This window comes from Lolium perenne, chromosome 7 (assembly GCF_019359855.2).
Source record: "Lolium perenne isolate Kyuss_39 chromosome 7, Kyuss_2.0, whole genome shotgun sequence".
NCBI lineage: Eukaryota > Viridiplantae > Streptophyta > Magnoliopsida > Poales > Poaceae > Lolium > Lolium perenne.
The window spans coordinates 231,437,100-231,581,278 of record NC_067250.2 but is presented as its reverse complement, the minus strand read 5'-3'; the positions used below and the strand labels follow the sequence as shown (position 1 = coordinate 231,581,278).

General features: G+C 44.1%; 1 protein-coding gene across 3 annotated transcripts; it reads left to right on the top strand.

The window, feature by feature from the left end:
- The first annotated feature begins 78,736 nt into the window (after nt 1-78,736).
- LOC127313921 (protein SWEETIE) lies at nt 78,737-114,049 on the top strand. Of its 3 annotated transcripts, none has more exons than XM_071823603.1 (48): nt 78,737-79,027; nt 79,366-79,573; nt 81,465-81,571; nt 81,957-82,193; nt 82,303-82,392; nt 82,462-82,549; nt 83,492-83,556; nt 85,288-85,392; nt 85,846-85,935; nt 86,023-86,103; nt 86,499-86,567; nt 87,362-87,487; nt 88,348-88,454; nt 89,384-89,516; nt 89,603-89,709; nt 90,108-90,224; nt 90,308-90,475; nt 92,020-92,106; nt 92,201-92,294; nt 93,300-93,368; nt 93,470-93,592; nt 93,677-93,748; nt 93,837-93,941; nt 94,384-94,472; nt 95,501-95,657; nt 98,149-98,298; nt 98,713-98,762; nt 98,891-98,990; nt 99,109-99,165; nt 99,824-99,891; nt 100,735-100,828; nt 101,434-101,657; nt 101,774-101,921; nt 102,022-102,090; nt 103,330-103,386; nt 103,595-103,681; nt 103,786-103,914; nt 104,018-104,218; nt 104,299-104,742; nt 106,205-106,258; nt 110,329-110,426; nt 110,542-110,632; nt 110,747-110,882; nt 111,219-111,529; nt 111,612-111,755; nt 111,842-112,006; nt 112,110-112,235; nt 112,540-114,049. In XM_071823603.1, exons 1-48 carry the CDS (start codon nt 78,842-78,844, stop codon nt 113,500-113,502), a joined length of 6,846 nt encoding a protein of 2,281 aa, XP_071679704.1. In that variant the 5' UTR covers nt 78,737-78,841; the 3' UTR covers nt 113,503-114,049. The 3 variants fall into 3 exon arrangements, with proteins under 3 accessions (XP_071679704.1, XP_051200363.1, XP_071679702.1); XM_051344403.2 differs by having other exon boundaries at nt 78,738-79,027; nt 88,351-88,454; nt 110,539-110,632; XM_071823601.1 differs by having other exon boundaries at nt 78,738-79,027; nt 110,539-110,632.
- The last annotated feature ends 30,130 nt before the right edge of the window (nt 114,050-144,179 follow it).

Sequence of the window (144,179 nt, the reverse complement as noted above, 5' to 3'; positions counted from 1 at the left end):
CAATAGTGGGTTCATGCCTCCATTAAATCTGGGACAGTGACAGAAAGTTCTAAGGTTGTGGATGTGTTGTTTCCACTAGGGATAAAACATCAATGCTATGTCTAAGGATGTATTTGTTGATTACATTACGCACCATACTTAATGCAATTGTCTGTTGTTTGCAACTTAATACTGGAAGGGGTTCGGATGATAACCTGAAGGTGGAATTTTTAGGTATAGATGCATGCTGGATAGCGGTCTATGTATTTTGTCGTAATGCCCAATTGAATCTCACACTACTCATCATAACATGTATGTGAATTGGCATGCTATCTTTATTTGTCAATTGTCCAACTGTAATATGTTCACCCAACATGCTATTTATCTTATGGGAGAGACACCACTAGTGAACTGTGGACCCCGGTCCATTCTTTTACATCGAATACAATCTACTGCAATATTCGTTCTATTGTTCTCTGCAAACATCATCATCAACACTATACATCTAATCCTTTGTTACAGCAAGCCGGTGAGATTGACAACCTCACTGTTAAGTTGGGGCAAAGTATCTTGGTTGTGTTGTGCAGGTTCCACGTTGGCGCCGGAATCCCTGGTGTTGCGCCGCACTACACTCCGCCGCCATCAACCTTCAACGTGCTTCTTGGCTCCTACTGGTTCGATAACCTTGGTTTCTTACTGAGGGAAAAACTTGCCGCTGTACGCATCATACCTTCCTCTTGGGGTTCCCAACGGACGTGTGCTTTACCGTCACAAGCAGCAAAGTTTTTTCTGGCGCCGTTGCCGGGGAGATCAAGACACGCTGCAAGGGGAGTCTCCACTTCCAATCTCTTTACTTTGTTTTTGTCTTGCTTTTATTTTATTTACTTCTTTGTTTGCTGCACTAAAACAAAACACAAAAAATTTAGTTACTAGCTTTACTTTATTTACTGTCTTGTTTGCCATATTAAAAACACAAAAAAAATAGTTACTTGCATTTACTTTATCTAGTTTGCTTTATTTACTATTGCTAAAATGAGTAATCCTGAAGTTGAAGTTCGTTCGTTTAAGCAACAAGGAGGAGAATGTTTAAAATATGCTTGGTATAGAATTAGTGATGCTCATAATAGGTGCACTAAGAAACACTCCACCACTATCCTACTCAGGAATTTTTATGTTGGTATCTCTAGCTGGAATAGGTATGTTCTTGATTGTCTCGCGGGAGGTAATTTCCTAGGCACTCCTGCTTTAGAAGCTAGTTGCATTATTGAGAGTCTATTTGGAATACCACCTATTAATGAAGTTAAAAATGAAATCTCTTTTGAAGATGTCATGAAAAAATTAGAAACCATAGAGCAAAATCTTCCAAGTATTGAGACTAAATTGGGAGAATTAATTAATAGCACTGATAAACTTGACAAATCTCTAGGTGGAATTAATGAGAGAATTGCCATCTTAGAAGCTTGTGCTATTCATGATAATCAAACCCAAAGGATTAGTGAACTTGAAGAAGCTATGGGAACCTTGGGTTCAACTTTTTCTTCTATTAAGTTTAAGGAGAAAGCTTATGTGGGTAAGGAGCAAAAGTTCATGTATGTCTCTAAGGTGCCTGAACCAAAAAACCATTATAGACCTAAAATTGATAAAGCTCTTAATACCACTATATATAATGGAGCATCTAAGATACCTAATGTGACAAGTTATGATGTTGATGCTTCGTCTCTTGCTGTTACTTGATACACACTTTCTGCGCCTAGCTGAAAGGCGTTAAAGAAAAGCGCTTATGGGAGACAACCCATGATTTTACTTCTGCACTTTTATTTTATATTTGAGTCTTGGAAGTTGTTACTACTGTAGCAACCTCTCCTTATCTTAATTTTGTTGCATTGTTGTGCCAAGTAAATTCTTTGATAGTAAGGTTCATACTAGATTTGGATTACTACGCAGAAATAGATTTCTTGGTGTCACGAATTTGAGCAGTAGTCTCTGTAGGTAACTCAGAAAAATCTGCCAAATTACGTGAGTCATCCTCAGATATGTACGCAACTTTCATTCAATTTGAGCATTTTCATTTGAGCAAGTCTGGTGCACCTAAAAAATTCGTCTTTACGTACTGTTCTGTTTTGACAGATTCTGCCTTTTATTTCGCATTGCCTGTTTTGCTATGTTTGATGGATTTCTTTATTCCATTAACTTTCAGTAGCTTTGTGCAATGTCTAGAAGTGTTAAGAATGATTATGTCACCTCTGAACATGTGAATTTTGATTATGCACTAACCCTCTAATGAGTTGTTTTGAGTTTGGTGTCGAGGAAGTTTTCAAGGATCAAGAGAGGGAGATGATACAATATGATCAAGGAGAGTGAAAGCTCTAAGCTTGGGGATGCCCCGGTGGTTCATCCCTGCATATTTCAAGAATACTCAAGCATCTGGGCATCCCCTTCTTCATCGACAACATTATCAGGTTCCTCTAGTGAAACTACATTTTTATTCCATCACATCTTATGTGCTTTACTTGGAGCGTCTGTATGTTTTTGTTTTGTTTGAATAAGGTTGGATCCTAGCATTCATTGTGTGGGAGAGAGACACGCTCCACTGTTGCATATGGACAAATATGTCCTTAGGCTTTACTCATAATGTTCATGGTGAAGGTTGAATCTGCTTCGTTAATTGTTATATGGTTGGAAACGGGAAATGCTACATGTGGTAATTGGTAGAATGTCTTGAATAATTTGATACTTGGCAATTGTTGTGCTCATAAGGATCATGTTTGAACTCTTGCATCATATACTTTGCACTTATTAGTGAAGAAATACATAGAGCTTGCTAAAATTTGGTTTGCATGATTGGTCTCTCTAAGGTCTAGATATTTTCTAGTAAGGGTCGAACAACAAGGAAGACGATGTAGAGTCTTATAATGCTTGCAATATGTCTTTTATGTAAGTTTTGCTGTACCGGTTCATACTTGTGTTTGTTTCAAATAACCTTGCTAGCCTAAGCCTTGTATTGAGAGGGAATACTTCTCATGCATCCAAATCCTTGAGCCAAACACTATGCCACTTGTGTCCACCATACCTACCTACTACATGGTATTTCTCCGCCATTCCAAAGTAAATTGCTTCAGTGCTTGCTGGCGTGCAGTTGACGTGGGAGTTAGAAATCTCTGTGGTGTAATTTTCCTTCACGTCCCCGGCAACGGCGCCAGAAAAAGAGCTTGATACGCGTACATCACGCGTCCGTTGAGAACCCCAAGAGGAAGGTGTGATGCGTACAACGGAAAGTTTTCCCTCAGTAAGAAACCAAGGTTTATCGAACTAGTAGGAGCCAAGAAGCATGTTGAAGGTTGATGGCGGCGGAGTGTAGTGCGGCGCAACACCAGGGATTCCGGCGCCAACGTGGAACCTGCACAACACAACCAAATTACGTTGTCCCAACGTGACAGTGAGGTTGTCAATCTCACCGGCTTGCTGTAACAAAGAGTTAGATGTATAGTGTGGATGATGATTGTTTGCAGAAAATAGTAGAACAAGTATTGCAGTAGATTGTATTCGATTAAAAGAATGGACCGGGGTCCACAGTTCACTAGAGGCGTCTCTCCCATAAGATAAATAGCATGTTGGGTGAACAAATTACATTTGGGCAATTGACAAATAAAGAGGGCATGACCATGCACATACATGATATGATGAGTAGTGTGAGATTTAATTGGGCATTACGACAAAGTACATAGACCGCTATCCAGCATGCATCTATGCCTAAAAAGTCCACCTTCAGGTTATCATCCGAACCCCTTCCAGTATTAAGTTGCAAACAACAGATAATTGCATTAAGTATGGTGCGTAATGTAATCAGCGACTACATCCTTAGACATAGCATCGATGTTTTATCCCTAGTGGCAACAGCACATCCACAACCTTAGAACTTTACATCCTTGTCCTGCATTTAATGGAGGCATGAACCCACTATCAAGCATAAATACTCCCTCTTGGAGTTACAAGCAAAAACTTGGCCAGAGCCTCTACTAGTAACGGAGAGCATGCAAGATCATAAACAACACATAGATAATAGATTGATAATCAACATATCATAGTATTCTCTATTCATCGGATCCCGACAAATACAACATATAGCATTACAGATAGATGATCTTGATCATGTTAGGCAGCTCACAAGATCCAACAATGAAGCACAATTAGGAGAAGACGACCATCTAGCTACTGCTATGGACCCATAGTACAGGGGTGAACTACTCACTCATCACTCCGGAGGCGACCATGGCGGTGAAGAGTCCTCCGGGAGATGATCCCCCTCTCCGGCAGGGTGCCGCAGGCGATCTCCTGAATCCCCCGAGATGGGATTGGCGGCGGCGGCGTCTCTGGAAGGTTTTCCGTATCGTGGCTCTCGGTACTGGAGTTATTATCGACGAAGGCTTCTTATAGTCAGAGAGGTAGGTTTAGGGGTGACGCGAGGGGCCCACACACTAGGCCAGCGCGGCCAGGGCCTGGGCCGCGCCGCCCTAGTGCGTCGCTGCCTCGTCGCCCCACTTCGTATCTCCCCCGGTGTTCTGGAAGCTTCGTGGAAAAATAAGATCCTGGGCGTTGATTTCGTCCAATTCCGAGAATATTTCCTTACTAGGATTTCTGAAACCAAAAACAGCAGAAACAAAGAATCGGCTCTTCGGCATCTCGTTAATAGGTTAGTGCCGGAAAATGCATAAATATGACATAAAGTATGTATAAAACATGTAGGTATCATCAATAAAGTGGCATGGAACATAAGAAATTATCGATACGTTGGAGACGTATCAGCATCCCCAAGCTTAGTTCCTGCTCGTCCCGAGTAGGTAAACGATAACAAAGATAATTTCTGGAGTGACATGCCATCATAATCTTGATCAATACTATTGTAAGCACATGTAATGAATGCAGTGATCAAAGCAATGCAAATGACATGAGTAAACAAATGAATCATATAGCAAAGACTTTTCATGAATAGTACTTTCAAGACAAGCATCAATAAGTCTTGCATAAGAGTTAACTCAAAAAGCAATAATTCAAAGTAAAGGCATTGAAGCAACACAAAGGAAGATTAAGTTCCAGCGGTTGCTTTCAACTTGTAACATGTATATCTCATGGATATTGTCAATGTAAAGTAATATAACAAGTGCAATATGCAAGTATGTAGGAATCAATGCACAGTTCACACAAGGGTTTGTTTCTTGAGATGGAGAGAAATAGGTGAACTGACTCAACATAAAAGTAAAAGAAAGGCCCTTCGCAGAGGGAAGCATTGATTGCTATATTTGTGCTAGAGCTTTGATTTTGAAAACATATAGAGAGCATAAAAGTAAAATTTTGAGAGGTGTTTGTTGTTGTCAACGAATGGTAGTGGGCATTCTAACCCCCTTGCCAGACAAACCTTCAAAGAGCGGCTCCCATTTTATATTTTTTTTTGGGTGGCACTCCTTCCAACCTTTGCTTTCACAAACCATGGCTAACCGAATCCTCGGGTGCCTGCCAACAATCTCATACCATGAAGGAGTGCCTTTTTATTTTAGTTTTATTTAGATGACACTCCTCCCCACCTTTGCTTTCTCAAGCCATGGCTAACCGAATCCTTCGGGTGCCGTCCAACAATCACATACCATGGAGGAGTGTCTATTTTTGTAACATTATGATGGTTAATTAACTTGGGACTGGGAATCCCATTGCCAGCTCTTTTTGCAAAATTATTGGATAAGCGGATGAAGCCACTAGTCCATTGGTGAAAGTTGCCCAACAAGATTGAAAGATAAACACCACATACTTCCTCATGAGCTATAAAACATTTACACAAATTAGAGGTGATAAATTTTGAATTGTTTTAAAGGTAGCACTCAAGCAATTTACTTTGGAATGGCGGAGAAATACCATGTAGTAGGTAGGTATGGTGGACACAAATGGCATAGTGGTTGGCTCAAGGATTTGGATGCATGAGAAGTATTCCCTCTCAATACAAGGCTTAGGCTAGCAAGGTTATTTGAAACAAACACAAGTATGAACCGGTACAGCAAAACTCACATAAAAGACATATTGTAAGCATTATAAGACTCTATACCATCTTCCTTGTTGTTCGACCCTTACTAGAAAATATCTAGACCTTAGAGAGACCAATTATGCAAACCAAATTTTAGCAAGCTCTATGTATTTCTTCATTAATAGGTGCAAAGTATATGATGCAAGAGCTTAAACATGAGCACAACAATTGCCAAGTATCACATTATTCAAGACATTCTACCAATTACTACATGTAGCATTTCCCGTTTCCAACCATATAACAATTTAACGAAGAAGATTCAACCTTCGCCATGAATATTATGAGTAAAGCCTAAGGACATATTTGTCCATATGCAACAGCGGAGCGTGTCTCTCTCCCACACAATGAATGCTAGGATCCAACTTTATTCAAACAAAACAAAAACAAAAACAAACCGACGCTCCAAGCAAAGTACATAATATGTGATGGAATAAAAATATAGTTTCACTAGAGGAACCTGATAATGTTGTCGATGAAGAAGGGGATGCCTTGGGCATCCCCAAGCTTAGACGCTTGAGTCTTCTTGAAATATGCAGGGGTGAACCACCGGGGCATCCCCAAGCTTAGAGCTTTCACTCTCCTTGATCATATTGTATCATCTTCCTCTCTTGATCCTTGAAAACTTCCTCCACACCAAACTCAAAAGAACTCATTAGAGGGTTAGTGCACAATCAAAATTTACATGTTCAGAGGTGACATAATCATTCTTAACACTTCTGGACATTGCACAAATCTACTGAAAGTTAATGGAATAGAAAAATCCATCAAACATAGCAAAACAGGCAATGCGAAATAAAAGGCAGAATCTGTCAAAACAGAACAGTTCGTAAATACGAATTTTATTGAGGCACCAGACTTGCTCAAATGAAAATGCTCAAATTGAATGAAAGTTGCGTACATATCTGTGGATCACTCACGTAAATTTGCATAATTTTCTGAGTTACCTATAGAGAATTAGGCCCAGATTCGTGACAGCAAGAAATCTGTTTCTGCGCAGTAATCCAAATCTAGTATGAACCTTACTATCAAAGACTTTACTTGGCACAACAATGCAACAAAACTAAGGTAAGGAGAGGTTGCTACAGTAGTAACAACTTCCAAGACTCAAATATAAAACAAAAGTGCAGTAGTAAAATCATGGGTTGTCTCCCATAAGCGCTTTTCTTTAACGCCTTTCAGCTAGGCGCAGAAAGTGTGTATCAAGTATTATCAAGAGATAAAGCATTGTAAACGCCCGGATTTTTAAGTCCGAATGCCTATTATGTCATACATCGCAATCCCAGGAATATTGTTGTTGCGAGGCATAATAGTTAAGTATCACGGTCATCATTCATTACAAACCATATTGTCTTACAATTGGAATCACATCATCCATATTACAGGAATAGTTGATCTATTGATCAATGAACAAACACAAGTTCAATAGCGGAATCGTAAGATACAAGGACTCTCTAGTCCACAGGCCAACGCTTGACGTCGGAAGACTCCTAGTTGTCGTAGGCGTCCTGCTGGTCATCTCCTTGTTCATCTTCATACTCTGGCCATTTGAATAGCCAGGGACAAAGCCGTGAGTACTTCAAGTACTCGCAAACTAATACTAATGTAAGTGCTAGACATTCTAGTAAGGTTTGCTAAGCTCTAGTTTATTTGCATAAAGCCAGTTTTAGTTCACAAGTATTTGAGAAAAGCTTATTCAAATTCTAACTAACTCAAGTGGGAACATTAGTGTCATTCCCACCATTCAAGTGGTGACTTCAATTCAATTCACCACAATTCATTTCACCATCTTCTTTCAACAACATTTTTCAAAGATATGACCTCGGAAACTGTATGGCCTTTCCAACCGTCCATAACCGTGGACGCGGCTATTCGAATAGGTTTACACTCTGCAGAGGTTGCACACTTGTGCCACAACATTTGATTTCATCCGTCGGGATTACCCCGAATCATCGTAACACAGTACGCGGATCATCAACCATAACCTTTCACTTACAAATCCTAGTATGAGCACCTCTCCCCATGAGCTTGGCCTCCCAGTGAAGACCAACTGTCAACCTGGGAACTGCACAGGGCTTGGCCGTACAATTCACCTCAATTCACATCTTTTCTCTACAACGGAGGCAGCCTCAAGCATAATCCCTATGATGTGTGTTTAGAGGGAACCCATACTAAGATGCATAAACTTCCAGTTAAGCCCTACCCATAATCAGGTATTGTGGGGGTACTCAATATTGGAAAGGTATCGCATTCAAACCAATATCATTTTTATGAAAAATCCCCATCTTCTCTTGGTCATATTCACCTTCAAAAATCATTCAATGGAATGCTTCATCATTCCAAGGTTTCAAATTTATTTCAAGTCACATTGTTCCCATCTAGAGTAGTCAAGTTTTATTCATTAGCACTAGCTCTAAATCATGAGCGGTGCTATCTTGCTTTGCTTGAGTAAGACGAACTTTACTACTCTAGTAAACCTCTTTCCTTTGACCAAAGTTAACTATAAAAGTAATCTCTTGAGAAAACAAGTAAAAACTTGTAATGTATAAACTTGGGGTAGGCTTATGTAAGAAAAGATAAGACTCATGGTGCCTTGCCCCAAAGGGCTTTGCACTTTGCAAGAATATTAGCTTGCCTTGGTAGTTCTCAAAGTTCTCCTCCTCCTCCTCCTCCTGGTAGCAACCTTCTTCTTCCGTGTACTCTCCGGTGCTAGCGTCTAAATTTGAATACGAGTATAATTACTCACTAATTCAATGGCTATTCCATGTATCACATATAAACACACAAACTATTCTATGCACACAAATAATCTAATTAGGGTGCATGGGTTGTGTTGCTTGAGGAGAATTCACTTCTTTTTATTTAATATGTAAATGATAGTTTCCATAGGGTTCTTGAGAAATAATTTCCTCTCATTGAAATCTTCTTAAGATTTAATTTCTCAAACAACCATATATGAACTTATATTGACCTAAGTCAAATATTCATCATTATCATTTGAGAAAATGATTTAAATGAGGTAGACCACCTCACACCATTTAATAATGCTACATATGATTTAAATCTCCAAATAATTCATATAAGTGAGTTTGTCCAGGGGTCCAAACATTACATGAATTCATTTGAGACAAGATTTAAATGAAGTATAATACTTCATATGATTTACTTAATAGTTTTGGACAATATCAACTACATAAACTAGCCATATTGTCCATTAATTAAACTAGGGCATGATCATGCAAAGTGACCACACCATTTTATTGCATAAACAATTAGTGTAAGTCCAATGTGAGCTATTAGAGTTGGAATTAACTTAATATCTATTTTGGTTGATTTTTAATAATTATTTGAATGGGGAAAAGTCCCTGCCTTCTTCTTTTTATCAGATTAATTCTACAGCACATCTTGACATGGGACCAGTGGCATTCTTTAGATCTTTTTACTAGCTTTCCAACCATATAAAATTCATTGAATTTGGTTAAGCCAATTTGAATCTATGGATTTTCAAAGTTTGGGTAGTATTGAAATTATTTGGAATTGTTTAAATGTCATTTGAATTAATAGGGCCGGCGGGAAACGAAACTGGGCCAGATTCGAATAAAACGGCCCAGTCCAGCCCAGCCACGGTCCACAGACGCGTGGCGTGCTGACAGGGTGGGGTCCGCGCGTCAGCGACTCAGCGCTACCGAAACGGTATGTTTTAAAATGAGTCGTTGGATTAGAACGCAGATCGACGGTCGAGGTTCATCGTCTTCTCCGACGAGAACCCGACGTGCTGGCGGCGAGGGTAGGGGGTCGGAGAGCTCACCATGGCTCCAGCTAGGGTAGGCAATGTGCGTGGTGAAGTTGTGGACAACGGCGGAGCTCCTGGTACCAGCGGCAGCTCCTGGTTCGGCTCCAATCGACGGCGGCGTCCACCAGGTACTGGCGGCTCCGATCTCCAAATTGGAGCAGCTCCGGCGACAATCTAGTGAGTGGTGTGGTGGTTGAGAAGCAGTGAAGGGTGGAGAGCAAGGTGGTGTGCTTGGATTGCTCAGGGGAGTGCTCTATTTATAGAGACGCGAGGGTGCTGCGGGTCCGAAGCGAGGTCGACATGCTCGCGGCTTCTCCGGCGAGCTATCGAGCTAGGTGAGGGTGCGGTCGTGTTCTCCTCATCAAGGCGAAGCTAGAGGTGGTGCTGGCACGGTCGGGCGGTGGCTGGTTTGGTCGCCTTGCTTCCACTACTGCCGCGACGTTCACGGGATCATGTCGTCGTCTCCGGCGCCGGCGGTCACGGGTCTGTGCTGCGCGCGTGTCTGGCGGCGTCGCGGTGTCACGCAGGTGCTCAACTCACTCGCAGGGGGTCCAGGGCGTGCTCGAGGTGGTGGCGCTGCACGTGGCCAGTATGCGTCTGTGGCGCGCCACGCGCGACGCGAGCGGCATGCTGGCGCATTCTGGGCGCGCGTCCTTCGGTGAGTCGACGGCGTCTACGGCGACAAGGCCATGACTAGGTGAGGTAGAAGGGTGAGGTGGAGCTACTGGACAGCAGGGCCAAGGTTGGAGAGCAAGGGAGAGAGGGGTGGCTCGACATGGCCGGCATGGCCATGCCATGCAAGCTAGGGCTTGCCTCCCTAGGGTTGCTGTGGGGTGTTAAGTGAGAGAGGGGACAAGGGAACCAGTAGAGTGCAATTGGGGTAGTTAGGGTTAGGTTAGATCACTATTTGCAATAGTGTCAAATAGTGCCATATTGATTATGTGTGAATTTTATCCAAATTTAATTCAATTCAAATGGTTGCAAATTTTGAATTGTGAGTATTTCCTTTAGTTAGAAATGACCAGAGGTGATGGAGTGTGGTGGTGGAATTGTTAAATTCAAAGTTTGGCAAATTTGGCTAAGTGTGAGATTGTTGCACATATTAAAATGTTGCAACTTTGGTTGAGCATAGCTAATGATCAAGAAAGAATTTGGCATGGTGATCTTTACAAAAAGTGTTCACCTTGATGTTGACTTGGATGTGGTGCAAAGAGTTAGCAAGGTCTAGTTTGAAAATTTCGAATTGCAAGGGCTCAAAGTAGTGATCAGACTATAATTGGCAGATTTGACCATTATCATATGTGAGCAAGTTTTGTATTTGAAATCCATTTGATTTGTGATTCTTTGATTCCAAAAGTTGTAATAAGTTTTTAGTAACATTATTCAACTAATGGTGAAGACCAAATTGGTCTAGGGTCAAAATTTATAAAAATGCCATAGGGCATATGTGAGGGTTTTAGGGTTTTTCATTTATTTGATTTCTTTCTCTTTTTGATTTATTTGGTTGGTGATCTTCTCATGATCACATTAGGGTTTTAGGGTTTAGCTTATACACATAATAACAATCATCATGGCATATCAATCAAATGCACAAGACCTATGCATGGCACTATATGCAAATTAAAAAGTTTTTGTTGGTTTGAAATTTTGCTCTCTGGAATTCTTCTAACTTTCTTTTATTGAAATTTGGGATGTTACAAACCCTTCCCCCTTACAAAAGATCTCGTCCCGAGATCGAAAAGAAAGTTAGGTACTAAAGAGATCTGGGTACTCCTTCTTCATGAAGTCTTCGCGTTCCCATGTGGCTTCATCTTCGGTATGATTGCTCCATTGTATCTTCAGAAACTTGATGCTTCGGGTGCGGGTGGTTCGGTAAGCTTCCTCCAGGATGCGAATCCGCACTTCGCGGTAAGTCAAGTCCTTGTTGATATCCACCGATCGGTGATCGATGTTCTTGAACACTTCGGTCTTCTCGGAGACTTCAAGGCACTTCCGGAGGAGTGAGATATGAAACACGTCGTGCACAGCCGACATTTCTTCAGGTAGCTCCAGTTGGTAAGATACTTCTCCTCGGCGGCTCAGAACTTTGAAGGGTCCGACATATCGGGGTGCGAGCTTTCCTTTCAGTTGAAATCTCTGCATTCCTTTCAAGGGGGATACCTTGAGATAGACAAAATCTCCGATCTCGAAGGTCATCTCCGACATCGCTTGTCGGCGTAGCTCTTCTGTCTTGATTGTGCAGTCTTGAGATACTCGCGAATCTTGTGGACTTTCTCTTTGGCTTCACGAAGAACATCAGGGCCAAAAACTTGGCTTTCCCCGACTTCCGACCAGTTTAGGGGGTACGGCATTTCCTTCCATACAAGGCTTCAAAGGGGGCCATCTGTAGGCTAGCTTGGTAGCTGTTGTTGTAAGAGAATTCTGCGTAAGGTAGGCAGTCTTCCCACTTAGATCCATATTCCAGTACACATGCTCTCAGCATGTCCTCCAGTATCTGGTTGACTCTCTCAGTCTGTCCGTCGGTCTGAGGGTGATAGGCGGTGCTGAAATTCAGACGGGTGCCTAATCCTTCATGCACTTTCTGCTAGAATCTTGAGGTGAACTGTGATCCTCTATCTGACACTATCGACTTCGGGGTTCCGTGCAGGGCGACTATTCTGGAAATGTACAGTTCAGCTAACTTTGGGCCTTGGTATGTGGTCTTGACGGCTATGAAATGGGCGACTTTGGTCAATCTATCGACAACTACCCATATTGAATCATTGCCTTTGCTGGATTTGGGCAGTCCGGTGATAAAGTCCATTCCTACGGAGTCCCATTTCCATTCTGGAATCTGCAGTGGTTGTAGCAGTTCGGCGGGTCGTTGATGTTCTGCCTTGACTCTCTGACAGATGTCACACTTGGCGTTGTAGCTGCCGATTTCTCTCTTCATTCCATGCCACCAGAATTGCTCCTTCAGGTCTTGGTACATCTTGGTACCTCCGGGGTGGACTGAGTAAAGAGTGTCATGGGCTTCTTGCAGGATGACTTGCTTCAAGTCTGAGTCCGATGGTACGCAGAGGCGTTCTTTGTACCAAAGAACTCCGGCTTCATCTACGGTGAATCCAGGGGCTTTTCCTGCGGCTATCTGTTTCTTGATTCCGTCAATGCTAGTGTTGTCCTTCTGGGCTTTCTTGATCTGACTCACCAAGGTGGGTTGCAGTTCTATGCTGGCTAGGAATCCTTCACTAACAAGTTCAAGTCTGAACTGTTCAAACTCTTGATGCAAGCTGGGCTGTTCGGTTGCGAGCATGGAGTTCAACTGGCACGGCAGTCGACTCAAAGCATCCGCTACCACATTGGCCTTGCCGGGGTGGTAGTGAATCTCCATGTCGTAATCCTTGATCAATTCGATCCATCGGCGTTGTCTCATGTTCAGCTCCTTCTGGGTGAATATGTATTTCAGGCTCTTGTGGTCGGAGTAGATCTCGCATCGATTACCCATGAGGTAATGACGCCAAACTTTCAAGGCTAGAACCACGGCGGCAAGCTCGAGGTCATGGGTTGGGTAATTCTGTTCATGTTGCTTTAGCTGTCTTGAAAGGTAGGATACAACCTTGCCTTCTTGCATAAGCACACAGCCAAGACCAGTCTTGGAGGCGTCGCAATATACGTCGAAGGGCTTTGCGATATCTGGCTTGATCAGGATTGGGGCTGTTGTCAGTCTACTCTTGAGCTGTTGAAAGCTCTCTTCACATTTGTCGGTCCACTCAAACTTCCTGTCCTTCTTCAACAGTTGGGTCATTGGTCGAGCGATGCTCGAAAAGCCTTCTGCAAATCTGCGGTAATATCCGGCTAATCCAAGAAAAGCGCGGACCTCGGTTTGGGTGGTTGGGGCTTGCCATTCCATAACTGTTCTGATTTTGGCGGGATCTACGGCAATTCCTCCTGCAGACAATATGTGTCCCAGGAATCGAACTTCTTCCAACCAAAACTCACACTTGCTGAACTTGGCATACAACTGGTGATGCCTAAGGGTTTCTAGGACAGTCTCCAAATGCTATTCATGTTCCTCTTCGGACTTGGAGTACACAAGGATGTCATCGATGAAGACAACGACAAACTTGTCCAAAAAGTTCATGAAGATCTTATTCATGAGATTCATGAAATAAGCGGGGGCATTGGTCAGTCCAAATGACATGACGTTGTACTCATACAACCCATATCTGGTGGTGAAGGCAGTTTTTGGAATGTCGGTGGCTCGGATTTTCAGCTGATGATATCCAGTTCTAAGATCTATCTTGGAGAAAACTCTGGCTCCGGTGAGTTGATCAAACAAGTCTTCTATCTTGGGTAGGGGTATTTGTTTTTGATGGTGACATCCTTAAGCTTACGATAGTCCGTGCATAAACGATTTGCACCATCCTTCTTGTCCACAAACAGAACTGGTGATCTCCAGGGGGATGCACTAGGTCTAATCAGACCCTTGGCCAACATATCATCTATTTGTTTCTTCAACTCCACAAGCTCTGTTGCGTTCATGTTGTAGGCTCTCTGGGCTATAGGTCCAGTTCCGGGGATTAACTCGATATCCCGATCCGGGGGCATACCGGGTAGATCATCCGAACACACATCAGGGTAGCGACAAACGACCCTGATTTGGTCCAGAGTTGGCTTGGATACACTTTGGTTGCAGGTGAATTTTCTGGGTAGTTTTTCAGAGACGTGCTCTACTACGATACCGGTGCTGCTAGTCATGGTTATGGCTTTCTTGGCACAGTCTATCAATCCATTGTGCTTGGACATCCAGTCCATTCCTAGTACGACTTCCAAACCTTTGGTTCCCAGAATGATTAGATTGGCATAGAAATCTACATCATGGATTTTGATAGGTACATTTTTGCACAATTTTCTGGCTTTGGTGGTTGATCCGGGAATTTGAACTATCATAACATGCTTCAAACTGAGGGGTTGAATTTTACTTGTTGATGCAAAGTCTTCCGTGACAAAAGAATGAGATGCTCCGGAATCAAACAACACTCTGGCAGGGATGTGGTTGACAGAAAACATACCCAGTACAACATCTGGTGCTTCCTGGGCTTCCTCGGCGTTCATGTGGTAGAGGCGGCCGTTGCGGTTATTGGGGTTGTTGGGGGCGAACTTCTTGCCGGTGGAGACACGGCGTTGCTGCTGAGCCGGTGCTGCGGTGTTGCCGGCGAGCTTGGCGAGTCGCTTGGGACACTCGTTGGAGTAGTGCCCCACTACACCACACTCATAACAAGTGATGGTGGCCTTGTCCTTGGCCACAACGGGGACGGCGTTGCTTCCGGTTCTGGGAGCGGTGTTGTTGTTGTTGTTGTTGTTGTTGTTGGGGGCTCTGGGCGGAACGCGGTTGTAGTAGTTGTTGTTGTTGTAGTTGTTGTTGCTGTATCCTCCTGGCTTGGAGTTTCCTCCACTCCGGTTCTGATAACCGGGGCGCGAGTTCTGCATCGGGGGTTTGTTGTTGTTTCTTGGAGTGAAACCTCCACTTGAGCTGGGGCGATACTTCTGAGTATGGCTAGACCCACTTTGATTCGCCATGCGGCGCTTGCGGTTCTCATTGGCTTGGTTCAGCTTGCCCTCCATCTGGATGGCGGAGTCAACAAGGGCTTCAAGGTCGGCGAAGGGGATGTTGACGAGGACAGTCTGCATCTCATCATGCAGTCCGTTCAGGAATCTCTCCTTCCTCTTCTCAACGGTGTCGGTCTCATCAGGGGCGTACCTCGACAGTGTGAGAAACTTGTCGCGGTATTCTACCACCGTCATGCGACCTTGTTTTAGTTCACGGAACTCATCCCTCATCTTTTTGATAAGACCCGGGGGTACATGGTACTTGCTGAACTTGAGATTGAAATCCTCCCAAGTCATAAACTGCCTCCGTTCATGGCACGGGTGCTTGTCCACCAAGCGCGGGCTAGCCCAGCGAGATAGTGGGTGGCAAACAAGACTTTCTCGTTGGCTTCCACTCCGGCTACTTCCAGGTTGTTCTCCATAGTCTGGAGCCAATCGTCGGCGTCGAGGGGCTCCTCGGTCTTGCTAAACACCGGAGGGTTGGTGTTCTGGAAGTTCTTGAGCTTGGATCCGGGGTGGTCATGATTTCCATGGCCTTGGTTGGCAATGTTCTGCAAAGCGGTGAGGTTGGCTTGGCGTTCGGCTCTTTCTGTCTCCCTGTCGGCAAGCAGGGTTTGCAGCAGTTGCATCATCGCGTCGTTGGTGCGATTGGGAGGGGCCATCTGAAGATATAGAAGATCATGAGATAAGAGGGAACATTCTATGGTTTATTTTGGGTAAGTTTGAAAACATTTGAAATTTGTAATCTTTTCATGACAAACATAACATTCATTCATTCAACCCATAGTACAAACTAAAACACTCATGCTCCAATGGTTTTAAGAACCATTCTCATGCTACGATACAAAGGACGGGATACAACTCACACCTACATAAGTGAAACTAGTGCAACTACTCCTCATCCTCGACATCGATCGGGACGTAGTCATCGGGTCCTGCCTCCAGGAACTCGTAGTCCTCCTCCTCGGTGAACTCGTCCTCCTCAAAGTCGTCGTCGTCGCTCAGGAAGGCTCCTCCTCCCTGAAGGTCAATACCTCCGTCGTCATCCTCCATCTCTCGAAGCTGGTCTTCCTGGGCCTTGACAGTGGCCTCAAGTGACGTGATCTTGGCGCGAAGGCGCACAATTGTAGCCTCCTTCTTGGCACGCTGCTGGCGAAGGCTCTTGCGGTCGTTGTTGAGTAGCTTGATCGCCTCACCCTGCTCGATGATGTGAGCATGGGTCTGGTTCGCGTAAGCGCGAGTGGCGTCGAGGTCCTTCAGAGTCTGGTAGAGCATGAAGTCCAGGTGCTCAGCATGGTGCCTCAACTCCGGGTGCGGCTGCAGCTCCATGGGCACTCCCATGGCATCACGCCTCACGAGATGCGCGAAGCGAGAGGCAAGGATGCGCACCATGTTCTGTCCACAGAGGCGCGCAAGTGCCTCCTGAAGGCCACGTGCGAGTCCGTCGAGCCAGTTGCTCTCGCGGAAGGAGAAGAGGATCCTCTCCGAGGTGGGAGGCTCCATCTTGCCCCTCAAGTCGGCAGTGATCACCCACTGCAACTCTCCTCCGGGCGTGTCATCCAACTGAACCCCGTGGAACTCGGGGTGTGGGCGCCCAAGGAAGTCAGAGACGGCGTTGAGGTCGTGCTCGAAGATCAAGCTCCCTTCGTTCCCAAGCTGGTAAAACTTGGTGTTGATGGGTTCATTCGGCTCCATCTGAAAGAGAATTGGATGAGTAAGTTAGAGAGTGCATGGTGTGGCAAAATTTTAAGTAGATTCACATAAGATAGAATATGATTCATCAATTTTTTTGGCAAAGTCTCAAAGACAAGAGTGTAAGTAAATTTTCACAAATATTTCTTCATTTGATTTTCAAAGTTAAGTTTTTCAGAACGCCCATTCTAACTAAGGTCTTCTAAGGTCAAACAATGGCTCTGATACCAACTTGTAAACACCCGGATTTTTAAGTCCGAATGCCTATTATGTCATACATCGCAATCCCAGGAATATTGTTGTTGCGAGGCATAATAGTTAAGTATCATGGTCATCATTCATTACAAACCATATTGTCTTACAATTGGAATCACATCATCCATATTACACGAATAGTTGATCTATTGATCAACGAACAAACACAAGTTCAATAGCGGAAGCGTAAGATACAAGGACTCCCTAGTCCACAGGTCAACGCTTGACGTCGGAAGACTCCTAGTTGTCGTAGGCGTCCTGCTGGTCATCTCCTTGTTCATCTTCATACTCTGGCCATTTTAATAGCCAGGGACAAAGTCGTGAGTACTTCAAGTACTCGCAAACTAATACTAATGTAAGTGCTAGACATTCTAGTAAGGTTTGCTAAGCTCTAGTTTATTTGCATAAAGCCAGTTTTAGTTCACAAGTATTTGAGAAAAGCTTATTCAAATGCTAACTAACTCAAGTGGGAACATTAGTGTCATTCCCACCATTCAAGTGGTGATTTCAATTCAATTCACCACAATTCATTTCACCATCTTCTTTCAACAACATTTTTCAAAGATATGACCTCGGAAACTGTATGGCCTTTCCAACCGTCCGTAACCGTGGACGCGGCTATTCGAATAGGTTTACACTCTGTAGAGGTTGCACACTTGTGCCACAACATTTGATTTCATCCGTCGGGATTACCCCGAATCATCGTAACACAGTACGCGGATCATCAACCATAACCTTTCACTTACAAATCCTAATGTTAGCACCTCTCCCCATGAGCTTGGCCTCCCAGTGAAGACCAACTGTCAACCTGGGAACTGCACAGGGCTTGGCCGTACAATTCACCTCAATTCACATCTTTTCTCTACAACGGAGGCAGCCTCAAGCATAACCCCTATGATGTGTGTTTAGAGGGAACCCATACTAAGATGCATAAACTTCCAGTTAAGCCCTACCCATAATCAGGTATTGTGGGGGTACTCAATATTGGAAAGGTATCGCATTCAAACCAATATCATTTTTATCAAAAATCCCCATCTTCTCTTGGTCATATTCACCTTCAAAAATCATTCAATGGAATGCTTCATCATTCCAAGGTTTCAAATTTATTTCAAGTCACATTGTTCCCATCTAGAGTAGTCAAGTTTTATTCATTAGCACTAGCTCTAAATCATGAGGGGTGCTATCTTGCTTTGCTTGAGTAAGACGAACTTTACTACTCTAGTAAATGATGTAGCCCCGCTCACCGACGACGCTACACCAAGACCAACAAGTCCCCCAAGTGGACCAATGACGCGAGCCCGAGTTAAAGCTCTACATGATGAGGTGAACTCGCTCCTCACCACCCTTGATCTCGGTACCCATTTGGATGGAATGCTACCTCATGCCGATGTGCTATGTGTCATTAGGTACAAGGCGCATCAAGACCCCGGAGAGGAGGACACGCCAAGGTCAAGGGAAGGAGAGGAGCAGCTGGACTTGGAGATGATCACGAAGCCGAACCCGACGTCGCTCGAAGCGCTCCAAGGAAGAGAAGAGAGCTGGCTGGTCCAGGACCCGGTCAGACCGGCCCCACAACCGGACGCCCCGGTCCCAGGGCCGGTCAACCGGGCGCCCAACCGGGCGCAGCTCCATCGTACCGGAAGGAAACCGGAAACCTCGCAGATTCCCGGTTGGCGCCCGGTCGACCGGACCCAGGACCGGACCGCCCGGTCATAGGCCCGGTCAGACCGGACCCAAACCGGGTTTGACGAGAATGACCCACCAAACTGCCTAAGTTATCCATTCGCGTACCTGTTCGCCCTTGCTGGCCATGTATGCCTATATAAGTAGCCTGGACCCCTCCTTTACCCTTCAGACTTGTTTTGAACTCAAACCTACCTTTGAGCTTAGTCTCCCTAGGGTTATCATCCCTCTGTAATCAAAGCATCCTGGTTGTTGATTTGGATATTGTTTAGTGAGATTCTAGTACAAGTTACTCTCTCTTACTCATCAATCTCTTCTTCTCCAACCCCAATCTCTCTCCGGGAATTCTGCCGCGTGCCTCTTCCAGGAGATTCTATTGGCGTGGTCCATCGAGCCACGGGGGTAAGCATCGGGTGTATCGGGTTGGTGTGTGTGTGTGAGTATCGATGTTCTTCGTGTTCCTCGCGTTCTCCCACCTCTCCCCTTGGTCTTCGGGGTCAAATCGCGAGATCGGGCCACTCCCGGGATCTTAGATCTCATCAGTAAACCTCTTTCCTTTGACCAAAGTTAACTATAAAAGTAATCTCTTGAGAAAAAAAGTAAAAACTTGTAATGTATAAACTTGGGGTAGGCTTATGTAAGAAAAGATAAGACTCATGGTGCCTTGCCCCAAAGGGCTTTGCACTTTGCAAGAATATTAGCTTGCCTTGGTAGTTCTCAAAGTTCTCCTCCTCCTCCTCCTGGTATCAACCTTCTTCTTCCGTGTACTCTCCGGTGCTAGCGTCTAAATTTGAATACGAGTATAATTACTCACTAATTCAATGGCTATTCCATGTATCACATATAAACACACAAACTATTCTATGCACACAAATAATCTAATTAGGGTGCATGGGTTGTGTTGCTTGAGGAGAATTCACTTCTTTTTATTTAATATGTAAATGATAGTTTCCATAGGGTTCTTGAGAAATAATTTCCTCTCATTGAAATCTTATTAAGATTTAATTTCTCAAACAACCATATGTGAACTTATATTGACCTAAGTCAAATATTCATCATTATCATTTGAGAAAATGATTTAAATGAGGTAGACCACCTCACACCATTTAATAATGCTACATATGATTTAAATCTCCAAATAATTCATATAAGTGAGTTTGGCCAGGGGTCCAAACATCACATGAATTCATTTGAGACAAGATTTAAATGAAGTATAATACTTCATATGATTTACTTAATAGTTTTGGACAATATCAACTACATAAACTAGCCATATTGTCCATTAATTAAACTAGGACATGATCATGCAAAGTGACCACACCATTTTATTGCATAAACAATTAGTGTAAGTCCAATGTGAGCTATTAGAGTTGGAATTAACTTAATATCTATTTTGGTTGATTTTTAATAATTATTTGAATGGGGAAAAGTCCCTGCCTTCTTCTTTTTATCAGATTAATTCTACAGCACATCTTGACATGGGACCAGTGGAATTCTTTAGATCTTTTTACTAGCTTTCCAACCATATAAAATTCATTGAATTTGGTTAAGCCAATTTGAATCTATGGATTTTCAAAGTTTGGGCAGTATTGAAATTATTTGGAATTGTTTAAATGTCATTTGAATTAATAGGGCCGGCGGGAAACGAAACTAGGCCAGATTCGAATAAAATGGCCCAGTCCAGCCCAGCCACGGTCCACAGACGCGCGGCGTGCTGACAGGGTGGGGTCCGCGCGTCAGCAACTCAGCGCTACTGAAACGGTATGTTTTCAAATAAGTCGTTGGATTAGAACGCAGATCGACGGTCGAGGTTCATCGTCTTCTCCGACGAGAACCCGACGTGCTGGCGGCGAGGGTAGGGGGTCGGAGAGCTCACCGTGGCTCCAGCTAGGGTAGGCAATGTGCGTGGTGAAGTTGTGGACGACGGCGGAGCTCTTGGTACCGGCGGCAGCTCCTAGTTCGGCTCCAATCGACGGCGGCGTCCACCAGGTACTGGCGGCTCCGATCTCCAAATTGGAGCAGCTCCGGCGACAATCTAGTGAGTGGTGTGGTGGTTGAGAAGCAGTGAAGGGTGGAGAGCAAGGTGGTGTGCTTGGATTGCTCAGGGGAGTGCTCTATTTATAGAGACGCGAGGGTGCTGCGGGTCCGAAGCGAGGTTGACATGCTCGCGGTTTCTCCGACGAGCTATCGAGCTAGGCGAGGGTGCGGTCGTGTTCTCCTCATCAAGGCGAAGCTAGAGGTGGTGCTGGCACGGTCGGGCGGTGGCTGGTTTGGTCGCCTTGCTTCCACTACTGCCGCGGCGTTCACGGGATCATGTCGTCGTCTCCGGCGCCGGTGGTCACGGGTCTGTGCTGCGCGCGTGTCTGGCGGCGTCGCGGTGTCACGCAGGTGCTCAACTCGCTCGCAGGGGGTCCAGGGCGTGCTCGAGGTGGTGGCGCTGCACGTGGCCAGTATGCGTCTGTGGCGCGCCACGCGCGACGCGAGCGGCATGCTGGCGCGTTCTGGGCGCGCGTCCTCCGGCGAGTCTACGGCGTCTACGGAGACAAGGCCATGGCTAGGTGAGGTAGAAGGGTGAGGTGGAGCTACTGGACACCAGGGCCAAGGTTGGAGAGCAAGGGAGAGAGGGGTGGCTCGACATGGCCGGCATGGCCATGTGATGGCGTGTAACTCACACGTTCGTTGGGAACCCCAAGAGGAAGGTATGATGCGCACAGCAGCAAGTTTTCCCTCAGAAAGAAACCAAGGTTTATCGAACCAGGAGGAGCCAAGAAGCACGTTGAAGGTTGATGGCGGCGGGATGTAGTGCGGCGCAACACCAGGGATTCCAGCGCCAACGTGGAACCTGCACAACACAACCAAAGTACTTTGCCCCAACGAAATAGTGAGGTTGTCAATCTCACCGGCTTGCTGTAACAAAGGATTAACCGTATTGTGTGGAAGATGATTGTTTGCAGAAAACAGTAGAACAAAGATTGGCAAGAGATTGTATTTCAGTAAAGAGAATTGGACCGGGGTCCACAGTTCACTAGAGGTGTCTCTCCCATAAGACAAACAGCATGTTGGGTGAACAAATTACAGTTGGGCAATTGACAAATAAAGAGGGCATGACCATGCACATACATATCATGATGAGTATAGTGAGATTTAATTGGGCATTACGACAAAGTACATAGACCGCCATCCAGCATGCATCTATGCCTAAAAAGTCCACCTTCAGGTTATCATCCGAACCCCCTCCAGTATTAAGTTGCAAAGCAACAGACAATTGCATTAAGTATTGCGCGTAATGTAACTAGTGGCTACATCCTTGAACATAGCACCAATGTTTTATCCCTAGTGGCAACAGCACATCCATAACCTTAGAGGTTCTTGTCACCCCTCCAGATTCACGGAGACATGAACCCACTATCGAGCATAAATACTCCCTCTTGGAGTTACTAGCATCAACTTGGCCAGAGCATCTACTAATAACGGAGAGCATGCAAGATCATAAACAACACATAGACATAGCTTTGATAATCAACATAACAAGTATTCTCTATTCATCGGATCCCAACAAACGCAACATATAGAATTACAGATAGATAATCTTGATCATGTTAGGCAGCTCACAAGATCCGACAATGATAGCACAATGGGGAGAAGACAACCATCTAGCTACTGCTATGGACCCATAGTCCAGGGGTAGACTACTCACACATCACACCGGAGGCGACCATGGCGGCGTAGAGTCCTCCGGGAGATGATTCGGAGGCGATCTCCTGGATCCCCCGAGATGGGATCGGCGGCGGCGGCGTCTCTGGAAGGTTTTCCGTATCGTGGCTCTCGGTACTGGGGGTTTCGTCACGGAGGCTATTTGTAGGCGGAAGGGCAGGTCAGGGGGCCACACGAGGGCCCCAGATGACAGGGCCGCGCGGCCAAGACCTAGGCCGCGCCGCCCTGTAGTCTGGGCGGGTCTTGGCCGCGCCGCCCTGTAGTCTGGGCGCCTCGTGGCCCCACTTCGTCTCCTCTTCGGACTTCTTGAAGCTTCGTGGCAAAATAGGACCCTGGGCGTTGATTTCGTCCAATTCCGAGAATATTTCGTTACTAGGATTTCTGAAACCAAAAACAGCAGAAAACAAAGAATCGGCACTTCGGCATGTTGTTAATAGGTTAGTTCCAGAAAATGCACGAATATGACATAAAGTGTGCATAAAACATGTAGATAACATCAATAATGTAGCATGGAACATAAGAAATTATCGATACGTTGGAGATGTATCAGCATCCCCAAGCTTAGTTCTGCTCGTCCCGAGCAGGTAAAACGATAACATAGATAATTTCTGGAGTGACATGCCATCATAATCTTGATCATACTATTTGTAAAGCATATGTAGTGAATGCAGCGATCAAAACAATGTGTATGACATGAGTAAACAAGTGAATCATAAAGCAAAGACTTTTCATGAATAGCACTTCAAGACAAGCATCAATAAGTCTTGCATAAGAGTTAACTCATAAAGCAATAATTCATAGTAAAAGCATTGAAGCAACACAAAGGAAGATTAAGTTTCAGCGGTTGCTTTCAACTTATAACATGTATATCTCATGGATATTGTCAACATAGAGTAATATAATAAGTGCAATATGCAAGTATGTAGGAATCAATGCACAGTTCACACAAGTGTTTGCTTCTTGAGGTGGAGAGAAATAGGTGAACTGACTCACATTGACAGTAAAAGAATGGTCCTCCATAGAGGAAAAGCATCGATTGCTATATTTGTGCTAGAGCTTTGATTTTGAAAACATGAAACAATTTTGTCAACGGTAGTAATAAAGCATATGTATCATGTAAATTATATCTTACAAGTTGCAAGCCTCATGCATAGTATACTAATAGTGCCCGCACCTTGTCCTAATTAGCTTGGACTACCGGATCATCACAATGCACATGTTTTAACCAAGTGTCACAAAGGGGTACCTCTATGCCGCCTGTACAAAGGTCTAAGGAGAAAGCTCGCATTTGGATTTCTCGCTATTGATTATTCTCAACTTAGACATCCATACCGGGACAACATAGACAACAGATAATGGACTCCTCTTTTATGCATAAGCATGTAACAACAATTAATAATTTTCTCATTTGAGATTGAGGATATATGTCCAAAACTGAAACTTCCACCATGGATCATGGCTTTAGTTAGCGGCCCAATGTTCTTCTCTAACAATATGCATGCTTAACCATAAGGTGGTAGATCTCTCTTACTTCAGACAAGACGGACATGCATAGCAACTCGCATGAAATTCAACAATGAATAGTTGATGGCGTCCCCAGTGAACATGGTTATCGCACAACAAGCAACTTAATAAGAGATAAAGTGCATAATTACATATTCAATACCACAATAGTTTTTAAGCTATTTGTCCCATGAGCTATATATTGCAAAGGTGAATGATGGAATTTTAAAGGTAGCACTCAAGCAATTTACTTTGGAATGGCGGAAAATACCATGTAGTAGGTAGGTATGGTGGACACAAATGGCATAGTGGTTGGCTCAAGTATTTTGGATGCATGAGAAGTATTCCCTCTCGATACAAGGTTTAGGCTAGCAAGGCTTATTTGAAACAAACACAAGGATGAACCGGTGCAGCAAAACTCACATAAAAGACATATTGAAAACATTATAAGACTCTACACCGTCTTCCTTGTTGTTCAAACTCAATACTAGAAATTATCTAGACCTTAGAGAAACCAAATATGCAAACCAAATTTTAGCATGCTCTATGTATTTCTTCATTAATGGGTGCAAAGCATATGATGCAAGAGCTTAAACATGAGCACAACAATTGCCAAGTATCACATTACCCAAGACATTAATAGCAATTACTACATGTATCATTTTCCAATTCCAACCATATAACAATTTAACGAAGAAGAAACTTCGCCATGAATACTATGAGTAGAAACCAAGGACATACTTGTCCATATGCTACAGCGGAGCGTGTCTCTCTCCCATAAAGTGAATGCTAGGATCCATTTTATTCAAACAAAACAAAAACAAAAACAAACCGACGCTCCAAGCAAAGCACATAAGATGTGATGGAATAAAAATATAGTTTCAGGGGAGGAACCTGATAATATTGTCGATGAAGAAGGGGATGCCTTGGGCATCCCCAAGCTTAGATGCTTGAGTCTTCTTGATATATGCAGGGGTGAACCACCGGGGCATCCCCAAGCTTAGAGCTTTCACTCTCCTTGATCATGTTGCATCATACTCCTCTCTTGATCCTTGAAAACTTCCTCCACACCAAACTCGAAACAACTCATTAGAGGGTTAGTGCACAATAAAAATTAACATATTCAGAGGTGACACAATCATTCTTAACACTTCTGGACATTGCATAAAGCTACTGGACATTAATGGATCAAAGAAATTCATCCAACATAGCAAAAGAGGCAATGCGAAATAAAATGCAGAATCTGTCAAAACAGAACAGTTCGTATTGAGGAATTTTAAAATGGCACCAGACTTGCTCAAATGAAAATGCTCAAATTGGATGAAAGTTGCGTACATATCTGAGGATCATGCACGTAAATTGGCTTAATTTTCTGAGCTACCTACAGGGAGGTAGACCCAGATTCGTGACAGCAAAGAAATCTGGAACTGCGCAGTAATCCAAATCTAGTATGAACTTTTCTATCAACGGCTTAACTTGGCACAATAAAACACTAAACTAAGATAAGGAGAGGTTGCTACAGTAGTAAACAACTTCCAAGACACAAAATAAAAACAAAGTACTGTAGGTAAAAACATGGGTTGTCTCCCACAAGCGCTTTTCTTTAACGCCTTTCAGCTAGGCGCAGAAAGTGTGTATCAAGTATTATCAAGAGACGAAGTGTCAACATCATAATTTGTTCTCATAATAGAATCAAAAGGTAACTTCATTCTCTTTCTAGGGAAGTGTTCCATACCTTTCTTGAGAGGAAATTGATATTTTATATTACCTTCCTTCATATCAATGATAGCACCAACGATTCAAGAAAAGGTCTTCCCAATATAATGGGACAAGATGCATTGCATTCAATATCCAAGACAACAAAATCAACGGGGACAAGGTTATTGTTAATGGTAATGCGAACATTATCAACTTTCCCCAAAGGTTTCTTTGTAGAATGATCAGCAAGATTAACATCCAAATAACAATTTTTCAGCGGTGGCAAGTCAAGCATATTATAAATTTTCTTAGGCATAACGGAAATACTTGCACCAAGATCACATAAAGCATTACAATCAAAATCTTTAACCATCATCTTAATGATGGGCTCCCAACCATCCTCTAGCTTTCTAGGAATAGAGGCTTCGCGCTCTAGTTTCTCTTCTCTAGCTTTTATGAGAGCATTTGTAATATGTTGCGTGAAAGCCAAATTTATAGCACTAGCATTAGGACTTTTAGCAAGTTTTTGCAAGAACTTTATAACTTCAGAGATGTGGCAATCATCAAAATTCAAACCATTATAATCTAAAGCAATGGGATCATCATCCCCAATGTTGGAAAAAAATTTAGCAGCTTTATCACAGTGCGATTTAATGATTTTAGCTTGATTTAGCGATTTCTCGCTTTGCATTAGAAGTGGAAACATTGCTAACACCAATTCTTTTATTATTAATAGTTGGAGGTGCAGCAACATGTGTAGTATTAGCATTACTTGTGGTGGTAATAGTCCAAACTTTAGCTACATTTTTCTCTTTAGCTAGTTTTTCATTTTCTTCTCTATCCCACCTAGCACGCAGTTCAGCCATTAATCTTATATTCTCATTAATTCTAACTTGAATGGCATTTGCTGTAGTAACAATTTTATTATGATGATTTTCATTAGGCATAACTTTCGATTTCAAAAGATCAACATCAGCAGCAAGACTATCGACTTTAGAAGCAAGTATATCAATTTTCCCAAGCTTTTCTTCAACAGATTTGTTAAAAGCAGTTTGTGTACTAATAAATTCTTTAAGCATGGCTTCAAGTCCAGGGGGTGAATTCCTATTATTATTGTAAGAATTCCCATAAGAATTACCATAGCCGTTGCCATTATTATAAGGATATGGCCTATAGTTGTTACTAGAATTGTTCCGGTAAGAATTGTTGTTGAAATTATTATTTTTAATGAAGTTCACATCAACATGTTCTTCTTGTGCAACCAATGAAGCTAACGGAACATTATTAGGATCAATATTAGTCCTATCATTCACAAGCATAGACATAATAGCATCAATCTTATCACTCAAGGAAGAGGTTTCTTCGACAGAATTTACCTTCTTACCTTGTGGAGCTCTTTCCGTGTGCCATTCAGAGTAGTTGATCATCATATTATCAAGAAGCTTTGTTGCTTCACCAAGAGTGATGGACATAAAGGTACCTCCAGCAGCTGAATCCAATAAATTCCGTGAAGAAAAATTTAGTCCTGCATAGAAGGTTTGGATGATCATCCAAGTAGTCAGTCCATGGGTTGGGCAATTTTTAACCAAAGATTTCATTCTTTCCCAAGCTTGAGCAACATGTTCAGTATCTAATTGTTTAAAATTCATTATGCTACTCCTCAAAGATATAATTTTAGCAGGGGGATAATATCTACCAATAAAAGCATCCTTGCATTTAGTCCATGAATCAATACTATTCTTAGGCAGAGATAGCAACCAATCTTTAGCTCTTCCTCTTAATGAGAAAGGGAACAATTTTAATTTTATAATGTCACCATCTACATCTTTATACTTTTGCATTTCACATAATTCAACAAAATTATTAAGATGGGCAGCAGCATCATCGAACTAACACCGAGAAAATTGCTCTCGCATAACAAGATTCAAAGCAGGGTTTAATTTCAAAGAATTCTCTTTGTAGTAGCAGGTGGAGCAATAGGTGTGCATAAGAAATCATTATTATTTGTGGTTGTGAAGTCACACAATTTAGTATTTTCAGGGTTGGCCATTTTAGCAACAGTAAATAAAGCAAACTAGATAAAGTAAATGCAAGTAACTAATTTTTTTGTGTTTTTGATATAGCAAACAAGATAGCAAATAAAGTAAAACTAGCAACTAATTTTTTTGTATTTTGATTTAGTGCAGCAAACAAAGTAGTAAATAAAACTAAGCAAGACAAAAACAAAGTAAAGAGATTGAGAAGTGGAGACTCCCCTTGCAGCGTGTCTTGATCTCCCCGGCAACGGTGCCAGAAAAAGAGCTTGATGGCGTGTAACTCACACGTTCGTTGGGAACCCCAAGAGGAAGGTATGATGCGCACAGCAGCAAGTTTTCCCTCAGAAAGAAACCAAGGTTTATCGAACCAGGAGGAGCCAAGAAGCACGTTGAAGGTTGATGGCGGCGGGATGTAGTGCGGCGCAACACCAGGGATTCCGGCGCCAACGTGGAACCTGCACAACACAACCAAAGTACTTTGCCCCAACGAAACAGTGAGGTTGTCAATCTCACCGGCTTGCTGTAACAAAGGATTAACCGTATTGTGTGGAAGATGATTGTTTGCAGAAAACAAGAGAACACGATGTGCAAGAGATTGTATTTCAAGAAAGAGAATTGGACCGGGGTCCACAGTTCACTAGAGGTGTCTCTCCCATAAGACAAACAGCATGTTGGGTGAACAAATTACAGTTGGGCAATTGATAAATAAAGAGGGCATGACCATGCACATACATATCATGATGAGTATAGTGAGATTTAATTGGGCATTACGACAAAGTACATAGACCGCCATCCAGCATGCATCTATGCCTAAAAAGTCCACCTTCAGGTTATCATCCGAACCCCCTCCAGTATTAAGTTGCAAAGCAACAGACAATTGCATTAAGTATTGCGCGTAATGTAACTAGTGGCTACATCCTTGAACATAGCACCAATGTTTTATCCCTAGTGGCAACAGCACATCCATAACCTTAGAGGTTCTTGTCACCCCTCCAGATTCACGGAGACATGAACCCACTATCGAGCATAAATACTCCCTCTTGGAGTTACTAGCATCAACTTGGCCAGAGCATCTACTAATAACGGAGAGCATGCAAGATCATAAACAACACATAGACATAGCTTTGATAATCAACATAACAAGTATTCTCTATTCATCGGATCCCAACAAACGCAACATATAGAATTACAGATAGATAATCTTGATCATGTTAGGCAGCTCACAAGATCCGACAATGATAGCACAATGGGGAGAAGACAACCATCTAGCTACTGCTATGGACCCATAGTCCAGGGGTAGACTACTCACACATCACACCGGAGGCGACCATGGCGGCGTAGAGTCCTCCGGGAGATGATTCCCCTCTCCGGCAGGGTGCCGGAGGCGATCTCCTGGATCCCCCGAGATGGGATCGGCGGCGGCGTCTCTGGAAGGTTTTCCGTATCGTGGCTCTCGGTACTGGGGGTTTCGTCACGGAGGCTATTTGTAGGCGGAAGGGCAGGTCAGGGGGCCACACGAGGGCCCCAGATGACAGGGCCGCGCAGCCAAGACCTAGGCCGCGCCGCCCTGTAGTCTGGGCGCCTCGTGGCCCCACTTCGTCTCCTCTTCGGACTTCTGGAAGCTTCGTGGCAAAATAGGACCCTGGGCATTGATTTCGTCCAATTCCGAGAATATTTCGTTACTAGGATTTCTGAAACCAAAAACAGCAGAAAACAGCAACTGGCACTTCGGCATGTTGTTAATAGGTTAGTTCCAGAAAATGCACGAATATGACATAAAGTGTGCATAAAACATGTAGATAACATCAATAATGTAGCATGGAACATAACAAATTATCGATACGTTGGAGACCTATCACCATGCCATGCAAGCTAGGGCTTGCCTCCCTAGGGTTGCTGTGTGGTGTTAAGTGAGAGAGGGGACAAGGGAACCAGTAGAGTGCAATTGGGGTAGTTAGGGTTAGGTTAGATCACTATTTGCAATAGTGTCAAATAGTGCCATATTGATTATGTGTGAATTTTATCCAAATTTGATTCAATTCAAATGGTTGCAAGTTTTGAATTGTGAGTATTTCATTTAGTTAGAAATGACCAGAGGTGATGGAGTGTGGTGGTGGAATTGTTAAATTCAAAGTTTGGCAAATTTGGCTAAGTGTGAGATTGTTGCACATATTAAAATGTTGCAACTTTGGTTGAGCATAGCTAATGATCAAGAAAGAATTTGGCATGGTGATCTTTACAAAAAGTGTTCACCTTGATGTTGACTTGGATGTGGTGCAAAGATTTAGCAAGGTCTAGTTTGAAAATTTTGAATTGCAAGGGCTCAAAGTAGTGATCAGACTATAATTGGCAGATTTGACCATTATCATATGTGAGCAAGTTTTGTATTTGAAATCCATTTGATTTGTGATTATTTGATTCCAAAAGTTGTAATAAGTGTTTATTAACATTATTCAACTAATGGTGAAGACCAAATTGGTCTAGGGTCAAAATTTATAAAAATGCCATAGGGCATATGTGAGGGTTTTAGGGTTTTTCATTTATTTGATTTCTTTCTCTTTTTGATTTATTTGGTTGGTGATCTTCTCATGATCACATTAGGGTTTTAGGGTTTAGCTTATACACATAATAACAATCATCATGGCATATCAATCAAATGCACAAGTCCTATGCATGGCACTATATGCAAATTAAAAAGTTTTTGTTGGTTTGAAATTTTGCTCTCTGGAATTCTTCTAACTTTCTTTTATTGAAATTTGGGATGTTACAAGCATCGACATCATAATTTGTTCTAATGATAGAATCAATAGGTAACTTCATTCTCTTTTTAGGGAAGTGTTCCATACCTTTCTTGAGAGGAAATTGATATTTAATATTACCTTCCTTCATATCAATGATAGCACCAACAGTTCAAAGAAAAGGTCTTCCCAATATAATGGGACAAGATGCATTGCATTCAATATCCAAGACAACAAAATCAATGGGGACAAGGTTATTGTTAACGGTAATGCAAACATTATCAACTCTCCCCAAAGGTTTCTTTGTAGAATTATCAGCAAGATTAACATCCAAATAACAATTTTTCAATGGTGGCAAGTCAAGCATATTATAGATTTTTCTAGGCATAACGGAAATACTTGCACCAAGATCACATAAAGCATTACAATCAAAGTCATTGACCTTCATATTAATGATGGGCTCCCAACCATCCTCTAGCTTCCTAGGAATAGAAGTTTCACGATTTAATTTCTCTTCTCTAGCTTTTATGAGAGCATTTGTAATATGTTTCGTGAAAGCCAAATTTATAGCACTAGCATTAGGACTCTTAGCAAGTTTTTGTAAGGACTTTATAACTTCAGAGATGTGGCAATCATCAAAATCCAAACCATTATAATCTAAAGCAATGGGATCATTGTTCCCAATGTTGGAAAAAATTTCAGCAGTTTTATCACAAGCGATTTCAAATTTTAGCGATTTCAGCAGTTTTTCACGCTTTGCATTAGAAGTGGAAACATTGCCAACACCAATTATTTTACCATTAATAGTAGGAGGTGCAGCAACATGTGGAGCATTAGCATTACTAGTGGTGGCAATAGTCCAAACTTTAGCTATATTATCTTCTTTAGCATTTTCTTCTTTCTCCCACCTAGCACGCAATTCGGCCATCAATCTTATATTCTCATTAATTCTAACTTGGATGGCATTTGCTGTAGTAACAATCTTATTATTATTATTTTCATTAGGCATAACTTCTGATTTCAAAAGATCAACATCAGCAGCAAGACTATCGACTTTAGAAGCAAGTATATCAATTTTCCCAAGCTTTTCTTCAACAGATTTGTTAAAAGCAGTTTGTGTACTAATAAATTCTTTAAGCATGGCTTCAAGTCCAGGGGGTGAATTCCTATTATTATTGTAAGAATTCCCATAAGAATTACCATAGCCGTTGCCATTATTATAAGGATATGGCCTATAGTTGTTACTAGAATTGTTCCGGTAAGCATTGTTGTTAAAATTATTATTTTTAATGAAGTTTACATCAACATGTTCTTCTTGAGGAACCAATGAAGCTAACGGAATATTATTTGGATCAATATTTGTCCTACCATTCACAAGCATAGACATAATAGCATCAATCTTATCACTCAAGGAAGAGGTTTCTTCGACAGAATTTACCTTCTTACCTTGTGGAGCTATTTCCGTGTGCCATTCAGAGTAATTAACCATCATATTATCAAGAAGCTTTGTTGCGTCGCCTAGAGTGATGGACATAAAGGTACCTCGAGCAGCTGAATCCAATAGGTTCCGTGAAGAAAAATTCAGTCCTGCATAAAAGGTTTGGATGATCATCCAAGTAGTCAGTCCATGGGTTGGGCAGTTTTTAACCAAAGATTTCATTCTTTCCCAAGCTTGGGCAACATGCTCATTATCCAATTGTTTAAAATTCATTATGCTAGTTCTCAAAGATATAATTTTAGCAGGGGGATAATATCTACAAATAAAAGCATCCTTGCATTTAGTCCATGAATCAATACTATTCTTAGGCAGAGATAGCAACCAATCTTTAGCTCTTCCTCTTAATGAGAAAGGAAACAATTTTAATTTTATAATGTCACTGATGACCCACAAGTATAGGGGGTGTATCGTAGTATCTTCGATAAGTAAGAATGTCGATCCCAACGAGGAGCAGAAGGTGTTGACAAGCAGTTTCGATGAAGGATTCACTGTAAATGCTCACAGACAAGTATTCAGGGGGTTTTAGTATAGCAGATGAATAAAGTACGAGTAAGTAAAGTGCGAGAGTAACAATTGCAGCGAGTGGCCCAATCCTTTTTAGCACAAAGGACAAGCCGGTTTGTTTACTTATAATGACCAAACGTTCTCGAGGACACACGGGATTTTTGTCTAGTGCTTTCGCTACATACGGCTAAATAATCTTCACTGTTATGATAAGTGTTGTGTGGGTGAACCTATGCTAATGTACCGCCCTTCCTAGGACTAATACATACTTGTGATTATACCCCTTGCAAGCATCCGCAACTACAAGAAAGTAATTAAGAATAAATCTAACCACAGCCTTAAACTCTGAGATCCTGCTATCCCTCCTGCATCGATATACCAACGGGGGTTTAGGTTTCTGTCACTCCGGCAACCCCGCAACTGGCAAACGAGTACAAGATGCATTCCCCTAGGCCCATAAAGGTGAAGTGTCATGTAGTCGACGTTCACATGACACCACTAGAAGAATAACACCACAACTTAAATATCATAACATTGAATATTACCCAACCATAGTTCACTACTAACAGTTAGACTTCACCCATGTCCTCAAGAACTAAATGAACTACTCACGAGACATCATATGGAACATGATCAGAGGTGATATGATGATGAATAACAATCTGAACATAAACCTTGGTCCAATGGTTTCACTCAATAGCATCAACAACAAGTAGAAATCGAGCACGGAGAGTTTCCCCTATCAAACAATCAAGATCAAACCCAAATTGCTACGGCGGTGACAGTGTCCAGCGGTGGAGACGGCGGTGATGATGGTGGAGATGATGATGATGGTGATGGAGATGATGTCCAGCTCGATGACGGTGACGATGGCGTCGATTTCCCCCTCCCAGAGGGAATTTCCCCGGCGGATCTCAGCCCGCCGGAGAGCTCTTTTCTCTCTGGTGTTCTCCGCCCCGCAGAGGCGGCTGTAACTCTTCGTGAGGTACCCTCTGTGGCTTAGGTCTTCGGGACGAAGGATTTCGCGAAGAAAAGGAGGCGAAAGGGGCTGTGGGCCCCCCACACCACAAGGTGGCGCGGCTAGGCCATGGGCCGCGCCGGCCTGTGGTCTGGCCCCACCTTGGGCCTTCTCAGCTCCCCCTTCTGGCCTCCTTCGTCATCTGGAAAAATAGGATTTTTGGTATAATTTCCTTCCACAGTTGATCTTCCGAAATATTGCGTTCTGACGGTGCTTTTTCCAGCAGAATCCTGGCTCCGGTGCTTGATCCTCCAATAATGATGAAACATGCAAAATAGATGAAATAACATAAGTATTGAACCCAAATATGAAATATATCAATGAATAACAGCAAATTATGATACAAAATAGTGATGCAAATTGGACGTATCAACTCCCCCCAAGCTTAGACTTCGCTTGTCCCCAAGCGGCCCAGAACTCAAGAAACGGGACCACATGTTTATGGAGTGAAGAGTCGATAAATAAAATACGGACAAGAAGCATCATATTCATTCACACAAGACATTCTAGTAAACAACTTCCTCATATGACTCAACTTGAAACAAGTATAAGGTAATCACAAATAAAGGTGCATAAGAAATCATAGTTGGTGATGGCAAACTTCGTTCTTGGTCAGAGAACAATTAACAGGTTATATTTATCTATTGAGCAGCGCTCTCATGTTAAAGTTTATATTGCACAACTTGCATACTCAATCATAATAGTCTCCTCATGATCATTGATAACTTGCAAAGCTATATTCATTCAGATAAAACTTGTACTAAACAAGGAAGAATAAAGACATGATGAAGCAAATCACAATATAATGGTTTGATCACAACAACTCAAATGCTTGCTTGAGATGGAGGGAAATAGGTTTACTGACTCAACATAAAGTAAAAGAATGGCCCTTCGCAGAGGGAAGCAGTGATTAAATCATGTGCTAGAACTTTTCAGTTTTGAAGTCATATAAAGATAATAAAAGTAACATTTTGAGAGGTGTTTGTTGTTGTCAACGACTGGTAGCGGGTACTCTAACCCCCTTGCCAGACAACCTTCAAAGAGCGGCTCCCATTTTATTTTTATTTTGTGTGGCACTCCTTCCAACCTTTCTTTCACAAACCATGGCTAACCGAATCCTCGGGTGCCTGCCAACAATCTCATACCATGAAGGAGTGCCTTTTTATTTTAGTTTTATTGTGATGATGACACTCCCCCCAACCTTTGCTTACACAAGCCATGGCTAACCGAATCCTTCGGGTGCCGTCCATCAATCACATACCATGGAGGAGTGTCTATTTAGTTTAATTAATTTGGGACTGGAATCCCATTGCCAGCTCTTTTTGCAAAATTATTGGATAAGCGGATGAAGCCACTAGTCCATTGGTGAAAGTTGCCTAACAAGATTGAAAGATAAAACACCACATACTTCCTCATGAGCTATAAAACATTGACACAAATAAGAGACAATAAGTTTTGAATTGTTTAAAGGTAGCACATGAAGTATTTACTTGGGATGGCAGAAAATACCATGTAGTAGGTAGGTATGGTGGACACAAATGACATAGGTTTGGCTAAGGTTTGGATGCACGAGAAGTATTCCCTCTCAGTACAGGTCTTTGGCTAGCAAGGTTAATTAGCAAGCATAAGAGTCGAGGGAAACAAACAAATATACATGTGATAGAAACAATCATGCATCTTCCTTGTAAGCACAAACAATTTTAACTTCAGAATAATAAGCTATGAGCTAACAAGAAAGAAAGACAATGAAACATCTACATGTATTTCTCTTTTCTACTTAAACCTCAAAGTGTTGTTGCTATTGACCAATGCTAAGTTTGCCAAAACCAAATAGATTTATTCAATGCTCCCAAAGTGATACCAATACTAACAACAAGGTAAATCATATAATAGAGATTGCAAACTAAAATAAGATGTGCAATATGTAAATGATAAAACTTCTCATTAATATTCCATAACGATAACTCACACCAAGGGATACATAGACAACCAACTAAAGGAGAGATACTTCCAAACTGCAACCCATCTTATATGATAACTTCCCTACTCATGATATGACACTACTTGACAGTAAAAAGTAAAAGGTAGTGATGATGTGATACCGCGGCACTCCCCCAAGCTTGGAACAAACCAAGGGGATGCCAATACCGATGATGAATTACTCCTGCGGTGATGGTGGTGATGAACTCCCGTCATCAAACTTCCAAGGAAGAGGTTCTCCATCAAGAAACGACATCTTGGTCTCGGGGATCCTGAAACTAGCAGCACGGCTTATGTATTTAAACCTGTTTTCATACTCACAGTTCTGATTCTGAACGTCATAGAGTTGTGCTTGGAGCTTGTTGGTGGTGTCGTGAAGTGAGAGGATGTCGCCCCAAAGCTTTGCAGTTTCCTTCTCGTGTTCAGCAATGAGTTCAGACACAATCTTGTGGAAGATATCCACCTCACGCTCAGCCATCTTCTTGTATTTAAAGACCTCTTGTTCTAGCTTCTCCATCCTGTCTTCCAAGCTTCCTTCTCCTTTAGGACCCTGGGTATCCTTGATCTGCAGTTCTCCCTCAACGAGTAGCAACTCCTTGGGGTGCATCCTCAGCTCCTCCATGTACAAGTTGCCAACATCCTTGCGGGAGCTGTCCTTCGGAGTTTCCGACGAAGACATGATGGCTCTAGATCCGAAGCAAATCCTGGCAGAAATAGCTCGAAACAAAACACGTCGAGAAAACGATATACGGACCTCCAGGGGTCCGGGGGATTATATAGCAAAAATTTCACGACAAAAGGAAAGTACCAGATCGAACTAGAGTCGGAAAGGGGCGACGAGGCGGCCAGACCATAGGGCGGCGCGGGCCAAGGCCAGGCCGCGCCGGCCTATGGTGGCACGCCCTCGTGCGTCTTTTCCACTCCGTTTCGATCTCGTAATTTTTCATATTTTCCAAAAACAGCAAAAATATTGTTCAGAAAGTAAATTGCGTACTTTTCATTACCAGTACTGTTACCTATTCAAAGTCGAGTTCTGGTGGACTGTCAACTTGTCCTTTGATGAAAGCCTCCCGCTTTTCCACTCGAATAATATCAACATCAACATTATAGGAATCACCTGAGATATAATGCTTGAGTCTTTGTCCATTCACCACTTGCGTGGCATTGCCTTGGAGAGAGCTAATTTTGATTGCTCCTGAACGATACACCTCCTCGACAACATACGGTCCTTCCCATTTCGAGAGTAATTTCCCTGCAAAGAATCTGAGACGAGACCGATACAATAGGACTTTATCTCCAATATTAAATTCTCTTTTGATAATTCTTCTATCATGCCATTTTTTAACTTTCTCTTTAAAGATTTTAGCATTTTCATAAGCTTCACTTCTCCATTCATCTAGAGAACTCAATTGCAACAACCTCTTATTACCGGCAAGTTTAGGATCTTTATTTAATTCTCTAACAGCCCAATAAGCTTTGTGCTCTAGTTCTAAAGGTAAATGACAAGCTTTCCCATAAACCATTTTATAAGGTGACATTCCCATGGGACTTTTATAAGCAGTTCTATAAGCCCAAAGTGCATCCTTCAATTTACTAGCCCAATTCTTTCTAGTTTTATTAACAGTCTTTTGCAAGATAGATTTAATCTCTCTATTTGATAATTCTACTTGCCCACTAGTTTGAGGATGATAAGCAGAAGCAATTCCATGATTAATACCATATTTAGCAAGAGTCTTTCTAAAACCACCATGAATAAAATGAGAACCTCCATCAGTTATAATATATCTAGGAACTCCAAATCTAGGAAAAATAATATCTAAAAGCATTCTTAAAGAGGTCTCACCATCAGCACTTTTTGTAGGTATGGCTTCCACCCATTTAGTAACATAATCAACAGCAACAAGTATATGAGTGTTACCTTCTGAAGAGGGAAAAGGTCCCATGAAGTCAAATCCCCAACAATCAAACGGTTCAATAACAAGAGTATAATTCATCGGCATTTCATTGCGTCTAGAGATATTACCAACCCTTTGGCATTCATCACAAGATAAAATAAACTTCCTTGCATCTTTGAAGAGAGTTGGCAAATAAAAACCTGATTGTAGAACCTTTTGCGCGGTTCTTTCTCCGGCGTGATGTCCTCCATAAGCACTACCATGACATTTACTCAATATCTCTTGTTGTTCATATTCGGGAACACATCTTCGCATAATACCATCCACTCCTTCTTTATATAAGTGTGGGTCATCCCAGAAATAATGCCTCAAGTCATAAAAGAATTTCCTCCTTTGTCGAGCTGAAAAGGTTGGAGGCAAATACTTGGAAACAATAAAGTTAGCATAATCAAGATACCAAGGACTGTCTCGCGAACTCACCTTTATTGCAGCCAATTGTTCATTTGGAAAACTATCATTAACAGAACAAGGATCATAAGCAATATTTTCCAATCTAGACAAATTATCAAAGAACAGGATTATCAAAGACCTTTCCTATCTACAATATGTAAATCAAATTCTTGCAACAGAAGTACCCATCTAATAAGCCTAGGCTTAGCATCTTTCTTTTGCATAAGGTATCCGATTGCAAAGATGATCAGTATGAATAGTAACTTTTGAATCAACACTATAAGATCTAAACTTATCACAAGCAAAGACTACAGCTAACAAGTCCTTTTCAGTAGTAGCATAATTTCTTTGAGCAGCATCAAGAGTTTTACTAGCATAATGAATAACATTCAGTTTTTTGTTTACCCGCTGTCCAAGAACAGCGCCTACAGCAAAATCACTAGCATCACACATAATTTCAAATGGTAAGTTCCAATCAGGAGGTTCAACTATAGGAGCAGTTGTTAAGGCTTTCTTTAGAGTTTCAAAAGCTTCCTTACAATCATCATCAAAAACAAAAGGTACATCTTTTTGAAGAAGATTAGTAAGAGGCTTTGAAATCTTGGAGACATCTTTAATAAACCTCCTATAAAACCCAGCATGACCAAGAACACTACGAATACCTTTAACATCCCTGGGATAGGGCATCTTCTCAATTGCTTCAACTTTAGCTCTATCAACTTCAATACCTCTCTCGGAAATTTTATGTCCCAATACAATTCCTTCATTAACCATAAAGTGGCATTTCTCCCAATTAAGAACAAGGTTAGTTTCTTCACATCTCTGCAAAACTTTATCAAGGTTCCGCAAGCAATTATCAAAAGAATTCCCATAGACAGAAAAATCATCCATGAATACCTCTACAATACTTTCGCAAAAACCATGAAAAATAGCAGACATGCATCTTTGAAAAGTAGCAGGAGCATTACACAACCCAAAAGGCATACGTCTATAAGCATAAGTTCCATAGGGACAAGTGAAAGTGGTTTTCTCTTGATCTTTAGTTTTAACAGCAATTTGTGAAAACCCAGAATAGCCATCAAGAAAACAAAAATGAGTATTTTTAGATAACCTCTCTAACATTTGATAAATAAAAGGCAAAGGGTAATGATCTTTTTTAGTAACTTTATTAACTTTTCGATAATCAATGCACATTCTATATCCTACAACTACTCTTTGAGGTATGAGCTCATCATTATCATTAGGCACAACAGTCATTCCTCCTTTCTTAGGAACACAATGCACAGGACTAACCCATCTACTATCAGCAATAGGATATATAATACCAGCTTCAAGAAGTCGTAATACCTCATTTCTTACCACATCCTTCATTTTAGGAATTAGACGGCGCTGAGGTTCAACAACAGGCTTCGCATCATCTTCCATATTGATGGCGTGTTGGCAAATAGAGGGAGAAATCCCCTTCAAATCATCAAGAGTGTAGCCAATAGCACCTCGGTGTTTCTTCAATATTTCCAATAGCCTTTCTTCTTCAAACTCTGTAAGCTTAGAACTAATAATAACAGGATATATTTTCTTATCATCAATATGAGCATATTTAAGATTATCAGGCAATGGTTTTAAATCAAAGACAGGATCTTCCTTTGGTGGCGGTGTTGTACCCAGATCTTCCACCGGTAAATCATGCTTAAGAATAGGTTGGCGAAGAAAAATTTCCTCAAGCTCATCTCTTTCTTTCCTAAAAACTTCACTCTCGCTATTCTCCAAATGTTGCTGCAAAGGATTATTAGGAACAAGAACAATAGATGCACACTGTTCCATTTTTAAATCATTATTAGGCAAATCAGCTTTATAAGGAGTTTTGGTAAATTTAGAGAAGTTAAACTCATAAGATTCACCAGCAAATTTAGTCAAAATTTTCTCTTTCTTGCAATCTATAATAGCTCCACAAGTATTTAGAAAAGGTCTACCAAAAATAATAGGACAATAATCACTAGCAGCAGGACCAAGTACCAAAAAGTCAGCAGGATATTTAATCTTACCACATAGAACTTCCACATCTCGAACAATACCAATTGGAGAAATAGTTTCTCTATTAGCCAGCTGAATAACCACATCAATATCTTCAAGTTCACAAGAACCAATTTCGTGCATAATCTCCGTATAAAGCTCATAAGGAATAGCACTAATACTTGCACCAATATCACATAAACCATAATAGCAATGATCACCAATTCTAACAGATAGCATAGGAACACTAGCTTGCTTGGGTTTATTAGGATGTGAAACAATATTAGAAGCATCTTCACAGAAAATAATATGACCTTCCTCCAAATTTTCAGTCACAAGATCTTTAACTATTGCAACAAAGCAGTTCAACTTTTATTTGTTCTTCAGGTTCTATAGGTTTCTTTTCACTTTTATGAACCGCACTATTTATAACAGAGTACTCCTTCATTTTAGCAGGGAAAGGAGTTTTTTCAATATAAGCTTCAGGAATAACATGATCAACAGTTTCAACTACAACGCATTTATTAATAGATGAATCAATTTTATCTTTATACGGTTCATGATACTTATCAAAATTCTTCTTAGGCAATTCATAATGAGAGGCAAAAGCTTTATAAAGATTTGCAGCAACTTGAGAATCAAGACCATAAGTAGCACTCATATTACGAAATTTATCAGTATCCATAAAAGCTTCAATGCATTTGTAATCATAATTTATACGATGCTCGATCTTTGTCGATCTCCCATCCTTCGTATTTTCCCCGGATCCGATTAAGAAGGTCCCTTTTAAACTCTTCCTTATTGCGCGTGAATGATCGAACAAGAAGTATCCAAAGAAGGTCTTGTCTTCAAAAGAAAGTCTTGCATATAAATTATCAATAATAACATTACCAGGAAGCTCATGAATGGGGCATTTGAGCATTAAAGACTTCAATCTCCCCCAAGCTTGGGCAATACTCTCTCCATCATGAGGCCAAAAATTATATATGCGATTCCGATCCTTGTGAATTTCACTTGGAGGATAGAACTTAGAATAAAACCGGGGCACAATATCATTCCATTCAAGAGAATCCCCATTATCCAGTAATTTATACCAATGCGCCGCTTTACCAGACAACGATATAGAGAATAGTTTCTTCCTCACTTCATCCATAGCAATACCTGCACACTTGAATAAACCGCATAATTCATGCAAGAACAATAAATGATCTCCAGGGTGGACAGTTCCATCCCCTGTATAACGGTTATTCACTACGCGTTCAATAATTTTCATAGGTATTTTGTATGGTATTTCTTCTTTACCTGGCGCCTCATCCACTACCTTTGCAGTAGTAGCAGATTTCCCAAATAAACATTCGAGAGAAGATCTCTCCATAATGAATTATGGCAGCAGGCAGAAATAAAATCAGCACAAACAGTAGATATTTCCCTTACCAATTCCACTTACCAATAGCGCTTCACTCCCCGGCAACGGCACCAGAAAATAGTCTTGATGACCCACAAGTATAGGGGGTGTATCGTAGTATCTTCGATAAGTAAGAATGTCGATCCCAACGAGGAGCAGAAGGTGTTGACAAGCAGTTTCGATGAAGGATTCACTGTAAATGCTCACAGACAAGTATTCAGGGGGTTTTAGTATAGCAGATGAATAAAGTACGAGTAAGTAAAGTGCGAGAGTAACAATTGCAGCGAGTGGCCCAATCCTTTTTAGCACAAAGGACAAGCCGGTTTGTTTACTTATAATGACCAAACGTTCTCGAGGACACACGGGATTTTAGTCTAGTGCTTTCGCTACATACGGCTAAATAATCTTCACTGTTATGATAAGTGTTGTGTGGGTGAACCTATGCTAATGTACCGCCCTTCCTAGGACTAATACATACTTGTGATTATACCCCTTGCAAGCATCCGCAACTACAAGAAAGTAATTAAGAATAAATCTAACCACAGCCTTAAACTACGAGATCTGCTATCCCTCCTGCATCGATATACCAACGGGGGTTTAGGTTTCTGTCACTCCGGCAACCCCGCAACTGGCAAACGAGTACAAGATGCATTCCCCTAGGCCCATAAAGGTGAAGTGTCATGTAGTCGACGTTCACATGACACCACTAGAAGAATAACACCACAACTTAAATATCATAACATTGAATATTACCCAACCATAGTTCACTACTAACAGTTAGACTTCACCCATGTCCTCAAGAACTAAATGAACTACTCACGAGACATCATATGGAACATGATCAGAGGTGATATGATGATGAATAACAATCTGAACATAAACCTTGGTCCAATGGTTTCACTCAATAGCATCAACAACAAGTAGAAATCGATACCGGGAGAGTTTCCCCTATCAAACAATCAAGATCAAACCCAAATTGCTACGGCGGTGACAGTGTCCAGCGGTGGAGACGGCGGTGATGATGGTGGAGATGATGATGATGGTGATGGAGATGATGTCCAGCTCGATGACGGTGACGATGGCGTCGATTTCCCCTCCTCCAGGAGAATTTCCCGGCGGATCTCAGCCCGCCGGAGAGCTCTTTTCTCTCTGGTGTTCTCCGCCCCGCAGAGGCGGCTGTAACTCTTCGTGAGGTACCCTCTGTGGCTTAGGTCTTCGGGACGAAGGATTTCGCGAAGAAAAGGAGGCGAAAGGGGCTGTGGGCCCCCCACACCACAAGGTGGCGCGGCTAGGCCATGGGCCGCGCCGGCCTGTGGTCTGGCCCCACCTTGGGCCTTCTCAGCTCCCCCTTCTGGCCTCCTTCGTCATCTGGAAAAATAGGATTTTTGGTATAATTTCCTTCCACAGTTGATCTTCCGAAATATTGCGTTCTGACGGTGCTTTTTCCAGCAGAATCCTGGCTCCGGTGCTTGATCCTCCAATAATGATGAAACATGCAAAATAGATGAAATAACATAAGTATTGAACCCAAATATGAAATATATCAATGAATAACAGCAAATTATGATACAAAATAGTGATGCAAATTGGACGTATCAACTCCCCCCAAGCTTAGACTTCGCTTGTCCCCAAGCGAAACTGAACTCAGTAAACAGGACCACATGTTTATGGAGTGAAGAGTCGATAAATAAAATACGGACAAGAAGCATCATATTCATTCACACAAGACATTCTAGTAAACAACTTCCTCATATGACTCAACTTGAAACAAGTATAAGGTAATCACAAATAAAGGTGCATAAGAAATCATAGTTGGTGATGGCAAACTTCGTTCTTGGTCAGAGAACAATTAACAGGTTATATTTATCTATTGAGCAGCGCTCTCATGTTAAAGTTTATATTGCACAACTTGCATACTCAATCATAATAGTCTCCTCATGATCATTGATAACTTGCAAAGCTATATTCATTCAGATAAAACTTGTACTAAACAAGGAAGAATAAAGACATGATGAAGCAAATCACAATATAATGGTTTGATCACAACAACTCAAATGCTTGCTTGAGATGGAGGGAAATAGGTTTACTGACTCAACATAAAGTAAAAGAATGGCCCTTCGCAGAGGGAAGCAGTGATTAAATCATGTGCTAGAACTTTTCAGTTTTGAAGTCATATAAAGATAATAAAAGTAACATTTTGAGAGGTGTTTGTTGTTGTCAACGACTGGTAGCGGGTACTCTAACCCCCTTGCCAGACAACCTTCAAAGAGCGGCTCCCATTTTATTTTTATTTTGTGTGGCACTCCTTCCAACCTTTCTTTCACAAACCATGGCTAACCGAATCCTCGGGTGCCTGCCAACAATCTCATACCATGAAGGAGTGCCTTTTTATTTTAGTTTTATTGTGATGATGACACTCCCCCCAACCTTTGCTTACACAAGCCATGGCTAACCGAATCCTTCGGGTGCCGTCCATCAATCACATACCATGGAGGAGTGTCTATTTAGTTTAATTAATTTGGGACTGGAATCCCATTGCCAGCTCTTTTTGCAAAATTATTGGATAAGCGGATGAAGCCACTAGTCCATTGGTGAAAGTTGCCTAACAAGATTGAAAGATAAAACACCACATACTTCCTCATGAGCTATAAAACATTGACACAAATAAGAGACAATAAGTTTTGAATTGTTTAAAGGTAGCACATGAAGTATTTACTTGGGATGGCAGAAAATACCATGTAGTAGGTAGGTATGGTGGACACAAATGACATAGGTTTGGCTAAGGTTTGGATGCACGAGAAGTATTCCCTCTCAGTACAGGTCTTTGGCTAGCAAGGTTAATTAGCAAGCATAAGAGTCGAGGGAAACAAACAAATATACATGTGATAGAAACAATTTTAATTTTATAATGTCACTGATGACCCACAAGTATAGGGGGTGTATCGTAGTATCTTCGATAAGTAAGAATGTCGATCCCAACGAGGAGCAGAAGGTGTTGACAAGCAGTTTCGATGAAGGATTCACTGTAAATGCTCACAGACAAGTATTCAGGGGGTTTTAGTATAGCAGATGAATAAAGTACGAGTAAGTAAAGTGCGAGAGTAACAATTGCAGCGAGTGGCCCAATCCTTTTTAGCACAAAGGACAAGCCGGTTTGTTTACTTATAATGACCAAACGTTCTCGAGGACACACGGGATTTTTGTCTAGTGCTTTCGCTACATACGGCTAAATAATCTTCACTGTTATGATAAGTGTTGTGTGGGTGAACCTATGCTAATGTACCGCCCTTCCTAGGACTAATACATACTTGTGATTATACCCCTTGCAAGCATCCGCAACTACAAGAAAGTAATTAAGAATAAATCTAACCACAGCCTTAAACTCTGAGATCCTGCTATCCCTCCTGCATCGATATACCAACGGGGGTTTAGGTTTCATCACTCGGCAACCCCGCAATTGGCAAACGAGTACAAGATGCATTCCCCTAGGCCCATAAAGGTGAAGTGTCATGTAGTCGACGTTCACATGACACCACTAGAAGAATAACACCACAACTTAAATATCATAACATTGAATATTACCCAACCATAGTTCACTACTAACAGTTAGACTTCACCCATGTCCTTAAGAATCCTGGCTCCGGTGCTTGATCCTCCAATAATGATGAAACATGCAAAATAGATGAAATAACATAAGTATTGAACCCAAATATGAAATATATCAATGAATAACAGCAAATTATGATACAAAATAGTGATGTAAATTGGACGTATCAGTCACCATCTACATCCTTATACTTTTGCATTTCACATAATTCAACAAAATTATTAAGATGGGCAGTAGCATCATCAGAACTAACACCAAAAAATTGCTCTCTCATAACAAGATTCAGTAAAGCAGGTTTAATTTCAAAGAATTCCGCTGTAGTAGCAGGTGGAGCAATAGGTGTGCATAAGAAATCATTATTATTTGTGGTTGTGAAGTCACACAACTTAGTATTTTCAGGAGTACCCATTTTAGCAATAGTAAATAAAGCAAACTAGATAAAGTAAATGCAAGTAACTAATTTTTTTGTGTTTTTAATATAGCAAGCAAGATAGCAAATAAAGTAAAGCTAGCAACTAATTTTTTTGTATTTGGATACAATGCAGCAAACAAAGTAGTAAATAAAATAAAGCAAGACAAAAACAAAGTAAAGAGATTGGAGGTGGAGACTCCCCTTGCAGCGTGTCTTGATCTCCCCGGCAACGGCGCCAGAAAAAGAGCTGCTGGCGTGCAGTTGACGTGGGAGTTAGAAATCTCTGTGGTGTAATTTTCCTTCACGTCCCCGGCAACGGCGCCAGAAAAAGAGCTTGATACGCGTACAGCACGCGTCCGTTGGGAACCCCAAGAGGAAGGTGTGATGCGTACAGCGGCAAGTTTTCCCTCAGTAAGAAACCAAGGTTTATCGAACCAGTAGGAGCCAACAAGCACGTTGAAGGTTGATGGCGGCGGAGTGTAGTGCGGCGCAACACCAGGGATTCCGGCGCCAACGTGGAACCTGCACAACACAACCAAATTACTTTGCCCCAACGTGACAGTGAGGTTGTCAATCTCACCGGCTTGCTGTAACAAAGAGTTAGATGTATAGTGTGGATGATGATTGTTTGCAGAAAACAGTAGAACAAGTATTGCAGTAGATTGTATTCGATTAAAAGAATGGACCGGGGTCCACAGTTCACTAGAGGCGTCTCTCCCATAAGATAAATAGCATGTTGGGTGAACAAATTACAGTTGGGCAATTGACAAATAAAGAGGGCATGACCATGCACATACATGATATGATGAGTAGTGTGAGATTTAATTGGGCATTACGACAAAGTACATAGACCGCTATCCAGCATGCATCTATGCCTAAAAAGTCCACCTTCAGGTTATCATCCGAACCCCTTCCAGTATTAAGTTGCAAACAACAGACAATTGCATTAAGTATGGTGCGTAATGTAATCAACGACTACATCCTTAGACATAGCATCGATGTTTTATCCCTAGTGGCAACAGCACATCCACAACCTTAGAACTTTCTGTCACTGTCCCAGATTTAATGGAGGCATGAACCCACTATCAAGCATAAATACTCCCTCTTGGAGTTACAAGCAAAAACTTGGCCAGAGCCTCTACTAGTAACGGAGAGCATGCAAGATCATAAACAACACATAGATAATAGATTGATAATCAACATAGCATAGTATTCTCTATTCATCGGATCCCGACAAACACAACATATAGCATTACAGATAGATGATCTTGATCATGTTAGGCAGCTCACAAGATCCAACAATGAAGCACAATTAGGATAAGACGACCATCTAGCTACTGCTATGGACCCATAGTCCAGGGGTGAACTACTCACTCATCACTCCGGAGGCGACCATGGCAGTGAAGAGTCCTCCGGGAGATGATTCCCCTCTCCGGCAGGGTGCCGGAGGCGATCTCCTGAATCCCCCGAGATGGGATTGGCGGCGACGTCTCTGGAAGGTTTTCCGTATCGTGGCTCTCGGTACTGGAGTTATTATCGATGAAGGCTTCTTATAGTCGGAGAGGTAGGTTTAGGGGCGATGCGAGGGGCCCACACACTAGGCCCGCGTGGCCAGGGCCTGGGCTGCGCCGCCCTAGCGTCTGGCCGCCTCGTCGCCCCACTTCGTTTCTCCCCCGGTGTTCTGGAAGCTTCGTGGAAAAATAAGATCCTGGGCGTTGATTTCGTCCAATTCCGAGAATATTTCCTTACTAGGATTTCTGAAACCAAAAACAGCAGAAAAACAAAGAATCGGCTCTTCGGCATCTCGTTAATAGGTTAGTGCCGGAAAATGCATAAATATGACATAAAGTATGTATAAAACATGTAGGTATCATCAATAAAGTGGTATGGAACATAAGAAATTATAGATACGTTGGAGACGTATCAGTGCTATCTTTAAACACTTCAAAAGTTATTACCTCTTATTTGTGTCAATGTTTTATAGCTCATGAGGAAGTATGTGGTGTTTATCTTTCAATCTTGTTGGGCAACTTTCACCAATGGACTAGTGGCTTCATCCGCTTATCCAATAATTTTGCAAAAAGAGCTGGCAATGGGATTCCCAGTCCCAAATTAATTAACCTTCATAATTTTACAAAAAAATAGACACTCCTCCATGGTATGTGATTGTTGGACGGCACCCGAGGATTCGGTTAGCCATGGCTTGAGAAAGCAAAGGTGGGGAGGAGTGTCATCTAAATAAAACTAAAATAAAAAGGCACTCTTTCATGGTATGAGATTGTTGGCAGGCACCCGAGGATTCGGTTAGCCATGGTTTGTGAAAGTAAAGGTTGGAAGGAGTGCCACCCAAAAATAAAAATGTTTCATGGGAGCCGCTCTTATAAAGTCTGTCCGGCAAGGGGGTTAGAGTGCCCACTACCATTCGTTGACAACAACAAACACCTCTCAAAACTTTACTTTTATGCTCTATTTATGTTTTCAAAATCAAAGCTCTAGCACAAATATAGCAATCCATGCTTCCCTCTTCGAAGGGCCATTCTTCTACTTTTATGTTGAGTCAGTTTACCCACTTGTTTCCATCTTAAGAAGCAAACGCTTGTGTTAACTGTGCATTGATTCTTACATACTTGCATATTGCACTTATTATATTACTTTATGTTGACAATATCCATGAGATATACATGTTACAAGTTGAAAGCAACCGCTGAAACTTATATCTTCCTTTGTGTTGCTTCAATGCCTTTACTTTGAATTTATTGCTTTATGAGTTAACTCTTATGCAAGACTTATTGATGCTTGTCTTGAAAGTACTATTCATGAAAAGTCTTTGCTATATGATTCAGTTGTTTACTCATTGTCTTTACCATTGCTTCGAATCGCTGCATTCATTACATGTGCTTACAATAGTATTGATCAAGGTTATGATAGCATGTCACTTCAGAAATTATCTTTGTTATCGTTTACCTACTCGGGACGAGTAGGAACTAAGCTTGGGGATGCTTGATACGTCTCAAACGTATCTATAATTTCTTATGTTTCATGCTACTTTATTGATGATACTCACATGTTTTATACATACTTTATGTCATATTTATGCATTTTCCGGCACTAACCTATTAACGAGATGCCGAAGAGCCAGTTGTTGTTTTCTGCTGTTTTTGGTTTCAGAAATCCTATTAAGGAAATATTCTCGGAATTGGACGAAATCAACGCCCAAGGGCCTATTTTTCCACGAAGCTTCCAGAACACCGAAAGGGAACCGAAGTGGGGCGACGAGGCGCCGCCACACTAGGGCGGCGCGGCCCAGGGGGGGCCGCGCGGCCCTAGCGTGTGGGGCCCCTGTCAGCCCTCCGACTCCGCCTTTCCGCCTACTTAAAGTCTTCGTCGCGAATACCCCAGTACCGAGAGCCACGATACGGAAAACCTTCCAGAGACGCCGCCGCCGCCAATCCCATCTCGGGGGATTCAGGAGATCGCCTCCGGCACCCTGCCGGAGAGGGGAATCATCTCCCGGAGGACTCTTCACCGCCATGGTCGCCTCCGGAGTGATGTGTGAGTAGTTCACCCCTGGACTATGGGTCCATAGCAGTAGCTAGATGGTCCTCTTCTCCTAATTGTGCTATCATTGTTGGATCTTATGAGCTGCCTAACATGATCAAGATCATCTATTTGTAATGCTACATGTTGCGTTTGTTGGGATCCGATGAATAATGAATGCTATGTTATGTTGATTATCAATCTATCATCGATGTGTTGTTTATGATCTTGCATGCTCTCCGTTATTAGTAGAGGCTCTGGCCAAGTTTTTACTTGTAACTTCTAGAGGGAGTATTTATGCTCGATAGTGGGTTCATGCCTCCATTAAATCTGGGACAATGACAGAAAGTTCTAAGGTTGTGGATGTGTTGTTGCCACTAGGGATAAAACATCAATGCTATGTCTAAGGATGTATTTGTTGATTACATTACGCACCATACTTAATGCAATTGTCTGTTGTTTGCAACTTAATACTGGAGGGGGTTCGGATGATAACCTGAAGGTGGACTTTTTAGGCATAGATGCATGCTGGATAGCGGTCTATGTACTTTGTCGTAATGCCCAATTGAATTTCACACTACTCATCATAACATGTATGTGCATGGTCATGCTCTCTTTATTTTTCAATTGCCCAACTGTAATTTGTTCACCCAACATGCTATTTATCTTATGGGAGAGACACCACTAGTGAACTGTGGACCCCGGTCCATTCTTTTACATCGAATACAATCTACTGCAATACTCGTTGTACTGTTTTCTGCAAACATCATGATCCACACTATACATCTAATCCTTTGTTACAGCAAGCCGGTGAGATTGACAACCTCACTATTAAGTTGGGGCAAAGTATCTTGGTTGTGTTGTGCAGGTTCCACGTTGGCGCTGGAATCCCTGGTGTTGTGCCGCACTACACTCCGCCGCCATCAACCTTCAACGTGCTTCTTGACTCCTACTGGTTCGATAACCTTGGTTTCTTACTGAGGGAAAAACTTGCCGCTGTACGCATCATACCTTCCTCTTGGGGTTCCCAACGGACGTGTGCTTTACCGTCAAGAGTTCGGTATAAACCCTCGAGTCACCCTTGTGAGGAAAAGATGCTTGCTACAACACTCTGCACTTGGTCCCAATGAGTTGGTACACAAGGAGTTGTTGCCATCAGGATGTTGATAGATGTAAAATGTATCCACGAACTTTGATATATGTGTTATGTTATTATATATTATATACATGGTATCTAAGTTTTCAATTTGTTTTACATTTATTTTCGGGATTTACCACAAAGTACCCATTTATTTGTCATTTAACTTTGGGAGATAGAAATATCTTGTTTGAGTGCTTTTGACTTTATAGGAGCTACGGGACTCGAAAAAGGGTAATATTAAAGAGCACGCTTCAAAATATTTTAGGATCATCCAAGATGCCAAAATAGAGCACCAAAAGGTCAACATGGTGGGAGATCATGCCCATGCTGGGTTGACCAAGCTTGGCCGCAACATGGAGGGGATCTCCCCCTTTAGTCGCCTGATTCACCTTAATCTTTTGCCCACGATCATGTTTTGATCTAAAACCATCTATATATACCCCCAATATTTTATTTCTCGGTGGATGGAGGCGGAGATCGAAACAAAGAAAAAGAGAGACAAAAGTCTGCCAACGGAGGAGGACCAGAGGGAGAACCACTAACGTAATTGCCTCCAACGGCCTTTCCTCCTTCATCAACGCCTCCAAGTTGCTCTCCATCATGAGAGGTGATTATTCGACCCCGTGGACTTGAGATTTATGGTACTAGCTTGATCCAATCACTCTATGTATCTGATACATGCATTTTATATCATCATTATTGCTACATATGTTTAGTTTACATTGATATATGCCATCATACACCATTATTTATGCATTTTTAGTTGATTTCCGAGACTTTCCTACAAAGTCCCCTTCATTGGTACTTAATTTCTGAGAGGTAGAAAACCTCTTTTTTCGTTTTTATTGTTTTAGGGGTTTTCTGGACACCTAAAAATGGAGACAAAAATACCTGATTAGTTTTTGACCCAGAGAAGGACCGTGAGCGAAAGAAGCACGCGATGGAGGCCACGAGGGCCAAACGGTACCAGGTGGCGCGCCCTACATGTCTGGGCGCGGCACCCAAGTCCGTTTGCGCCTCGGGCATCATCTCGGGCCCCTTTTTATATCAGAATCTTCGTTTCGCCTAAAAACCTAAGCCATATTTTCCCGAGATTTATTGAGGCGGTGTCGGAGGCGATGGTTATCTCCTACTCCAGGAGAGGGCAGATCCTGCCGCACCGGTGCCTCCGATGATGGGGAAATCGACGTCATCGTCACCGCCACTCCTCCTTGGCTTGGGGGCGGGGGAGGCATCTCCATCAGCACCACCATCTCCATCTATGAGATCGACTTCCTCCCATTGAACTCTGGATATCGTTTTGAGGATAGTTGCATGTTTGTGATTGGTACTTTATCTTTATTTGGTGGGGAGATTATATATTCAGATTATGTTGTAATCATTATGTCTCTGGTCCATATCATGTTTGACACTTGTGAATAGTTCCCATGTTCCTGAGGGCATAAGATGATATGGATATGATTCTATATGATGTGCAATAAGTATTTGGTCAAGTTTTGTATCTCTTATGTTGTTCTATGATGGTTTTAAAGCAGGAGAAAAAAGGAAAGCAAGTCTTACTCGGAAATCTCCGGGATTGCGTTTCGTAGCGCGTCACTATATTATTTTCGCGCTCGACCTGTTGGGCCTCTTTGTCGCTCAAAGCGTCTTCAGCGGCTTGAAGCCTTTGGCGAAGATTTTCGACAGCGGCGGCATCCTTTTCAGCCTTCTTGCGAGTTGTCGCACTGGCTTTGAGCTTGGCCTCCAGGTCGTCGGTGCGTTCCTCGGCACGACGAAGCGCATCTGGAAGTAAAAGGTAAGAGGACACGGAATCAAGATATGAATATGTAACATGTCAAGAGCAGCAAAGTTTTACCTCTTAAAGTCGCGGCCTCGTCGTGGAACCCGATAAATCGGGAGCCCAAGTTTACCAGCTCTTTCATTAAGGGCTGCACAAAGTCGACAAGACAGAAAAACAACGTCAGGGGAGATAAAATCTTTCGAGCTAAGCAAAAAGGCGACAAGCAGGAAAAGGAAACTTACATCCTCAAGGAGAGGACCCGGCATACTCCCAGTGGTAAGCTCATGTGTGCTAGCAGCCCCGGTTTTAGCTTTCTTTGGCTTCTGCGCTAGGGGCTGGGCACTGGAGTCGGTGCTTCTAAATTATGCTGCGGGGGAGGCGAGGCTTCTTAAGCGACACGACGTTCCTCGGAAAGAACCAGCGTGTTGGAGGTGCTCGTAGGAGCTGGCCCATGAGCTTCAGGTTCTTCTTCTTCTCCCTCATCAACTATGTCAATATAGCAACAAAATAAAATATAAGGAAATCGAAAGCAAATGAGATAGGAAAATATAAAAAAGAACAACTTACGAGCTAACATCGTCGGTCATGGTGAAGGGGTCGAATGCATCTTGATCATCTGGAGAAGATTCCTCAGCAGCTGGTTCGACGAGTTTGGACGCGCCAAAATCTTCGTCATCATTTTCTCTTCCTCTTGCGCCCATCCGGAGAAACGACAGGAGGAGGAAAGACGGAGTGAGCAGAGTCAGAATGTTGTTCTGACTTTGTGTCTTTGCCAGAGGAACCCGCAGATCTTTGAGATCCTGCGGGTTCACTCTCAGGAAGAGAGGATTCTTGCGAGTCATCGACAATAACGACCCGCTCGTCCACTTCCCCACCTTCAGGTAGTGGGGGAATAGAGAAAAGAGTTTGATGGTTCTGCAAGTTAAAAAAACAAGAGAAGAAAAGAAAATCGATACACAAAGGAAAAAAGAACATCAGTCAAAATACATGAAGTATAACTCGAAAGAAAGCACTTACTTTGGGAAGAGCGTGGTTACCACTGAATGGCTCCATGCGACATGATGAAGGGATTTCATGGTTTTTGTTCAAGGAGGTGAAGCGGCGGACGAGTTTCTCCAAACCCTTCAAAGAAAGATCGTCGAACATCCGGCCGGCATCTTCAGCACCTGAATACATCAAGAGGGGATTTTTGCGAGCCTGCAGAGGCTGCACTCGGATCCGAAGGAAATGTGCAATGATTTGCACACCCGATAGTTCTGCCCCGTCAGTATTTTGAAGTTCGTGGATGCAGGCAATCAGAACGTCAGTTGCCGCCTTTTCTTCGGCTGTAGCCTCTGCGTCCTAGGATTTGCGCCTCTGAATTTCTTCGGTAGCGTCAAAGGGCGCAAGGCCATATTCTTGGGCAACAAAAGACTCGTCCTTGATGTACAGCCACTTCCTGCACCAGCCTTGGACGGAGTCAGCGAACTTCACATCAAAATAGTCGACATCGGGGCGGACGCAGATGCATACACCACCGACGTTGTAGAGGATGTTCTTCGAGTTGTTGCGGCGGAGGTAGAAGATGCGTTTCTAGAGGCCCCAATGAGGGTGGATGCCCAAGAAACATTCACAAAGTGTGATAAAAATGGAGATCTGGAGGAGAGAGATTGGGGTCAGCTAGTGCAGCTGGATCTCGTAGATAAAGAGCAAGCCACGAAGGAATTCATGGACAGGAACAGAAAGGCCGCGAGTGAGGAAGTCAACGAAAGTTACCCGGAAAATGATAGGAGGATGAGGGGAACTCTCGTCTCTGGGCATCTTCATGGCCTCCTTGTTAAGCAGGCCCATCTTCTTCAGCAGTTTGTGATCTTGTGCGGAAAGCTTCGACCTTTCCCAACCAGAGACCTTGGCCTTCTCCATAAATTCGTCGGTGCCTGGGGCGCGGTTCCTACACTGCTTCAAGCGTGGAGCCATGGCGGAAGGCTAGGCAGAGCAAAGGGAGAAAGGAAACAGAGTGTGGGCGTGAGGTGCTCGAGGAAGAAGAAGGGCAGATAGAGGGAGGAATTGTGCAGCGCAGCAAAGGGGATAAATGAGGACAAAGGCTCAACATATAGGAAGAAGATGATGCATCCAACCGTCGAATGAAAAGGGAAGAGTTCTGAACCCTACGCGTGTCCAAAGGGTAGAATGATTTTACTGCTTCAATTTTACTAGAGGGAAGTTACTGCGCGCGTGCCGGGAATTCCGGAGGACGTGTGCGCCCCACATGCGCGACGTGTCGAAGGCGCAGAGTTTTGGACCCACGGAACAGTGGATTGCCAGGAGTCGTGGCTTCCCAAGGTGGCCATACGTGGCTGTTGTCAGCAACGATGTCATTCAAGAAAACTTCGAGTGGTGTAACAAAATATAGCGACAAGAAAACTTTGAGATCTAAAGAAGTGCACGGTTTAAAGAAACTTCAAGAGCCTATGTTCAGATGCAAGCATCTGTTCATATGCTCAGGGGCTACTCTTATCAAAAGTATTGTCTATACTTCTGATAAGATGACAAGGCGAAAGAAAAATACATATTTGATCAAAGTAGCAAAAGTTGAGCCTACAACCAAGTGCAAATACTCGGCTGTAGCCTCGGGGGCTACTTCCATCGGGAGCGCTGGTCGCGCACCCGATGAAATATGAGGAAGAAAGAAGAGAATAACAAGACAATATAGAATTGCAGACGAAGAATTTTCATCGTGCATCTTCGAGTTACACATAACTCGTCATGTACTCCCATCGGGAAATTAAGATAATATTTCGCGAGACAACTCGAACAAATTCACAATTCCAGCAGCCGACAAAGGCACTCGACAATATATTCTCAGAGCGTGTCTGTGATGACCCACAAGTATAGGGGGTGTATCGTAGTATCTTCGATAAATAAGAGTGTCGAACCCAACGAGGAGCAGAAGGTGTTGACAAGCAGTTTCGATGAAGGATTCACTGTAAATGCTCACAGACAAGTGTTCAGGGGGTTTTGATATAGCAGATGAATAAAGTACGAGTAAGTAAAATGCGAGAGAAATAATTGCAGCGAGTGGCCCAATCCTTTTTAGCACAAAGGACAAGCCGGTTTGATTACTTATAATGAGCAAACGTTCTTGAGGACACACGGGAATTTAGTCTAGTGCTTTCGCTTCATATAGCTGATTAATCTTCATTGTTTTGATAAGTGTTGTGTGGGTGAACCTATGCTAATGCACCGCCCTTCCTAGGACTAATACATACTTGTGATTATACCCCTTGCAAGCATCTGCAACTACAAGAAAGTAATTAAGATAAATCTAACCACAGCCTTAAACTCTGAGATCCTGCTATATATCCCTCCTGCATCGATATACCAACGGGGGTTTAGGTTTCTGTCACTCCAGCAACCCCGCAATTGGCAAACGAGTACAAGATGTATTCCCCTAGGCCCATAAAGGTGAAGTATCATGTAGTCGACGTTCACATGACACCACTAGAAGAATAACACCACAACTTAAATATCATAACATTGAATATTACTCAACCATAATTCACTACTAACATTTAAACTTCACCCATGCCCTCAAGAACTAAACGAACTACTCACGAGACATCATATGGAACATGATCAGAGGTGATATGATGATGAATAACAATCTGAACATAAACTTTGGTTCAATGGTTTCACTCAATAGCATCAATAAAGAGTAGAAATAAATACCGGGAGAGTTTCCCCTATCAAACAATCAAGATCCAACCCTAATTGTTACAGCGGTGATGAGGTGCAGCGGTGGAGACGGCGGTGATGATGATGGAGATGATGATGATGATGATGGAGATGATGTCCAGCTCGATGACGGTGACGATGGTGTCGATTTCCCCCTCCGGGAGGGAATTTCCCCGGCAGATTTCAGCCTGCCGGAGAGCTCTTTTCTCTCTGGTGTTTTCCGCCCCGCAGAGGCGGCTGTGACCCTTCGCGACTATCCACTGGAGCTTAGGTTTTCGGGACGAAGAAGTACGCGAAGGAGAGGATGCCAGAGGGGGCTGTGGGCCCCCTCCCCACATGGCGGCGCGGCCAGGCCAGGGCCCGCGCCGGCCTATGGGGGGGCCCATGGTGGCCCTCCTCGGCTCCTCCTTTTGGCTATCTTCGTCTTCTGGAAAAATAGGATTTTCAGTATAATTTCCGTCAATTGTTGATCTTCCGAAATATTGCATTATGACGGCGCTTTTTCCATCAGAATCCTGACTCCGGTGCGCGATTCTCCAATATCCATGAAACATGCAAAATAGATGAAATAACTGTTGGATATATGCCCAAGAGGCAATAATAAAATGGTTATTATAATATCTTTGAGTTTATGATAATGTTTACATACCATGCTATAATTGTATTAACCGAAACATTGATACATGTGTGTTATGTGAACAACAAGGAGTCCCTAGTAAGCCTCTTGTATAACTAGCTTGTTGATTGATAGATGATCATCGTTTCATGATCATGAACATTGGATGTTATTAATAACAAGGTTATGTCATTATGTGAATGATATAATGGACACACCCAGTTAAGCGTAGCATAAGATCACGTCATTAAGTTATTTGCTATAAGCTTTCGATACATAGTTACCTAGTCCTTATGACCATGAGATCATATAAATCACTTATACCGGAAAGGTACTTTGATTACATCAAACGCCACTGCGTAAATGGGTGGTTATAAAGGTGGGATTAAGTATCCGAAAAGTATGAGTTGAGGCATATGGATCAACAGTGGGATTTGTCCATCCCGATGACGGATAGATATACTCTGGGCCCTCTCGGTGGAATGTCATCTAATGTCTTGCAAGCATATGAATAAGTTCATAAGAGACCACATACCACGGTACGAGTAAAGAGTACTTATCAGGAGACGAGGTTGAACAAGGTATAGAGTGATACCGATGATCAAACCTCGGACAAGTAAAATATCGCGTGACAAAGGGAATTGGTATCGTATGTGAATGGTTCATTCGATCACTAAAGTCATCGTTGAATATGTGGGAGCCATTATGGATCTCCAGATCCCGCTATTGGTTATTGGTCGGAGAGAAGTCTCAACCATGTCTACATAGTTCGCGAACCGTAGGGTGACACACTTAAGGTTTGTGTTGAAATGGTAGAACTTGAATATGGAATGGAGTTCGAAGTTTTGTTCGAAGTCCCGGATGAGATCCCGGACATCACGAGGAGTTCCGGAATGGTCCGGAGAATAAGATTCATATATAGAAAGTCATATTCCAAGTTTGGAAATGATCCGGTGCATTTATGGCAGGTTCTAGAAGGTTCTAGAAAAAGTCCGGAAGAAAGGCACTATGGAAGGTGGAGTCCCGGAGGGACTCCACAAGCTTGGCCGGCCAAACCCTAAGGGAGGAGTCCTAGGTGGGCTCCACCTGAGGTGGCCGGCCACCCCACCTAAGGAAAAGGTGGGAGTCCCACCTTGGGTAGGACTCCCCCCTTGAGTAGGTTTCCCACCTTTGGTAAGTTTTGGTGTTGGGGTCTTATTCGAAGACTTGGACTACAACTCTTGGGGCTTCCACCTATATAATGAGGGGCATAGGGGAGGGGGCCGGCCACCACAGAGCCATAGCTTGGCCGCACCCCTTGAGGCCGGCCACCCCCTCTCCCAAACCCTAGCCGCCCCCTCTCTCCTCCACCTCTCCCGCACGCTTAGCGAAGCTCCGCCGGAGTTCTCCATCGCCACCACCACCACGCCGTCGTGCTGCCGGATTCAAGGAGGAGCTACTACTTTCGCTGCCCGCTGGAACGGGGAGAAGGACGTCGTCTTCATCAACACCGAACGTGTGACCGAGTACGGAGGTGCTGCCCGATCGTGGCATCGTGATCAAGATCTTCTACGCGCTTTTGCAAGCGGCAAGTGATCGTCTACCGCAGCAATAAGAGCCTACTCTTATAGGCTTTGGAATCTCTTCAAGGGTGAGACTCGATAATCCCCTCGTTGCTACCGTCTTCTAGATTGCATCTTGGCTTGGATTGCGTGTTCGCGGTAGGAAAATTTTTGTTTTCTATGCAACGAATCCCTACAGTAACATAAGTATCACCTCTAAATATGAAATATATCAATGAATAACAGTAAGTTATGATATAAAATAGTGATGCAAAATGGACGTATCAGTCTGCCGCGGTAAAAACTCTGAGTGCCGTAAATGGAAAGAGATTACGAAGGTAAGTCCCTAAGATCTATCCTGTGTGGCACGGTATCGCACCCGAATGCGCTCTCCCACTTTATTCGTATCAGTAGATACGAAGAAAAATCCTAATGGATGCATTAGGTACTCGACAAAATATAGCTAGGATTCGATTTACGGTAAGTCCTTAAGCGGCGCGTGTCGAATTACGCCAGTATCCCAGATTTGAGTCCATGGACTTGAGCTTGAAGTAAGTTTCTGCGGGTTTGCCACGAGAACAGTTAACTGGTACCTGATCCGTCAGATGAACCAGCTCCATTTACCATTATCCCTGTATAAAATAGACATTGAGCAAAATATTCATTATAATTCGAAGGTTTTATGAATATGCGACTTGAATTACGACGGAGATTTTACTCGACTCTGCGGTTCAAGCAAAATCTCGGGGGCTACTGACATAGGCATGCCGAATAAGGTACCCGAGGTTATCTGGAGGCCCACGGCCCGAAGCATTGAAGGCCCGGAAGCCTAGAGAGTTTCGGATAAGGAATACTTAGTTGTATTAGGAATCATGTAATAGTACGAGAAAGGCTCGACGCGCCTTCCCGCAGTTTGTAACTTGTATGACACGAAATCCCTCAGCTCCACCTCCTATATAAAGGGGAGCCGAGGGAAGAGAAAGGGATCGATTCATTGTCAACAGAAACCACCGCAACTTTAGTCGAAACACCTTTATCGGCTGAAACCTTCGAGATCTACCTGCCCTCTATTTTTTGCGAAACCCAAGTCTACAATCTATAGGCATTGACAAGTTGATACCTTGTCAGTCGACTGCATACTACTTCACCTATATGGGCTCATATGGCTTCACTTTAATTTAATGAATGCGTGTTGGAAGGGACAGATTGGCAGAATCCGTTTTTCAATACTATGATTTGCATTAGAGGGGTTTATGTCGGGGACCAATGATCTTATTGCTATGGAGGGATATTTATGTCTTAATTATTCCTATACCTGCGCATGAAAATGGCTCTAAGCCCCATCATAACGGGTGCACTTGCTCATATTTATGGCTGCACTTAATTTAGGCTCTACCCCTAATTGAATAAAACTTGACAAAATATTTACCATGTTGTGTAGAACTCTGATGCTAGTAAATCCATGCCGCCCTCGGGAACATTTGTCTCATATAAGCACACGCACACTTGATCTTGTCCTCTTGCTGCATAGTGTATTGGGCTTTCTCTCATTGAGAACATTTACATACTACAATTTACTTTCCACATATTTACTTTATTGCAAACTATACACACAAAACACCAAAACTACTGCTTTATTATTATTGTTAGTTGTCAAATTTTGCTAATGCAATACCTTTAGCTCCTCATGGGTTCGACAATCCTTTTTTATTGAAAAGTACTACAATTGATCTCCTGCACCTGGGAGCCATCAGTATCTCAAAGAGCATTTTCCTTTTTTATGTTTTGGTGATAATGACACTAGGTTTAGGGAATCAATGTGACTTGCAAATTTTTACTCAGGTTTTTAGTACCCAATTGTGATTATGGAGTTGTTGAAGTGCCCGAAGTATGAGAAAGGTGACTCCCATTTAAAAGCAAAGAAAAGTGTCAGAATGCCTTGAAGACGGTTTTTATTTATATCTTGAGTTATATGTATGCCACACTATGAAGAGGGGTTACTTGATGTACAAAGAGGGGATGATCATGCCTACAAACTCCTTGCACCAAAAGATTCATTAGAACACTTGTTGTTTGGCCACCTTGGCAGAACCCATAATGGATCCTGAATTCTAGACATAATTCCAGTCAATTCAGAATGGTTCTAATTTATTCCGAACTCAAAGCTTAGAGATCTCCCTATTCCTCCACCAAAAGTTAAATCTGCATGAGGAAAAAAAGAGGAGATCTAGATCCACATTTATTTTTCCTTTTAAATCTATTTTTTATTCATACTAACATTAGGATACAGCGTTGTTAGAGAGGTAGGTCGATCATCTATTCATTGTATTAAAAAAATTGTCCTTTGGCGATAGAGCATCTCCAACAGGCGCACTATATTTTGGCGCGCTAAAACCTCGCTTCCGCCGCGCTGTAAACGAACAACGCGTGCTGGGCAGAAATTTGCCCCGCCGGACGCGCGAAAATGCAGCGCGTGCGCGGGCGGTAAAATGGTTCCTCCGCCGGGCGCGCCAAAATACAGCGCACGCGGGCGCGGAAAACAACTTTCTACACTACTATGCATTCAACAAGATCAAACACTCACATATAATCACGAAATAAAATAATCTACCATAGTTCAAATGGACACAAAAATGCAACACACATCACATAGTTCAGGAATGACACACGACATGACGTAGTTCAACAACGACACACAACATATGGTTCAAATGGACACAAAGTGCAACACACAATTTGCATATCACAAATGCATCTCACACTTCCGCATTTTCCAAGTCATCACCTTCTTTTGCTTCTTCTTCCTCGTCATCTTGGGTTGAAGGAGGAATAGTAGGATCCATGGAGGCCACGAATCCTCCCGGTGGTGCTCCCAAAGTCCCATAGACACCACTCACCGAGCCTCCCATAGTCCCTCCGAAGACTCCTCCATAGCTTGGTCCTCCCATGCCGGCCATGACTCGAAAGCCTCCCATGCCGACCATGCCTCCCATGGCGGGCATGGGCATGCTTCCCATGTCGGCCATGCCTTCCATACCGGTCATGCCTACCATACCTCCTCCAAACATGGGCATGCCTCCTCCAAACATGCCGGCGTTGGGTGTGTTCATGTTGGCTATCAACAATCTCTTCTTGGCCAACACTTCGTCACGAGCAAGGTTGATGTACTCCTTTTGTCTCTCATCCATGTGGGAAGTATCCATCAAGAAAAGCTTCCTCTCCTCCCCCACTAGGCGTAGATGCTCCTCGTTGGCTTGCCTCTTCTCCTCCAAAGCCAACTTCCTCTCCTCGTTGGCGGCAAGCCTCTCCTCCAAAGCGGCTCTCTGAGCCTCCATAGCATCCATAGCCTCTTTCTCCAAGTTTCTTGCCACCTTCCTATCTTCATTTCCTTGCAACCTTGCATTTGCAATCCTTTCCATATCAATGGCAATGTCATCATCTCCGGACTTCTTTCCCTTCATATATTTGGCGGTCTTCCTACCAAGCACACTCCTCCGCCCATTGTTGACCGAGTGAGGAGTGGATCTTCTCTTCTTGCCTTCATCACTTGAATCGTCATCATCGATGATTGTTGCATCTGACGTGGGCATTACCCTTCGGGTAACCAGTATTGCCCTATCCGGTATTGACAAATTGGAGGCCCATGAAGATACCTGAAGGCAAGATGGGCCACTAGGTTGGCGCACCAGAAGATTCCTTGACGGGCAAGACAAGGAAGCGAACAAACAAGGAAAGATTGGATCTAAACTACTGTAAACCTAGTCGTACTCGGTTAGGACCCTTGAGACCTGGCCTCCTATATAAAGGCCAGGAGAGGGGCTGCCGAAGGACACGAGCAATCTTAGCAATCTTAGCCCGGAAAAGCTTAGAGCTAGGTAACCCTAGCAATAGCAATCTCGACTAGATCTCAGTCGAAGTATTCGGCACCCCATTGTAACCCATTGTCATCATAATCAAAGAACAGACAGGCGGGACGTAAGGGTTTTACCTCATCGAGGGCCCCGAACCTGGGTAAATCGCTCTCCCCGCTTGTCTGTGAACCGATGTCTCGTGTCAGCCTACAGGATTCCATCAACCCTAAGCCCCTATCGGAGGGCATTGGCGAGGAGTACCCTCGACAATTGGCGCCGTCTGTGGGAACCCTGTCGGCACAAGATCGGACATCGGCTGAACCCGTCATGTCATCAGCAGCTTCATCAGCACCATCATCGCCTCATCTGGGAAGCCCGATCCGTTTTGGCTCCTACGAATTCACCCCGCACAGCGAATCATCTCGCTCCACCTTCTCCGGTCTGCAAGGCAACATGGAGATGGCGTTTGGGAGCGTCCACTACAACGTCAACTCAGAAGGAATCCTTCGGCTGCTGGAAGCTCCTATCTCCAGATCGACAAGCCCAAGCGCGTCATCGACACCCGACCTTTCGGCTGGCCTGACAAACCCGTCGAGTCCGTCCGCGCCATCGACTCCTCATTCGGCATCCTCCATGTCGGTTGGATCTGATGACCCCGTGCCCTCGGAGATGACCTCGTACTACTGCATGAACTGCGACACCAGGCATGGACTAGGGTCAAGCGACACGCCATTCATCTACAACGCCTACTATTCGTCGGGAGAGGACAACATCGATAGCGTCGCCCGAGGAGACACCCGAAGAGTGGCGCCCCTCCAAGTCTACGTCGCCAATAGAGGAGACGGAGAACGCACCCCCCGTTCCAGCAGGCGGGCTAGTTTCGGGGATAGCGCCAGCAATGACAATAGCGACCACACCATTACAGAAGAAGAGTGGGCAGCAGCCAAGGCAGCCGTGCTCAACAACACACCGCTTTCGGCGGGAACCACGGTTGGCACACTCAACGCTTACCGCTCCATATTGGAGAAAAATCGGGAACGTCTGTCTAAGGAGCAAGCCACCCTCGAGAAACGCCTATCTGCGGCAGACCGGTCCAGCGAACGACGAAGGGCCTCGCAGGGGAGTGCCTCCCGAAGTACCCACGGAGGAGGCAAACATCGATCGAGGATGTCCAGGCTTTCGGAAGATGACGCAAGGGAGATAACATCAAACCTGACCAAGTCTTTTATGACCACGGACACCGCGGGCATGCCACGGCCAAAAACCATCGCAGGAGCAACAACTAATCTTGCAGCATACCTCATTAACCAGCGTCCCGAAGGATCCATGGCTCAGGCCCACCGTGGCGCTTTGGAGAGTCTGGCGATACTAGGACATAATCTAGTTCCACCGAAAGAGAAGACCCTACAGACCAACGGGTCAAAACATCGCGCAAGAGACGCTCGGGACGAAATCACACAGAGCAGGATCGACAAAGCAAGGAGACGACGCGCCATCAGAGAAGAACTTGACAGTGATTCTTCGGACGAGACCCAGGAGAATGACGGCGAGCTTAGAGGAGCCGATTATTTGAGCTACAAAATTCGGGAGGCGATGCCACCCAAGAAGTTCAAACCTACACCTACCGACGCCGCCAAATATGATGGGCAGCAGGAACCGAGGTCCTGGATAGAGGACTATCTGCAGACGATGATCGCAAAAAGGGAATCAGATAGCAGCAATGCAATGCCTGCCGCTTTACCTAAAGAACTCAGCACGAGCCTGGCTCAGAGGGCTGCCGAAGGGTTCCATCAAGTCATGGGATGACCTAGTAGAAGCCTTTGTCGCTAACTTTCAAGCAACCTACAAAAGGCCCGTCGGGATCGAGGAGTTACGGCACTGTCACCAAAAGCAGAAAGAATCGATGCGCGCATATATCGGGAGGTTCACCAAACTCCTGAATGCTGCGGAAGACGTATCCGTCGACAGAGCAATCGACGCTTTCAGTGATGGCATCCGACGTGAAAGCTATATAGAAGAAATTGGGCGCAAGAAGCCGAAAACCATAACCAAGTTAATGGAAATCGCCAACAGCTGGGCCGATGGTGAAGACAACGTCCGAAAGCCACGACAGCGCAGTGACGATGAAGAGGATGACCAGCCAAAAAATGATTCGGGTGGCCGAAGGGATCGGAACAAGAGAAGGAAGAACCGCAGTTACGATGACAATAACTTGGTGGCCGCAGGTTACTCTGATCGACAGGATGATCGGTACGACAACAGACGAGACGATCGGCAGGACGGTAATCGGAACGACTCTGGGAACCGTGGCAACTATAAACCACGACCTCAGAGAACCCCCAAATTTCCTTACGCTGAACAGATCAACGCCCCTTGCTACCTACATTCTTATACCGATTCTAAGGATGGAAAAGTAAAGTCTAGCCACCTGCTCAGGGATTGCCGGCAGTTCCTCGATATGCATGAACTTATCCAGCAGGCAGGCCAGAAACAGCTACCACCACCACCACCGCCACCACCATCACAGCATCAAGTACAAGAAGCTCAACCTCATCAACCCAACGAGGCGTTTCCACCGCCACGTGGGCAAATGAATATGATCCACATGACAGGTGTTTCAAGGAGAGAGATGAAGAAGCTCACCCGAGAAACAACCTGGCAGAAAGCGTCATGGCGAACATTCCTGAATATGTCGAATGGTCGTCTCAGGAAATCACGTTCAGTCGAATGGACCACCCGATGACTATACCAAAGCCAGGGCACGCCGCCCTAGTGGTCGAAGCACAGATAGGAGGATTCAAGATGAGCAAAGTCTTCATGGATGGAGGAAGTGGACTCAACTTGATATTCCTTGACATAATTCAAAGTATGGGGATCACCATGAGAATGTTGGAAGACTCAGATACTCGCTTCCATGGGATACTCCCTACTTCACCGGCGTACTCTCTTGGCAAAGCATACCTGAACGTCATTTTCGGCAAACCCGACAATTTCAGGAAGGAGAAGATCGAGTTTGAAGTCGTGAATTGGGAATCGCAGTATCACGCCATACTCGGGAGACCAGCTTATGCCAAGTTCATGGCTGTACCACACTATGCATACCTCAAGCTGAAGATGCCAGGGAACAACGGGACAAACATCACAGTCTACGGAAGCTTTTCGCGCTCGGACAATTGTGATCGTGACTTCCAAAGGATTGCTGCAAAGTTTGGGCCACGGCAAGGGGCTGTCGACCCCCCGCCAAAATTGACGATACAAGAAATCAAGGAGGAAAAACTCGATAGGGAGATCAAGAAGAAGCCAACTCTTGAAGCACCAGCAGCAAAAGCATCGGCAGAAAAAGTTTCGGCAGTGGCCAAAGCAGAAGAGATAGGAGGCGGCAAGACGCTAACAATCACTGCCCAAGCACCTGACGAAATCAATGGCGCCGGCAAAGAACCATCAGCATGGCAAAGAAATCGGAAGATGCCTCTGAAGAAGAGAAGAACCCCTTCCTTGATAAAACACTTCCTTAGTTTTTAAATTTTTCCTTTATTTTACACAGGGCCTCTTGTTTTTCGCCCTCTAGTTTCGTATTTACCTTCTCAATAAACACTTAAGTTTCGATTCTTGTTAAAGTATTGCAGTCATCTAAAGCATCTGTGACCGTGCTGCCGCCAAGTAACGCCATAATTTAACGCGCGGCGGAAGATAGCGCCCAGGGCAAAAGCCTCTACGAGCACTACAAAGAAGAATAAAGGACATTAATCCTTCCCTCTGCTTCAGATGCCTCTACGAGTGCCGTACAAAGCAAGAGTTTGGAAAACTTACATACAACCCACGCTCGATATTTCACTTATGAAAATATCAGAGAGCAACGGGCTCATCGGCAGAATCATTACACCCGAAAAATTCGGGAATGACTGTCAAAATTTACAAACGGTTGAAAGCAAAGTTGCGCATACAACAGGTTTAGCAAAACCTGCAACACGAGCTGATCACTCATAATGATTTGCTAACCAACTAATACACATACATCCAACGGGCAATTAAGCTTCGCTCCTTTGAATATTTGCCAACGGCATGGTAAAAGTACATATTCATGTATCAACCAGATAAAAAGTTTCGGCTCAAAAATCCGAACACTCGGATGGACTAGCCAATACAATTTACAAAAGTAATTTTACGCCTTTACATCACCCTTGCGGAATTTCCTTTTCCTCAGGTACCTTCGACATCTCCTCAAGCCTATCGACAATTATATGGGCAGGTGCTAAAACCTTCAGGTACAGCTCCTCGAAATCACCAGTTGCATTGGCGATAGACAACAAGCAAGCTGAAGGATAACAAGCAAGCACAAGGGCAAGCGTGCACTTGGCCCCTGCAAAGACTTGAGATCTTACTAGCTCCCGAACCTTCTTGGCGCTTCCAAATTCAGACATCAAAGTCAAAAGGGTAGGGGGAACTGCATTCAGAGGAAACATTGTTTTCCAAACTACCCTCATAGCCCTGTAGCACTTGTCGAAGAACTGGTGGACCTGTTGCACTCGATCCTGAAATTTGACGACAGCCGAGGCCTTCGAGTGTTCCCGCCAGAAAATCTCTTCGGATGAGGAAAGCTGAGTCAAAGCATGCACTCGCTCGTGTATCCGCTTGTTCTCTTCCGCATGGTTCAACACTATGACTGCCAAAAGAATTAGTAAAAACTCAGACAAGAAATTGCTAGCAAACATGCAAAGGGATCAGGAAACTTACAGTTTAAACTTTCGGTAGCCTTATGCAGCTCGCCAAGAATGTACCGCTCCACGTCGGCTGCAATCTCGCTCTTTTTATTGATGATGGTAGCTAAGGCATAAGTGCTGCGTAAGTCCTTTTCCATCTGCGTGATCCGGTCTTTCATGCGCTGGATCCGATCGTTTTCAGGAAGAGCACCCGACGAGTCGTCTGCAAACGAGGGTACTGGGAAGACCTGCAGAAAATACTGATTATAAAGAGGTGATGGATATGGTACAGCCGAACATCCAAAATAACTCCCATCGGGAGAAGTGCAAGAAAGTGATATCATAACAAAAGTGTGCTAACAACACTGCTAGCACGGAGTTTATTACAAGCATGAGTTTTGCGGTAGAGCAACGTTTCGCATCAGCTCAAGACACAAGTTTGTTACAAGAATCAAGGGAGCTGGGTTTGAGTCGATAAACTGGGGCCAGCCGATGACTTCCTTGATGAAACTAGTTCAAGGAGCTGACGGGCACAAGTAAGAGCAGACGCCTTAAAGGTGCTCAAATCAACAGGTTGCCCGTCTTGCTCTTTTGGAAGACCCTTAGTCATTTCCTCGATGTCACCCTTAAAGCCGTAACCCATCATAAGCTGGAAGGCAAGGACAACACCAAAAGTGCGCGATGTACGCTTGAATACCTCGATGACCTCCTTGGTGTCAACCGCGAAGGTATCGATCAGCTGTCCCAGGGTCTTCTCTTGCTTAATCTTGGGGAAGATCATCGAGTGCATCCGTGCCAGGGCACCCTTCCCCTTCACAAGAAGCTCTTGAGTAAGCTGGTGAGAAGCAAGAATCATTGATACAGCATTCGCTGGGGAGTTATTTGGAACTCTCTCCAGGGCATCGATAGGAATGTTCGCTGCCTCTGCAGTGAAAAGGAAGGAAAAAATTCAGTCATTAACAAAAAGTTTGAATCCATAAGTACGTCATTTGACAGAAGTATGTTAGAAATTACCAAGCAAGGCCAAAGAAGATTGACGAAGGACTTCATCCTTTTCGGCTGCTCGAGCCTCAGCCACCAGCCTGGATGCTTCCTCCTCCTTCGACTTCTCTCTCGGTCGGCAGTTCCTCCTTCAGAGAATCAATCTCTTGGCGAGCCGCGGCAGCTATCTTGACTGCGCCGTCCAGTTTCGAGGAAGAAGATTCGACTTCCTCTTGCAGTCGAACTTTGTTAGCCTCTAGGGAAGTGAATCGGGAGGCGAAAACCTCCAGAGAAGAAATAACGCCTCGCAGGTCCTTAAGAAAGAAAGAAAAACAATTAAACAAGGCACGCTCCAAGAAATCTGTATTGCGATCAGAAGAGGACTTACAGAAAAAGGGACCGCGGTAGCAGTAGTTGGAGAAATATCCTTCCCTTTGGAAAGGGAAGAAGCAGTCGATGCTTGAGCCATGGGGGCAGCCTTGGGAGCCGAAGCTTCGGAAGCCACCACGACCGGCGAGACAGCATCAGATTTGGCCTTTTTAGGCGGAGGCTCGATAAAGCCCTCGTCACTGCAAAGGAAAATGGTCGACTATGATTATAAAAAGGGTGTGAAAAGTAAAGAAGGCAAAGCATAACTTTCAGAAAAGAACTACTTACATGTCGAAGAGATCATCTTCATCGGCAAAGCCGCCAGTTGACCTCTTCGCAGGAGAAGCTCTGGCCCCTTCCGCAGCTGCATCAACAAAAGTATCACGATCAGTGTCGATGTTACGCACTGATACATCTGCGATACAAGTGTTATCGGCTGAGGAGGGAAGATCAGCGTGGGCAACTTCAAGATCCATCGGACCATTATATTCATCCTCTAGACCTGTTTGCTCGGTGGTGTGAAAATCTACGGGGATTGAGGAGCCTCTCCCCTCAGAAGTATCATCCGGTGAATCACGAGTATTTTCAGAAGCCATAGGGATCTGGCAAAGAAAAATGACAAGTAAGAACAAAGTAGTTATGTCGGCTAAGCAAGAAGCTATAGTAGAGATGTGAAGAAAGGAAAATACCCCTGATGGTGGATGATCGACGTCAAGCGGAGCATAAGAAGAGATCAGCGGAATCGAATCTTCCTGGTTGAAGGAAGTAAGGCGACGGACTTCATCAAGCAACTCTTTCTCTGATAGATCGGCAGCATTAATCCTGGTCTCATCCTTTGGACCTGAGTACAACCACATCGGGTGAACTCTGGCCATGACTGGCTGGATTCGGCGCTTCAGGAATACTGCTGCCACCTCCGTACCAATCATAGTTTGGCCGTCAGCTTCTTTGATTCGAAGGAATTTGGCAAACAATTCTTCGGCTGAGGCCCTTTCGTCGGCTGAGAGAATGTTCTTCCAAGAGTCCTTGGGCTTGGCTTCAGAAACATCGGCATAGCAGGGGAGTCGACACTCGGGTGACGAGGAATCTTTGACGTAAAACCATTTCAGCCTCCATCCTTGCACGAACTCTCTCATTGGGAAATTAAAGTAATTGACTTCTGAGCGAGCAACAAAACCTACTCCTCCGGTGACAAAATACCCATTACTACTGTTGTATCTCTTCACATAGAAGATCTTCTTCCACAGCCCGAAATGAGGTTCAATACCCAAAAACGCCTCGCAAAGGGTGATGAACACAGCAACATGGAGGATTGAGTTGGGGGTAAGTTGCCATAATTGGATTTCGTACGTCCGCAAGAGATGGAGGAGGAATCCATGAGTGGGGAGCGAAAGTCCTCGGTGAAGAAAAGATAAGAACATCACAGAAAATCCGGCAGGAGGATCAGGCCGAGAAATCGCACCTGGAAGGATCACATCTCCCGCGTCGGAGGATATCAATCCTAAGCTTCGGGACCTCTTCTCGTCACGCTTGGTGACAGTTGAAGCTACCCAGTCCCCAGGTTTGATCATTGAGCTCGACGGCGCTGGCGGCGCCGGAGCTGGGGGAGGGGCGCTCGGAGCGCTCCCCTTCGGAAGAGAAGAGGAGGACTTGGCGGCGGCACCTCCGCTGGTGGAGCTAGTGGCGGCGGCAGTATTCTTCTTCTTCACCATCGCGAGATCTGAGGAAGATTGAAAAAGCTGTGGTGGCGGCGCGACAATGGCGAAAGAAGGAAGAAGGGGGAGAATGAGGAGATGCTGCGGGAACCGTGGAGAAGATTGGGAATTTTTTGCCCTTTGGAGATTTTAAGGAGGAGTTAAGAGTTAAGTAAGCACGTGGCGCTTGAGGAAGGGGAGGAATTGACAGCCCACTACGCCCACGATTGTGCGAAAATCGAGGAGCCACCTCGATCGTTACGCGTATAGTGGTCAAGCCCTAAAAAAACTGATTGCACAGAGCTAGGGCTAGCCCGTCATGTCAGGACCCGTCAAATCAGCCCGCAGCAGTTACACGTCAGCAATGACGTCATAAATTGGAAGCATTCGAAGGAAACATAAAAAGTCATCGGATGAAGGATTTGAGTCCACGCACGGATTGCAAGCATCCGAACCTGGACTCGGGGGCTACTCCCATCGGGAGTGCTGACGCGCACCCGATAAAAAGAAGGTTCGACAGAATAAGCAGTCGAAGGGAAAAAGTTTGAGTCTGTACCCAGACTCGTTAATTACTCCCATCGGGAGGATGTGATGCACACCCATTAAAAGTTTTTTGCACTCCAGGATCATGCCCGAGGACTTGATTCTGTGTAGAGTAACGTTGTTTTGCCATCGGCAGTTAACCAACAAAAGTTGGGCACGTTACTCATTATCCTTTGCGTAAAGAAAATGTATCGGATGACCTATGAAGACTTGCGAAAAACTCAGCAGAGGAAAGTATTCGAGTAGTACAACTTGAGTCTACGCACGGATTGCAAGCATCCGTACCTAGACTCGGGGGCTACTCCCATCGGGAGCGCTGACGCGCACCCGATAAAAAGAAGATGAAGCATAATCAAGATGAACAAGAACAATGAAGGAGAAGAATGTCAGGAGAAAACATGCATTAGTCTCTACCCGAATTATCTTCGGCTAGACACTCGAGGGCTACTGACGTGGGAATTACCATTCGGGTAACCAGTACTGCCCTATCCGGTATTGACAAATTGGAGGCCCATGAAGATACCTGAAGGCAAGATGGGCCACTAGGTCGGCGCACCAGAAGATTCCTTGACGGGCAAGACAAGGAAGCGAACAAACAAGGAAAGATTGGATCTAAACTACTGTAAACCTAGTCGTACTCGGTTAGGACCCTTGAGACCTGGCCTCCTATATAAAGGCCAGGAGAGGGGCTGCCGAAGGACACGAGCAATCTTAGCAATCTTAGCCCGGAAAAGCTTAGAGCTAGGTAACCCTAGCAATAGCAATCTCGACTAGATCTCAGCCGAAGTATTCAGCACCCCATTGTAACCCATTGTCATCATAATCAAAGAACAGACATGCGGGACGTAAGAGTTTTACCTCATCGAGGGCCCCGAACCTGGGTAAATCGCTCTCCCCGCTTGTCTGTGAACCGATGTCTCGTGTCAGCCTACAGGATTCCATCAACCCTAAGCCCCTATCGGAGGGCATTGGCGAGGAGTACCCTCGACAACATCACCAGTTGCATTGGCCGCCATAGTTGCCGCATCCAACTTCCCGTGGGTCTTCCACTTTTCTTCATTCCCTAGCACTTCATAGCAATGATGCAAGGTGAATGTCTTGCCAAGAATCTTGTTGCCTTTCTTGTTCTTCTCTCCCACATCCCTAAACAATCCTTGAGCCATAGAGTTCTACAAAGCAAGCAAAAGAGAATAGATGAGCTATATGAACTACAACTGTATCCTTCACATACGAGCCATATGGTCAACATAGTAGTATAATTGCTTACCATATCATTCTCATTTGTGCCACTTGGGTTAATGACATCAACGTTGGCTTGCACGCCTGCCCATTTTTGGCAATTGGTGTTGATCGATGCCGGACTAAGGATGGCAATTTTACCCACGGGTACGGGTACCCGTATGGGTAGGGTATGGATACACTTTCATGCCATGGGTAGTACCCATGCCCTACCCTTTAAGTCATGGGTAGGACATGTGTATAGCTTTGTACCCGCGGGTATACCCATACGCTGCCCGTTTATTGTCAATTTCTTACGTAACACGTCTACTTTTGTTTACTTATGAGTTACTATATGAGAATGGGATTTTCATACTTTTTAATTGTTATGTACTAAACTACTTATTATGGAGTTGACATAATTTGTTTTTTAATCGAATTTGTTATTGATAAATGTAAAATTGCGAGTGACTTGTGTACAATATAACCTACCCACCAGGGGTACCCAATGGGTACGTGTACACACCGGGTATGGGTATGGGTAAAATTTTATACCCATGGGCACGGGTATGGGTAGAAGTTTGTACCTATCGACTATACGGGTATGGGTATGGTATTGCTCTACCCTGCCCATTGCCATCCTTGTGCCGGACTGTAAGGGTATATTACCCCTATGTGTGGTTTGGTAATTAGTGACAACCCCTATGGACTAATGTTTTCACTGAGTTTATATGAAGGAATATCCCATAGGTACTACTTGTATTCCATGTGTTGGATTCAAGTATTGATGCCATGAAGATAAATATTTACCTTGTGTATTGGCATCAAGATCATCGATTTGAAGATATATATGTGATATGATCAAGAAGAAGAAATGAAGATGGAGTTCTTATGTGGAACTCAATATTAGTCATGCTCTAGTTTATGTGATAAGTAATGAATGATCAAGATCCTGGGTGCTTGATTCCAAGTGAAGAATTCAAGTTATGGCTCTAAGTCGGTGTCATGATAGTCTCATAAGTTGAGCTATGGTTGACTAAGATTTAGAGCATACAAACAAATGAAGAATTCGATATACACCTCAAGATAGTATGATAAAGCATGAGAAGATACAAGGTTGACCAATACAAAGAGTGAAGAATAGATTCAAGTTTGGTCAACTCGTGAAGCATGAAGAATGTGCCACGTGAAGTCATGTGGTATGGTTGCCTTGTCTTGCTGCCATAACCAAAATGCTTCTATTTCCTCTAGTTGTTTGTTGACTAACAATGTAGAGGAAACCGAACACTCCATGGGCCAAGACATGATTATGAATGGAGATTCCAAAACATCTTCATCGTCATCATCCGGTATGCACATGTGCCTTATGGCAAAGGGACCAAAGGTAACCCCTATCTTGAATCCCAACACATCTTCTAATGATGAGAGTGATGATGATGAACAAGATGAAGAGGCCTTACTTATAGCCCTTTACCATGTTAGATGCACCCTTCATGGCGATTCCCTTGTCAAATTCGATTTGATGATGGACTCCCGCAAAGAAAGGGGTGAGTCATTGAGGAGTTGGAATCTCATATTGAAAATGAGAAACGGAGATTCAATCTCCTTAGACAAGAGCTGAAAAATGAAAGGTGCATAACTAATGGTCTTAAGCAAGAAATGGAACCTTATGTGCTTGAAAAAGAAAAAAACTATTATTGATGCTTGTGCTACTAACTATACTTCTTATGAAACATCTATCTTAAAGGAGAATGTTGAGCTAAGGGCTCAACTTGATTTGCTAACTAGCAATTATAGGGATTAGAGGAAAGCAATAAAACGCTCTCGAGCTCTCTTGAGGATCTCCTAACCTCCTATGATGAGCTAAAGTTATCCCATGAGGCTAGTATTACTAAGGTAACATCGTGTGAGCCTCATGTGGAAATTAGCACAACCTCTACTCCAAATGCCATATTGCCTTGTGCTAGTCCTAGTAATCCATCTAGTCAAACTATTGATACACCTTCTGTTGGATTACTTACCTTGTCTTGTTTCTCTAACAATGAAACTTCTACTTCCTCTAGTACTTATATTTCTACTAACCATGTAGAGGAAATCAAAGAGCTCAAGGCCCAAGTCCTTTCTTTGAAGAAAGACTTAAAAAAGCGTCATGAAGGGAAATCCACACTTGACAAGATGTTGAGTGTGCAACAATCCCCCAATGACAAGAGCGGACTTGGATTCAACTCCAATAACAAGAACAAGTCCAAGAGCAAGATAAAAAAGAACAAGGGCCAAGACAAAGTCAAGGATCCGACCAAGATTGTTTGCTTCAAGTGGAAGGTTGAAGGACATAATGTTAGATAATGCCCATTGAAGAAGAAGAAGCACTTGAGTGAGAAGCAACAAGGCAAACAACCACAAGGTCAAGCTCAAGATAAAGCTTGACCTCAAGTTCAAGATAGGCCACTTCCCAATAAGAATCAAGATAAAGTTCCCCAAGAAAAGAAATCAATAAAGAAGAGAAAGGGGAACACTTGCTATTTATATCGTGAGAAGGGGCACTTTGCCTCTCATGCTTAAACGGTACATTATCTAACCTTGTCATTATTAATGATGATTACTCTCTTGGGAAGGATAAGAATGGTAATGTGTTTGCCAAGTTTGTTGGAACTCAAAGTGATTTGAAGAAAATAACCATTTGGGTTGCCAAACCTATTGTAACTAACCTCTTAGGACCCAACTTGCTTGGGGACCAACAAGCTCAAACTTGATCAATAGGTGTATGTGGAGGGCATTGGAGACTTGGCCACTTCATGAAGAATTAAGGGATCTTCATATATTATTTTTATCAAGCCAAGTCATAAGGATTATCATCTATATCTTATATCCAATGTTCCTCTTTGCGACAACTTATACTTCAACTCTTCATATTAAGTTATTGCCCCTGTGCATGTTTGTTTTTGTACCAAATATGTGTTTGTACGTGTTGTGTCTTACTTGCCTATCTTGTGTATTCAAGTATGTTTGTTTGACTCATCATATACTGTGTATTGTTTGCCTAATGCATCTTGATGACATCTTATTTGGCTCTCTTTGAGTGATTAATGAAACATCTTATTTTGGGGGAGTGATATGCCTTGTGCATCTCTCTTTCTTTAAAAATATGTGTACATGGGTACCACCACTTAGTATTGATATTGCAAGATTATCTAGTCACTATGTGGTATGCCATACTCATGAGAAATTCAAATTCTAAATATCCATTAATCATCTCTAGTCGAATTTTAATTGCCTCTTGATTAGAAGAAATGTTTTATCACATTACGGGGGAGTAATATGTTTTGTACATATCACAAGCCTAGAAAATATGAACATATGAGGTTATGCCACTTATAGTTGATACTCTTAAATATCTTGTTCCTAGGTGGCATGTTGCTCAAACAAGCTCCAACTTTATGAAAAAAACTTTTTTTGCTTATCTTATGGGTTCTTGTTTGAGTAAGAAATTCTTGGTACGATTTTCTTCAAATACATATCTCTATATCTTATTTGGGACACCGTTTGCTTGAAGTTATTCTAATCATTGCTGTGCGTGATTATTTAACTAGTTGAAGCTATCAAGAATCTTCATCTATGCATAGTGCTTAATCCTATATATTTATCATATGCCTTTTATGGTGGAGTTGATCCTTACTATCCTTGAAAGTTGAAATATACCACCGGAAATTAATTCCAATATTCTCATTGTCTTCGACAATTAATAATCTTGTATGTGGTAATATATGTGGATCATCTTCATCACACGTGCATACATTGTGGGGGAGTTTGCTCTATATATGTTGGTTCTACTCGCATCCCTTGCATTAGTTGTAGTTATCTGAGTAGAGCTGGTTTTGATATGGGCTAGTAGCTTTGTGTTACTTGACCATATCAAACAACCTCTTGTATCAAACTTATTCTTGGATAAGTTGCATACTTGTTTCTAATATTCATTATATAAACCCTCTTATTGTGGTTGTCATCAATTACCAAAATGGGGGAGATGGTAAGGGTATATTACCCCTATGTGTGATTTTGGTAATTGGTGACAACCCCTATGGACTAATGTTTTCATTGGGTTTATATGAAGAAATATTCCATAGGTACTACTTGTATTCCATGTGTTGGATTCAAGTATGGATGCCATGAAGATAAAGATATACCTTGTGTATTGACATCAAGATCACCGATTTAAAGATATATATATGTGATATGATCAAGAAGAAGAATGAAGATGGAGTTCTTATGTGTAACTCAATATTAGTCATGCTCTAGCTTATGTGATAAGCAATGAATGATCAAGATCTTGAGTGCTTGATTCCAAGTGAGGAATTCAAGTTATGACTCTAAGTTGATGTCATGATAGTATCATAAGTTGAGCTATGGTTGACTAAGATTTAGAGCATACAAACAAATGAAGAATTCTATATACACCTCAAGATAGTATGATAGAGCATGAGAAAATACAAGGTTGACCAATACAAAGAGTGAAGAATATATTCAAGTTTGGTCAACTCATGAAGCATGAAGAATGTGCCACGTGAAGTCATGTGGTATGGTAAGCCTTGTCAATTATGCTTTATGAACTAACCCATCATATATGTGCCCTTGTGTTGTCTATGTGGGTTAGGTATCTTTCCATGTGCATGCATCAAAAGTGAGATCTCATATAGCCCATGATAGGATGACGTCAAGTGGTGGTCGTCATCAAGGTTGAGTTGGGCAAGTTCAAGTTGAGCATCTCAAGAGACTCATATGCTTGAATCTTGCTATCCATTTGGTGATAATGGATATGTGAAGATGTGCATCAATGGAGCTTTCCCATCATGGTGTATGGGGGAGCATTTGCGAGTCTTCACGAAGCAATAATGATCAAGTGAGGCATTCTGGCTTGAGTGGAGCTTGGAGAGTTATCATCAAGATCAAGCGGGATGCGCAAAGCAAAAGTATGGCCTTGCTAGGTTTTCCTTTTTACCGGTCTCAAGGTGGTTGTTGAGAGACTGGGTTATAGGATAGATAGCCGCGCTATCAAGAGAGGCTTTCGGTTGGGTAATTTGATCACATCGTCTTAGGGAGCTTAACCCTTTACATGCTTTGCATTCCATAAATCTTGTTGCTTCTTGGCGTTTCTATGTGTGAGGTTCTTGAGCTTGTTGCTAGCTTTACAACAAGTCCAAGTTCATCGAAAACGGAATTCATATGCATTTTCTCATGTTTGAAGGTTTTACCGGTTTGATGTTTTATAGATAGGCCAAACCTTTTATATTATTTTTCTCACTCAATGGTTGGACTATGATGTTTCTATGCATAATGTTGTAGAGCTCGTTGTCGTGATTCCAACGAGCCCAAGATCATCAAAATCGGAGTCCGAATGCAAAAGTTATCGTGATTTCGGCATGTGGCTCGGTATACCAAGTGCTGCTACCGGGCAGCCCGGTAGCTGGCCCGGCCTGTTGGGTTGGCTACCGAAAATTCCGGTCCTGCCGGGTTCAGGCTTGATTTTGGCTCACATGGTCATATTTTGGAGGGACTATAAAAGGGGCCTTCTTCCCCATTGTTCCTAAGGTTCTTAAGCACGTTTTCTACCACCACTGTTGAACCTCTTGAGGTTGCTTCCTCTCCCTTCCCTCCTATGATTCTTGCATGTTCTTGAGGGATTTGAAAGAGGGGATCCAGACTACAACCTCATTCAATCCATTCCTCCTCTAAGTGAGGGGAACTCTTGGGATCTAGATCGTGGAGTCATTTGTTGATTTCCTCCATTGTTCTTCCTCTCTAATTCCATGTTAGCATTTGTTGATTTGGTGGATTTTGAGTGTGAGATATTTGAACACCTTTGGTGTTCTTACTTTGCATCATTGCATAGTGTTGAGCTCTCCACCACGATTCGTTCGAGTGAGAGACCGTGAGCTTGTTACTCTTGGAGGGAGATCTTCTAGTTGGCTTGGCGGTTGATGCTCCGGTGATCTCTTCAAATAAGATTGTGAAGAGGCCCGGGCTTCTCCTTCGTGGAGCTTGTGAAGTGTTTTTGGAGCTTCCCATCTCCGGCGTGGAGAAAAATCTAACCATAAGGAAATGACCATTATCCTTCGTTGGTTTGGCTCAGAGAAGAATGTGAGCCTTCGTGGCGTTGGGAAATCCTTCGTGGGATCCCCACCTCTCCAAACGTGACGTACCTTCTTGCAAAGGAAGGGAACACATGAATACATCTTCGTCTCCGCGTGCCTCGGTTATTGCTATACCCGAGCTTACTTTCCTTTGTGATAGCCATCGAGCTTGAACTACTTATTATATCTTGCTATCACTTGTTGTTCATATATATATTGTGTCTATCTTGCTTAGCTCTAGTAGTTGTTGTTGCACTTAGTTGAGCCTAGCATATCTAGGGGTTGTGCTTGTAAACGTTAGTTTAATTCCGCATTCTTACAAGTCAAATCCGTAAGAGTTTTTAAACGCCTATTCACCCCCTCTAGGCGACATCTTGTCCTTTCACGGACCAACGAGACCGAAGCGAGTGCATGGTTCGCTCGTTCCCACTTGTGTTGTGGGCGTCGAAGTACTCCTTCATCCTCATCCAATATGTGTCTCTTGTTTGATCGATACCGGTTGTTGGACCCATTCCAGTTGTCAACCATGTCTTGCAAAGCAACTTGTCCTCCGCTATGGTGTAGTTCGCCGACCGACCGGGATGGCGAGGTTCAATCAACCCTTCTCCCTCCTTATCGATATCCTCATATTCCTCCCATCACTCAACTGTTTCATCATGCATAAACGAAGATCCAACATTCATTGCCTTCATCGGTGGAGGAGGCGCCGATGGCGTCTGGTTCGTCGGTGGAGGCTGCGGGCGGCGGGTCGCAGGCGCCTTCACTTTCTTCGGCGGCGCGATGGAGGCGGCGCCCACGGCTCCATACGGGTTTGGATGACGGCGCCTTCCTCCTCGGCGGCGCCCGCGCCTTGCCGGGGGCCTGCGCGGCGGCGGCTGTGTGCAGCGTCGCGCGCGGCGGGATGAAGAGAGCACGTGCAGCGGCGGTTGTGTTGCTGGCGTCGGCGCCACCGCTAGGGTTTGGCGCATGGGGCGGCGGCGCGATGGAGCCGGGGGCAGCGGCGGCGGGTGGAACGGAGTAGGGAGGGGTTGTTGGGATGCCGGAGGGCCCGTCCATCGCTGGGATTGCGCCGGTGGCCGCGCGGATGCGAGGGATTGGGCGGTGGGACGGCTAGGCGCGGGGGGAAGTTTCAGCGCGGGTTCCTCGCGCGTGCGTCGAGCGATGACACGTGTTGTAGCCGGCGCCAAAGTTTAGCGCTTGAGATAGTGCAAACCGGCCGCGCCCAAATTTTTTTACATCGTCACACTGCCGGCTGAAGGAGCAATTTTGCACCGTGTGCTGCAAAACGACATAGCTCGCCTGTTGGAGATGCTCTTAGGTGCAGGATCATTTTGGTGACCACCTCCTGGCTCCTACCGGTACACGGCACTCTAACCGCGCGGCACGTCTGACTCTGGCCAGATCTGGCTCTCGTTGCCATCTGATCTCGCCTCGCTCCTACCGGAAAAAGGCCATCGGGCCCAAACACCCGCACGCCCTCCCGCCCCACCCTTTCAATTCCCATGGCGAAGCGCGGCGTCGCCGCCGCCGCCCCCGCTGCCGGCGAGCCTATTCCGCTGTCGCGGTTCGGCGCGCTGGTGGCGCAGCTGGAGTCCGTGGTGGCGTCGGCCAGGCAGAAGCCCCCCGACGCGCTCCTCTGCTTCGACCTCCTCTCCGAGCTCTCATCGGCGCTCGACGAGGCGCCCAAGGTCGCTACCCTACCAACCCTCATCCCCCATACCCCTAGATCTCGCCTCCCAGATCCCAGCTGCTAAACCATTGCTTACGCGTATACTAGCTGTTGCCGCACGAGCAGCTCCCTGAACGGGTTTCCGGCGAGTAGCCAATGGTGCTGCTGGGCCGTGATCTGCTTGAATTGGCTCCTCACGGAGAGCAATTTCGGCAGTTCACTGCCTATATTCCTCTGTCCTAAGCTCTAGTAGTCTCTAGCTGCTGGGTCGGAGGATCCTACTTCAGGTCATGTGTTGGGTTCTACTGTCCTACTATGTCTGGTTTTTTGAACTGTATATTTTGTGTTGCTATTCAGGAGACCATACAGCTTTGGCAAAGGAAATGTGAGGATGCTCTCCAATCCTTGCTTGTCTTTGGTGCTTGTCGCCCGGTTCGGCGTTTGGCATCATCAGCAATGGGGAGGATAATTCAGAAAGGCGATGCGATATCAGTATACGCAAGAGCCAGTACCCTGCAGGGGTGGTTGGTAGATGGGAAAAGAGCGGATCCCATGGCATGCGCAGGTCAGGAGTCGCAATTCATCTTCTATGGATGACTTTTTTGAAATGTGCTGGCAATTGTAAGTAATATAGTTATCCATTTATCTGTATAGACCCGACTAACAGGGGAACATAAAGGCTTACAAGTCTTTTAAGCCAGAAAAAGGGAAATCATGAAATGCTCTCATTAGCTGAATGAAAAATTAAGGGTCTACACCGTTTATTTGTTGAGACCAGTAGTAGTGCTGGAGATTTACGGAACATTAACGAGAGGTGTTATAGCTGTGTGACAAATATATTTTATAGGTCTTTACCATGTATACATCACCTTAGTAACGCGATTTTGAAGATCCAAAATTTCTGGGATGAGTTCATTGATCTTGAAAAATTGAGCTCGTATATTTTATCCCTATAGTGCACAAATTTCTAGTCGCTGAACTGTGAATAATTCACTCATAGCCATTGCTATCACTCTATTTGTGTCCGGGTAAATTGATTCACAGGTGACGAGACACTATCACCCAAATGTGTCGCCCCCCTGGTTTAGATGACCCATAAAACGTCACCGCCGTTTCCACCTTAGCTTGATTGACCCGTCGAAGCCACTGTCTTGCTCTTGAAGTCGCCACCACCTTTGCCCATTGAGGCCTTGTTCGGTAGGCAGGGATTAGGGTGTAATATGTCTAGTGTTTTAGGTGAAAACCCGTGTTTACTCGGGGATTGGGCAATTGCTAAGCTCAGCTACCGGTTCAGCTAGCTTAATTTGCATGCCTACGCACTGTCAACATGCGCGCTCAGGAGCCTCGGGCCGGTTAGGCTGGGCGTTTCTTTGCGTGTGCTGGGAATCGGAGTGGACAAAACGTACAACAAGCTGGCCAGAAAAAAACGCGAGGGCTGCCGAGCGTTTTGATTCACACGTGTAATAGCAGGTTTTGCAAGAATAACTGAGGCCGGACTCTTCCAAACCGGTTGAAAACCACCCTGCCGAACGGTTCTGTGGCTGTTTGCAGAGATTTCGTGCTGTCCCAAGGCAACTAAACACTCTGATCCCTGAAAAACTTGTGTGCCGAACAAGGCCTGAAGGTGAAGCCATCACTGCCATTTGCCTGTTGCCAACGTTGCTCCTGTGATTCTGTATTTCAATATGAAGAAGAATATGGTACGGAGTAGAGATTTTTTGCTGGTATAAATAAGCCTATTTACTCTTTTCAATAAACCTTCTGGTTTCTCTCCAAAAAGTAAATTTTGGTGGCTCCCCTGTGATAAGCTCCCAAATCTCAGAGAATCTTAAGCCGTGCCAAAGCCAAACTGTGCTGAAAGGCTCACATGTGGAAGTGCCTTCAATGCCAACCAAAAACAGGCCCTGGCTTGCTCTGCCCCTTCAATTCAGTGAGTAAGAGCTGCTACCAGGATTCTGCTCCAGGGATCACTTCTGGATGGATAATTGGCTGTGCGGTCGCTCAATCGAAACAATTGCCTACTAAACACATGGTGGCAGAAGCTCTCCTGTACTCACAATGGATCGCTGACCTCAAAAAGCAAATGCATATGCCATCCTTCATTCAGCTCCTCAACACTTGGGAGTTGGCCAGAGAGACTGCTTTTTATCCTGATATACCCGATGTTTGATCATGTGCTTGGAACGCATCGGGTGCATATACTGCTAAGTCCTTTATCAGATAAGAAGATATGCTTATATTATAATGTTATGATACCGCCTAAAATAGTATAGTAATGATCAAGGGATGCATTTTACCATGGTGTATAATTGTGTATCGTGCAATGGTCTGATGACTTCCCTTCAATTTCTTGTACAAGGCACACTATAATCATATAAGATCTTGTGGTTTGCTTATTCATTGTGATAATCCCTAATTTGTATTTCTAATATTGTAAAACACAATAACTCCTACAGGTGCAGCACAGTGCCTAGGGGAAATTTATCGCTTATTTGGACGCAAGATTACCGCAGGATTGATCGAGACATCAAACATCGTAGCCAAACTCATGAAGTATCATGAGGTTGTGTTTTTCTTCCTTCAGTTTCTTGTTCTTTCTGTTCTTTCTGTTCTCCTTCCAGTGTCTTCTCCAGGAAATTATCTAACTGTTTTGGGTATTCATGTTATTTTTGTTATCTCTTGCAATACAATGGCTATGTTAACCGGCGGAGTTCTCTGTTTGTTTTTTTCTAAGAACAAGGTTTCCTACATGTTCGGGGGATTGTATTGTAAATCTGAAACATGTTCACCTGTGGAACTTTTCATTCCCCACTTTCTTTCTTGTCTCAAAGGATCCAATGTTTCTTTTAGGAGTGTTGATGCTGATCTCCAGCCAACCGTTTGGTGTAAATTTGTGCTTCTGCTTCATTTTGTACCAGTAAGGCAATTTTTCTTACTTGAAACTTCAGGACTTTGTGAGACAAGATGCACTCCTCTTGCTTGAGAACGCATTGGAAGGCTCTGGTGGTGGTGGTAGTGGTGCAGCTTATTTGGAGGCTTTCCGCATAATCATGCGAGGAGGCATAAGTGACAAAGCATATATTGTTAGAGTAGCAGCAGCACGATGCTTGAAGGCCTTTGCTAATATAGGTGGGCCTGGGTTGGGGATGGCTGAACTTGATACTTCAATGTCCTGTTGTGTTAAGGTACTGTTTACTCCTCTCATTTCTCATGTCCACAGTCCACTGCAAGCTGAAAACAAGTGGCTGCTGTGTTTTTAGCTGAATCTGTTCCTTGTCTGACAACATTATATAGGGCTTGGAAGATAATGTGTCAGCAGTTAGAGATTCATTTGCAGAAGCACTTGGTGCCATACTTGCTCTTGCCGTGAACCCAGATGCACAGGTATATAATTTTTGTATTTTTTTTAAAACTTTTATCTTGTCAGCTTTTGTATATGACTTCAGTTGATAGGTAACCAAAGGAGGTAAAAAGCAAAATGTTTCTGCAAAGAAGTTTGATGATGGTCTACAGAAGCATTTAATTTTACCATTTCTTAAAGGTAAACAAAGCTGTGTCCTTTTCTGAGTGTGTGATGAAAGACATCTAAACACATGAATCTCTATGTATGCTACTGTAGCACCAACTTGAATGCTGCATTTTTTGATTCAATTTTTGCATGTCTCGACTTTATTCAGAAAAATGCTAATATCAAAACATTAGTGAAATTATCTGTTCCCAGATCTGTAGCTGTGTGAACCATAACTATTAAACTTGTTGCTGAACTTACACTATACCAAAAATTGTCATCGATCCTAGATGTGCTTACTGCTAGTAGCACTCACCGGCTCACCGCTATGTGAAACTAGCATTCTGAGTACTTGGGCAATATTGCAATCATTGGGGAATTCCTAGGTAGCTCAATGGTTGGCACTTAGTTGTGCAATCAAGCACCCTGGTTCAGATCCCACCTTCCACCTAGGAACATATGCTGGGGTTCCTTCCATTTTGGTCATCTTTTTGTTGATAGTTATCTGTGGCTCTGTGCACTGCTCTCTTTTCCGTTTTTCTTATTTTCTGCAATCCTTTGAATTTGTAATATGGTAATCTTTTTTATCAGTAAGACTGTGAATATAAAGCATGTGGGCTTGAGTATGGCACAGATAGCTTGGATATATCTAGGTCTCCAGATGGCTCTTAGGCCAAGCCGTAGCTGTAATTTCAGTTCTGTAGGCTTCTAGGTTCTCAGCCTTTTTGCCTTCGGTTGGAAAAGACTTGTGTTGGTCTGTGGGGCCAGTCTATAGCCTAGAGAGCAGCAATGAGTAACTACTGCCAGCCTGAGAGTGGCTGGGGCGTTACATTAGGTGTTTTTTTTCTTCTGATTGTTGTTTCTCTACTTTCATCAGTTTTGTGTTTGACAGGAAAAAGCTTGGATATTATATGACTTAGGCGATATCCGTTCTTATGTCCATTGACTGCAATGTTTCTTGTTTTCCTATTGCAGCAAATGGAGCCAATGCAAAGAAACTCCGGATTGGTTTGTCTCTATCGTGGGTGTTCTTTTTGCAGGTAATTTTTTGAGATTTAGTAGGAAGTAAACACAAGGATTGTAAAAGGAATACCACGGAATTATAATGCAGATAGTAAGAGCAACTCTAACAGAGCCCGTAAATCCCGCCGGAACCGAACTTTTCCGGCGGATTTACGGGTTCGGGCCGAATCTGGCGCAGAACAGCGCCCGAAAACGTGGGCCGGCCCGAATACGGAGTTCAGGGGCCCGAACTTTTCCCCGCACGGCCCCTATTAAAAGGGATCGCGGAGGGGAGTTCGGTTCGCAAACCCTACTCCCCTCCGCCGTCTCCTCTCCTCCGCCGCCGCCCGGTCCCCGCTCCGACGAGCGATTCCGGCCGCTCGAGGCCGCGCGCCGCTCGGCCAGCTCCTCCGTCCGGAATGACACGTGCTAGACGCGTGGGTAGGGAGGTGGCCAATCCGGCGCCGGAAGGTGCACTCGGCGTCCGCCGGGTGCACGGGCGTCGCCGGAGGTCAGCAGGCGTCGGCGCTCCATCGGCGCATGGAGGAGGGCCGGCCGGAAGTGGCCGGAGATGATGGCGTACCTCGCTGCGCGCGCGGAGGAGGCGGCGGAAGCAAAAGCCGAGGCGCCCCCCGTTGCCGCGGCGTGCAGCCCTCCTCTGCCGGCGCTGCCCCCGCACGGCGACGACGACGACGACGCCGCCGGGACGCCTCAAGCGTGCGGGAGCACCTCCGAGGCGCCGGTCGTCGAAGTGGCGGCGGTCGTCCTCGCCTAGGAAGACCGGCGAGCAAAAACCCTCCGCCGGCGAGGTTAGCTCCCCGGTGACAGTATAGTCACTCCGGGGCTAATTCTAGTTAAATTTAGGTGCCTAGATCGTAATGTACGTGCAATATGCATGTATTTTGCCTAGTATTGTACAAATTATGAACGAATTTAGCTTCAATCGATGAAATCGTGTGCGATCGCAAATTTTGGTTTCCCGCGACGTTTGATTTCTTCGAGTTCGGTTCCCCTTTTCGGTTTCTGTACTGCGCCATCGCTAAATCCGCAACCAAAGTGTTTTTCGGGAGACTGAACTCGATTTTTTCAGTTCCGATAAATAGGGGCTCTGTTAGAGTTGCTCTAAGATGACAAAGTTTATGCAAGGAGAGTATAATAATGATTAGTTAAAACGCTACTTCCTCTGTTCCATGTTATGTACAAAATCAGCAACAACTGATATGGAACTTAGGGAGTATTAAATAACTGAAAAGTATGTAAACAATACTCAAAACATTCAAGTGAGAATGCCACAGGGTAAATATGCACACAGATAAATTTTAACGCTGAAGTGGGCTTAGACTCCTAACAGACAATTCTGTTAAATTATCGTACCTGTACAAATGTACCGAACTGATTATCAAGTATGAACACTTTCAAAGGACTGTTGCTGTTCACTTCCTCCCTAAGGTTTGCATCACCAGTCATCTCAACTTTAATTATATATATCTTTTACATAGTTAGGTTATCGTCTTACTGAATTAGGAACGGAGCCTAAGCTTGAGTGGGGGAATCGATGTACAATCCTATCACCAAGATATTTGCTATCTTTAACTTAAAAATCAGTGCCTTTCTTTGGTACATAGTTCTCCTAGGCACTGTGGTTTCTCTTTGAATAGAATGATTCTACATCTCAATTCTTCTAAATTTACCTTAACCCAAAAGTTAGTTTGACTACGTTTTGCAATGCATTCATACTTCACTCCATTAACAGTATTTATGTGGTGCAGATGATCCATATGAAGTACGGCACCTTAGATAGTGAACTTCAAAACTATGCCGTACAGGTGATGGATATTCTTCAAGGGAATGGTTCTCCTGATCCACATGCACTGGTAGCTCCCTTTGTCAATTTTAGTTCAAAGTTTCAAACTTTGTATTAAGGTTTTTTCAACCATGAATTCATATCATGTTTAGTTTGCTGCATTGTGCAAATATGCCCTTTGCAAGAGAGACTTTTTTCCCACATGATTTATCAATTAGTTAGAATTTATTTGAGGACGGATCGAGGCGATTGAGGCAGCTTAGGAGTTACCTAGAAATGATACCTCATATGTCCATGGCATGAGTTCACATTTCGATGCCAGAAATAAGGCCCAAATAGTTGGAAAATGTGCTGTGTAAGAAGCCCAGCAGTTTGATGCTTGTTTCCACTTAGCCTAAACTAGTATGGTTTATAGTTTTATTTGTTAAGAAAGCAGGACATCAAATACTGAGAATTAAATTTTTATGCCACTCCGATTCCTTTAGTGTAAAGGTCCTTATTGCTCTTATATCTAAATGCCCAGGCATGTGTGCTATACATCCTCCGAGTTGGTTTTGCTGACCAGATGACTGAGCCGACACAGCGTGAATTTTTGGTATTTTTGGGAAGAAAGGTTTGTTAGCTTCGACCTGGTGCCAAAAAGTACAAACAAATTCTGAGTTAATTTTGTTGAATCATTTGTGTGCATTATTGAGTGCAGTTGGAGTCTTCAAATTATACTGCTCCGATGAGAGTGGCAACATTACGCATTCTATCTTACCTCTTGAGAAGCCTGGGACAGGTATTTGTACGCAATGGAATTCTGTATCATGCATGTTTTTTTCCTGTTTAATTTGCAGCCTTGATTGTTATAACACAACCAATTGGCATACTTCGTGCATTTCCAGTTATTTTTTGCATGACTAAATTTTATCCTCTCTTAGCAAAAGTAAAATTCCTGTTGGTTATCTATTATTTATGGACAATTGCTCGGTACCATCATAGAGATCATTGAGTTGGAAAAACGCGACCCAGTGTTACTCATATGTGTGGATCCTGGGACTCAAATACAGTTCTCACAAGTGATGATGTTTCCAGTTTATACCTTTTTGTAGAGACTCAGAGTACTGAGCTAATTATCCATTTCTGCATCAACGCTATGCATACATCAGTAACACCACATGTTTCATCATGCAGGTTCCATCTGAATTTAAGGATGTTCTTGATAACACAGTTGTTGCAGCACTATCTCATTCTTCAGCGAATGTATGTTACAAAATAGGTTTCCTGGATTTCCCATTTTGTGTCTTCTATAATTCAGAAGTCCATGGCCCATAGTCCCATACTATGTTTTTTCTCATCATCTCTGCTATAGCACATGTACTGTGAAGCCTTATGATTAAATACGCCTAGCTGAATAAAAGACCCTCAGTTATGACATTTTACTTTCAGGGATATATATCGGGTGACTAAATAACCATGTAATTTCATAAGCACAGATTCACTTGCGTGTGCCATTGCCATATTATTTGTCATATGTTACTCTATCTGGAGTACATTGTCGTGTTTTGTTGAATTGTTTCTCTCTCAACACCAATGAAACAGTAAACCATTGATGTTGAGCAAACTACACATGTGCTTCGTTTCTGGTGCTACTATTGATTGTTCTGATTCCATTACATGGTCGCCCAATCTGTTCCTTAAAAACGAGCAATATAGCTTATCACCCACTTGATGGTTGTTGATACAGAATTTTCATGAGTGTCTTGAATTTAATATTCAGTGTACCATCTGGTTCATCTTGCTGAGTACTGAGTACTGAGGAAGACTAAGTATTACTCTGATCTTTTTTTATATCCTGCAACATTCCTCTAAATATCATTTCGTTACGGCCTGCTGTTTCTGTATCTTTTCAGTTTGTAGTGTACATTTTCTTCTTGAAATGAAGTCAAGCCATGCTTAGTTTTTCTTTTATTTGTCAGCTTATGCCATGAGTGTTATTTTGGGTATGTTGTATTAAGTGATTGAGCGACTCTAACATCTTCTTTTCACATTTATAGGTTCGTGTTGAGGCAGCTTTAACATTGCGTGCTTTAGCGGAAGTTGATCCTACATGTGTTGGTGGTTTAGTTTCATATGGTATTACAACATTACACGCCCTCAGAGAAACTTTGTCATTTGATAAGGTATAATGAAGTGCTTCTTTGTTTTGTTCCATGCGCTTGCTAGACTTAGGGATGTAAGTGGTTGTCCAGCTAGTCTACAGTGCACCCCTAACGACGCTGCTTTAATCTTTAATACATGGAGATCTAGCATTTCTAGTATTGGTCCAGTAATTTCCTATGCCTGCAGGTGGTATTCCCTATCCCGAGTGTGGAATATCTCTGTGGCCGTTTACCTTAATAAGGAACATATACTTAAGCAGTACCAATTCAGAGTGGTGTATGCGTTTTAGTACCGAATCAGCATGGAACTTCAACATCTCGAGTAGGCTGCTGACACAAGAACACTCGAATATTTTTAAAAGTGTGCAGGCTTGCAGCAAATGTTTATCTGTTTTGCTGCCATATAGTGGGAGCAATGTGTACTGCTATATTCACAAAAAAAATATCTAAATAGTTATTCTTTAAAATGTGGAGTCAACCGAAATTGCAATTACTTTCTAACATGTTACAGTTTTTGAGAATTGATTTGTGTTGAAGCTTCATAAATTACTTTCTGCTGTCTCACAAGGAGAAAACAGCGGTGCAATGCACTGTGCATACATAATTAAGTATTTGTACGACTAGAACATAGTACTTCCAGCACTAACATGCACAGTTTTGTACACTTGTATTTTACTTAAGTTACTCATCTGTCATTACAAAAGTTTCCTGACTTAAAATTCTTATGGTATAAGATGGCACTAGTCTGCAACATACATGTAGTGTTTTTAGGGTAATATGTTTATCAGGGACTTCCTTCTTATTTGTTATTTCTAGTTATACTGCTATTCATGATAACGTTTATTCCTTTAACATCTACCCTTTTGAAAATTTATTTAAAGCAGGGTAAAAATCTGAACCATGAGCTTGATTCACTACATGGACAGGCTACTGTATTAGCATCTCTGGTTGCAATCTCACCGAAATTACTTCTTGGTTACCCTGCAAGGTTCATTTCATTATACTTTCTGATGTTTCTTGGTTGTAATAACTTATTGTAATAAATTAACAAAGGGTGTACCTTTTGGTCAAAGTGTATTCTTTCTGTTCCCTACTCGTGACAGGGAAAGAGCCATTTTTTTTTCATTATTCATCTGTATGGCATTAGTTTACAGGCTGTTTTCACTACTATACATTTTATGCTTAGAAAATTGCCTCGAAAGATGGTGTTACATCAGTTTGCTGTTATATTCCTAGATTTGGTTGGTAAAATAGAGCCTAGGCAAGTTCTAGATTGGGTCTTTAGCAGTGTGATTTGGTGGGGCTAACTGCGTTCAATACTGGGTTGCACCAATGTTCTTTTGGATAGTGTGTTGCATGCTCTCGTATGTCTCCGAGAAGCATTAATAAATCATGAAGTTTTAATTTTACTGGGCCATCTTGTTTTGTCAAGTTGTCGGTGCCAGCTCATTCACCTTTTGATAGCTTGATGCCATATCAGAGTCCCTTCCAGCACAACACAAATAATTGTATAACATAACATATTAGCACCTATCTTTGCGTATCTGTAGTTGGTGCATAACATACCTTGTGATTCATTTGAACGAAGCAGAAGCAATGGATAAATAAATGCTCTAACATTCTGAAATCTGAACCATGTCATCATCTAAAAAAAAGGTTGTGCCAACTTTGTTTTGGATGTAGTTTTGTATGTTCACATATGCGCTCTTAAAGGTCTGCTAACATTTATTGAAATCACATTTAGAATGGATGAGATAATAACTCTTATTTACTGCCTTTGGTTTATAGGGCAACTTTTTGTTTATGGAAATTATGCCTGAGAAATTAATGCTCTTTATTTTTTAAATGATTTAACCATGACATATATATATATATATATATTAAATTGTCTTATTTTGCATATCAATAAATCTGCAGGCTGCCCAAGTCCGTACTTGAGCTTTCCAAAAAGATGCTTAATGGTTTCAGCCGAAATCCAGTAGCTGCTACTGCAGAGCGTGAAGCTGGTTGGTTGCTCTTAGCCTCTCTTTTAGCATCCATGCCAAAAGAGGTATTGCACATAATGTCTCTGTCTCACGCAATGAATTGCCATGAAGCTTACCTTGCAATGATTCTTTTCCTATGGTTTGTACTCAGGAGCTGGAAGATCAGGTGTTTGATGTTCTTTTGCTATGGGCTAGTCCTTTTACTGGAAATCCTGAGTCCTACCTTAGTCAGATACAGGATTGGACATCAGAACTGCGGTTTGTTTCACCAACTACATCTGGATTGCATGTATTGCTAGTTAAGATATAGTTTGATAATAACCGTATGGATCATCTTTTAATAGATACCGGCCATTAGCTTCCTGGATGTTCATATGTCTTCCATACCCCACATATAACTTTGGTACTTTTATTTCTTCCATGATTATTTCTTTGCTACCAAGAGGGACATTAGGGCAATCTAGTGTAGGGGTTTCTTTGGCAAGAGCGTGATGAATTTATGGTTGCGGTTCACATCGGTTCCTACCAGATACAAGTATAGATAGATAGGAACTTAGAGATGAAAATAAATTTACGTCATATTTGTTCATTGCTACAATTTTTCATTTCTTTCAGTTAATGAGAGATTCACTGATCTGTTAGCTTGTTTGCTGCAGCGTTTTGTCAGTTGCAATCGAGGCACTTACTGCTTTCATAAGAAGTTTCGTTTCTCCAATCATCACAACTGCTAACGGTGGAATCCTGCTTAACCCTGTGCTGGCCTACCTTGGTGGGTGCGTAAAATTTAATGCTGAATTCCTGTTTAAGAATTTAATGTGTATTTTATGGTGGCTAAGTTTCAAGCTATATGATCCAGGGCTTTATCCCTTATATCTTCGTTGAGCACTAAGCAACTGCCGCATCTCAAGTCTGCACTGAACCTCTTCACAACTAGAACATTGATGGCATATCAGTCCCTTTCCAATCCGATGGTTTATAAATCAGAGCATGAGCAATTGCTTCAGCTGTGTTCAAGCCCATTCAGGTGGTTTATTTTGAATACCATGGTTTATTTTGTAAATATAATGAGCATTAACACCTGCTACCATATCACATTCCAAACCCCCTCATGATTGCTTGGGAACATTATACTGCAAGGCCCTCAACTTATTTTTTTTGCAATTAATTACCTGAGCTTGTTTTGTTATTTCAACTCGTCTATTACTCAATTTTGTGTAATTTAACCTTTTGATATTCTTTAGGTATTCAACTACTCAGAATTTTTTCAACTAGGATGTACTGTGTACTTCATTACTAAGAATTCCGCAGTACTGTAATATCCTGGTCTTATGCAATTCTGGCTCCTCAATTTACTCTATTTGAAATGCTCCTTTCACATACACTTTATGATGGAACCTGCCTACATGAATTCCCAATATGATAAAACGTCTGTAGTCTACATATATAATTTTTTTTTTCGAGAAAACGCAAAGGACCTTTGCGTTTCATTTCATTGAAAAGGTAGAAGTTTGTTTACAGGTCTCCTAGGAGACAGGTTGCAAGGACTAAAGATATCCTAGTGCACATCCCAATCTGGAGGGAGCACAACTCTAAGCCCAAGGGCGCCAGCTCTAGCCCATAGGGTAGCTTCCTCCTTGATCTTGGCCATCAGCCGCTGGATACATGGCTGTGCCCTATCGAAGACACAGTCGTTTCTATGTTTCCATATCATCCAGGGTATCAGTAGGGCAGCGGTTCCCAATCCCTTGCGCAGCGGCTTCGGGGTAGCTTGCATAGCTTCATCCAGCCAATTGGTTAGCGTGGCGTCGTTGTTGCTAGGGATTCTGCAAGTCATCCGTAGCCACGACAGCGCCTCATGCCAAGTTTGCTTGGAGAAGGGACACTCGATGAGTAGGTGTCGCATGTCCTCCATGTCTTGATCACACAGCAAGCACCTTGGGTGGTGCTGCAGCCCACGTCTAGCCAGCCGCGCCGCGGTCCAACACCGGTCCTGTAGGGCGAGCCAGGTGAAAAATTTCACCCTGGGTGGTGCCCAGAACTTCCAAGTGTGCTTCCAGGAGGGCGATGGCGTCGAGCCATGGAACGTGGCCTTGTAGGCGGAGCGCGCGGTGTACTCGCCGCTCGCAGACCACTTCCAGAGCAAGCGATCGGGCTCATCGCTGAGAATGGTTCCTGTTACCCTTAGCCGTAGCTGGAGATATTCGCTAATCTCCTGGACCCCAACAGCGCCGTGGATGTCCCTCGCCCAAGAGTTGCCGCGCAGCCCATCAGACACCGTCCTTGCCTGGCGCCGGCGCTTGGGCATGCAAGCATATAGCGCTGGTGCAATCTCCCGTATGGAGCGGCCGTCGATCCAGCGATCGTCCCAAAACCTCGCGGTGTGTCCGTCGGTCTACATTTATAATTGCAGTACTGCTCCTCCTTGGCGTGCTCTAAAACATTAACACTTCTATCATGTAATTTATCTTTAGCTTTTGCCAGCCTATATTCCTTTCTATTTTCTTATTTTGCAATATTGCATTACTTGCCTTTTGTTTCGTGTATTGACATTCTGGTTGGTGAAACTAGTGACCCTTCTGGATGGGAAGAAAGCTCATGCTTGAAATTTCTGTTGGATAAGGGAGATGCTTCTTTGGGCCCGTGGATACCTGGAAGGTAATGTCAAGTATGGGTTCTCGCTGTGAAATACAGCCAATTATGTTACGGAGTATCTTCTTTTTATCCATGTTGATGGTTCATTTGTTGTCAGGGATTCATTTGAGGATGAACTACGGGCTTTTGATGGTGGTGTTGATGGATTTCTACCATGTGTGTGGGATGATGAAATCAGCAACTTTCCTCAGGTGGTTATCTTGTTAATGCTCAGTCATCTGTTTTTATGTTTATGCTTGCTTAAAACAATGATGTCACAGATTTGTCTAGATTTGCATGTATCTATAGTTCTATACACTAAAACGCGTCGTATCTAGACAAATCTGCGATGAGTAATTCCAGATAGAGGGAGTACTATTGATCCAGACTGGGAAGTAACACTTAGGCCAGTCGTAAAATACAATAACTGGTTGTCTGGTTCAGGAAGGAACTAACTTAGCGTTGGTAAAGAAGAATATTAAATTGATTTTACACCTAGAAAGTAACCATGTATGGAAGGATTTTCTTTTTTTCTTCCCATTTGCCACAGAAGCAATTGCTAACTAACAAAGTTGCGTGTGCTTTGCAACCCCATTAGATGCGCATATTGAGGGTATACCACCATTCTGAAAATCAATACTATTTCTAACTTAAACTGCACTTCTTTTATTTGAACAAAATTATGCGAAGTGTAGACATGATAAAGTATCATCCCATGTGAGGATTGCGAAGTAAAAGGGTAGATGATAGCAAGTTAGTCATACCTCCGTCCCAAGGAATAAGGCGCACGCGTATTCCAAGACGAACTTTGACCATACAAATTGAGCAACACAGTCTTGATTATATCATATGTAATTAGTATCGTTGGATTCATATTGAAAAACACTTTCTAATGATGCTAATTTCATACAAACAATCTTTATATATTTGAAGTAATTCTTGGTCAAACAAAAAGCACGTAAAACGAGGGCGCCTTATTCCTTGAATCGGAGGTAGTATGAGGCTATGGCCACTTGTCAGTTACACTCAAGTTATTTTTCAGCAGGGATAATCGTTGTAGTGTTGCTGATTTATAACATACTCATCAATAGCTTCCTTTAAGAGATTATGTCAAACTTTTTAAGCTTCTTACCCTTGACAATATGGATGCCATTTACGTTCTATAGTCAGGCACACATTCTGAGTTGGCTAATATATGTTTCTTTTTCTTATTGAAGCCAGAATCAGTTAGCAAAATGCTGGTTAATCAGATGCTTCTTTGCTATGGTTCTATCTTTGCATGTCAGGTGCATTCTTAACTTCGGGCATTCATTCATTTTAATTTGAGGATTCTGCTTCATTTTTCGTAAAATTCCTTACTGTTATTTGTTCATACAACTATTTACAGGATAATACTGTCAAGATAAGACTCCTGAACAATCTTGACCAGTGCCTGAAGGCTGGGAGGAAGTACTCGTGGTATATGCTTCTTGTTTCAAATGCTTGTGTTGCTCTACTGTCAGGGCTTAAGGTACTTCTAATATTTGTTACAAACTGAGCGCTAACAGTCTGATGTATTTTCTTAATTTTAATATTTATCGTGCTATCTATTCAGGAGTTATTGACTTTACGTGGTGCTCAATCATTGCCAACTGATATATTTAGTATGGTCCAATCTATATTCAAGGTAATTGGTACACGCCATTTTAAACCTTCGAAATTATGATCCCCATGCCTCCCCCTCCCTTTCAAATTTAACATGATCACTGCATCAGGGCATCCTATTGTTGAGTGAAATTTCTATAGCACAAAGGCGGGCAGCGTGTGAGGGTCTTGGTTTACTAGCACGTACTGGGAATGATATATTAACCGCAAGAATGGTTTGTCTCTTAATTATACTTTTCCACTTTATATCCGTCAGCATTAATATTTATCTGCTGTGTCTACTTTGAAATTTTGTACAAACACCAATAATTTCCTCCATGTGTGAAGCAATGCAAATCTGTGTGATTCAAGGTCCCTTTCTTGGCAGTCTGCGTGCAATATAAACACATGTCATTAAGCATCTTGTTTCATGAACCATTAGCAGCTGAAGCACTGGTGTGTGGGAAATAAAAGCTAGCATTTATTCTTATTCAGTTTTCTAGCACTGGACACTTGTTCTTTGATGCCATTTCTTAATCAATCGCGTTTGAGCAATCTTTGTATGTTTCCTTTTTGTTATGTAATTTGTACTCTCAAGGCTTGGTCTGGATGAGATTGCACATTTATTTTTCATTTTTGTGAACTCTATAATAATGCAAGTGATTTTTGATTGGCTAGGCTCGTTCCCTTCTTGGGGAGCTGATAACACCAGTAGATCTGAGCTATACAGCGTCAGTTGCCCTTTCATTGGGCTGCATTCATCGAACGTAAGTTGTGCTTATTGTTTTGTTTCTTTCTCTTTATATATAGTGGACAATTGAGGCTCTACAGTACAAGTGTGTATGTTGAAGTATTTTGTCCTGTTGTTGACCTCCTCTCATAAATTTGTAGTTCAATTTGTTTCTTTACTAGTAGTCTAAAGACTTCACTGGTGAGTTGTCGTGATATCTTCGCTCTGCGTCCCCAACTCACAGTTCTTAAAAATCAACTAATACAAAACCAGAGAGAAAACATGACTAAATCCTAACTATCTTGCAAGATAATCTCATAACCAAACCCTAAATCAACACCCTGCAACCTGTGTAAAAACAAAATCACACCAGTACACCATACTTGCCTTTATTAGCGGAGTTTGGACGGAAGGTAAGAAGGCAAATGCAAAAATTAGGCAATTTAGTAGAGTAATTTCTTGTCTCAACTCCTAAACTGCCCACCCATGCTTTGTTCTATACGTGGACTAGCTCTCTAGCATGTTAATGTCTTCATTAGGATAAGCAAACTGTAGCAGCAACTGGTGGGGAGGTTTGATTTCACCATTGGCGATCCGAGAAAAGGAGAATGTCTACGTAGTTAGGGGCCTGGTGTGGCATAAGATTGACTGTGGCACAGTCAAGGGCATAGCATGAGCCAAGCAGAACGGCGAAGGTGCTATGACTGTTGGCGTGGAACATGACTGCGAGTTGCGATAGAGCCTTTGTGAAAAATTGTAAGGTTCCAAAAGGTCTGGGCTGAAGTGCAAGAGCTGCAACTAAAAACAGTAGGGTGTGGTTAGAGCATGTCATATGATTTTTTCCTTTGTATGTGTAGCAAATGCATTTGACTCATTTATGTTAAAAGTTCTAGTGTTTAACTGTCTTATTTTTGTTAAATTTCTCCTTGGAAGTATGTATATTATGGGATTATATGGGGTGATGTAGTGGTGTCCATGAATGTGGAGGTAATTGTACTAGTGTGGGTATGTTTGATATGTGGAGGTCATTGCCGTAATGGTCTAATGTACTTTTTGTTGGTGCAGTGCAGGGGGAATGGCATTATCTACTTTGGTCAGTCCAACTGTGAGCTCGCTGTCCCATTTGAGTAAGAGTTCTAATTGTAACCTGCAGCTGTGGTCACTCCATGCTCTTCTTTTGACCATTGAAGCTGCTGGCTTGTCTTATGTCTCCCAAGTTCAGGTATTAGTCACTGCATTCTTATTTACTAAGTTGCACAGCCACCTCTTTTAGAACATGAGTTGCATGAGTTCAACCTTTACAAATGTTTGGAAGTGGGTTATATTGACATTGTTCATCTTCATACATACCTCGTAATCTTTTTTGTAAAGTTTCTACACTGTTGTGTTCATAGTGTGACGATTTATATAACATCACCAGTATTAAGTACATTTTCGTTAAACATCTCTCTTTACATAGAGGTATTAAGATGCCAGGATTGTAACCTTCACCATTTTCTATCTCAAGAGGAACACTACAGCGATCCTTCCTACTAATTATGTTCCTTGCTGCTGGCTTGGTCCTGAATTTTGTTCAGTATTATTCTATTTGAGTGCAACATGATCTATATGTTTAGCATCATAACTGTGTCACCTAGGGAAAACAATTTCCCTCTAGTGCAAGGCATCGCTGGATACTTAATCAGGAGGCATGCTTCCATGAAATGGAACAGATGCATAAAAGCATCCGATGTAGAAGCAAGCCTTCACAGATAAAAAAATGTCAGTTTCTTGGGTTAGGGCATGTTTGGTTGGTGTACCAGGGGCATGTTTGGTTAAAAGCTGACCTTGCCACACCTGAGTGTAGGTAGAATGTGGCTTGACACAAAAAATTGTAAAAAGAGAAAAATCAGCGCGGCGCTCATGGTAAATTTTAGCAAAAAGCCGTCTCACTGACGGGCCATAAGTAATGAAGTGTGGGAAGCCACAACTGTAGCGACCAACCATATACAGAAAATGTGGTGCCCCTAAGCTTAAGCTTGACGAACCTAGTCCTGGAACCAAGCAGACCCTACGGTTCCCAATAGTTGCCACACTTTTATATGCCAAACATGCCTAAGGTTAGGTGATCAAAATAAGCACAACACTTGCTAAAACCAAAGGAATTTTCACCATACTTTTCTGAGTCAGTGCTGAAACCCCAGGTTATAGGAAAATAATCTGACCACAAGTGCCGCTTCAAACCGAACAGGGGATTAAGTCAAACTAGCTTAACTTGCGGTGTGGCAAAGTGTGGCATGCTAGGCACCAACCAAACTGGCCTACTTCTTAATAGGGTAGAGCTGAGCGTCCCCCGGGGGATCTGGCATCTGATCCCCCGCCTCCTGCACCATCAGATGGTTTGAGCGTACGTCCAGGATTGTCGTTGACCACGTCGTCCAACTTAACCGTCCGTGTCGTCTCCGCCAAGAGAAAAAAATCTCCACGAACTCCACCTCACTGCTCTATTTGTACTGCAGCTCGCCTACGGTGGTGGCCGGCGAACCCTTGTGCCTCCATCACCTACGCTGCTCGCCACCCCTCGACGAGCAAAAGCAGCATGGTTGCCACCTGTGTTCGTAGCCCGCCGCCGCATGTCGCAGCACCGCCGTCATCGTCTGCAGTTTCCGCCATGTCTGCTGGCAGCCCTGGCCATCGGACCCACCCTTGCACAGCAAAGGCAGCCAGCATTTTTAGCAGCGGCCGCCGGCATTTGCAGCAAGGGGTTAGCGGCGGTCGTTGCTCATAGCAGCGGTGGTTGCAGACGCTTGCAGCAAAGCGGTCGCGGCAGCAGCGAACCCTTGCAGCACCAGCAGCCGCCATTTGTAGCAGCGACCGCCAGCGTTTGCAGCAGTGAGGGACGGCGTTTGTAGCAAGGGGCGGCGCAGTGGCGGTCAACCTTGCAGCAGTGGCTATTGTTGAACGTAGCAGCGGCCACCGACGTTTGTAGCAGCGGGGGACGGCGTTTGCAGCAAGGGGAGAGCGGCGGTCGACCTTGCAGCTGCGGCGGTCGTCGCTTGTAGCAGCGGCCACCGGCGTTTGCAGCGGTAGTGGCCGGCGCTTGCAGCAAAGCGGTCGTGGCGACGGTGAACCCTTCCATTTGTAGCTGCGACGGCCATCAATTGTAGCAAACAGGGATGGAATTGACGGCAAGCACCGGGACGTGCGGCACCATCGAGAAGAAAGTGGTGGTTTGGCCGGCGTGCATGCTGGCGCAGTGAAGGTTGGCCGGCGTGCATGCTGGCGCGGTGAAGGTTGGGCAGCGGCGAGATCGCACTCATGTTGGTGATGGAAGAATATAGCGGCGGCTGCAACCTCGCTTGCAGCAGCAAGCGGCGGTGGCGCACGGCACAGAACCCCGTGACTGATTTGGTGGAAAGGCAGAAACGAGAAAAAGGAGGTGGAGGGTGGGAGGGGATCACAGCCCACGGGACATGGTGCGCGGGGTCCACGTGGAGGCGTGTGACACAGGAGAACGCTGCAGGAGTACCAAACTTTTCCTTTCCCTTTCCACGCAAGGGACGCGTGTCAGGCAAACAGGGCGGACGATTCAAACGCTAAGATCCCCGGGATGATAATCAGCTTTTCCCTTCTTAATATCACCTTTTGTCTTTATTGTGTCACCATGCTTACATAATTACATCCTTGTACTGCCGATTGTAAATCTGTAATGGGTGCTTATTCTTGATACACAGGGGACACTTTTCCTTGCTATGGAAATTCTTCTATTAGAAGAAAATGGATACGTGGATTTTAGACAGGAAATAGGCCATCTTATCAATGCAGTAGTGGCAGTTCTTGGTCCCGAACTTGCTCCGGGTAGCATATTCTTTTCACGCTGCAAGGTTGGACAACTTTTTTTTCCTTTAAAAGCTTCTGGTAACCCTTATTCAAGAAAAAATATCTGCCCTATTTTCCATTGTTCCTGCTTCCTGTTAATAATTACTGTTTTGTTAATAAACACATGTCACTCTAGCCTTTTAGTTTTGCTATTAGATACATGTCATCCTAAAACTTTTGAGATGCAGTTGCCACATTTTAATTTTTTTTGCCATAAAGAGAACTACTGGCTGTAGCTATGGGAAAGTTTATCTTGGTCATTCTACCTTATGCCTGAGCTTTCATGCATGTTGCTAGAATGACAGTAATACAGGGATCACTTATTGTCTTTAGAAGATATGAAATTGCAGCTGTTTTTCTCCCTTTTCATTTCTAGAGAAGGTTGTCAATTGTCATGCAACTCACGCTTTTGAGTTCAGTCTGTGATTGCAGAGATAAGCTCCTCGAATGAATCGGCTACACTTCTGGAGTACGTAATGATTATAAATAATTTTTATTTTCTTCAGCAACCAGTTGGTTAGGAGAGGCCAGATTTGGCTATAGTTCTCAAAGTATATTCTGTTATATGTAATGATTTGCATGACATTAACATTGCAGATCAGTTAGGTTTGCTCAACAGCTTGTTCTTTTTGCTCCTCAAGCTGTTCCTGTGCATTCCCATGTTCAAAGTCTTGTCCCAACGCTTTACTCAAGACAGGTAGGTGTGCTGTTTATAAACTTGTTAGCATTTCCTTTTCTCTAGACAGGCAGGTGATGCTGTATGTATTACTTCGATACAGCCATCCCTTTCCCTCACTGTGGATTTTGTGTAACAGCCAAGCCATAGGTATCTGGCAGTATCGACACTGCGTCATCTGATTGACAGAGACCCGGTAAGGCACGCAAGCTGAAACACCATATTTTAGTACGGCCGTCCAAATACCTGACAGTCTCTGGTATCATTTGCATGCTGGTATAAAAAGTTTTCAGTTTCATCTTTGTACAATAGCATGGAAATGAGGATTTATTTCTGGCTGCAACTTGGTGTATATTATATGCCATATGTTGTCATACTGGTTTCTTATGTTGCTGTAAAGGCTACCTGTGCATGCACGTTTCTTTGAAGACGAACTGTTTAAACCTATTGATAATTCTGGAAGATATGTCATTGATGGGTTCCTAGTAAAGAAAAAATCCACTAGTAGCAGTGGGTCAGCACTCAGTAATCACTGCCAGTTCTGCAATTTTGGATGTCATTAACGCTTAACGCTGAAGAACTGATTTTTCTACAGTTAAATGTAGACTTTTATCATTTCATATATTTTCAGATTGATGATTGATGTGTCACTGACAACATTTTTATATAAGTTTGATGGATAGCTAGTTCTTAATTAATTACAGCTCTTCCACTTGAATAAAATTGAATGACCACTTTGATGTTTTCCCATAACAATTGTCTGGCATCTTTATGGTAAAAGTGCATGCAGTTGTGGAAGAATCCCATGGAATTATACTTACTTGTCTTATTTGCTGCTGTATCCTCTCTGTCAGGCTGCAATGATCAATGAAAACATTGAAGAGAATCTGTTCAGCATGCTTGATGGGGAAACTGACTCTGAGTATGTTACTATCACTTTTTTCATCTGTGTTATACCCTGTATTATTTACCTTCGATGAAAAGTTGCATGTGTTCTTAAAATGTTTGGTCCTTTTTTTGGTTGCTCGATTTTTTTGTTGTTGCTTTCGAGTAAGCTAGTTTGTATTACTCGTGAATTATAGTTTAAATTGCATTTTGGTGTCAGTATGGAGTGTGCTTGGATTGCTTACAAAGTACCCTACCAATTTTTTGGTCATGGCCAAAAGATTGCTTCTTGTTTGGATAGTTGTTAACTTTTTGGCATGCCAATGCTTCACTACCTACTCTAGGTCATTTCTTTAGCCAATGTTGGCCAACTTGTTGGCAAGGAATAGCTCACTCAAAATATTTGCTAATCAAACTTTGGTAGGGCAATCTTAGGCAAAACCCGAACACACCCTACATCTTCCTGCCTAGGGATGCATCACCATGCTGTGATGCTGCCCTTTTGCTGCATAACACAAAGATGCCATGACTGACATTGTCATATTTGGCAGTGCGTCATCTGCATATTTTAGCACCCATCTGTAGCTTCTTACCAGCATTATATTATACATTTACCAACATAAAGGTGGAGTGATACAAGCGTACAACTGACGGAATGTGGTGCACCATTATTAGGTGCCAACATGTCGTATTTCACCACCCATCTGTAGCTTCTACCACCTTTGTGTGAATTGCTGATACGAGTACTTATTTTGGGTTAAGAGATCTAATTGAATAGTTGTTGTGAAGGTGCAAAATTAATATACGGAGTAATTTTCTACTGTGAAAAGTTCTTATGAGTTGTGAAATGGGATTACTTATTCGACTTTTAATGGTGTAGAATAGCAACACTGGTTCGGGCGACTATTATCCGCTTATTGTATACATCATGTCCACTACATCCATCTCGGTGGTTAGCCATTCTGCGTAATATGGTATGTTCAATAGACTTTGCATTGCACTACAATTTATTTTGTTTTGTTCTTAAGATTTTTTTATTAATTTGAACTTAAACTTGTCCATGTTACTTTGTTCCCACCAAAAACACATGCATGCATCACCATAATTGCTCGGATTGACATATGTTGTGTTATTACATGTTCCAGTTATCAATTCCAATATTCCATGTCAAGTGCGTATATCATTTCTCTATTATCATGCTATTCCTCTTGCCAAAATGTTTCTTGCAAACTCCTGTAGATTCTCTTGACTAGCATGTCCCATACTATTTAATTGTAGCTTTATACCATCTGTTCTCTGCATGCCTGCCTTCCTATTTACATGCACACTCAGAATAGGCTTTTGGTAATATATGCCTGAACATTTTCTTGCCTCTAACTTTGTTGAATTGCATCGTGATTGTATATTCGAACTAACTGAATGGTAGACTGTTGATTTTTTGGTACATTCATCATGCATCTGTTATACATGAGGATCACATGCTTATTAGTTCCTTCATTGAAGTAGTACATAATTCTTTAGGAGGAAAACCGAAGCTTTAGAGTTGGTAGACTTATTGATATTTTTTGATGCCATTCAGGTTCTTGCGGCATCAGTTACAAGAAATACAAGTGAAGGCCTGAGCAGTTCTGGACATGATTCTGTTTACAGTACAGATGAGAATGATGCGCACTATGGAGCAGATGAAGATAATATGATTTCTGGCCCAAAGCAGGAACAAGCGCACTCATCTGCTCCTATAGCGAGCCAGTTTTCTCGAAGGAATAAACACCTCAGATACCGCACCAGGGTTTTCGCAGCAGAGTATGTCTGTTATGTATATGACTTTTGCTTCTATCAAGTCCAAAATATCCTGAAGATACAATGTAATATTTTTTTTGTTTCTCACTCATCATTACTTTCTGATTTTGATGAAACAGATGTGTTAGCCATGTACCGATTGCAGTTGGAACAGAACCAGCTCATTTTGATCTCTTGTTGGCAAGGAGTGCAATAGCTAAAGGAACTTACTTCTCAAATGATTGGCTCGTGCTTAAGCTACAGGATTTGGTCTCGCTTTCGTATCAGGTCCAAACATAAACAAATTCAACATCCAGACCATTGAATAATCTGAAGAAGCTCGGAGTCAAATTCCCAATTAAAACTGACAACTACATTTGCATGGCAGATAAGCACTGGACAGTTTGAAGGCATGCAACCAATAGGCGTGCAGCTTTTATGTTTGATTATGGACAAGGTAGCTCAGCTCTTCCAAAGATATAATTCCTTTTTTTTCCGAAAAGAAACACCCAAGGTTTCATACATAGATCTGACAATGCATTAAGGAGTACAACGACTCAGAAAAGACCCACAAAACAAAGAGAATACACAGATAAACAGCAGGGTCTTGGACTCCATCTTTGCTGATGCTGCAGGCGAAGAGACGCTGACCACACCCTTGGATCTGATGTTGGTGAAGGAGAGCATCACGAAAGACTGCTCCACAACTTGCAGGAGTACTAGCATGCCAAACATGGCTACATGCGCCGCAGTAGCCCTACGCTTGAGATGGGGCAAAACCATAGAGGATAGCACATCGGCTGGGGCCACGCCCCAAGGAATACTCGCTGCAGATCCACAAACTAAGAACCAGAGAGGTGGAGGAACTCCAGCCTGAAGTCTGTCGAGGGAAGGAGCATGAACCGTCGCTCCTTGATGTAGTACCACAAACCTCCCGATGTGGAGCCCCAAATCGGCTGACAATATACCCAGATCGGCGAGACCAAACCTCCACGCTCTCCCTGGCTGTACCATAACCAGCACGGCCAGAACGGGGACAGAGCGGAGAGGACTTATTCCAAATAGAGAGTGCCTTGCCGCCCTCACCTAGAAACCCTAACCTAAGAACGTGGAACCTTTCCCCTCCCGCTGGCGAGGAGCCACGGTCCGCCGAGCGCCCGAAGGCCATGAAGGCCCCAGGAGCTGGGACGGGCGCCGGCGGGCGAGAAGGCACGAACTCGAAAATCCCCGGGATCGACTGGGAGGGTGAAAAGAGGAACCGTTGTTTTTAGGCCCGGTGGAGTTCAGATTTTCTAAAGATATAATTCCTTGACGTAAGTACATAAGTTATTCATGCGACAACCACTCAATTTCGTAAGCTATTTAAAGGCAAATGTCTGTAACTTGAATAAATATGAAAGAACTGGTCATGGCTTGTGGACCATATTTGTTGCCATTAAAATGTCCTGAGATAGTGCTGTGCATGTGTTCTGAATGGTGTTGGCACATGATAACTCTAGTTTGATATCATGCAATCCTTGTTGCACAATTCTTGTGGTAGTTCTTATAATTGTTCCATTGGATATCCAGTATTGAACAGGGAATTTAAATTATCTGATTTTTTCCAGTACATCTTTTCCTATGATTTAATTATTTCACCGATCCCCCTGTTTGATCTGTTAAACTCAGTCCTGAGTCTTGCATTTCTTATTTCCAGTTTGGCATGGCAGTGGATCCTGAATTTCCTGGACATATCTTGTTGGAACAGTTTCAGGTGATTTTCTGATCTCCTCACTTCCTAATAACAGTTTTGAGCAAAAAAGAAATTCTTGATGTCCGGTGTTCCTACTGTGTAATCGACTACGTCCATGAAGCTTAAAGCTTACAAATGGTGATAGGATTAGTTATGCTAATATGAATTATTCATTTAATTGACTGATATTTTAATGTCACTGACCCACTCTGTGCACTTGAAAATGCAGGCTCAGTTTGTTTCTGCTATTAAAATGGCAATAAGTACTGCTTCCGGCCCGCTTCTCTTGGAGGCTGGCCTTGAACTTGCTACAAAGGTGAAAGGTCTATTCTTAAATAATTGCTATTCTCTCTGATGTTGCAAACCACAAATATTGTTAGTTTTTTTCCCTTGATAAATAACTATGTTCATTAACACCAGGTTATGACAAGCAGCGTCATTGGTGGGGATAGAGTAGCCCTTAACCGTTTGTTTTTGTTAATATCCCGTCCACTAAGTGACATAGAGGACCTTTTTTACCCATCTTTTGCTGACTGGGTTGTGTGTAAGGTACTTCTCCTAGATTGTCTTATACAGTGATACACCTGCTCTGTTTTTATTTTGGGTATCTCGTACTGGCATTGTTTCTGATCTATGCTGTATAATCTTACAGATCAAAGTGCGCCTTCTTACTGCACATGCTGCAGTAAAATGTTACACCTATCAATTCTTGAGGGCGAAGGAAAATGTTCCTGATGAACATCAGCAGTTAGCACCTTTACTTGAAAATAGCTCATCCCTATTGGGAAAATATTGGGTTGGAGCCCTCAAGGATTACATGTGTATAAGCTTTGGCTTGCATTCGAAAATTAATGTAAGAGTAGACCATCCATCAAACTCCAGTTGCAGCACCCCCAAGATTATGTAATGACTTATATTGTTTTCTTTAAACAGCACAAGCCATTCCTTGATGGAATTCAGTCATTATTGGTCTCGTCGAAGGTTCATAAGTATCTTGATGAAGTTTGGGCTCTGATTCTTCAGGCAACAGCTGTTGATGCAGCTCCCTTGGAGTTTGGTGCAAATGATTCTGAAGATGTGCATGAACACACATTTATTGCTGGACGTAGTATGGTAAAATTGGAAACAAGTGATTTTCAATTTCTCTGGGGACTATCGGTCCTTGTTCTATTTCATGCACACCAATCAACGGTGAATACTTGTGTAAAAATGAAGCTGGATTGTAGCAAAGAGAAAAAGTTTGGGGACATTGTTTTCCATGGACTAGATAATCCAAGGCCATGTGATAAGGTCTCACCTGTGTTATTGTCCCTCACAACTGAAGTATTTTTCAGCAAGGATTTCCTTTCAGTGGATACTTGCCAGGAACTCCTCCAGGTCAGTGCACTCTGTTGTGTTTTTTTACGCTCTCAAGCTTGCCAACCTCCATTTCAGTAAGAAGTGCTATGTTAATTTAAGAGATATGATTGTATTCTTAAAATCATGATGAGAATCAAGCATAATGTTAATGTATGCATTACTTGAAAAGTGCATATACACATTAAATTGGCATGATGGTACTTTAGTGTACTTTTTCAAAACCTTGAGTTAGTCGAGCTTTCTTATAGTGGTGCAAATCTTAGTAAATGAGAACAACTGAAGACTGGAAACAACTGAAGCCATCTTAGTGTGAAAGGCTGTATGGCCATACCAGTCTTCGGTTTGCTTTATGCTTCCAATGCTAAGTTTAGCATTGTTTGCCGTGTATTACACTTAAGGTCAACCCGAGTTTATCTTATCTAAGCTCATATAGGTGTGGCCGCGCCTAACGCTCGAGGTCATCCTGAGCTTATCTTATCTAGGTCATATGGGGTTATAGACCATTTTTTATTTGCCGGGCCATCCAATACAATTTTATTCAGGTCTGATCAGCAGCACTTTCATCAAAGATAGATAATATTGAAGACGACTTGGTAGTGGATTGCCCTAGCGTTGCTCGTGGAGATCAGATAGATTGAGTACACCTCCCGGGGACTTGATTGATGTCTACTATAGTTTTTCTGTAAGGGTCGGCCCTGCATTGTATTAGAATTTGAGGATTGAAAAGCACCATTGTTTACAAGGAAGAATATTATGAGGTGAGGGGCATGGGCTGGCTCACACACAAGAGTTGGCCAGCTGCAAGTCCTCCAGGCAGCTAGGATTAACTTAGGGATAAATTAACCTGGGGTCGCTTTCGTTAGCAAGTTAGAGATTGTTTTCATGTCAAGCCATTCCTGGGAAGTGTTTTTACACAATGTCAGTTCATTGAGGGAATCTAGTGGTAGTAGTATCTCTCGGCTATCTACACCTACTTCAGTGGGGCTGAGTAGTGGTAATCAAGTAGTGTGCCATTAATTTTTTTGTTCTCAGATTTTCTGCCTCCTTGGTCTTTATGCATGTGAAATGGACATATGTTGCACAACAGAATATTACATTCTGGATTAAAGTGCCAATATACAGTAGAACTAACACACTTACACCCTTAACATTGATTGTCTTTATGTAACACAAATACTTGAAAGCCCCAACTGTGATCTTTCGCTATGCCTTCTCAAAAGTGATTATTATGTAGACTTCAATAAGATCCAAGAGATGTGTTACTCCCTCCGTCCCATGAAAGTTGTCTTGGATTTGTCTCAATTGTGATGTATCAATACAATAGATAGTGTCTAGATACATCTAAATTTAGACAAATCTAAGACATGTTTCATGGGATGGGGGAGTACTATTTTATAATTTTATTTAGCTGTAAGTTTTCATTATTTGTGTTGTACCCTTCTCAAGGTTATTCTTACGTTCCCGATTTGTATCAATGCAGGCTCTAACATATGCTGATTGCTCAGGTGCTTCTATCGTATCTCTGTTCTCACAGGTAATGTAACACAGTGCTATGGTATCCAATCCATTTTAATCTACCAATCACAATTCATTGCGCTTTCGTCTTTACTAGTTCTGAATATGAGCATTCTATCCTCGTATAATATGTCAACGGTATATGTTTATTAGTACATGCTAAAATCAAAGATGGGACATTTGGTTCCAACTGGTTAGTGCATGAAACTTAATACAGTATCAGAGCAGATGTTTTGGGTTTTGTCCCGCTTTCGCAATTTAGATAAAAAAACTGCTTGCCCTCTTTCTGTCCATGTTTAGTCCATGTTTAGGCCTTATCCAGCCACTTGTGAGAGCCTGAGAGGGGGTGTTGAAGTATGTGTCGATTGCCCAACCTTCTCCATCAGTTTGGACTTCTGGTTCTACTAGTTGGTGCATGAAACTTACTAAGTTCAAGAAATTTATTACAAAACACTAAAAATGGGCAACCGTTTATGATGTAAATTGGGAAGCCAGAAACCGATGGTAGTGACATATGTCGATTGCCCAACCTTCTCCATCAGTTTGGACTTTTGATTCTACTAGTTGGTGCATGAAACTTACTAAGTTCAAGAAATTTATTAGAAACCCACCAAAAATGGGCAACCGTTTATGATGTAAATTGGGAAGCCAGAAACTGATGGTAGAGACATGACTGGAAGCCACGAACCAACGGGCAGAGACATACTGATCCGGGAGAAGGAAGAGAGGCTCATCTTATGCAAATTCAGGTGAGTTAACCTGGCTCATCAACAGCCTAAGATGCTAGCATTGCCCCTCTCTCCTAAGTATTTGGCCATTGTGGCTACAAACTAGTGCACATATATGCAGAATGCATAAACTTTATGATGGTGAAGGAGATCATATTGATTCTGCACCGCCTAAAGCCCTGACGGTGCTTGCCTTTGATTCAGTGTTCTGATTATGTCTCTTTGAGGTGCTCCACTGTCTCAGTTTGAAGCCACGAGGCACGTGGACCACCACACTCCTTTCCAGTGTTAGCTCTTGGATGCTGGTGAACAGGGAGCCAGGACTGCTGATCTAGCATCGCAAGAGGCTGCGTCAACAGGACCCTGTGCCCCCCCTTGTTTGTGCTGGATTGCTTGTTATTAACACAACCTAATATCTATGGACCAAGGTGGTGGATATGTGGGTAGTGCAGTGTTTGACAGAGAAACCTTGGCACGACCGGATGTGGTTGCCTTCTGTCGCCCTCCACATCAGGACTTAGTGATCAATGCAATATCAGCATTATTTGTCCAAGCTGTTGGGCTACACACAAAATTTCTGATGGCAGCAAGAAGGACCTGGTCGAGCCCACAACTGTGTGATGAACTGCTGCCCTCTTTGCTTTGACGGACTCGACTCGCTAGACTTCTCTAAGAAGCCCATCGTACTCCGACTCATATAGCTGTGGCATGTGCGCTAACAATGCTAGAGCCTTGACGTACAGTCCTCTGTGTAGAATATGTTAGGGAATATGCAACTTGTATTTCCACGAGGCCAAAGGCCAATATATATACATGTACATGTGTGGTAAATATGCAAGATACCCCTTATAGAATGGTTTAAATTCACAACAATGCACGAAAGGTCTATACTACTATTAACACCACCCCCTCAAACTCATGGTGGGTTAACAACACTAAATCTGGAGAGGTAAAAGCTGTGTTTTGCTGTAGTCTGGGCCTTTCTAAAGAAATCGACTAACCGTAACTCGGAAGGCACATAGTGTAGAGCAACCAACTGATCATGCACACGGGAGCGCATGAAGGAAGCATCGACACCAATATACTAGGTTAGCTTATGCTTCACAGGGTCGCGCAGTACTAATACCACCTATACTGTCGAACGTAAGAGGAGTCGGTGTACTGACATAAACACCAACATCCTCAAGAAACCACTCTAGCCAACACCTTTGCAGTCAAAAGAGCCATAGCTCGCAACTCGGCCTCTGCACTTGAACGGGAAACCACAGCCTGTTTCTTTGTCTTCTAACCAATGAGAGTAGCACCAGGAATACCACCACAGTAAGCAGATAGGGATCGACGATCCAAAGGATCACTAGCCCATGTAGCATCCTTGAAGCTGTAATGAACTAGAGCATGGAAAGAAAAGATGGCAAGCGATGGTCCTACAAAGATGTTGAAGTCAAAGAAGGTGACTATTGTGACTCTGGTCCTTGCCAGAATCCTAGCTCCTCCATCTGTTGACCATCATCCCAATTGCCATCATCGTCAGACAGCATCTCCAGGCCAAGAATTTCCCTGCGGCATGGCAGCGGTGCCGACGAGCCACCACCAGATGGCTTTGGGCGGGTAGGTCTCTCAACGAGTCCCCCCCCCCTGTTCGCCCCCACCATCTGTCAGCGCCATCAGCAGGCCAACTGACTGTTGCCGCACACGCTCGCTTGGCCAGGAGTCTCAGAGTTTCTCCGTCGCATGGCATCATGGGTTGATCGATGTGCTGCTGCTGGCCAGATTGCCCTGCCTAGGGTCATCTCCGATCACCTCCTTCCCTTACCTCGACGCCATCATCCACGGTGGCTTGCAATCTGCTCTCCGTCCGGAATCGAGAATAGAGAGCGCTCGAGGAACTCGTGATTTTGGTGCTCTAGGGTTCCCGTCCGCGTGTGATTTTATGGATCTCCCCATCGCCTCTTCCTGCGTATTGGGGGCGGACTCCTCTTGATCTTTCCTCCTTTCCGCGTCGCGTAGAATGCATAGAATCTCTCAGCGTCCTCCGGCAATCCCGACGGACTCTCCTATAGGGGCGGCGGCGGCAGGGTGTGGTTGCCCATATCGCCAGAGCTGAGTCCTAAGCAGAGTTGACCTTACAAGAAGTGATTTTTTAAACATCAACTATCTAGCACATGAACAACTCAACTAGCTAGCACAAACGGAGCAACTAGCTAGCTAGCATGGGGATGCATCCGCTGCCCGAAGGGTACATGCGAGGCTGCTAGGCGGCTTGTGGCCAGCATGTGGCTGGTCGGTGGCGCTTATCCTGCGAGCAGCTGGTGAAAGGTCGGCGCTGGTGGACCAGCCGGCGGAACCCGCCGACAAGCAGTGGTGGCGACTTGGCCAGCTGGCCAGCAGGACGAGCAGCAGGCGGGGATCTACTGGAGATTGCAGTGGCCGGGCTCAATTGGGAAGTCAGCAGCAAAGGGACTGGCATTGGATCGAGTGCAGCAGCAAATAAGCCTGCAGATGGATGGGAACCACGCAACCACAGCCACCAGGAGGAGCAAGGCGACGTTCTGGTTGTGCAGATGGATAGGTATTCGTGGGAGAGAGATCGGAGATCTGATCGTTGAGAGTGAAAAAAATAATTGATCGAGGCGTAGAACACAAGTTGCACTGTGCAGATAAAAAATTCTAGTGCTCTGATACCTTGTTAGGAAAGAGCGCCGAGAGTAATGGTCGCCGTACATTCAGCTATAAAACTCTAGAATCAAACAACCTCAGTGACCTGCCAGACATACTGTCTTGGCAATGGACTGGATGGGAACAACTCCTTGAAGTTTTTTGACGCTAAAACCTCCTCGTGGCCAGGCGTGGGCTACCATACGTTTATCCGTGCCGTCTGTCTGACAAAGTACAAGACACTCTGGCATGAGGTTCTGTCACGGTTTCAGTCCACTGCATGGCCGCCTGGGGTTGGAGATAACTTTGTAGAGTGGTTGAGATCCAAGTCTCACAGCGTGCCCACAGTGCGCAACAGATAGGTGCTGCCTCCCTCACCATGCTATCCGTGTTGTGGATTTGGGAACATGGAAATGTTGCTGTCTTCAATGACAAGGTGCTGAATGTCGCCAGATTGCTGTCTACCATTCTAGCAGCTACATGTCTCAGAGTGACGGCTTGTGGGAAGCGTTACAGATCACATTTCCATCCACGCATTGCATGCAATTTTTTTTAACTGTATCTGTCAATGCATGTACTTTTGGCTTTTGCATCCGAAATACAAGACCAACATTTATTCACGTGTGCTAAAAAGCTTGTGGGAACATTGCACCTTTGTGCCTTAAAACATCATGGCTACCTCACTAACTATTGTTTCCTCCCGAAGATTATCCGACTCTGCCCAGACAAGTTTTTTGAGGTAGAAGACTTCGTTCTTGTTGCATTGGAGTTATACTCTCATTGTCTTGCAATGATTCTTCAAAGGTAATTCTCATGGTGATGTCCTTAGCTCCAAATCTCATTTTCTGTGCTCCTGATTATACCTTTTGTTCCTTTGAGATAATATTGGCAATTGGTTCCTTTTTTCTCACTACAGCAGTGCTGGAAGTTCTCAGGAAAGGTCAAGTAACACATTGCTTCCTCAAATATGTTTTGCCAGTGAGACTATGGGCCGTCGAATGAAAAATAAGGTAGTGATGTGAGGCAACCTGAGCTAATATCCTTAATTCTACTGCTGTAAAATGCCTTGATGCCATTCAAAGGGTTGTGATGTATGAAATCTAACAACCTGATTCATGTGGCAGCATTTGTGGAAGCTGATGATGGTGCTGCTATCCACATCACACCAATCGTTTCACCTAGTCTCAACTGATATATGCTTGTCAAATATCACCTCCTTTCTGCAAAGTATCTTGCCTTTCATGAAACGGTGTTTTAGAGGTACCATCTTAAGCCATTCTTGAATTAATTGCCGATGATCTACTTTCCTTAATCAAACATTTTGCTAGTGTCTTTAAAAGATCAGCATATTTTAAAATTGTCTTGCAACATGATAAGTAGGTAAGCTGCTAAATTAATGAAAGTCCTGTCTGTACCCATCTCATTGTTCAGTAAACTACTGGTGACTGGTCAAACCAGTCTGGGATACGTGTATGTATGTTCGCCAGATATACCAAAACCACAATCTTGCCACAATGAAATGGCAGCTTTAAATTTATCTCTGTGAAATATGCAGACCAAGAGTACTCTTCTAAATATAATGGCTTTGTTTTGTAGAAAGAGTCGAACCAGGTGATGCATACAGCAATCCAAAAGTTTCCTTAGTAGCTTTGGTTAGCCTGGTGGCATACTTGTGCACAGAATGTGATAATAGGATTTCAATGCTGGAAAACAAGATTTCTGATTCTTACAGGCTATTGGCAAAGATACTATTCTTTTGTTTGGGAGAAGTGATTTCTCTTGCAAAACTTGTTTATGAGATTGGATTTCTTACTGAAAATGGCACTAAGAATGATGTGCACATGTGGGATAGCTTTGGGCATTGCATACACGTTATTCAGAAATCACTTTGTAGCACCAACTTGCAGGTATCAAACTGGCTTTTCCTAGTACGTGCACCTAACATCTCAATTTGTGTTGGTAAGCTAACATGATGGTTTAACTAAGCAGGTTCAAATGCTGGTGATACATGTGCTGAAAACTTGTGCACAGAGAGAGCTAACTGAAGCTTCACAAACAAAGACACATTCTTTTATGATACTACTTGGGGAATTGCTAGAAGATGTGTTTTATTTGATGCAAACTGCATTGAAGGTACTGTATGGTAGCTTTATTAGTTTTGTTATTGTTAACATTTCTAGGAAATCAGATGGCATTCTTTGACAACTTTCTTTCTCCAGAATTGTTCAAGCAAGGAATCTGTAAACATCATTGATGATTGTTTGAAATTGCTTTTCCTCTTCCACACTCTAGCGCAATCACAGAAATACCAGCAAGAGGCTACAATACTTCTGCTGGACGCCTTACTGATGGTTTCCTTTTTGTCCAGTGATGATGCTTCAGAGGTAGCAAATCAATAAAAAAGAATCCCAATTTCTCATCATGTGATCAGGACATATATTATCGAGTCTGGAATTGTTAATGTTTGTCTAAACCGATTTCTTTCAGGAACTTACTGAAGTAAATACCATCTCCAAGAAGTTGTTCTCTCATTTTATTCAGATTCCATCAGCCGCCATGCAGATCAAAGATGTAATGCTTTCAGCACCACCTACAAAAAGGCAGCAACTTCAGGTATTGTGCATTAGTATTTGCTGCCTGGCATGTATCACATGGAATTTATACATCATTTTGATCCTGATCTTCATGATGAATTTTTAAAGATTTTGTCATGTTGCAATACATCCTCATCATTTGAGTGCTTTGGGAAATCTTCAGCTATGACCGTTGCTAAATATCCAGCTCCAATGCTGCTTTCTTTTGATTGGATGTGGGTTTGGGCAATTTCTGCGTGTTTGCAATTTCTTTGTGTTGGGCAGTAAAATATCTGCATTATTTGCATCTTAAAGTACCCCATCCTTTTGCTTTTTTATTGTAGGACATGATCCGAGCTTCTGTCAGCCATGGTCAGATAATGGTGCCGGTGAATACAAGCGCACAGTCAGAGCAGAATATTCAGGATAGTACCAGTAAAAAACCTGGGCCAGTAGCCATAGTGTCTGGAGCTGAAGTAGTTGAAGATAAGGATGGAAACGAAGTTAGTGATGATGACTGGGATGATGATTGGGACACTTTTCAATCCCTTCCAGCAACTGTTGCGAAGGATAATGCAGATTCTGCTCTAGTTGTTTCACCTATTCTGGAACATGGTTCGGTTGGAAGTTCTCATCAAGAACAGACTCCCCAGGAAAATACTAATGAAGATATTTGTGATACGGACGCTGTGGCTGGTGCAACGGAAGACATAAAATTTGTTGATGCTGAATTCGGGGAACCCTCTGCTTCACAATGCTCCAGTCTTGAGCCACAGGCCAAGATGGAATCCCTAGATTCGTCGTATGAAGATGATGAGGAAGTCCCAAGACATCCAGTAGTTGATTGCGACGAGCCATGGGCTCATGCTCTGAGGAACGAAGTTGGGAGCGAATTGCAGCAGGATCATGACAACCAGTTTGTTTCTGAAGAAAGAGACTTAGCAGATGATGGCGCTGACCCAACACTTGAAGACAACAGCGACATTTTTGGAGGAACTCAAAGGTCCGAGGGAGATGCCCTTGATGAAAATATTGCTTGTGCTGACGATTCCTCACGCAGTTTGAGGACTCCCTCCGATGCTGTAGTTGATGAGTTTAAGAGGAGCAGTGATACAGTATCAACTGGTAATAAGATCTCTATAAATGATGGTAAGGGTTGCGAGGAAGAGTTAGCACCTTCCTCTAGCGTCCTTATTACGAATGCTAGCATGTCAGAAAATGTTATCAGCACGAGCAATGCCAACAAACATCCTGATGATGCCGACACAAAACCAGAATCATCTGTAGACAAAAGCTCTGATTCCTAATCGTGGAACTTCTGTAGACAACATACATCACTGGAGAAAATTGAGTATGGTTATCAGAACTTAGGAAATGAAAACTAAAGGTTGGAAACCCTTAGAATCCTTATCTTCTCACCTTGATTGAGCTCAAGTTTTACCGTTGCAGTCTGTCTGCAGTCTAAAATGGAGTTGCGGTGATGCTCCAGGATACAATACTTCTTCATTATTATGTGCAAACGAAGAACTCTGTAATTTCTAAATCTCACACCCAAGACATTAACTTGGACTTGCATAGTTTCCACGTGGATTGTGTGCATCCCACCGCCTGTTCTCGTGTTTTTGTTGGGTCTTGGGTTGCTGTAGAGTTTGTACATCATTTTTACAATACTTGTGGAGCTTAGATGCGGGTTGTACATGTATGTGCTATTACGGTTTTTGTGCCCAGCATTCAATTTTTGACCTCATCATTGTGCTGAGAATACAAGGCCACCTAATACCATGTCTGTATGGGAACATGATGTAGATCATAACATTCTATTGACATCCTAGATACACTTAGTATGTTGTATGAGGTTGATTGTGTGCCCAGCATACTCATGTTTTGATGCGGTAATAGCAGTTTATGAGTTAATCTACGACAAAGGAATATTTGCAGTACATTAATGTTGACATTTAACCGTTAAACATAAACTCGTTTACCTTGTTAGATGTAGATGGGCTCCGGCCCATTTAGTTAAATGTAATCTCAAGGCTCAATACTATGCCATTTAGGGTTGGAGTAGTTTATAAGGGAAGCTCTTCTTCAACTAAGGGTGTGTTTGGTACCTCGGCTCTATCTCAACTTAGCTCATGCCACTATTTATTGTTTCTTAGCCCGGGTTGGGCCAGCTCAGTAGTACCCACCTCGTACCAAAAACACCTCTCAGCCAAGCTGGGTTGAGAAGCTGAAACCGAGCTTCACAATGCAGTCAGGTCAAACTCATACTCGTAGAACACTGTAGTCGTGTCAGGGCCCCCACCCCCACTTTTTTCTATCTCATTTGCCTCCTGTTCCTTCTCCCGTGAGCATCGGGCCGAGTTGGAGCAAGGAGAGCCATAACTCGCGTCGGCGTCCTCCGGCTCGCCGCCGGTGACGAGGCTGGTCCTCATCCTGCTCTAGCCCTCCTCCGCATGTAGCTCCATGTGGATGAGGCTCCGCTGGATGCGCCATGATCGTCCGCGCCCGAGCTTCGCCTCGGCTAGAGGCGCCATGGCCGCACACGCCCTAGCTCATTCTCCCGACGCGTTATGACCACCCGCGCCCGAGCTCCGCCTTGCTCGATGCGCCATGGCCGCCGCGCCCGAGCTCCCCCAACTCCCAATGCGCACACGATGGGCTGCAACTGTTCTTCACGCGAGGGTTGACTAGCTGGAGAGCCACGGGATGCACACATGGACGAGCTGCTTCTGCTGGCCCGATTTCCAACACCTCGCCGGAGTTCCAGCCCAAAGTTGCTAGGGTTCTGATTGCTTTTATTAGGGACCTGATTGCTTTTATTTATATTTATAGGGACTCGATTGCAAATTTTAGATCTTCTCAGCTAGTCTCACCACATACAACCCATCAAATAACAGATGCACTCAACATGTCTCCATTTGGCCCGGGCTACCAAACACACCATAAGTGAGTGAGAAAAGGGGTTCATGCGTGGTCCCCTTGGTCGTTAGCTTCGCCACGCATTGCACGCTGGTCGCATTTTAACTTGACTTCGAGTTCATAGCCGGTTTGTGGAAGACTTCTTTTTTTGCTCAGTCCCCTGGCTGGGCTGGAGTGTATGCATTAACATGCATGTGACTTCTAGAGTCTTCTTCTGCCGCGTGTAGGTTTGGGCAGACAAACGCCTCCATATTCTAGGCTATATCGGGAATCAATCTCTCTCTCACACACACAATGTGAGTTCCAACCGCTATACATCCTCTTGTCTTCCCCATCCCGACGATCGCGTGCACGATCGTACGGGAGAGCATGCCTCTTCCCATCCCGACGATCGCGTGCATGATCGTACGGGAGAGCATGCCTCTGAAATCCCATCTGTTAGATCTTGCACTGGGAGGGCGGTAAGGTTTTTGGGGGACCATCTCGGCGTGACTGCTCACTGATGTTCAAGTTCTTTATCGCCAGCTCACGTCATCATATCCGGCTTTCTGCGGTCTCATCGACCTCTGCGGAATTGGTGACTTCAATGACACCATGGGCGACATCGATCAAAGCCTTGGTGATGTTGCAGTGGTGGCCTTCCCACGCCCGCTATGTGCTTCCCTTCTTATTCTTAGTACTAGTAGTTGTTGCATGTGCATATCTGCCAGGTTTGCTCGTTGTGCAAGTTCTTATGTGATGATGATTTTGGTGATTAAACTCACTCGAAAGTTTCCTAATAAACTAGCAATTCAAAAACCTTATATGTTTAGGTAACTTTAACCGTTTGACTTCGTTGCTACGCTCAAATCGAGCCCGTTTACTGGGCTTCATTTTAGAGATGAAAAATAAAGACCATCTTGTGGCTCACTGCTATGAGTGTGTACTAGGTAGCTGCTGGCACTCCGAGACATTTGCTTTCTCCCGATGAGGAGAAAGGGTTGAGGGAGGCCACCATTCTCTTTGTGGGTGCCGTCTTGAGTGTGCTTGTTGAAAAGTTGGTGGACGCCGCCTATCTTCATATTTGAGATGGGAAGGAATTGTGAGACGAGCTGGACGCTAAGTTCGGTGCGGCTGATGCCGGAGGTGAACTGTATGCTATGGTGTAGTTCAACGATTAAAGAACCGTTGAGAACCGATCTGTAGAAGAACCGACTTATGAGCTACATATCATGGCAAAGGAACTTGAGCTCCTCAAGTCCAGCAGACAAGTTTGTCGTGGGTTGCATTGTCGCTAAGATTCCTCCTTCGCGGAGGAACTTAATTTAGCACTTCCCTAAAACATTAGAGGCACAAGTTCTCGGTTGAGAACACCATTGCCCTTCTGGATGTCAGAGAGAAGGCGAGGTCAAAAGACAAACACACTAGTGGAACTGAGGTTCGTTGTGATCGATGATTCCACTAGGTACATCTATGTGTATCTCCTGAAAACTAAATATGAGGATATCGATTTATTTAATATCTATAATGCGGAAGTTGAAAATCAACTTGAAAGAAAGATAAAAATGATTCGCTTTGATCATGGTGGATAGTACTTTTCTAATGATTTCAATTTATTAAGTTTGGAACATAGTATAATCTATGAGAGGATTCCTTCCAATTACCCTCAATCCAATGGGATTGCGGAAAGTAAAATCGGACTCTAACCAAATTTGGTTAACGCCATGTTAGACATTGCCGGCTTACCAAGGAATGGTGGGGGAGGCTATACTGAATTTGTTTCATGTCCTAAACCGTGTTCCAACAAAGAATAAAGAGACAACTCTATTTGTGGAACTTGGGGTTGCTTGGATAATTTACCAATCAACAAGAAGCGTAAGCTTGGACCGAAAACCGTGGACTGTATCTTTCTTGGCTATGCTTCTGGATCATAGCATTGCTTATAGATTTCTTATGGTGAAATAGGGAGTGGGTGAATATGGTACAATCATTAAAACTCCTATGATGCTTGGTGAAGAATGTAATGATGAGAGTTCATATTCGAATGAGGAGGATTACAATGAAGCTCCCACAAAGAGCAAGAGACCAATGCCTGTAAAGTCCTTAGGCAATGATTTCATTGTGTACCTAGTGGATGATACACCCACTACCATTTCAAAAGCTCTTGCATCTCTGGATACATACTACTAGAAAGAAGCGGTTCGAACTGAGATGGACTCCATCTTGGATAATGAAACTTGGGATTTAGCTGAACGACCTTATGGGTGCAAACCTGTAGGATGTAAATATGTATTAAGAAGAAGCTACGAGATGATGGTAAGTACAAATCTCGGCTTGTAGCCAAGGGCTAAAACAAAAAGGAAGGCGAAGGTTTCTTTGATATCTACTCGCATGTGGCGAGATTGACCACAATTTTGATTGGCCATCTCAGAGAGTCTTCTCTTTCATGAAATGTACGTTAAGATAACTTTCCTAAATGGAGAGTTGGACGAGGAAATATACATGGAATAGCCTGATGGGTTTGCACTGAAAGGTTAATAAAGGAAGGTGTGTAAGTTAAATAAATTTTTGTATGGCTTCAATCGAGCTCGCAAACAATGGCATGAGAAGTTTGAAATAACTTTGATATATGTGATTTTTTTTGTTTCAAATGAAGCCAACAAATGTGTGTACTACCACCATGGTGGGGGCGAGGAAGTTCTCTTATGTTTGTATGTGGATGACATATACTAATTTTTGGGACAAGCCTAAAAAAGGTTTAGGATCGAGGTCAAAGCCATCTTATCTAAATGTTTTGAAATAAATGTTTTGAAATGAAAGACCTTGGAGAAGTTGTTGTCATTTTAAACATCAAGCCATTGTGACTTGAGAATAAGGGGATTGCAGTTGTGCAATCTTATTATGTTCAGAATGTATTGCGTTGAAAGAATGAGAAGGCAGCGAGGGATCAACTAACATACTCTCAAAAAATAGGTTCACTCATGTATTTAGCTTGCGCTACGAGGCCTGTCACCTTGTTTGCTATGTGCAAACTAAGCCGGTTTGTGGCCAACCAAGCAGATGATCATTGGCATGCTCTTGAGAGAGTGATACACTATCTAAAGGGAACCATGCATGAGCTATGGAATTCATTATACCGGGTTCCAGGAGGACTTGAAGGGTATAATGATTCAAATTGGATCTCAGAAGCTGAAGAGATGATGGCCACAAGTGGATATGTATTCACTCTTGGTGGTGGCGATGTTTCCTAGAAGTCTTGCTAGGAGGCCATCTTAACGGTGTCAACAATGAAAGTAGAACTCACATCATTAGATACAACTACTTTTGAAGCGAAATGATATCATGAGCTCTTGAAAGACTTGCCTATGGTTGAGAAACTAGCACTGTGTATGCTTATGAACTATGACAACCAAACTTTGATTGTCAGAGTGAACAACTCCAACGATAATATGAAGAGTTCAAAACATGTCAAGAGGAAGCTGAAGTCTGTCAGAAACTGAACAACTCTAGAGTGATAGCATTGGATTATGTCCAAAGGGCTAAAAAACTAGCAGATCCTTTCACAAAAGGACTATCAAGGAACATAATAGACCTTGCGTCCATGGAGATGAGTTTGAGACCCACGTGATTGTCCAAGGGGTAACCCAATTCATGTGATCCGATATCCCGTGAATTAGAACGTCTGAAAACAAGCTGGGGCAACTAAGTCGAGAGAAACTTTTAACTCCCACTCCGCCGCAAATGCAATTCTCTCATAGCCACTATAAGGTAGGATGACTATGTCTTGATGTGTTCTAAGCGACTCTTTGTGAGCCGGAGACATTGTACTACGGGGTGATCTTGAAAAGAACACACATATGTGAGCGACACTGCTCATATTGCGCGACACTGCTCATAGTGCGAAAGATTTGGGTGAATCTCTAGGAAGATCAAGAACGTCCGAGGCGTATGACTTATAAGCTCCACCCGAGGGAAGATTATGAAGGCTTGGTACCGAGCCGGTATTGAGTGAAACTTGCTACACAAGGTTGTGAATGGAAGGCCTAGTCCATTGTTCAGTTGTAGTTAAGCGTAGCTCTTTACCTAGGTGAAAGTTCAACTTAACAGTATCCACCGAAACACATGCATATTAAATAATGATTGAAACCAATGTGTCATATTATGTGCCTCTGAGATCTGGTGGGGGATTGTTAGATGTAGATGGGCTGCTACCATTTGGGCAGCCCATGTAACCTACAATTTCCAAAATCTCAAGGCCCGGTACTATGGCAGATGGATAGGGACTGTGGTGACTAAGTTTAGTCTCATATTGCTAATTGAGAGGGAGTTGAAGTGGTTTATATGGAAAGATTTTCTTGACCCATTAACTGGATGAGAAGGGAAGGAGTTCACGCACACACTCTTCCTCCTCCTCCGCTGCTCGCTTTGATATTCATCGCAAGCACGCGCGTTGCGTTTGGTGACTCGAGTTTAGATTCAAAACCGGTTTTGAGGAGGACTTCCTTTTTGCAATGTGCACCGGCTGGCCTGCGGTATACTGTCAAGCATGCATGCTTCAAGAGTCTACCTTTGACGTGTATCGGTTTAGGCAGGCAGACGCCTCCACATCCCAGGCTATACCGAGGCTGAATGTGTGAGTTTGTTCTCTCTGTCTCTCTATCATTGGAGTTCCAACTGTTGCACCGTCCTCTTGTCTTCCCCATCCCGACGACCGCGTGCATGATTGTCAGGGAGAGCATGCCTTCAAAGTCCCGTCTGCTCAGATCCTGCATCGGGAGGCAGGTGATAAGGTTTTTAGAAAGCATCTCGGCGTGACTAATTGCTATTGTTCAAGTTCTTCATCACTCGCTGGCCTTCACGGAATCAGCGACTTTGATAACACCATGTGCGACATAAATCACAGCATACCCAGATCTAACGTATGTGCTTTCCTTCTTACTATTAGCCCTAGTAGTTGTTCTATGTGCAAATCTGCACAGTTTGCTCGCTTGTCTGCATGTAGTTAAGTGTGCTAGTACTTATGTGATAATGATTTCGGTGATTAAACTCATTTGAAAATTTCCTAATAACCTAAGATAAGCTTGACCTATAACTCATCTAAAGACAACTGATTGAGTGCATATTGGCTGGTATCAACAATTTTGAACATATAGCTTGTCTAGTTTGGTTGCTCTTTTTTTTTAAGACCTCGTCGGGTCACAAAATAATCTCCAAAAAATTACAAAATTTAAACGTCTGTCAGAGCATCAAAACTTGTCACAGAAACCTGCGATATCACAGTGCATATTTGCGTGTGATATCAGAACTTATCACAGAAACTCGCCGGAGCATCTAAAAACTAAGAGCATCTCCAGCCGCGTCCCCCAAACCGTCCCCCAAAGCGCGCCGGATTGAGTGTTTGGGGGACGTGTTTTGTTCGTGCCGTCTTTGGGAGACGTCGCTCCCCAGCCGCGTCCCCCAAACGCCACCCCCAAACATTTAAAATACTTTTTGTTGATTTTTTTATTTCAATTTCCACAAACTAATACATAATTTGGAACGTGGTTTACACGAAAACACAGTTAGACACATGGTTTTCCATAAACTAATACATAGTTTGAACCGTCGTGGACACAAATATAAAATTTTGCAAAGAAACTAAACCTAACTAGGCCGTGCATCGAAGGTTTCCTATGTTCGCTGCTAAGAAAGAACACTCGAGGGCACACCCAGTCACCTAAACTGGAAAATCCAGCGGGAGGATGGTGCCCTTGTTGGTTCTACCGAGGAGGCGAACATCCAGAAACCTCCGTGCACGTGTTCGCTGCGAAGAAAGAACACTCAGTCGTCCTCCTCGTCAGTGTTGTCGCCGTGGTAGTCCCGGCGGCACCGCGTCTCGTCGAAGACCCTGACGCTCATGTCCCTGTCGCCGAAGTAGGAGAACAGGAGGATGAAGCCGGCTTGGAGGCTGTGGTGCCGCGCGAACTTCTCCCAGCCGATGTTGAGGTACATCTTGCCGCGTGCGTCGTAGATCACGTCGACGATCCACCGGTAGTAGCCGCACGCAGCCTCCCGCAGATGCATCGTGCGCGGGCGATCGTCGCCGGCGACGTAGTCGGCGAAGGAGTCTGGCAGCCTCTGGATGCCGCACGGGTCGCCCTTGAGGACGAGGACGAACTCGAACCGCACGTCCGGCTCCACGTCCATCTCCGACGATGATGAAGCCGGCGGCGTGGAAGGCGAGGCGAGCGTTCAGCTCTGCCGCGGCCATGACCACGACCACGGCCGCGAGGTCGGCCTCCGCCTCTACCGGACATAGCGTCGAGTCTTGTTGAGATGGTGGCGGCTAGGGTTTGGGAGAGAGGCGCTAGGGTTTGTGTGTGAGAGGGACGATGAGAGGCGGCCCTTTTATAGGCCGGAGGGAGGCGGGGGAGCGGTGGCGCGCATTAACGCCGGCACGTAGAGCTAGGCGCGACGGGACGCATCGCTGCGTCGCTGCGGGAACTGCACCGTCGCTGCGTCGCTGCGGGAACTGCACCGCCAATAACTTCCGTCACGAGGTAGGCGACGGTTAGGTTAAAAATTTATTGTGCCGCTGACGAGTCGGCCCCACCACTCCCCGCCTCGCTTTTCGTTGTGTCCGGCGTCCCCGGTGCGTCCCCTGTGGGACAGGGACGGGCTCGGGGCGCCGGACAAAAATGGGCTTTGGGGGACGCGGCTGGAACGGTTTTTTTTGTCCGGCGCGCCCCAATCGCTTTGGGGACGCGGCTGGAGATGCTCTAAGGACATCTCCAATGTGACGAAGCAAAGCGGATGCTTAAATTGTCCACACGCGTCCGTTTGCGTTGGCTCACGCATCCGTTTTCACCAGGTGCTCCCGCAACACGACGCAATTTTTTTTTGGTTTTGCATTCTTTAAACATAATTTACGAAGTGAATAAAGGAAAATAAAAAATATAATACAAAAAGGCGCATGTAAAGCCTGGTACCCTAGCCCACTCCTCCTCGTCGTCGTCATCGTCGTCGTTGAGCATGCGAAATTCCGGTATCTACCACGCCTAGTTTGCAACCGGCGGAACATACGTCGGTGCCACCGGTGGTGGAGGTGGAGCAACCCACGGGCTGTGAACAACAGAGGTGGAGGCGGCGGCGGGTGCGGGGCCGAGTTCTGCAGCGCCCGTTGTAGGGCCTCTTCCTCTGTGAGGCCTGGCGGTATGATGTCGGTGGCGTACAGCGGCGGCGGCTGTACTGGTCGGACCACCTGCGACACGAGGACACTGAACCTCTCGATCTTCTCGTCGGTCATCGGCAGCGCGAAGTCGAACTTCCGACCCTCCGCCATGGCCGCCTGCCAGTCCTGGAAGACGCATGCGACAAAGTTGGCTGAGTCGTCCTTGGCCTCCTTGTTGTGGTAGGCCAACACATCATCGTCCTGGGAGGCGAAGGAGGAGACGGTGGTTGCCATGTTCAACGACGAGGCGGGCGCGCAGCATGCCCCAGTGGCCGCTCAAATGGGAAGTCTCGATCGCCGAGGAAGCCCGCCTTCCTCCTCGGGTCCTGCTCGGTCTCGCGCCAGGTGTGCCATTGATTGGAGTCCACGGCTAAGGCATGATCATCGCGGAGGTCCGGCGGCAGATCTCGACGCTCCTCTCCGGTTCACGACGAGGCACCCGCGGGACAGGCACCCAGCGGAAGCTGAGCTGCCAGCCGCCGCGAGGCAGGTGCACGCACCCCCCCAGCGTTCGCACGACACCCAGTTTGTGTACAACACTCGCGCAATATCGACAGGGAGCGGCACCCTGTTCGTCCACGGATCCTTCTTCACGCCGTTGCCAGACGCCTTAGAGTCGTGCTTCTTCTTTCCCATCGTGATGCGACGGCGCGGTGGTGAGGGTGGGAGCGGAGGTGTAGCTGGTGTGGGCAATTTCAGAGACGATGCTGGTCGCTTTTTAAAGACCGGGCGCGCGGGGGTCACGATGCCATTGATGACGGCACCCATTGATGGCGAAAGCTGCGGCGCAGACGCGAAAGCGACGGCTGCGGAAGTGATGCGTTCGAAACATGCCTCTAGGTCGCTGCCAAGTGGGTCCGTGAGAGAATCGAGCAGACACTCGGCGTGACCGCGCAACGTCCACCAAGACGCATCCAAAATACAAATATGCGTCGCGTTTGTGTTCTGCGAACGGTTCGGTCACTATGCTTTGAGTCGCTAGGGCGGTGCAGGTGCATTTTTGACCGAACCGACGCGGAGCGTCGCCCCGATACAGATGCCCCAAAATGAGAAGAAAAGAAGAACATCTGAACGTAACTTTGTAATTCGCAGATGCATTATCAACGTACTCCCTTCCAGCAGGGCAAAACGCGTCCGCACATGCGTGGACAAAGTCCTTTCAGCGGATAGGAAAACGTAGACTGCAACCTTTTTTTTATAAAGCTGAGTAGGATCGATCATCCGGAGACAGATCGATGACATGACATCAAGAATATGCTAACAGTACATCGCTGATAAAGCCAGGAAGGAATTTTCCATAAAAGGTGACATTTATCTCTAGCCTTTCATTTCTCCCGCCAATGATATAATCACTTGCAATGCCCACCAAACTCGGATAATGTCTGAACTTTTTCAGCGTGACACAAGAATAGTAAGTGTGCATTATTTTCTGATTCACATGTCATTCCACAATTTACAGCTACAACTTTTCTCAAATAGTTTCATGACTTCAGACTGGAAATAAGCATAAACTATAAATCAATCAAGTCTAGTTAATGTATTTTTTCCTAGTTGTGTGCACACTTAAAGTTTTAACTAGCTCTTATATTACATTACTGTAGAGGCTGAGTATAATTGATATTAATATATTTCCTTAATAAAAAATTGTCCACGTTATAGTTTCAACAAGTACATGAAATTTGGGATATTCATTTCGGCTCATGGGTGCATATGAACCCACTGTGTGAAAACACATTTCAAAATATTAAATAATTCTGAAATAAAATTGCCCATGTACATCTAGATATTTTATATTCGCACACAAGTTTTGCGAAAAAAAGAACAATTTTTGTGTCCCATGTAAAAAATACAATTTTTTATGTTCAAATATCACTATTCACGGGACATTTTTTGTCTTTTTACACAGACCATATAAAATGTTTGTTTTCCCCGAAAACTTGTGCGCGAATAGAGAATGTCCAAATGTACACGCGAAATTTTATCTCAGAATTTTTTGACATTTTAATTTTTTTTTTCTGCATTTTGTATAGTAGGTTCATATGCACCTACGTGCCAAAACACCACGTCCTTTTGAATTATATCTAACTAACATGCACCTAAGTTTATCCAGCGGCCGATTCCCGATCTGATGTTGTGCCGTTGTAATCGCAGCAACGGAGAACGAAGCCACATGATCCATATGTTACATTAGTGGATCACACCTACACAAGGTTTCTGTGCTACTAGTGTTGGATTCGGATCTCATCCTCTCCAGGCCATAAACCTTTTTCCTTTGCCCTTTCCATTTGAAGCCAGAATGGAAAGGGAGACTGCACATACACCAGGTGGGAGTGAGACATTGTGGATCACACTTAGAGTGGATGGAAATCAAACTGCAGAAGGTTTGTACTGTTTTGCATAGTTGGGATGGAAAGGGACGCTTGTGCCACCTTTGGAAAAGAGGCTTCCGTTCATTTCGGAGCTAGCATGATGAGCTTGTTGGTGAAAGGGGTAGAAGGGTCCCTCAGGAGCTTTCGTGGGGCCGCAGGTGTATTTACATGCATCAAGCAGTGGTTGGTGGTGGCATATTATTGTCTGTTTGGAAAGTAGGATTTCTAAAGGAAAAAAAGTTGTTAAATTGTGAAACGCTTGTTGCTGCTATTCTGGCGTAGTTGCGGTCACTGATTGCATCGAGTGATGATTTTCTTAAACCACTTCTACATATACTAAGAGATCAAAATGTTACAACCGTCTTTGGTCCATGCATATGGAGGAACCGAGCCATACAACAATTCTAAACACTGTTCTCTCTCTATCTCTCTCTCTCTCTCACTCTCTCTCTCTCTCCCTCCTTTTTTTTTGAAATAAGGCAAAATATTTGCCATATTTTCAATAAAAAAAGAACTTTTAGAGGTTCTACAGTCCCAAACTTGACCCCTAAGGTCAAGATAAAAGTAAAACGCCTACTCTCGCAGCATTACATTACTCAAATCTTTTGCCCACGCCATACTCCACATTGCAACTTCTTCTTTGATCTTTGTAACAAGCATGGTCGTGGTGGAACCGTTGTTTCAGAAAACACGCCTTTCTTCCCTTCCATATTTCCCAAGATATCAACATTGCGAGTGAAGCCATGGCCTTCCTTCCTTGTCCATGATTGTGGGTCTCTTCCTTCCATCACTCTTTGGCGGAGCGCCTAGCATGCAAAAAACTTGGATTGACATGATGGAGTCCGAGCCAATTCCTCACACCTGACCACACATGACGGTGAACTGACATTTGAAGAGAAAGTGGGATGCAGATTCTTGAAATTGGTTGCAAAGCTTGCACCTTCCACAATTTTTCCATCCTCCCTTATCAAGCCTATCCGTCGTGCAAACTCTATATTGGATGATCAACTAAGAAGATTTTTCATTTGGGGGGAACCCATGGTCTCCAAACAAGGGAAAGCATATAAGATTTAGGGTGACCCATAATTGCATGTTGTACGCCCACTTTGACGAATATCATCCAGTATTGGTGACATTTGAAGAGATAGAGTCCAGAATATTGGGGTCCATGTGCACCGGTTGTAGGATTTCCTGAAGATTGGAAAATTGCATGATGTTCTCAAGCGAGAGGCCATCATGCGTGTTGATTTTTCTGACCCAAAAGTTTTCTTCCAAAGCCTTGCTAACAGAGCATCTCCTTCTTTGTGAGCCTTCTAAAATGAGGGGGGTGGTGTGTGTGTGGGGGGGGGGGGGGGTATCTTTAGGCGCGCCTTCTTCCATCTAGCCTAGGAGCCTCCCAAAAAAGCGTCTTCTTTCCATTTCTGATAGAGACTTTTGTAGCCACGACGAAGAGCTCTTTGTCTCGAGGGATGCATGGATTTCCAAGGCCCACCTATGGTGTTGCCTCGTCATTCCATTCATGTCATAGCCACCTCATTCGAAGTATCAAAGCAAATTTTGCAAGGTTGAGGATCCCAAGGCCTCTGTATTCTTTTAGCTTGCACACCATTTTCCTTTCCTCGAGTGACTTTATCACATGCTTCTCAAAGGAAGGATCTTATTATGCTATCAATTTTCATGAGAACCTCCACCAAAACGTTGAGTGCGGTAATGAAGTAGATGATAATGTTAGTGAGGAGTGACTTCACTAAGGTGGCACGGCCGGCCATGGTGACATGCTTCCCAATCCACGACAAGATTGGCAGACACTTTATCTTCAAGTGGTTGGAAGTGGATTTTCTTTAATCTTGTGACCGAAAGTGGAAGGCCAATATATTTCATTGGGAAGATTGTGTGGGAATCCGGGGAAGCTTGAAGTGTGTGATTAAGAATAAGGTCCGCACATCTAATGGCTGCCACTTGTCTTTTTGTGCAATCTTTCACAAGCCTGGTGACGTCTCCAATATTTAGCAAGGTGGAGGCAAGGTAGTTGATATCATCCTTGTTGGACACCATGAATATAGCGACACCATCGAGCATAGAGGGAGATATGCATCGTGGGGTCCTCTCATGCAACTTATGGAGGTGTCCTTACTCGGAGGCCTTTTAGAGGATGTGATGAAGAGGATCAATGGTCAACACAACGAGAAGCAGCGATAAGGGGTCCCCTTGCTGAAGCCCTCTACCATGCTCAATGGGTCTCTTGCAATGCCATTGAAAGGACACGGATGTCGCCTAGAGGGGGGGGGGGGTGAATAGGCGATTTAAAACTTTTACGAGATGGGCTTAACAAATGCGGAATAAAACTAGCGTTTACTTTGTCAAGCCCAAAGCCTATATACTATGGCTCACCTATGTGCACCAACAACTTATGCTAAGCAATACAAGCAAGTATGTGATAGCAAGATATATATAACTTCAAGCACGATGGCTATCACAAGGTAAAGTGCATAAGTAAAGAGCTCGGGTATAGAGATAACCGAGGCACGCGGGAGACGATGATTTATCCCGGAGTTCACACTCTTGCGAGTGCTAATCTCCGGTGGAGAGGTGCGGTTGCTTAGTGCTCCCGAACGCCACAAGAGGCTCACCTTGAGGTGTGGTTGCTCGATGCACACCAACGCCACAAAGGCCTCACCCCAAGATGCGGTACTCACACCACACACCGAACGCCACGAAGGCGCCTCACCTAAATCTCCGGTGACCCTCGCCACAAAGGCCTAGGTCACGGTTCCACTAAGGGATTTCCTTCGAGGCGGAAACCGGGCCTTACACAAAGATTGGGGCACACATCCACAACTTAATTGGAGGCTCCCAACAAATCACCACAAAGGCCTAGAATCCGTCTAGGGTTCCAAGAACCCAAGAGTAACAACCTTCTTGCTTTCACCACCACGAATCACCGTGGAGAACTCAAACCTATGCACCAAATGCAATGGCAAGAACACCACAAAGATGCTCAAGTCCTTCTCTCTCAAATTCCAACAAAGCTACAAAAGCTATTGGGGGAATAAGAGAGGAAGAACAAAGAGGAGAACACAAAATTCTCCAAGATCTAGATCCCAAAGATTCACTCACAAAGAGATGATTTGGTTTGGTCAAAGTGTGGATCTAGATCCCCTCAATCTTTCTCTCAAATAGATGCAAGAATCATGGGAAGGGGAGAAAGATCTCAAGCTTCAAAATGTCAACAACAATGGAGGAGAGAGGCTTGAGAGAGAGGAGGAAGAAGAAGAAGCAAGGGATCTAAAACCAAGAGAGAGAGGGGGCTTAAAAGGGAGGCCCCAAATTTCTGCCCGTTGGAGGCAGGTGCGCGCGAGGGAGAGGGACCGGTAGTACCGGCCAGGTTGGGCCGGTACTACCGGCCAGGTTGGGCCGGTACTACCGGCCAGTGTTGGCAGGAGGCGGCGGAGGTGGTGAGCTGCGGGCTGGGAGGGGAGGCCGGAGCCTCCGGCCTTGGTACCGGCTGAGGTACCGCCGGGGCTCCAAACTCCCCTGGCAACCATCTGTGGCACACAGGCCACTTCCGGTACCTCGGGCGGTACCGAGCCCGGAGGCTCCGACCATGGTGAGGCCGGTGGTACCGCCCGTGCCTCCGGCGGCTGCCCCTCCTCCCCTTTTTCTTTCTTTTACTTTTCTTTCTTTTAAACCCAAATATAAAATGCAAATATCTTGAGATTGGAGAAACCAACCGAGATGAAACCAATTTTGTTGGAAAGAGGTCGACAAGAGCTATCCCTAGTGGGGGGTGATTTTCTATTATTTTTAGAGGTGCAACACCTCAACATGAGAAACCGAGAAAATCACCAAACTCGAAAACGCAACAAGTGATCTATGCGAAATCCGTTTTCGAAGAACTAGAGCTTGTCATGAAAATAAGCACAAGCTCTAAAACGTCACATGGATAAAACCCAAATAACAACCAAGAAAGGTGATGCAAGGATGCAAAGGTTTGAGCTCTCTCCGAACGATACGATCGAGTTACTCACTCGAGAGCCCTCTTGATAGTACGGCAACTAAACTATAAACCGGTCTCCAACTACACTATGCGACCGGTGAGAAAGAAACCCTATCAAGAGCAAACCTTATACTTGCGCATTCCACTTGAGCTCGATGATGATGATCTTGACCTCAACAAGATGGAACGCCTTTCTTGATTGTGCTTGCTTGACGAAGTCTTGTGGATTGCTCCCCCATAATCCACCATGGGAGAGCTTCTTCTTCGGCGCATCTTCACATATCCATGATCACCATATGGATGGCAAGCTTCAAGCATATGATCTCTTCGTGTTGGCTCATCTTGAACTTGCACTTCATTTCTTCATTCTTCATCATGTTGATGTCTTGAGATAACTTGAGTGCTCACTTCATCTTCATCTTCAAGACATACTTGACACTTGATATCCTTCATCAATTTCTTCTTATTGCAACCTTGAAGCCAACATATGGTTCAAGCATTGCCTATGGACAACTCCTACAAATATAACTCAATGCAAACATTAGTCCATAGGGATTGTCATTAATTACCAAAACCACACATGGGGGCTCCATGCACTTTCAATTGAGTAGCACTCTTGAAGAGGAGGTTGATAGTGGAATCGAAATCTAATCACGAATCAAGTAGTCCCACCTAACCGAATCAAAGGTTTATTTGATGTCAAGCTTGAGTAGAAGTTTTCGCTTTTTGACTTCTACAACTTCCTTGTCAAGTTTCTAACATACAAAAAGTTGGTAGAGATACTCCTTTTCTTGGTGAAGGCGCTTTGGGCATTGGGGACAAACATATTCATGAAAAGTGCGAGTCTAGTGGCCATCATCTTTGAGATTAATTTTAGAATGGCTTGAATGAGACTTATTGGCCCAAATTCGGTGATCTCATGGGCTCCTTTTTTCTTTGGGATGAAGGCAATGTTTGCGGAGTTGAGCCAATGCAGTTTGTTGGTGCGCAAGTTTGAGAATTGATTGATGACCGCCTTTACATCCACCTTGGTTATGTTCCAACAAGCTTAAAACAAAGCACCCGTATAGACATCCGGACTCGGGGCTTTGTCACTAGCAGTATTATCCACCGCGGTTTTGAACTCTTCCTTCGTGAACGCCTCATTGAGGCTTGAACCGTCGCAATATGGGGAAAGTATCTTGGCCCAATTGAATTTTTTGGGACGCTGGAGGGCCCTTCTTTGTTTTTAAAGTGGTTTTGTATGATGTTATTTTTGTTCATTATCTGTGAACCACCCATTATTGTGCTCGAGGCGGAGGGTGTGATTTTTTCAGTTTTCAAGAATTGACATGGAGGTTGAAATATCTAGTGTTTGCATTGCCCTCTTTTTAAGATTTTTTTTATCCTTGAGGCTTACCTCTTCCTTGATCCCTCGAGGGCCGTCAACCCAATGACTCTTCCCTTCAACCTTTTTCTAAGGTCCTCCCTTAATTGCCAAGAGCTCTATTTTCTTGCGCCATATCAAGACGTAGGATGATTCCAAGTCCATATGAAGCTCCCTCTTTGTTCAAAACAAAACCCCCTCTCACTTTCACTCTCACTAAGACACACTAGTCATTAGAAGACGGCCTCACCATTACAATCCCCACTTCAAGGGCCACACAACAAAAAAGGCCGTCTCACCTTTACAATGTTCACTTCAACCACATGCTGAACCGGGGCATGTGATTCTTTAGCTAGATGACCTAAAGCTGATCTATCCAAAACTTGCTCTATCAGTGAATATGATATACAAGAGAGCAGTTAGTTTGTAGAGTGGATTTTTGAAACTTAGGTACATCATAACCCACTTTCAACTTGGTTTTTTTGTACGTTATGAGAAATTACGAGAAAACTCATAAACATAGATATTGGTTAGAAACTTAAGCATGTAAACTTTGTAAATAACATTCTTTACTTGTGACTTGGTGAAACTTAGCAAATGTTCATGCTATATTAAAAAAAGTTCATGTTGATGAAAAGCTTCAATTCACTATCTATATGCGGTTATTTTCCAGATTTTTTCACAACTTCAAATGCTTTTTTATCAGTTTATTGAAAGTACACAAGAACCAGGTCCACAGTAGTATTTTGCAGTTTGTTTCCGACATACTGGGCATGCACAAACTCTGGGAAATGTTGAAGCCCTAAGCACGAGATTATAGGCTCCCAAACTGAAATAAGCACACAACCTTGGGAATTGTTTAGCTTTCCTCCGAAGCATACACTAGAGGGGGTTCTCAATCAAATTCAGACAGCGCTTGGGAAGTAACTAAATCGATGCATATATATCCTGTTTAGGGATGTCAGTCTGTGTATTATCGGTGAGTCCAACTTTTATCATATAGAAAAGGGGTTCTATTGTTAAGTAAGATTAAACTCAGGGTGGCACATATATAAGACTAACGACATCACATTTATATATACTTTTTAGTACAGTAGCTCCTGATCTCACGGGGCTGATGGTCACTGAAGTTGCAGAAAACTGACCTCTAACGGTCGAGAAAACGATTAATTAACCGGATGCCAAATCAAACACAAGTGTGACACCAAGTAGCTTTACTCAAATGTGCAAGTTGTGATATAATTTTGTTTATCCTTGTTGCCATCTATGGTCCATCACATGGTTTCGGTGTTGGAACATGTGGTAACGTTGGACCCCGATATTCATGGAATGATAGTACTTTGCAGAGCTGGAGCAGTAGTTTTAATTCTAAGACCGTAACTACGGGACTCTAAAAGGCGTGATAACCGTTAAATCTTTGACATGCCATGTACAGTACTAGAATAGTTGCTGATAGAAATGAGAGACTTTTTGGCTAACAGTTGGGCTCTAGAAAACAACAGTCTTAAGAGCCAACCTTGCTGTTTTTATATGTCATTGCATTTAAACAAATCAATTTAGTCGAGATCGTGCGTAAATCGACGTGGCGACAAAAGGGTCCGTGACACGGTGACGAAATTAGACTTGTTCTCTCTTGTGTAGAACAAAGATCTGCTTGCGATTCCGTACAAGGAGTTGACATTAGGGACAAAAGATGATGGAGATAGCTTATCATCGATCGCTTCCGTACGGATACGATGCATCGATAAGCATAGACATGGGACACACTAGATAGCCTCTCTGCTTAAAATATTAGAGAGGCCGTACTTATAAACCTGATGATATACTCAACCGCTAACGTACGCGCGCTGAGCCAGAACTGACTAGGTGCATGCACCATCGACTGTGGTTCACATGTTGAGCTCCCTTCCCCATGTGTATCTCTTCGATTGATTCTGTTGAACATGTGGATCGAGGCCAAATCAACTAGAATATGCTACTAGTTGTTGCGCAGCGGCCAAAGCCTAATAGGCTTCGTGGTTTATCTGATACACTGATCAGTACAACCGCTAGTACCTCTGCACATGCACGTCTGTCATGCGAGATCCAGCTGCTAGTTGAAGATCAGGTCTCATGTATACATATTTCATCTCAGAGAAAATGGCCAGAACCCACATCATCTGGTGAGCGCTAATTTTTACTCATCTTTGTCCTCAGGATACAGGTGTTGTGATTAGTACTTGAATGGTATCCCTCTTCCAGCACCATGTGGGCGAATGCCGTCATGTGTATATATGTGTCTGCTCTCAAATCACTAGCTTAATGTACACTAAAAGCCCTGTTATCTCCATCGCCATCCTGGTTTAAATTATGTATGTATACACACATATATAAACATATGATTCATATGACGTATCCTTCCGTACAAAAAGTGTTCATCGATTTCGGGCGCTAATTTTCCATCTGTGACATACATTTGATTTTGACATTAATGCTAGTGCAAGCTCCCAAATCTTGACTCGCTCAATTCTCATATAAAACTCAATGTACAGCTAGACAAAACGATTGTTCAATGTATAGGCTAATACTTAACTAAGGTGAGCACCCTCACCGGAAATCATTATGTGTGAATTAGCCTACGTAAGGGAAGGCAATAAGGAAGCTCTTCCTTCAAGCTAATGGACAAACTTCCAATGTATCTTGCCCTCATGTATGCAAGCTCAGTCAAACTACAACATGTGCCATTGTTGTCCTCCACTGGATATACATTATTAGATTTAAAAAAAACTTGACTGCACGGTTTGAGGTCAGCCAAAGAAGTGCGACAACTGACCAAATTGACATGACTTTGTAGTAAGTGAGTACCTATCTTGAGTTATGCCCTGAATTTTGTTTGCCATGGTCTTCAATTTAACATTGATTAGTACTAGCTGCCTAAACTGATGGAGAAAGGATGGTAATGCATTTATATTTCAACACTCCCCTCACACTACGGGAACCCGCCGCGGGGCCGACGGCCAGAATCTGTGCCGACGGCCGCCGTCGGCACATAACGCCACGCCGTCAGCCCAGGAAAGTGGCCGTCGGCACAGCTTGGCCGTCGGCACAGAACCTCCTGGGCCGAAGGCCGCCGTCGGCACAGCTCAGCCGTCGGCACACGCCTAGGCTGTGCCGACGGCACGCAACCTACCCGTCGGCACATGGGCAGATGGTAGGGCCACCGACAGCCACCGACAACGGCGCGTCAAGAATGTGGCAAACGGCGTCAGACTGTGCCGACGGCCAGGCCGTCGGCACAGCTTCCCACTGTTTGGGCCGACGGCCAGGCCGTCGGCACAGCTTCCCGCCAATTTTTCCTCCAACATTCCCGCCATTTTTCCCCGCTCCTTCCCTCCCGCCATTCTTCTCGCGCCCATTCTCTCCCGCCAATTATTCCCGCCGTTTCAGCCCTCGTCGTCCTATATATAGCCATGTCTTCTCCACACTAACATCACCAGCAACATTTCTCTCCTCATCAACTCTCTCATCCAAAAAACACCACAGAATCCTCTGAGCTCAGCTGCCGTCGAGATGGCTCCTCGTCGCCGTAGCAACACGGGCTTCATCGGCGTTCGCCAGCGGGCTGCGGGCCATTTCGCGTCCGAAATCTCCGCCGGTGGTGTGCGTGTGTGGCTCGGCACCTTCTACACGAAGGAGGCTGCTGCCCGCGCATACGACGTTGCGGCTTGGAGGTTTGGCCGGTCGCGCCACGAATTGAACTTCCCGGAGGTCAGGTCTCTGACGGAAGCCGAGAGTCTCTCTACTGAGCCGCTACTTCGCTCAGAGGGTGAAGCGCAGCGGTTCAGAGATGGCCAGTTCTTAAGTGTATCATTATTGTGTGTCGTCAGAAATCGAGCATCGGAGGGTGGGAATGGTCCCAAAACTCAGGCAGATTATAGACTGTAGGGGTAAAATCCAGGATCTGTATGTGGAAACTCCTGGTACGGCTAAAATGGAGCCTATTTTATGGTAAAGTAAGCCCAACCTATGGTTTCCCATGTACATATGTCCTAAACAAACCAAAGCAAATAAAAAAATCCATTGTTACACCGTCACACGGAGAAAGCTATAGGGGTAGATCTGCGGGGTCCCCGCCCTAGGGTTTCCGAAGATACAGATCAGCGGAGCGTCGGAACCGCTTAAAAACTTGCATATGTCCCTAGCATATGTGCACAAGTGTGATGTAGGGTTTGGCTAACCTTGCATGTACCCGGCGTTGACGATTTTCGCAGACATGGGCCAGCACTTGGTGAAAATCCAGGATCTGTATGTGGAAACTCCTGGTACGGCTAAAATGGAGCTTATTTTATGGTAAAGTAAGCCCAACCTATGGTTTCCCATGTACATATGTCCTAAACAAACCAAAGCAAATAAAAAAATCCATTGTTACACCGTCACACGGAGAAAGCTATAGGGGTAGATCTGCGAGGTCCCCGCCCTAGGGTTTCCGAAGATACAGATCAGCGGAGCGTCGGAACCGCTTAAAAACTTGCATATGTCCCTAGCATATGTGCACAAGTGTGATGTAGGGTTTGGCCAACCTTGCATGTACCCGGCGTTGACGATTTTCACAGACATGGGCCAGCACTTGGTGAAAATCCAGGATCTGTATGTGGAAACTCCTGGTACGGCTAAAATGGAGCCTATTTTATGGTAAAGTAAGCCCAACCTATGGTTTCCCATGTACATATGTCCTAAACAAACCAAAGCAAATAAAAAAATCCATTGTTACACCGTCACACGGAGAAAGCTATAGGGGTAGATCTGCAGGGTCCCCGCCCTATGGTTTCCGAAGATACAGATCAGCGGAGCGTCGGAACCGCTTAAAAACATGCATATGTCCCTAGCATATGTGCACAAGTGTGATGTAGGGTTTGGCTAACCTTGCATGTACCCGGCGTTGACGATTATTTTCGCAGACATGGGCCAGCACTTGGTGAAAATCCAGGATCTATATGTGCAAACTCCTGGTACGGCTAAAATGGAGCCTATTTTATGGTAAAGTAAGCCCAACCTATGGTTTCCCATGTATATATGTCCTAAACAAACCAAAGCAAATAAAAAAATCCATTGTTACACCGTCACACGGAGAAAGCTATAGGGGTAGATCTGCGGGGTCCCCGCCCTAGGGTTTCCGAAGATACAGATCAGCGGAGCGTCGGAACCGCTTAAAAACTTGCATATGTCCCTAGCATATGTGCACAAGTGTGATGTAGGGTTTGGCCAACCTTGCATGTACCCGGCGTTTACGATTATTTTCGCAGACATGGGCCAGCACTTGGTGAAAATCCAGGATCTGTATGTGCATGTACCGCATGTCCCGGCGGCCCCGTTTTGCACAGTTGGAGAAGTAAACGAAGTCATAAAATCACGCGGAGCCGCGTGGCGTCATTTTATGTGTCCTAGCAACCACTGCAAAAGACGGAACTGGGATACGGCAATTATCTTGAAAAACCCTTCACGAACAGGGCTATCACGTCCGGAGTTCAATGGCTTTTAGGGGAAATGAGTAGGAAACGGCCCGTTTCACCACAAAGTTTGTCGGAACAAGGCCATATTTGGCACGTGCGTGGGCCCTAGGATGGGAAGCAAGGCCCCGGTCGCGGATTTCCAATCCGAACCACGGGCGATGGTTTTTCCATTTTCGGGGTGCCGGAAGGGCTTTTTTTTGTGAAGCAGCTACATGGTGCGCATTTCAGTATTGCGCGGGACCTCCGCGCAGCGGTAGGATACCTCCTACGCAACACCTATCACATGCCATTTGCGCGCAGTAGCCATCTGGGAATCCCTCCCGCTTCCTGCGGTGTCCCACCGAATCCGCTGGAAACTGACCGGATTTGAATTGGGGCGACACTTTCCTTCGCTCAATAAATGGAGGGAAAAATGTTTTTAGGTATATGACGCATCATTTTATGTGCTAAATGTTTTCCGTTTCGCGCGTTGGCGGACGGGTGCAACCGCGCGCCCGGTACGGCCATACCGCATGTCCCGGCGGCCCCGTTTTGCACAGTTGGCGAAGTAAACGAAGTCATAAAATCGCGCGGAGCCGCGTGGCATCATTTTATGTGTCCTAGCAACCACTGCAAAAGACGGAACTGGGATACGGCAATTATCTTGAAAAACCCTTCACGAACAGGGCTATCACGTCCGGAGTTCAATGGCTTTTAGGGGAAATGAGTAGGAAACGGCCCGTTTCACCACATAGTTTGTCGGAACGAGGCCATATTTGGCACGTGCGTGGGCCCTAGGATGGGAAGCAAGGCCCCGGTCGCGGATTTCCAATCCGAACCACGGGCGACGGTTTTTCCATTTTCGGGGTGCCGGAAGGGCTTTTTTTTGTGAAGCAGCTACATGGTGCGCATTTCAGTATTGCGCGGGACCTCCGCGCAGCGGTAGGATACCTCCTACGCACCACCTATCACATGCCATATGCGCGCGGTAGCCATCTGGGAATCCCTCCCGCTTCCTGCGGTGTCCCGCCGAATCCGCTGGAAACTGACCGGATTTGAACTGGGGCGACACTTTCCTTCGCTCAATAAATGGAGGGAAAAATGGTTTTAGGTCTATGACGCGTCATTTTATGTGCTAAATGTTTTCCGTTTCGCGCGTTGGCGGACGGGTGCAACCGCGCGCCCGGTACGGCCATACCGCATGTCCCGGCGGCCCCGTTTTGCACAGTTGGCGAAGTAAATGAAGTCATAAAATCGCGCGGAGCCACGTGGCGTCATTTTATGTGTCCTAGCAACCACAGCAAAAGACGGAACTGGGATACGGCAATTATCTTGAAAAACCCTTCACGAACAGGGCTATCACGTCTGGAGTTCAATGGCTTTTAGGGGAAATGAGTAGGAAACGGCCCGTTTCACCACATAGTTTGTCGGAACGAGGCCATATTTGGCACGTGCGTGGGCCCTAGGATGGGAAGCAAGGCCCCGGTCGCGGATTTCCAATCCGAACCATGGGCGATGGTTTTTTCATTTTCGGGGTGCCGGAAGGGCTTTTTTTTGTGAAGCAGCTACATGGTGCACATTTCAGTATTGCGCGGGACCTCCGCGCAGCGGTAGGATACCTCCTACGCACCACCTATCACATGCCATATGCGCGCGGTAGCCATCTGGGAATCCCTCCCGCTTCCTGCGGTGTCCCGCCGAATCCGCTGTAAACTGACCGGATTTGAACTGGACCGACACTTTCCTTCGCTCAATAAATGGAGGGAAAAATGGTTTTAGGTCTATGACGCATCATTTTATGTGCTAAATGTTTTCCGTTTCGCGCGTTGGCGGACGGGTGCAACCGCGCGCCCGGTACGGCCATACCGCATGTCCCGGCGGCCCTGTTTTGCACAATTGGCGAAGTAAATGAAGTCATAAAATCGTGCGGAGCCGCGTGGCGTCATTTTATGTGTCCTAGCAACCACTGCAAAAGACGGAACTAGGATACGGCAATTATCTTGAAAAACCCTTCACGAACAGGGCTATCACGTCCGAAGTTCTATGGCTTTTAGGGGAAATGAGTAGGAAACAGCCCGTTTCACCACATAGTTTGTCGGAACGAGGCCATATTTGTCACGTGCGTGGGCCCTAGGATGGGAAGCAAGACCCCGGTCGCGGATTTTCAATCCGAACCACGGGCGACGGTTTTTCCATTTTCGGTGTGCCGGAAGGGCTTTTTTTGTGAAGCAGCTACATGGTGCGCATTTCAGTATTGCGCGGGACCTCCGCGCAGCGGTAGGATACCTCCTACGCACCACCTATCACATGCCATATGCGCGCGGTAGCCATCTGGGAATCCCTCCCGCTTCCTGCGGTGTCCCGCCGAATCTGCTGGAAACTGACCGGATTTGAACTGGGGCGACACTTTCCTTCGCTCAATAAATGGAGGGAAAATGGTTTTAGGTCTATGACGCGTCATTTTATGTGCTAAATGTTTTCCGTTTCGCGCGTTGGCGGACGGGTGCAACCGCGCGCCCAGTACGGCCATACCGCATGTCCCGGCGGCCCCGTTTTGCACAGTTGGCGAAGTAAACGAAGTCATAAAATCACGCGGAGCCGCGTGGCGTCATTTTATGTGTCCTAGCAACCACTGCAAAAGAAAATAAAGAAATAAAAAGAAAAAAATAAAAATAAAAATAGAAATAGAAATAAAAATAACCGCGTGGCGTCATTTTATGTGTCGCCACCCTCAGCTCCTCCACCCCGCGCGCTCAGCTCCTAGCAACCACTGCAAAAGTAAATAAAGAAATAAAAAGGAAAAAAGAAAAAGAAAAATAAAAATAGAAAGAAAAATAAAAATAGAAATAGAAATTAAAAAAAAATTGAAAAAAAAGTGTGCCGACGGCACAGGTAGGGTTGGTTAACTGGTCCAACCGGACCAAGTCCGGCTCACAGACCACCTCGTGCCATCCAACCCGCGCGCCGCCACCCTCCTCCACCCGAGCCGCCACCCCCTCCTGCCCCAGCCGCCGCCTCCCCTGCCGCTCCTCCCCGCCACCGACAGCCCCTCCTCCCCCAGCCGCAGCCGCGCCTGCCGCCACCGGCTGCTGCTCCTCCGCCGCCGCCTCACCTGCCGCTCCTCCCCGCCACCGACAGCCCCTCCTCCCCCGGCCACCGCCGCGCCTGCCACCGGCTGCTGCTCCTCCGCCGCCGCCTCCCCTGCCGCTCCTCCCCGGCCGCCGACAGCCCCCTCCTCCCCCGGCCGCCGGAACCCCCTCCTCCCCCGGCCGCCTCCGCCCCTGCTCCTCCACCGGCTGCTGCTTGTCGGCCGCGCCCGCGCCTCCCCTGCTCCTCCACTAGGTAATTTTATTTTTCATTTTAGTAATTGTAATTGTTGCAATTTCAAAATAGCAAATAGAAACAAAAATGGAAAATAGCACATAGAAACAAAGATGGAAAATAGCAAATAGCAAATAGAAATGAAAAATTGAAAATAGGAAAATAACAATTTGAATTTGTTGTTGTCTAAACTAGGCCGATGGCGTGACGACCCCGGGTCCCTGCTGCTTGACGCGATTCGAGACGGTCGCCGACATCGCCGAGGGTGAGCTAAAACTCCACCTCCTCCATATTTTTACATCACTAGATTCATTTTTCAAGTAAAGTTGCGTAACCTAGGTGTCACTTCCCGTCCGCGAGCGTTACGCGGATAAATATGCATTAGTGGTCGGCATATTTTCAACCGTAAAGCTTGCGGCATTTACGGGACAGTCGGCGTATGCGTAGTTGTCTACGTTTTCCATGTTCTACTCCGGTCCGAGTCAGGATTTCGGCGGCGCCTCCCCGTTGTTCTCCGGATGCACATCCTCTCGGTTTTTTGCCGAGACGTGTATCGGGAGAGCAGCGGGGAGGTGCTGCCGAAATTCTGACTTAGACCGGGGTAGAGCATGGAGAACGTAGCCAACTACGGATCCGGCGGTTGCTAGGAGCCCACCTAGTAGAGATGTAGGTTGATGCATGCGTTTCGCCTGGTAAAATAAATAAAAATATGATGCATTTAATTTCATGGTACTATTTGTTGTTTGTCTCCCAATCAAGCAGAGGATGGCTGATAATGGGTGGATGTACAGTGGCCGTGCTAGTTCGACTGAAATGACAGAAGAGTGGGTATGGAAGACCAATTTATTAGTGAAGGAGTTAGCGCGTGGTTCAAAGTCAGGCGTTCATCCAAGTTGCCCTTGCGCTCGTTGCAAGAGGCGTCATCGTCACGGAAAGGATGATATGACTAAACATCTTTGGTTGAATGGGTATATGCCTGATTACGTAACGTGTGTCGACTTTGCTCAGTACGAACGTGACAGAGGTGAGGTGATGAGGCAGCGAATCGATGGCAATGAGGACGATGGGATTAGATACTTGCTAGATGATCTCCACGATGCCTACATGCCAGAATCGCCAGAACAGGAGGAACCGCCAGAACCGGAGGGACCGCCAGAACCGGAGGAACCGCCAGAGCCGGAGGAACCCGAGCCTACCGCAAAGGCCTTCTATGATATGATGGCTGCGGCTAAGAGGCCTCTATACGAGGGTGCAAAAATTTCTCAGCTCGATGCCATCGCGCAAGTACTAGCCGACAAGGCCCAGTTCGACAGCACCCGTGCATGCTTTGAAAAAAATCTGGTAACAGTTGGTAACATGTTGCCCGAAGGCCATTGTCTGCCTAAAACCATGTATGCAGCAAAGAAATTGTTGAAAGCGCTCAGCATGGATTATGTGAAGTATGATTGTTGTCCCAAAAACTGTCTTTTGTTTTGGAAAGAGTTTGCGGATGACAAATATTGTAGCAAGTGTGGGTCCTCTAGGTATCATGAGATAACCAGAGCTAATGGTGAGAAGGTGCAGACAAAAGTCGCCGTGAAGATTCTTCGTTATCTCCCGTTCATAAAAAGAATCCAACGGCTTTACATGTCCGAGGAGTCAGCCAAACAGATGACGTGGCATAAGAACGGGTTGAGATTCAAGGACGAGGAGGGACGACTAAACATGGGGCACCCATCTGATGGTAAAGCATGGCAGAACTTCGATGCAAAACACCCTGATAAGGCAAATGATGCTCGGAATGTCAGAATTGCGATAGCAACCGATGGATTCAATCCATATGGTATGTCAGCATCCGCGTACAGCTGTTGGCCCGTGTTTGTTATTCCGCTCAATCTCCCTCCTGGAGTCCTTATGCAAAGGAAGACCATATTCCTGTCGATGATCATTCCAAGGCCTGATTACCCGGGGAAGAATTTGAGTGTATTCATGCAACCGCTTGTGGATGATTTGCACCACTCTTGGCACTATGGGACCTTGACATACGACCGAGCAACGAAGACAAACTTTGTCATGAAAGTTTGGTTCCAATATTCCATGCACGACCTACCTGGGTACGCTCTATTTTGCGGGCATTGTACAGCTGGTAGGTTTCCATGCCCAGTGTGCAGGCACCGACTGGAGTTCATTTGGCTAAATGCGGGTCGCAAATATGTCGCATTTGACAAACATTGAAAGTACCTCAAAAGAGGGCATCAGTTCAGAGGAGACAAAAAGAACTTCACAAAGGGCAAAGTTGTGCGTGAAGAAGAAACGATACCAAAGTTCAATGGTGAAACTGTTGATGGTGAGCTACGTGCTCTCCAGCGTAGTAAAGAACCCGGCAAAACATATGTGGGATATGGTGAGACACACAACTGGACTCACGTGCCAGGCTTAACGCAGCTCGAGTATTACAAGGATCTCGAACTTCCCCATAACATCGATATGATGCACACCAAAAAGAATGTGGGGGAGTCCGTTTTTAACACCAACCTGAACATTCCTGACAAGACAAAGGATAATGTCAAGGCTAGAGTCGATGTTGAGAATCTGTGTGACAGGCAAAGACTACACATGCATCCTCCTGAGGGCAATAGAAATAATTGGGTCAAGCCGCATGCCAACTACGTGCTTGATAGTCTCCAGAAGAAGGAGGCAATGATGTGGCTGAAATACGCCGTTATGTTCCCAGATGGCTATTGTTCGAATATGAGTAAGGGAGTCAATCTTACAACAGGAAAAGTAAACGGGCTCAAGAGTCACGACTATCATATATGGATTGAGCGACTGATGCCGGTGATGGTTCGAGGGTATCTCCCCGAGCATGTCTGGCGAGTGCTTGCGGAGTTGAGCCATTTCTTCCGCACGGTCTGTGCTAAGCAGATATGTGAGTCGGTGATTGCGAAGTTGCATGATCAAGTGCCGGAGTTGTTATGCAAGTTAGAGATGATCTTTCCACCAGGTTTCTTTACTCCGATGTTACATCTCATTGTGCATCTTGCGAACGAGGCACTCTTGGGTGGACCGGTGCAGTATCGTTGGCAGTTTTGTATTGAGAGAGAGTTCAAGTATATTCGAAACAAATGTGGCAACAAAAATAAGATTGAAGCATGCATAGCTGAGGCAACTATCCTCCGGGAGATGGCAGACGCCACGACAACGTACTATGCGGATGATGTTCCCACTATGCATAACCCGATATCTCGGTACAATATCGACGAGCCCAAGCATGACCCCAAGCTCCTCCTCTTCAAATGTCACGGTGGCAAGGCTGGTGCCTCTAAAAAGGGCATCTTGACAAAGGAAGAGAAAGATTGCATAATGTTTTATGTGGTTACGAACATGCAAGAAGTGCTCAAATTCATAAGGTAAAATGGTGAACAAATTACTTTGCAATTAGTAACTCGATTTTGGTCTAATACGTTTTTTCTCCCTTTTAGCCAATACAAGGATGAATATTGGACGAGATCGACGGATCCCTCTGATGCGGAGATGGAGATTCTTTTGAAAGAGAGTCGTCCCGGAAAGAAAAAATTCCCCGGATTGGTTCTACGAAAAAGTAATTTCTAACAAGTCCCTTTTAGCCAATACTTTTGCAATCCGTGACTTGTCCCTCTTATTACACGTAACTAATGCAAAGAAACAATTTGAACTGAATTTGTAGGGAGGTGATCCCAACGTTGAGATGACGGATGAGCTGAGATGTGTTTCCCAGGGTTGCAACCGTAGAATCTCAATGTATGAGAAGTACGATGTGAATGGGTATCGCTTCCATACAGAGTATCACTAGAAGAATCGGCCTAACCCAAAAACTATAAATACTGGGGTCTTCACCAAAGGATCTGATGACATAGAATACTACGGAAGGTTAGAGAATGTATACGAGCTGACATTCAATAGGACAAACATACAACTCAATCTCGTTGTGTTCAAATGCCACTGGTTCGACCCACAAGTTGGACAGAGAAGCACTCCTTCCATTGGGTTAGTTGAAGTTAGGCCTTCAACCTGCTATAGCGGAGCCGATGTCTTTGTTGTGGCTCACCAAGCCAAGCAAGTTTATTATTTGCCCTACCCATGTCAAAAGGAGTACCTCAAAGGCTGGGAAGTCGTGTTCAAGGTATCACCACATGGTAAGCTACCCATGCCCTCCGACGAGGATTACAACAACATTGACCCTGTAACATACGAGGGAATTTTTTTATCAAGAGCAAGAGAACTTTGGGGATTTCGAAATAGAAATTGGTCTTGAGGACCTCGAGAACGAGGCACATCTTCATGGTGAAACAGTGGTGGACCTAAAGGACATACAAATGCTCACCAAGTTACATGAGGGCAATGAGTTCAATGATGAGCCTCCACCGGACATTCCCACCCAACCTCATTACTCACATGATACTGAGAGTGATAGTGAAAATGAGAACCCAATGCCTCGTTATGAGAATCCAATGCCTCATTATGATAGTGATGATTCGAGGTGAGGGTCCTTTATGCCTTTATGCTTAGTATCTATTTTTCCATATGCTTCTTATACTTCGTATTTATTTTTCAATATGCTTCTTATGCTTAGTATCTATTTTTCAATATGCTTCTTATGCTTAGTATCTATTTTTCAATATGCTTCTTATGCTTAGTATCTATTTTTCAACATGCTTCGCCATATGTTTTTTTTTGCTTAGTGTCTACATTTTATTAAGGCATGAATGCTTACTTGTTTACTCTTTGTCAATGCAGGTGATTGATCAATATGAGCGGAAGCAAGCAATCCATGAACTCCATTTTGAAGAGTATGAGCCAACAGAAGTTCACCGGGACCACTAGAAGTGGAAGACCAACGCGTGCCAGCTCGCGTTACGCGGACGATGACACGGGTGGAGTTGGAGGTGGAGGTGTAGGTGGAGGTGGAGGACGTGGTGGAGGTGGAGGTGTAGGTGGAGGTGGAGGACGTGGTGGAGGTGGAGGACGAGGTGGAGGTGGAGGACGAGCTGGAGGACGAGGCGGAGGCGGAGGTGGAGGACGAGGACGAGGTGGAGGTGGAGGACGAGGACGAGGTGGACCTTTCCTTGGTGACATACCCTCTGCTTCTGGCGACGTGGCTTCCCAGTCCGCTCACACACAGTCTACTGAGGTGGAGATGGAGGTGGAGATGGAGGTGGAGATGGAGGTGGAGGGGCAGGACGAGGAGGCGGAGAGGGAGATGGCGCCAAAGAAGTTGCGCATTCGTGGTGAAGCGCAAGTCCCTGATGAGAGGAGGGAGCCTACTAGCCAGGATGCGAAAGCCCTCATCATCCCGAACGAAAAAGAGTAAGTTTAATTTTGAACATTTAGATTCAT

Coding starts and splice junctions, on each gene's coding strand:
- LOC127313921 (XM_071823601.1), top strand. CDS start 78,842: ATGGCGAAGCGCGGCGTCGCCGCCGCCGCCCCCGCTGCCGGCGAGCCT. Junction 102,091..103,329: donor TATGTTTGATTATGGACAAG/GTAGCTCAGCTC, acceptor TCTTATTTCCAG/TTTGGCATGGCAGTGGATCC. Junction 112,236..112,539: donor CAAAAAGGCAGCAACTTCAG/GTATTGTGCATT, acceptor TTTTTATTGTAG/GACATGATCCGAGCTTCTGT.